General features: G+C 42.1%; 1 protein-coding gene across 3 annotated transcripts; it reads left to right on the forward strand.

Moving 5' to 3' along the window:
- Positions 1-226: 226 nt before the first annotated feature.
- TMEM182 (transmembrane protein 182) lies at positions 227-80,230 on the forward strand. Of its 3 annotated transcripts, XM_080684249.1 has the most exons (6): positions 227-557; positions 775-874; positions 9,753-9,851; positions 53,301-53,438; positions 58,132-58,314; positions 78,019-80,224. In XM_080684249.1, the coding sequence occupies exons 1-6, from the start codon at positions 426-428 to the stop codon at positions 78,237-78,239; spliced, it is 873 nt and encodes a 290-aa protein (XP_080540375.1). In that variant the 5' UTR covers positions 227-425; the 3' UTR covers positions 78,240-80,224. The 3 variants fall into 3 exon arrangements, with proteins under 3 accessions (XP_080540375.1, XP_080540376.1, XP_080540377.1); XM_080684250.1 differs by lacking the exon at positions 58,132-58,314 and having other exon boundaries at positions 78,019-80,230; XM_080684251.1 differs by lacking the exons at positions 9,753-9,851; positions 58,132-58,314 and having other exon boundaries at positions 243-557.
- Positions 80,231-144,179: the final 63,949 nt, after the last annotated feature.

Below are 144,179 nucleotides of genomic sequence, written 5' to 3' on the forward strand. Positions count from 1 at the left end.
CTAGAGGAGCTTGTCAGACACCTAAGACTGGGCCAATACTGTAAAGGCTGTAGCATTCCATCTTCCTTCCACTTCTATGGATTACCCAACAGCCATAATGATCATTCCAGCTCATGATACCCCCTCTTCAGTCAAAGGAAGGTCAGCTATTTTTTGATTCCCATGGGAGAGAGAAAGCTCCTCAATCAGTTTCCTAAAATAGCTGGCCATTCTCAGCTGCTGGGCTGGAGTCCCTCAGGGGTGAGCAAAGGGAATACAATCTACCGGCCGGTTGTGAGTGAGAAGCCACCAAAACATGAGCTAGGAGAGGCTTCTCAAGACAATTCTGCCTTCTCAGAAATCTTTATTCTTTTTTTGTTGAGAAGCTAGGTGTTTGCCATTTTAGAATTTCTTATTTTATTTAAAGGGAAACCAGTGAGTTGAAAATGAGACTAAATATCGCCATCTTCTTTGGGGCTCTCTTTGGTGCTTTAGGGGTTTTACTCTTTTTGGTGGCATTTGGATCAGACTATTGGCTTCTTGTGATGGAAGTGGGGAAGTGTTCAGGTGAACAGAAGGTGCGTTTCTTTTTCCAACTATTCGTGTATTTGGTGAGGATAGCCTTTTGCTTTCTCTTGAAATCGGAGAATAGTAGGGAGTGTCTATTTCTTCATAGAAGAGACGTGTAGAAAGCTACTGACCATCAGTATTGGAATGAAATTCATTGCTTACAAAGTCCTCTGGACATGAGAATTCAGATTGTGCTCCTTGTGCCCCCGTTTGTGTTCTGTGCAGATAGAGAATGTGACTTTCCACCATGAGGGATTCTTCTGGAGATGCTGGTTCAATGGGATTGCAGAAGAAAACCAGCCCGATCTCTGGAAGTTCTGGTATGGTAAGTGCGCTTTTGTTTTACCTTCTCCTTTGCTTTAAAATAAAAATGAGCAGCTTCTTATTTAGTACATGTCATTCACAAAATAGGATTGCATTCTTATCTGTAGAATTTCAATAGGTATCATCAAAAGGTTCAGTGAGTAGAAATGGCTGTAGCAATCATTATTTTATTCCAACATATAAGTAGGAGTTTGGATTTTTATCTGCCGTTTCCTTGTTCATATTTAAAATACACCAACCCTAACTAACAAAGAGGTATTACTTATAGTATTTTTGAGTGTCCTTTGTTATATTGCAAACAAAAGACTTTCTTTTTAAAAATATCCAGAAATAGAAATGTATTATTTTATTTTTTTTTTTTTTTTTTTTTTTTTTTTTTTTTTTTTTTTTTTTTTCTGATTTTTTTTTCAAGGTATTTTTATTTTTATTTTTTTTCAAATTTTTATTAAGGTATTATATGTGTACATATCTTACCATTGCCCCCCACCCCCACCCCACTCCCATACATGCCCTCACCCCCCAATGTTTTGTATCCGTTGCTTACTCTTATATACATGCATATAAGTCCTTCAGTTGATCTCTTATTTCCCCCACCTCTCCCTAACCTTACCACTGTAATTTGACAGTCTGTTTGATGCTTTACTGCCTCTGTAACTATTTTTTTGTTCATCAGTTTATAATGTTTTTCATTATCCCCAAATGAGTGGGATCATGTGGTATTTTTCTTTCATTGACTGGCTTATTTCACTTAGCATAATGTTCTCTAATTCCATCCAAGTGCCTACAAATGGTAGTAATTCCTTCTTTTTTACGGCAGCATAGTATTCCATTGTGTAGATGTACCATAGTTTTCTGATCCAGTCATCTGCTGATGGGCACCTAGGCTGTTTCCAAATCTTAGCTATTGTAAATTGTGCTGCTATGAACATAGGGGTGCATATATCCTTTCTGATTGGTGTTTCTGGTTTCTTAGGATATATTCCTAGGAGTGGGATTACTGGGTCAAATGGGAGTTCCATTTTCAGTTTTTTGAGGAAACTCCATACTGTTCTCCACAGTGGCTGCACCAGTCTGCATTCCCACCAGCAGTGCACGAGGGTTCCTTTTTCTCCGCATCCTCGCCAACACTTGTCGTTTGTTGATTTGTTGATGATAGCCATTCTGACAGGTGTGAGATGGTATCGCATTGTTGTTTTGATTTGCATCTCTCGGATAATTAGTGACTTTGAGCATGTTTTCATGTGTCTCTTGGCCTTCCTTCTGTCTTCTTTCGAAAAGATTCTATTTAGGTCCGTTGCCCATTTTTTTATTGGATCCTTTATCTTCCTTTTATTAAGTTGTATAAGCTGCCTGTAGATGTTGGAAATTAAACCTTTATCAGTGATACCATTTGCAAATATGTTCTCCCATACAGTGGTCTTTCTTGTTGTTTTGTTAATGGTTTCTTTTGCTGTGCAAAAGCTTTTTATTTTGATGTAGTCCCATTTGTTTATTTTCTGTTTGGCTTCCATTGCCCTAGGGGCAGTATCACTGAAAAAGTTCTTTTGGCATATGTCTGAGATTTTGCTGCCTGTGGATTCCTCTAGTATTTTTATGGTTTCCCGTCTTATATTTAAGTCCTGTACCCATTTTGAGTTTATTTTTGTGTATGGTGTAAGTTGGTGATCTAGTTTCATTTTTTTGCATGTATCTGTCCAATTTTCCCAACACCATTTATTAAAGAGACTGTCTTGACTCCATTGTATGCTCATGCCTCCTTTGTCAAATATTAAATGCGCATATTGGTTTGGGTCGATATCTGGATTCTCTATTCTGTTCCATTGATCTATATGTCTGTTCTTGTGCCAGTACCAGGCTGTTTTGAGGACAGTGGCTTTGTAATACAGCTTGAAATCTGGTATTGAGATCCCTCCTACTTTATTCTTCTTTCTCAGGATTGCTGTGGCTATTCGGGGTCTTTTTTTATTCCAGATGAATTTTTGGAGAGTTCTTTCTAGGTCTGTGAAATACGCCGTTGGTATTTTAATGGGGAGTGCATTGAATCTATAGATTGCTTTGGGTAGTATGGACATTTTAATGATGTTGATTCTACCAATCCATGAACATGGTATGTTCTTCCATCTGTTTACATCTTCCTCTATCTCTTTTTTCAGGGTCCTGTAGTTTTCCGCATATAGGTCTTTTACCTCCTTGGTTAGGTTTATTCCTAAGTATCTTAATTTTTTTGGTGCAATGGAAAATGGGATTGCTTTTTTAGTCTCTCTTTCTGTAAGTTCATTGTTGGTGTATAGAAATGCCATAGATTTCTTGGCATTAATTTTGTATCCTGCTACATTGCCGAATTCATTTATTAAGTCTGTTAGTTTTTTTATGGAGTCTTTCGGGTTTTTTATGTACAATATCATGTCATCTGCAAATAAGGACAGCTTTACTTCTTCTTTTCCAATTTGGATGCCTTTTATTTCTTCTTCTTGTCTAATTGCAGTGGCTAATACTTCCAGTACTATGTCAAACAGGAGTGGTGAGAGTGGGCATCCCTGTCTTGTTCCTGTTCTTAGGGGAAATGGTTTTAGTTTTTGCCCATTGAGTATGATGTTAGCTGTGGGTTTATCATATATAGCTTTTATTATGTTGAGGTATGATCCTTCTATTCCCACCTTGTTGAGAGTTTTTATCAAGAAAGGGTGTTGGATTTTGTCAAATGCTTTTTCTGCATCAATTGATATGACTATGTGATTTTTATCTCTCAATTTGTTTATGTGATGTATCACATTTATTGATTTGCGGATATTGAACCATCCTTGCATTCCTGGGATAAATCCTACTTGGTCATGGTGTATGATCTTTCTGATGTACTGCTGGATCCTATTTGCTAGAATTTTATTGAGGATTTTGGCATCTACATTCATGAGGGATATTGGCCTGTAATTCTCCTTCATTGTGTTGTCTTTATCTGGTTTTGGTATTAGGGTGATGCTGGCTTCATAGAAGGAGCTTGGAAGTGTTCCTTCCTCTTGAATTTTTTGGAATAGTCTGAGGAGGATAGGTTTTAGTTCTTCCTTGAATGTTTGGTAGAACTCTCCTGTGAAGCCGTCTGGCCCCGGGCTTTTGTTTGCCGGAAGCTCTTTGATGACTGCTTCAATTTCTTCCATAGTTACTGGCATGTTGAGCTGTTTAGATTCTTCCTGATTGAGTTTTGGAAGGTTATATTTTTCTAGGAATATGTCCATTTCCTCCAGGTTGTCCAGTTTGTTGGAATAGAGTTGTTCGTAGTATTTTTTAACAATCCTTTGTATTTCAGCGGGATCTGTTGTTATTTCACCTCTTTCATTTCTGATCTTGTTTATTTGGGTCCTCTCTCTTTGCTTCTTGGTGAGCCTGGCTAGAGGTTCATCAATCTTGTTTATCCTTTCAAAGAACCAGCTCTTGGTCTTGTTGATCTTTTGAATTGTTTCTTTGGTCTCTATGTCGTTTATCTGTGCTCTGATCTTTATTATTTCCTTCCTTCTGCTTACACTGGGCTTTTCTTGTTGCTCTTTTTCTAACTCTTTGAGTTGTTGGGTTAGGTAATTTATTACCCCTGTTTCTTGTTTTTTGCAGTAGGCTTGTAGAGCTATGAACTTCCCTCTCAAGACTGCTTTCGCTGTGTCCCATAGATTTTGGATTGTAGTGTTTTCATTGTCATTTGTTGTCATGATGTTTTTTATTTCTTCTTTGATCTCTCTGGTAACCCAGTCATGGTTTAATAGCATGCTGTTTAGTCTCCATGTGTTTGATTTCTTTGGGTTGTTTTTATTGTAGTTGATTTCCAGTTTTATGCCACTGTGGTCTGAGAAGATGCTTGATATGATTTCTATCTTCTTGAATTTGAAGAGACTTTGCCTGTGTCCCAACATATGGTCTATCTTTGAAAATGACCCATGTGCACTTGAGAAGAATGTATATTCTGTGGCTTTGGGGTGAAATGTTCTGAAGATGTCAATTAATTCCATCTGGTCTAGTGAGTCATTTAGGATTGATGTTTCTTTGCTGATGTTTTGTTTAGAGGATTTGTCCAATGGTGATAGTGGGGTATTAAAGTCTCCTACTATGATTGTATTGCTGTCAATCTCTCCCTTGATATCCTCCAGGAGTTTTTTTATGTATTTGGGTGCTCCTGTATTGGGTGCATATATGTTTACCAGAGTTATTTCTTCTTGTTGGATTGCTCCCTTTAGTATTATGAAATGGCCTTCCTTATCTCTTGTTATGTCCTTCAGTTTGAGATCTAATTTGTCAGAAATAAGTATTGCTACCCCAGCTTTTTTTTCAGTTCCATTTGCCTGGAAAACCTTTTTCCATCCCTTCACCCTCAGTCTGTGTGCGTCTTTTTTTTCTGAGGTGGGTTTCTTGTAGACAGCAGATATATGGGTCGTGTTTTCTTATCCAATCCGTTACCCTATGTCTTTTGATTGGGGCATTTAATCCATTTACATTTAAAGTTATTATTGATAGGTACTTATTTGTCGCCATTCCTATTCTTTACCCCTGTGTTACTTCTTCACTTCCTATTTCTTTTTTTTTACAGCAGACCCTTTAGCATTTCTTGCATTGCTGGTTTGGTGGTAATAAATTCCCTTAGTCCTTTTTTGTCTGTGAAGCTCCTGATTTCACCTTCAATTTTGATTGACAGCCTTGCTGGGTACAGTATTCTTGGATTCAGCCCCTTCCTTTGCATGACTTTGTATATTTCATTCCATTCCCTTCTGGCCTGATGAGTTTCTGTTGAGAAATCAGTTGCTAGTCTGATGGGGGTTCCTTTGTATGTAACTTTCTGTCTCTCTCTTGCTGCTTTTAAGATTCTTACTTTGTCGTTGGTGTTTGCCAATTTAATTATAATGTGCCTTGGCGTCGGTCTTTTGGGATTCGTTTTGCTTGGGACTCTGTGAGCTTCTTGGATTTGTGTGTGTTTTTTCTTCCCTATATCTGGGAAATTTTCTGTCATTATTTCTTCAAAGAGGTTTTCTATTCCTTGCTCAGCTTCCTTTCCTTCTGGAACCCCTATTATGCGGATGTTGTTTTGTTTCGTGTTGTCCCAAAGTTCCCTTAGACTCTCCTCTTGCCTTTTAATTTTTTTTTCTAGAAGTTGCTTTTCTTGGGTATTTTTTTCCATCTTGTCTTCTAGCTCACTGATGCGGTCCTCTGCTTCTTCTAGTCTACTCTTGATGCTTTCTATTGAGTTCTTTACAGCAGCGATGTCATTTTTCATTTCTTCTTGGTTCTTCTTCATTTCCTCTTGGTTCTTGCTCATATTGTCGAATTTGTCTTCCATTCTTTTCAGCCACCTTATGACCATTTCTCTGAATTCTTTTTCTGGAAGGTTGCTTGCCTCCATTTCGTTTACTTCCTTTTCTGGTGATGCCTGCTTTTCTTTCATATGCGGGCTGCCTCTTTGTCTCCCCATGGTCTCTCTTCTCTGGGTGTCTGGTTATGTAGTTCTCTCTCTCCTGGGTTGATTTAAAGGCACAAAATACAGCACTACCAGGTACAACTCACAAGGCACTGAACAGGAATGTATTCACGATATTAATAACCTCCAATAAAGGTGACCACCAGAAAAAGGCAAATTAGGTGATAGGAGAGAAAGAAGAAGAGGAAAAAAGAAAGAAAGAAAGAAAGAAAGAAAAAAGGAGTGTGAAAATGAAATTGGGAAAAGGGAAAGTAAAGAGAAGAAAAAAAAGAAAAAAAAAAGTAAGAGAGACAAGAAAGTGACTAAGAGAGATAGGGGAACAGACTATATATATTGGGGATAAAACTCCAATAGAACAATCACTAATCCCAGCAAATGCCAGCAACAAGTGCCTGGGGATTAGTACAAACTACAACACCAACTAATATGGAGTGAGGCAAGGGAAAGCTGAAGCACAAAACAAACAAAAAAATAAACAAAAGAAGAATAAGCAAAACAGTCTCACAAAAAAGCATAAAAATTGGATATAATCTACATTCAAGCAAACAACAACAAAAGGACAGAGAGGAGGACAAGTTTATGGATAGCTCAGACAGCGAAGGGAGAGGTGTATGTGGACTTGGAGCAGGGGATTGGAGATTAGATATGTAAGTAGGGTGAAATTTTAACAAGGGGTAAACAGAAAGAATAGGGAGGATCTAAAGCAGTAAAAGGGTAAGATAAACAGGACACTGAAAAGGGGGAGGTTAGGAGGAGAGTGATGGCCTAAAGGTAGAGGTGAGATAGAGTAAAACGATGCTAAAGGAAAGATAGAAATAGAATGTAGAACCCTAATCCCAAAATAAAATGAAGAGAAAATAAAATGACACTTAAAAAAAAAAAAAAAAAAGATAAAATAGCAGTAGTAATAATACGGATTGAAAATAAAAATGTAATAATTAAAAAGGTAAAATCAAGTGATGAAAAAAGAGAAAAAAAAGTTTCTTGATTAAAAGATGCAAAAAATGAAAATAAAAAAGAATAAAAAAATAAAAAAATAAAAGGTAAAAATAAAATGTGAAGTAGTGAAGGTCATTCACTTCCTCTGTTTTTCTGTTTGGCACGCCTGTTTCTCAGTCCAGACAGTATTGCAGTTCCCTGCGATCCACTGCTCTTCGGTGTTGTAAGCCAGTCCTGATTTTAAGCAGGCGGTGTGTCTTAATTTCTCGTATTCCTTTATTTTTGATTACACAAGAGTCAATTTGTGATTCAGCCCCTGGGTGGCAGTGTTTCTGGATTAACTTCCGGGTCTATCTATGGCCTCTCTAGGCAGTGTTAGAGCCTTCTTTCCCGCACTCGCCACTGGCCTGTGGGAGTGGTCTGCCTCAGAGCTGACTCTCTGATGGTCACGCCCAGCTCCGATCCCCAGGTTCCAGAAAAACAACCTTCCCCTGCAGTCTCCCAGGGTGTCCCCAACTGGGTGATCCTATGTATTGGGCTTAGTAATCAGAGGCAAGAATTTCAAGAGGAAAAAGCTCAGTTGTGCGAACTCCGGGACTCCGCGTAAGCCCAGGCACCCAGGGAACGCAGGGGCTGCGCGTAAGTCTGGACTGCCTGAAATTCTTAGGGTGTCCTTGCACTTCAGATCAAAATGGGTTGCTTTTTAGAGTGCCCTTCTCTTAGCAGCTCTGAGGACCCCTTTCCACAGTCACAGATCACGCCAGCCCCTACAGCCACGGATTTTTCTAGGCACAGACTTCCCTGGTCCTCCAGCTCCCGCAAAACGCGCGTTCCTCTCTCCCTCCGGGACCAGAGACCTCACCTTATCCCAGGCGAAATCTGACCTTTCCGTGGTGGAGTGTAGAGCTCCTCTGAACCCGTGTGCTTGCGCCAGTTGGGGAGCGTTGTTCTGGGGCTCGCAGCTGTTCCTGGGGTGCCGCAGTTGTGGATTCTCAGGCTTCAGATAAGCTCCACTTTCCGGATCAAGATGGCGCAGACTCCGCGTCCAACCCCGCAGCTCCGGGAGGGGACCCAGCCGCAGTTGGTGCTGCCAGGTCAGGGGAACCCCGTTCAGCAGTCCCCCACCTCCTTCTGGAATTCAGCTGTCTCCCAACCGGCCAAAAAACACTCCTTGTGCGACCCTCAGCTGTTCTTTCTTTCTGCTCCGGGACAAGGCTCGGAACACGTCTGTCTATTCCGCCGCCATTATTCCCTCCTCCCCGAAATGTATTATTTTAAAAGTTAAAAAACCTCTTTTTAAATAATGAAACTTAATTACCACCTCTGGCAGATGAAAGTTTGCTCAATTTGGGCTTCAATCAGGTTTGTGGGCAATAGCAAGAAATGCCTTGTTTTTGATGTTCAAATTCTCTCATAGAAACGTTAAGGTTTTTTTTTTTTTTTTTTTTTGAAGTTGAGCAGCTTCTTAAAAATGTGATGCATTCTTTCAACTTTATTCCTTATATTGTATTAATCTTCAAAAATAAATTTACTGAAAATAATTAGCCTTTATCTTATTGCATCCAACAAAGAAAAGAACTCTTTATTACCCTAAAGCTTATTGTTGGTTGAAATTATTAGTCTCCTTATGAAATATTACTGTGATAAACTCAAGTATGATATTTACACAACAGTCAAGATGATGGAATAGATAATAAAAATATGTGGAAGACTTAAGCAAACTGATGGCAAGTAGGCATATGTAAAAGGAACAGCATGTGTAAATGGCATTTTGAGAGAAAGATTTGATAGACTATCTTATAGTCATTTCAGGGAGGAAAATAAGCATGCGACGTGTCAAACATTACTTAAACTGTGGTAAAATGGAGTGAATACGACTATGCAAGATTTTGCCAAGGACATGGAGAAAGGAAGAATATTTCACCGCCCCTTAAAATGTACACAATGAAGTCTTCAAGTTTTCAAACATAAAAGTTCTTTCTTGTGGTTTCTTCAAATGCTAGAAATGTATTTGAATTATTAAGTCTTGTGATCTATTATTTCCATCTTTTCCCTAGAAACAAGTTATAGAATAAATTTTATATTGATTGGAACTGATCAAGGTTAAATCTAAGCTTATTAGACTTTCATAACAATTCTTTTTTAATAACTAACTATGTGCTAGGCATTATGTTAGGAACTGAAAATATGGGCCTGAAAATAAGTGAGCGGCAGTGCCTTTGATTTTAAGGTGATATAAGAAAGCCCTTGTCTGCATTGAATTATGTCATGAGTTAGATGTTTGGGATGCGTCCAGGTTCCAGGTTCCTTGTGCTTCTTTATATGAGATTTTTAGGAAGTCTCCCCCGTCACTCAGCAGTTCTCTGAATTTGTTGATCTCCCTGCCATTTTATTTAGCTGATATAACCCCAGACTCCCTGCTTCTCTTCTATTAGGAACGGTGCTCACTCAGGTGCTCAATAACATACCATTGTTCTGCTCTCCTTCCTAGGCAATCAGCCAGCATCCAAGACCTGCACGCATGCTTACCTGTCCCCATACCCTTTCATGAGAGGCGAGCACAACGCCACCGCCTATGACTCTGCGGTCAGTAAGTACCTCTGTCCGCAGTGTCTCGGTGAAGACATGCCCCCTGGAGAATGCCCCCACAGCATTTTTGTGGGCTGTTACAAATAATTTAACACCTTTATATACAGAAGAATAGGGTATCATTTTAACACTATTTATAAGCTACTATAATTTACTTGCCACTTATAAAGATAACTTTCTAAAAGTATGTTTTCTGATGTGGAAATAGTACTGTTTGTTAGGAAGAACTGTTTTGTAAGGGTTTGACCGAACGACTAACTCTACAACAGAAAAAAATGTAGTGTACACTCGGCTTTTAGAGCATTTTTTTTTTTTTTTTTGCAATTGCTACACACAAGAATATAATTTTGTTGCTGTATTCCTGCAAGGTGAATGCACTTGGTTACATGTGACAACCCACTGAGGAATAGCCAGATGTCATTAACTGGGAGTTATGATCATCTAGTTTTTTTTTTGTGTGTGTGTTTTCATACTATTTGTTCTATTGAAAGTAGATGAACATAGTTTCTATGAAAAGTACATAATATGTAGTACGTAAATCTAGTTTTATGGAAAGTATATAAGCTCAAATGTCAACTTTATTCTCAGCTGGTTTCATGAAGTTTTAAATAGAGAGTATTCATCCTAATTTAAAAAAAATGAAGGGTTGGTAGGTCATTTCAGAGAGAGCTTGTGGAACCAAAACCAGGAGCTCTTAACACTGTGACCAAAGATTGAAGTTCTCCATATGTTTTAACTGTCACTCAATAATGCTGTATTTTCCTGAGGAGATAAAAGATTTAATTGCTCATATCCATGATTCATGTTGTTGGAAAATAAATAAATGTCTCTCAAGTTAAAAAACAAACAAAAAAAACAAACAAAAAACAAAAAACTAAGAGTTGGTACAGAACTTGATAATGTCATAAACAGAGCCAAAAATATTTTTTTTCAAAGAGAATACATAATATATTTAATATTCTGAATAAACGTAAATTAGTCAAGATTCTCCAGAGAGTTCTAGCTGGTTTGGCTCAGTGGATAGAGCACCAGCCTGCAGACTGAAGGGTACCAAATTTGATTCTGGTCAAGGTCAGGTACCTTGGTTGCAGGATCCTCCCTGGCGTGGGCCCTGATCAAGGCTCATGCAGGAGGCAACCAATTGATGTGTTTCTCTCACATCAATATTTCTCTCTGTCTCTCCCTCTCTTTTCCACTCTCTCTAAAAATCAATGGAAAATATCCTCGGGTGAGGATTAAAAAAAAAAAAAAAAAAGGAAAGAAAAGATTCTCCAGAGAATCAATATAAGAAAGAGATATTGAGGAAGGGACTTTAAGGAATTAGCTTATGCAATTGTAGATGGTGGCAAATCTGAAATCTGTAGGGCAAGCTATAGAGAGTCAGATGAGTTGGTATTGCTGTCTTGAGTCTGAAGGCTAGAAACTGGTAAAATTTCTGCTTCAGTATTGAAGAGAATTACTTCTTTTTCAGAAAACCACAGTCCTTGTTCTTAAAGCCTTCAACTGATTGGATGAGGCCCACCCTCATTATGGAGGATAATCTGCTTTACTTGTAGTCTACTGATTATAAATGGTAATCACATCTAGCTAGCACCTTTACAACAACATCTAAATGAGTGTTTGACCGAACAACTGGGCATCATAGTCTAATCAAGTTGACACATAAAATTAACCATCACAGAACTTCCATTATTCATCTATTTTTCATCTTTCTATAAAATTATGTATTTCCATACATTATAATTTTTTTAAAGTTTGTCAAAGGTTGTAGCATTTGGTGTTACACAATATTAACAGGACATTTTATGGAGTAGAGTGGGGTCTACATAGGAAAAGAGGTGAACTGACCCACAGCAGTGCTTGTCCACCAAGGTTGCTGGCCACAATATAGTTGAAAGGATTGTGGCTGCTGGTCTAGCAAATGTGTGTGGCGTGGATACTCTTTCCCATCAAAAACTGCATGAAGTGCCTGGCCAGTGTGGCTCAGGCCTTGTCCCGTGCACCAAAAGATTGCCGTTTCAATTCCTGGTCAGGGCATATGCCCAGGTTATGGCCCTATCCCGGGTAGGGGTCGTGCAGGAGGCAGCTGAACGATATTTCACTCTCACGTTCACTTATTTTCTCTGTCTCCCTCTTCCTTCCTGTCTCTCTAAAAAACAAACAAACAAAAAGTGCATGAGGAATCTCATTCACATCTGTTGGAACCTCCTGCATCCTGTGTTATGCGGACCTTCTCGCTGCTAAGAGAAGAGATGGCGTAAAAGGAGTAGAGTAAACCATTTTAAGTTACAAAAGTTACAAAAAAGGCATTCTTCTCCCGACATTCTTACTTTTATTAAATAAACTAAGAAATAGTATAGGGTTGGCTTTCCGCAACATTATCTATTTGTACAAATATTAGTATTGTTATTGTTGATATTTATGTTGAGCTCCTGAGATGAGGTAGTATTGTAGGCATTATGTTTTAAAGTGAATCTACATAATTGAAAAGTATGCACCTCCAGAAGATAGTGGAGAACTTGAAAAACAGGTAACATAATCCATGCATAATAATTATGATGGAGATGAATAGTAAATGCATCTCAAAGTAATTACACTGCAATTGCAATTAGAACTATTATGTAGCATTGCATATAATTACTGTGTCATTTTTGGATCTAATAACAAAACCATATTCCAATTTTTTAAAAAAATTATCAAACTCCTCTTCGGCTTATTCACTTTAAGCAATTTTATCAAATACTTTAAGTAAAAAACAACTGAGATGGGAAGAGGTATGTCCTACAACTAAGACAGTATAATCACATATCATTTATCTTCATTATATCATACAATATCTGACATTATATTTGGATGATTTTTAAATTATTTTCTTTATCCAAGATTTCATGAGGTTTCTACCTGCCTCCAAGTATGTGTTTCCTAGTTACCGAGTCTTCACTGGACCTTCGTGTGCTTTATAACATCAGGCATTATACATGACCAGTTTATCATTTGTAAAGTCTGATGTATCCTGTCTGACAAATAATTGGTAAAATGGCCTTGTATTCTCCTGAGTTTTTACAGTTACAGTTACCCAAACTGAAATCAGTGAACATAATATAGCGCTGTATGATATTTCTGGAATAACTGCTTTAGAATCATTGGAGCTACTGATGAAGTTATTCTATTTCCTAATACGGAGACTAAGACTGATTCAGAGAAACCACATGAATGTCTTGACAGCTGCTCATTGCCAGAGCTGATCAAAGTTTCAAGTGTCTGGATTTTGTATACTGATAATCTTATAAGCTATAGTGAATAAAACGGCTAATTTTAAGGGTTAAAATTTTAAGTGTAAGTCTTTTAGTTTCATCTCAATGAAAGAATAAATTAAACTCATGTTGATTTTCCTTACCTTTCTCTCTGATCCTGACCAGTGTATAATCAAGTCTAATTCAGTATTTCCTTTATTTTTTAATATCACATATATTAACTAAAATTCAATTATGCTCAAATCTATTATTTGAATGGCTGCCCAAGCCTACAGGGAGTGATCTAATTCTAAGTGTTGTATCTGTGGTAGGATTGTGTACTTTGAAGTCCATTAGACAATTCTATTGCCTTTGATAGCTTCCAAATTTAGATTTTCTGATTTGTCTCATGCTTAAACTCAGTCACAGTTCATTTATTTAGTTTCATTTGATAATGATGTGATGAACATAGATGCATTTTTTAGATAACTCAACCCCTGAATGAACTAATCATTTCGTTTGGATGCCCCCCTCCCACCCCGCCCCACCTCAGCCTTTGACCACACACCTCCACAACAGTCCTCCTTACACTTAACTGTAATTTATTTTTTAAAAAATATATGTTTTTATTGATTTCAGAGAGGAAGGAAGAGGGAGAGAGAGAAAGTCATGGATCAGTTGCCTCCTGCAAGTCCCCCACTGGGGATCGAGCCCACAATTCGGGCATGTGCCCCTGACCGAAATGGAACCTGGGACCCTTCAGTTCACAGGCCGACACTCTGTCCACTGACCCAAACAGGCTAGGGCTTAACTGTAATTTCTTGTTAACCTCAGTTTCCTCCTTAACTTATTGCAATCCCTAAGGCACAGACTGTAATCTCACATTTATATTCCCAGAAATTAATATAGTGCCTGGTGCTTAGTGGATGCTTAAATATTTGGAAAAAAATGACAATGCAAAAATTACCGATAGTATTTTCAGCAGTTAACTATTTTGATTTTATTTTTTGAAGTGGAACATTTTAAAAACTAATTTCATACTTGGCTTTTCTCTTGAGCAGAATATATTGACCTAGTTTCATCTTTTCTTGCTGAGTTGGAACACTCACACAGGCTGGCCACAGTAACCTTGAGTTCCTCAGAGGCAGTATTCATCCTCCTGCCCCAAGGCCTTCGCGTGCCAGCCCTTCTCCCCAAGTGCTGTTGCTCTCATTGCACCCTCCGCCCTCCATTTCTCTAACAATGCAGGTTTGTCCTTAGTTTTCTAAGGAAGCCTTCCTTGCCAGCAGCCTCTACCCCACTAATACTTGTACTAGACCAGTTCTCCTTTATAAAACTTATCCCATTCATAGCACAAATTTAAATTATTTATTGTATAATTATTTTGTTCATTTATTTTCTTCCCAATTTAACTCTAAGCTCCTATAGCAAAGTCTTTTATGTTTGGCTCACCATTCTATCCAGTGAAGGTTGAATATTTTTGTAGGATGGCTATTTCTTGGGAGTCTTCATTACTATACTGTACTGTGGAAGTAGTAGTAATACCCTAAGTAACGATGGAGCTATGCAGGGATTTTTAAAAACTTTACTAAATGGACCTCAGTGATTCTTCAAAATTTTTATTCATATGGTTTTAATTTTAATGTCTCCCAAGTTGTTTTCATACATCAGCTTGCCCTTTGCTTCTATTGTCAGTGTTTATTTATTTACTATTCTCCCTGGTCTTCTTTTCCTTCACTCTTATGCAATAAATGTAGGGTGAAGTGAATGATGTGAGACTAGAATCAGGAAGGCAGCTAGGCAAGATATTTGTCAGCAACACAGTAAGCTGTAAGTGACAGAAAACAGACAAAAGCTACAATATAAGGACTATTTTCCTCCTACAACAAGTCAGAGCAGCTGCCATAAAGATACTGTCAGGGACCCAGCCCTTTCAGCCTTTCCTCCCACCATCTTCGGCAGGTGGGCAGTCATCGTCATGTTCTTCCACCTCCAGAAGAGCAGCAGCATCCCTAGAGCCCTCCAGTAGTAGATTTCTCCAATGCTTTCTTCTTCTTCTTTTTTTTCCAATCCCTTGTGTTCTTTTTTTCTTTTCTTTACTGATTAAGGTATTACATATGTGTCCTTATCCCCCCAATGCTTTCTTCATCAGAGCGCTGTCCCATGGTCTGTTAAGCAGGAAAGGGCGCAGGTCTGGGAGTGAGTGAGCGCATCCTCCTCAGGGACTCTATCAGGGCTCCAAGGAGGGCGAGACAGCAAAGGCGAACATAAAATAATGCACATAAATGATATGTAAAGAGTTAATCTACAAAACTTAATAGCTAAACAATAGAGAGCTGGAGGAATCTTGGATGGTAAAGAAATTTCCTTTTGAAGAAGGTGTAATTCAGTTTAAACAATATACAATAAAAAGTAATATGCTTACTTTCCAAGCAATTAATATTATTTTAGTGTATTTCTTTCCAGTCCTTTTTATATGCATATAGTTGTAATCATTGGGAATACCAACATATATCTCACTTTTCTATTTTTAAGATAGCACACATTTCTCCATGTTTGTACCTAACAGTTTCTTATATTTTAAATGTTAGATGCTACCTCCATATTAAAAATAATTACATGCATGTAATATTTTTCATAATTTGTATTAATTGTTTGGATGATATATTTCCAGAAGTGTGAATGGTGAACCAGGAGACGGGAGTGGGTTTGTTGTTGTTGTTACTGTGCCACACTAGCAGCTGGTTTGCCAAGGGGCACAGAACTGTGGGTGACTTCAACTAAGCGATTTGTAAGGAGGACAAAGCATGAGACAAGAGGCTGAGGATACTTTGAGTGGAAGATGAGGATATTTTTGGATTTAGGTATATTCAATTTGGGTTGATGGTGGAACACCAGCTTGAAATAATTTAGCAAGTAGCTTGATGTGCAAATTTCCTGAGAGACATTCATTAGCACAGCAGATACTAGTGAGGAATTTCAGGAGTGGTTTTTGACATCAGATATAATCCTCAAGAAAAATAATAGGAAAGAAGGCAGTGAAATATCAACAGTTCTTAGTGGGAGAAGGAAAGAAAGAAGGCGGCCCCCGAAGAGGAAGAGAATGAAGCTTGAGAAGCAGGCTGGTGCGCTGTCAGAGGGGCTGCTGAAGGGGACAGTCTTGGGAAGGAGATGCTGTCCTCAGTGCCAAATGCACGTGAATGGAGATCAGAACAGAATGATCAGGCAAAAGTTCGGTGACCCCTGATGGCTCCTCCCACCAAAGGCTCAGCCATGGAGGCCCACAAGGCAGCTCTTTCCAGGCATGTCTTTCCACTCATGGGCATGAAAACCCACATGCACTGCTGTGGCCTGAGATTTCCAGACCCTCTGCTCTGTGTTCCACTCCTGCTCCCTGCCAGTTCCTTGGATTGAACTGGAGGGCCCTGCTGTCTTTCTTGGTAACCCCCTTCCTCCCTGGGAAGCCATTCCATTTTCCTGCACACTCTGCTGCCTGAGGACACTCCCGAGAGCCAAGCCCTGCCCCAGGCGTCCTCTTCCTTCTCTTCTCCCAAGAGCAAAGGTCAGAAAGCAGTGATCTTAAAGGGGTGGAGCCACAGAATGCTGGGAATGTGAAACCTCACACTGGGGCGCTCAGGGACTGGGCAGTGAGAAATGTGAGACCTTTGCAATTAGTCAACATTTGGACTTGGAATAGCTACCAAAAGAGCACAGCAGTACAAAGTCCTTATAAAGTCATCACATATGTACACATACAACATCTTGCTCTACTATGCAAGGCATATTAAGATCAAATATAAAAATGAAATATAAAACTCCACAGTTTTAAACAGCACAGAAATGAATTAAAATTTGAGCCTAAAGTTAATATAAATCTATACTAATAAAAGGGTAATATGCTAATTAGACCGGGTTAACCAGACATCTTCTGGTTGTCCGGTCCTCCTTTCAGAAAAAGCCATGGTGGCAGGGGCCAAGGTAGAGGTGGTTAGGGGTGATCAGGCTGGCAGGGGAGCAGTTAGGGGCAATCAGGCCTGCAGGGGAGGGCAGTTAGGGGTGATCAGGCTGGCGGGGGAGGGTGTTTAGGGGTGATCAGGCTGGCAGACAGAGTTGGTTAGGGGTCATCGGGCAGGCAGGCAGGTGAGTGGTTAGGAGCCAATAGTCCCGGATTGCAAGGGGGATGTCCAACTGCTGGTTTAGGCCCAATCCCAGGGATCGGGCCTAAACCAGCAGTTGGACATCCCCCAAGGGGTCCCAGATTGGAGAGGATGCAGGCCGGGCTGAGGGACCCACTGTCCCATGCACAAATTTCATGCACCGGGCCTCTAGTATGTAAATAATTGAGGAGACATATCTAATTTTGTTGGGATGGCCTTTTGCTTCCAGATCATTACACTGGTGTAGCTGGGTGTTATCATTTTTTAATATTCAGGTATAGGGAATCTGGAAACTGTCTTAAATTTACTGAATAGTTTTAAGTACTTTATTTCACTCAGCTTTAGTTGTGTAGAAAAAGACATGCCTTGCAATCTATAATAGAAAATACATTTCAGTCTTTTTCTGGGGGGTCAGAAATGTCAAGTATCTAGATATTTAGAAATGCCATACCACCCACTTAATTTCCTCCTGCTCATTCAGACATTTGGATCACATGGCCACTCAGCAGTCCCTGAGTCTGGCTGGCTTTTCACTGGTCCCAGCGCAGGCTCCTTGCCTCTAAACTGGAGCACTCATAGGCGCTTGCCCTGCTTCCCAGGGCTGCAGTTTATGAGGACACAGCTAGCTTTTCAGTCTCAATATCAAAGCTGTAATTAAACATCAGTTATTCAGAGGAAGTTATTTTTTGTTTTCTGCAATTTATTCATGGACATCTAAGGATTCGTTGGCAGTTTATGTAATGTCCTTCCAATAAAGGAGGTGCTCGCTTTCTGTAAAAAGGGCTGCATGCTTACTTATGACGATGTGGACTGCCCTCATTCATGGAAGACAGGCCCAGCCTCTATTTATCTGTGAAGGTGATGGCCATGCTCAGCAGAAAACATCTCCTGTGGTGACAGGGCACCTCTTGGTGCTCCAGGCCAGGGTTTCTCAGCCTCAGCAGTGTTGATATTTGGGGCCATATCATTATGTGTGTGGGACTGTCCTGTGCCTTGTAGGATGGTTAGCAGCATCCCTGGCCTCTCTACTCACTAGATGCCAGTAGCACCCCTTAATCATGGCAGTCAAAATGTCTCCAAACATTGCCAAATGTCCTGGGGAAAGTGGGCACAAAATTACCTCTGATGAGAACCACTCGGGCATTCTAGACTTTTACTCCTAAGCACTTCTGACCCAGGGCCCAAGCTCTTACTCAGAATTATACTTATATTGCCTCCACTCTGTGCTCAGCTCTAGTTCTGGGCCCCAAAACACCTAAATAATGGGTTAGTTTCCTTTTGCCTTTTTTCATGCAGAATATCCAAACCATAAAGAAAAGGCCTAAGACTCTCTTTTCTTTAAACATTATTGCCTCTGCTCCAAGCTTTGGATATTTTTTTAGAAGAGAGTATTAAATGAAATGGAAAAAAATATTGAATACCTACTCTATGCTGTACACTGTTATTAGGTGCTTCAGAGTCAGCCCTAAAATCTTGCCCTCACTGAATTTTCATTATAGTGGGGAGACAGAAAATAAAATGTCAGTCAAATATTTTCAGAGAAATAGGAAAGAATGGAGTGTGTGTGGAGAGGGTGCCCGTTTTAAGTAGGGTGACTAAGGAGGCCTCGTGGAGAAAATGATGCCCATTTGTGGTTGCTAGCCCTGGGTTAAATGGGTGCTGCCATCCAGCTAAGCCAGCGATTTTCAACAAAGATTTTTAAAACATGCAAGTCCTGACTATGTAGTCGGGGCACTGACCTCTTTTCCTTTAGATTGTCAAATTTAGAAAAATGACAATAGCCAGTGTATCAATAGCTGTCCTGTGTGAATGAGTAAAAAAATTACACCTTTTTTTTGGTCAGATTGGCAAAAAAACACATTTTTTGGTGTGCTACAGAGTTTTAGTCATTAGTTTATGTGCCATGAGATGAAAAGGGTTGAAAATAGCTGGGCCGAGCCATCACAATCCCCTTATTTCTCCTTTGGGGACTAGATGGGTGTCGTGTGAGTGCTGAGCACAGGCTGGGGCCCTGGGAGGCTTCGCGGGGCTGTAAGCCTGTCCAGCCGGTTGTCTGTGCTGGTGACCTGGAGCCATGGCCTGGCCTGGCTTCCTGATCTCTGGAAGTTCACTGCACTCGGTTGTAAAAGGAAGATGAGTATAGTCTCAATCTCACCCAGTTGTTAAAATGAAAAGAGATAATAATGCAAAGGCTTAGCAGGCCGTGTAGTTGGTATCCCATAATTGTCAACTATTTTTATGACAGTGCACCAATTTAGAGCACTGAAAGTAAGCCATGCTCAGGGCATGAGGATTCATCATGGCTTCTCTCTAATGAACACTTTCTGCTCTGTGAAGTGTGTGTGTGTGTGTGTGTGTGTGTGTGTGTGTGTGTGACATCAAGTATTTGGCAAAAAGGAAGGACTTCAAAAATAATGTTCATTATCATGATCATGATCACCACCATCCTAGTACAAGATAGTTAACATTACCATTTGTACTGGCCAAGATTTACCATGGTTTATCTGGTGATATTGATTAAAATTTATTCAACAAATATTTATTGAACACATACTATGTGCCAGACACTTTTATAGGTTTTGGGGACCAGCAGGGAGCAAAAGGGAAGGACAACTTTGTACTGTGGAGCAGACATTTAGTGAGAGGAGAAAGACAGAGCAACATAAAATTAGTACGTTGGAAATGACTAGTGCTCTGGTGAAACAGGAAACATGGACAGAGGCTGGAGACTAAGGGCCTGGGGTGGCACGAGTGGGGGCAATAGAGCTCTTTAATGAGGTCAGAGGGACACATGCCTGTGAGAAAGGGACATTTGAGTGGAGATGTGGAGGCGAGACATTTGGTGTCCAGGAGAGGCGCTTTCCAGAGAGGGACACCAGAAGCCAAGGTCTGTAGGCCTGGACACCTGATGTGTGCAAAGAGCAGAGGAGAAGTGTGTGCAGCGGAAGAGTGAGCGAGGAAGGAGCAGAGGAGATGGTTAGAGAGACGGAGGTTCCAGGAGAGGTGGGCCAGTGTAGGGACCGCTTTTACCTGGAGAGGGATTGAGAGGGAGGCTGTGAGGGGAGACCTGCTATATATTGTACACTAATCTTCGCAGGCTACAGAGAGGCAAGGGTGGAACCAGGGAGCCCAGGAGGTTTGCTTTACCTTACGTAACTAAGGTAAGGATATTAGAATGGGGACATTTGTCTGATATGGAACTTTTTAAAATTATTTAACAACTAGTAAGGAAATTATCAAATGGACAACACCTGTAACACAAGACAACAAAACAAAACAAAAACTCTTATGTCCTGGCTATTATATACCTTACAATATCAGCCCTAGATTCCATTTATGTCCTACTTTGTTTGAAACTATTCTGTTATAGACATTTTCAACATTTATAGGAATGCAGAATAGAGTATAGTAAACTCATGTATTGTCATCACCCAGTTTCAATAATTATCCACATATTTTCTAAGTAAATTTCACTGCTGTGAGTTGGAGAGTTCTTTATATATTCTAGCTGAGTCATTACTACATATATGGTTTCCAAATATTTTCTCCCACTCTACAACTTCTATTTTCATCACCCTAAGGTCTTTCACATAATAAAAGTTGTGAATTTTGTTCAAGTCCAATTTATGGAATTTTATGAATATACCTTTGGTGTCTTATCTGCAGGACCAAGCCTCAGGGCCTGCAGAATTTCTCCTGTTTTCTTCCAAAAGTCTGATAGCTTGATATTTTAGATTTAAATCTATGAATCATTTTGAGTTGTTTTTGTATAAGGTATGACATATTATTTTTCGAATGTACATTCCATTGCTCTGGCCTAATTTGTTGAAGAAACAATCTTTTCTCCATTGAATTGCTGTGCATCTATGTCAAAATATTGTTGGTCATACTTGTGTGGGACTATTTCTGGATTATGTATTCTGTTCCTTTGACCCATGTGTCTGTCCCACTGCCAAGCCCACACCATCTGGATTACTTTAGCTATATGTCCTGAAATTGGGTTGAACGATTTCTCCCACAAGGTTCCTCTTTTTTAAAGTTATTCTAACTATTCTAGATTTTTTTCTTTTCCATATAAATTTTAGAGTAGTCTTGTTTATATCTTAAATTTTTTTCTTGGACTATAGAATTATTTGTATATCAATTTGGGGAGAATTAATATTTTTATTATGTTGAGTCTTCCAATCCATGAATGTAATATAGCTTTCAGTTTATTTAGATCTTAGTTATTTTCTTTCATCAGCATTTTGTAGTTTTTATCTTACAAGGCCTAATGTGCTTTGTTAGATTGACATCCAGGTATCTCATTTTTTGACCAATTATAACTGGTATTGTTGTTGTTTTTTGTTTGTTTGTTTTGTTATAAAGTCTTTATTTTTATCTCCTTTTATTTTTTTTTTTAGTTAATCCTCACCCGATAATATTTTACCATTGATTTTTAGAGAGAGTGGAAAGGAGAGGAAGAGACAGAGAAAAATATTGATGTGAGAGAGACACATCAATTGGTTGCCTCCTGCATGCACCCCAACCAGGCCTGGAGAACCTGCAACCAAGGTACTTGCCCTTGATTGGAATGGAACCTGGGACCCTCCAGTCCGAAGGTTGATGCTCTATCTATTGAGCCAAACTGTCTAGGGCTGGTATTGTATTTTTAATTGTGGTTTGCATGTGTTTATTGGAGCTAGAAATATAATTGATTTTTATCTTGTACTATGAGACCTTGATGAATTCACTTGGTAGTTCTAGGAAGTTTGTGTTTATTTTATTTTTTATTTTTGTAGATTACTTGGGATTTTCTGCATAGATAGTCATGCTATTGGCATATAGGGATAGTTTTATTTCTTCCTTGCTTTTTTTTTTTTTTACATGCCTTTTATTTTATTTTCTTGTCATACTGCACTAGGTGTAACTTCCAGTGCCATTTTGAGTAGCAGCTGTGAGAACAAACATCTTTGCCTTGTTTCTGGTCTTCACAAATCACTCAGTCCTTTTTCATTAAGTAGGTTGTTTGTTGTAGGATTTTTACAGGTTTTTAAATTAAATTGAAGAGGTTTCCCTCTAGTTTCCTTGAGGTTTTGTTATGAATGTATGTTGATTTTTGTTAAATATTTTTCTGCATCAATTGATTGTGATCACAAGATTATTTTTCTTTAGCATATTAATATTGTCTATGACTGTGGTCGGCAAACTGCAGCTCACGAGCCACATGCGGCTCTTTGTCCCCTTGATTGTGGCTCTTCCACAAAATACCATGGCCTGGGTGAGTCTATTTTGAAGAAGTGGCGTTAGAAGAAGTTTAAGTTTAAAAAATTTGGCTCTCAAAAGAAATTTCAGTCATTGTACTGTTGATATTTGGCTCTGTTGACTAATGAGTTTGCCGACCACTGGTCTATGACATTTATTGATTTTCAAATATTAAAGCTGAGACATTTATTGATTTTCAAATATTAAAGCTGCAATTTATCCCTGGAATAAGTCTCACATGGTCACAATGTATAATTCTTTTTATACATTGCTGAATTCTATTTGTTTATTTTTGTTAAGGATTTTTTGCATCTGTATTTATGAGGGATATTGGTTTGTATTTTTTCTTTTTTGTACTATCTTTGGGTCTGGTATCAGAGTGATACTAGTTTTATAAAGTGAATTGGGAAGTGTGGAAACCATGCCAGAGTTGCCAGATAGTCAAAGCAATGGAGTGTGAAAGGCTTTGTTGGTGGTACACCGGACGGCCAAGGCCACTCTGAACATGGAAATCTTAATCAGAATGTTCAAGGCTAAGATGCAATACACAGGTGCAAGGACACAACGATCTCACTGTGCACTGTGCCCTTCTATAACCCAAATGATTGATGTCACTGTTGGCAACTGGCCTCTTTTGTGTAAGTGGTATAACATGTTACTGACGAGCTACCATGTGAAGCTAGTATGTGGGGAAAATTCAGGGAGAGGCGAGAGAGGCTGGAGAAGCTACTGAGACTATAGCTCTAAGGGAGAGCTCAGGTGCTGCTGCTATGTGAGGTGGTAGATCCAGAGGCAGCGTGCAGCTGCTCAGATAATGGCTGTGGGTACAGAGACTGCTACTGCTTAATGGGAAAGATATATTCGTTTATTAGCCAGAGTGCAGCTACCTGTATGGGACTTTGCTGTGAAGGACTGTTTTGTCTGATGGCTATATGGCCACTGGCTCCTACAATAGGACTCATTCTTATACACCCACACTTCTCATGGCTTCTCCATCTACCACCTGGCATCCAAGAAAATCCCCAGAATAAATCTCACTTTTCTTAGAGTATAATCTTTATAATGTATTGGTGGAACAAATTTGCTAATATTTTGTTGAGGATTTTAGCATCTATGTTTATTAGGGATATTGGCCTGCAATTCTCTTTCTTTGTAGTGTCTTTATTGGGTTTTGGAAGTAGGTTAATGCTGGCCTCATTAAAAGAGCTTGGAAGTGTTCCTTCCTCTTGAATTTTTTGGAATAGTTTGAGGAGGATAGGTGTTCTTCTTTAAATGTTTTATGAAATCCCTCTGTGAAGCTGTACAGACCAGGGTTTTTGTTTGCTGGAAGTATAAATGCAAAATGGATAAAAGACTTAAATGTAAGTTGTGAAACAACAAAAATCTTAGAAGAAACCATAGGCAGCAAAATCTCAGACATCTCTCATAGCAATATGTTTATAGATACATCTCCTAGGGCAAAGGAAAATAAGGAAAAAATAAACAAATGGGACTACACATCAAAATAAAGGGCTTCTGCACAGCAAAAGAAACTATTGGCAAAATGACAAGAGAACCCACTGTATGGGAGAACATATTTGCCAATGATACATCTGAAGGGGTTAATCTCCAAAATATATAGAGAACTCATACAAACTTAACAAAAGGAAGATAAACAATCCAATTGAAAAATGGGCAAAGGACCTAATAGACACTTCTCCAAAATGGACATACAGAAGGCCAAGAGACATATGAAAAAATGCTCAAAGTCACTGATCATCTGAGAGATGCAAATCAAAATGAAAATGAGGTATCAAATCACACATATCAGAATGGCTATCAACAAATGACAAGTGCTGGTGAGGATGTGGAAAAAAAGGGAACCCTATTACACTGCTGGTGGGAATGCAGACTGGTGCAGCCACTGTGGAAAACAGTATTGAATTTCCTCAAAAAATTAAAAATGGAACTCCCATTTGACCCAGTAATCCCATTTCTAGGACTATATCCCAAGAAATCAGAAACACCAATCACTAAGAATATATGCACCCCTATGTTCATAGCAGCACAATTGCTAAGATTTAGAAACAGCCTAAGTGCCCATCAGCAGATGAGTGGATTAAAAAACTGTGGTACATCTACACAATGGAATACTATGCTGCTGTAAAAAAGAAAGAACTATTACCATTTGCAACAGCATGGATGGACCTGGAGAGCATTATGCTAAGTGAAATAAACCAGTTGGAGAATGATAAATATCACATGATCTCACTCATTTGTAGAATATAATGAACAACATAAACTGACGAATAAAAATAGATCAAGAAATATAGAAGCATCGAACAGACCATTAAATCTCAGAGAGAAAGGCAGGGAAAGGTGGTGGCGGGTAAGAGATCAAGCAAAAGACTTATATGTGCCCTGACCGGTTTGGCTCAGTGGATAGAGTGTCGGCCTGCAGACTGAAGGGTCCCAGGTTCGATTCCGGTCAAGGGCATGTACCTTGGATGCGGGCACATCCCCAGTAAGGGATGTGCAGGAGGCAGCTGATCGATGTTTCTCTCTTATCGATATTTCTAACTCTCTATCCCTCTCCCTTCCTCTCTGTAAAAAAATTCAATAAAATATATATATAAAAATAGACTTATATGCATGTATATAAGCATAACCAATGGACACAGACAATGGGGTCGGGGGCAGGGGCATATATTCCCTGCCCTCACACATGCAGGTCTCCCTATGATCAATCCCAAATCAGACTGGTACATCTGTTATAATTGATGAACCTACATTGATACATTATAATCACCCAAAGTTTATATTTTACCTTACGACTCCCTCTTGGCCTTGTGGGTTTAGACAAATATATAATGATATGAATCCATTATTACAGCATCCTAGTAGTTTTACCACCGTAACAATCCTTTGTGCTCTGCCTATTGACACCTCCCCTCCGCCTCAACCGCTGCACTTTTTACTGTTTCCACAGTTTTGCCTTTTCCAGGATGGCCTATTGACAGTATTTTGTCTTTTAAGATATGCATTTAAGTTATCTCCCTGTCTTCTCAGGGCTTGTTGGCTCATTTCTTTTTAGCACTGAATAGTGTTTCATTGACTGGTTGTACACAGCTTATTTATCCATTAATCTGATGAAGGAGAACTTGGTTGTTTCAAGTTTTGTCGATTATGGATAAAGCTGCATAAACATATGTGTGCAGGTTTTTGTGTGGACTCAAGTTCACAAGTCTGCAACTCCTTTGGGTGAATACCAAGGAAAGTGATTGTAGGATTATCCCTGATAGCATATGCTTATTTGCCATCTTTATATCTTCTCTGGTGAGGTGTCTGTTAAATAAAATCTTTGGCCCATTTTTTAATTGAGCTGTTTTTTATTATTTTTTTTTTATGTTTAAGGGTTCTTTGCATATTTTAGATCATAGCCTTTTATCAGATGTATCTCTTGCAAATATTTGTCCTAGCCTGTAGCTTATCTTCTTATTCTCTTTGACATTGTCTTTTGCAGAGAATAATTTTAAATTTTAACAAAGCCTAGCTTATCAATTATTTCTTTCATGGACTGTTCCTTTAGTGTTATATCTAAAAGTCATCACCATACCCATGGGCATCCAGGTATTCTCCTATATTATTTTCTAGGAATTTTTAGTTTTGTGTTTTAATTTTAGGTCTGGGATCTATTTTGAATTCATTTCTGTGAAGGGTATAAGGCTGTATCTAGTTTCAGTTTATTGCATGCAGATGTCTACTTGTTCCAGCATCATTTTCTTTGATCCATTCTATTGTCTTTGATCCTTTGTCAAAAGTCAGTTGACTATATTTATATGCATCTATTTCTTGGCTCTCTGTTATGTTTAATTGATCTATATATGTCTATTATTTTGCAAATACCATACTGTATTGGTTACTGCAGTTTTATAGTAAGTCTTGAAGTCAGATAGTATCAGTCTTCCAGTCTTGTACTTTTCCTTTCATATTGTGTTGGTTATTCTGGGTTTTCATATAAATTTTAGAATCAGTTTGTTGATATCCACAAAATAACTTGCTGGAATTTTGATTTAGATTGTATTGAATCTATAGATCAAGTTAGGAAGAAGTGACATCTTGGAAATATTAAATTTTCCTACTCACAAACTTGGAAAATTTCTCCATTTATTTATTTCCTCTTTATTTTTGTTCATAAGAGTTTTGTGGTTTTCTTCATGTAGATCTTTACATATTTTGTTAGATTTAGACCTAAATATTTCATTTTGGGTGGTGGTGGTAATATAAATGGTATTGTGTTTTCAAATTCCATTTGTTCATTCCTGGTGTATAGGAAAATCAATTGACTTTTGTATATTAATTATGCATCCTTCAACCTTGCTATTATTAGTTCCCTGAGTTTTTTGCATTGATTTTAAAAGATTTTCTACACAGAAAATCATGTCATCAAATGAATAAAGATAGTTTTATTTTCTCACAATCTATATTGCTTTTATTTCCTTTTCTTGTCTAATTTCATTATCAAGGACTTCCAGTGTGATGTTGAAATGGAATGATGATAGGGGACATCCTTGATTTGTTCCTGATCTTAGTGGAAAAGCTTCAAGTTTCTTACTATTTAGTATATCAGCTGTAGAGTGTTTGTATATATGCATTAGCAATTTGAGGAATTTCCCCTCTATTTCTAGTTTCCTGAGTTTTTTTTTATTATGAATGCGTGTTGGACCTTGTCAGAAGCTTTTTCTACATGTATTGATAGAATCTTGTGATTTTTCTTATTTAGCCTGTTGATGTCATGGTTACATTAATTTATTTTTGTATGTTGAAACAGCCTTTTATATGTTGTATGTCTAGGACAAATCTCTATTGATCCTGGTGTATAATTGTTTTCTCTTATTCTAGCCTCTGAAATATTATAGAGGATTGGTATAATTTCTTCCTTAAATGTTTAGTGTAATTCACCAGTGAACCCATCTAGATCCAGTATTTTTTCTTTGGGAGGTTATTAACAATAGACTCAGTTTATTTAATATATATAGACCTAAATTTACATTGTCCATTTCTTCTTGGTTGAGTTTTGGCAGATTTTGTCTCCCAAGGAATTAGTCCATTTTATCTACATTATCAAATATGTGGGCATAGAGTATTCCATAGTATTCCTTAATTACCCTTTTAATCACATGTAGTGATATCATCTCTTTCATTTCTAATATCAGTGATCTGTGTCCTTTCTATTTTTTTTTTTAGCCTGGTTAGAGACCAATAAATTTTTTGATCATTTAAAAAATTCTTTCCAATTTGTTGATTTTCTCTATCAATTTTCTGTTTTCAATTTCAATGTTTTTTGCTCTAATTAATATAATTTATTTGCTATGTTCATTTTGCATTTATTGTGCTCTACCTTTTCTAATTTCTTGAGGTAGAAAATGAAATTATTGGTGTTAGATGTCTTTTCTTTTCTAATGCATATATCCAGTGCTATAAATATCCTCTAACCACTGCTTTCCTTGTATTCCACACATTTTGATAAGTTGTGTTTTCATTTTCATTTAGTTGAAAATATTTTTAAAGGTATCTTGAGATTTCCTCTTTGACTTATGTGCTATGTAGAAGTGTGTTTTCTAACTCCACATATTTTTGGGGTTTCCAGTTATCTTTCTGTTATTGATTTCTAATTTAATTCTACTGTGGTCTAAGAGTTGACATTGTTTGGTCTCTAATTTTTTAAATTTGTTAAGGTGTGCTTTATGGCCCAGAATGTGTTCTACATTAGTGAATGTTCCATGCAAGCTTGAGAAAAATGTGTATTCGGCTTTTGTTGAGTCAAGTAGTGCATAAATGTCAGTTATATATAATTCATTGATGGTGTTACTGAGTCTCCACCTCCTAGCTATTTCCTTACTGATTTTATGCCTTCTGGATCTCTCCATTTCTGATAAAGAGGTGTTAAAATCTCCAGCTATGATAGTGAACTTGATACCATTAATTAGCTAGTTATTATAATATGTAAGGAGTAAGTGGGGAGACCAGACATATGTGTGTCATTTGGGCAGCTTCACCATGAAGCTACAATTTCACACTTCCCCCCTGCAGATCACTGGGGGAAGGGGTCCAAAAAAGGGGAGATAGATGCATGCCTAGTTACTTTGTGGTGACAAAGGGAAGGTACTTGCCTGTCAGTCAAACCTGGGGACAGAGTTGGCTGGCCAGAATGGGTGGGGCCACTGCAAGTCCATAAAAATTGGGGGATACATAATCCCCCAAACAAAGGAATTCTCTCTCTTGTTGCTCTTGGCTCTAGGCCAGCCTTGGGCAAACTACGGCCCGCGGGCCGGATCCGGCTGTTCTATCCGGTTCTCTTGCTCTCCCCTCCGCTCCTTTACTTTGAATTTATATTAGTTCACACAAACACTCCATCCATGCTTTTGTTCCGGCCCTCCGGTCCAGTTTAAGAACCCATTGTGGCCCTCGAGTCAAAAAGTTTGCCCACCCCTGCTCTAGGCTCATGGGGCACTCTTTTTCCTGCTTCCTTGCATTCTCCCATGTTTCCTCCATGGCCCTGTGTCCCTGCAGACACCACATGGAATGCGCTGGTTGGTCTGCAGCGGCGACTGCAAACTAAGGTGGCCTGATGCTTGATTGGACACTGCTCTAATGCAGAATGAAAACTCTGGACACTGACTCTGATTTTATCTCCACTGAAGCCCCAGCTATACTTCTTCTATGCAGGACTGAGGGAGAGGGGCCTTGGAAACACAGTGGTTTAGTTCCATGAAAATAAGGCTTTCTACAATATTTCATCCTACTGTGCGAGTCTCAGAAAATTCTCCTTCTTGGGATATCACAAGAATTCCACTCCCATGAACAACAGGTGGGGAGGAGGACTTCCCACTTCCATCAGTAGCAAATTCATTTTTTCTCCTTTGTTAATGGAGGAAAGAGTTCCTCCTCTCCTCCAGTTGCTAGTAGGTCTGGATTTTTTGTGATATCCCAAGAAAAAGAATTTTTTGAAACTTGCACAGAAGGATGCAATATTATAAAAGCTTTACTTCTGTCTAATCAAACACCTGAATTTTCAAATTCCCATTTCCCTTTGTCCAGTCATAGAAGAAGTGGCTTCAGTAGAGCTAAAATCAGAGCCAGTGACCAGTTTCCTTTCCATGTTGGAGCAGAGTACAATCCAACATCAGGCTAGCATAGTTTGTGTTCCCCTCTGTAGTACTTCAGTCCATTGCATATGGGGTCCACAGGGCCACATGGCTATGGAGGGAACACAGGCAAATGCGAGGAAGGCAAGAATGAGACAAGAGCATGAGAGTAACAAAAGCAACAAGAGCTACAAGAGAGCAACTTTGTTTAGGAGCTTATGCAGTCCCAAATTTTCATGCATTTACAATGGCCACGCCCATTCTGGCTAATGATCTTTGTTCCCAGGTGTGACTGATAGGCAAGTACCTTCCTATGTCACCCCAACTTGACTGGGCATGCATCTCTCTTCCCTTCATTGGATCCTTTCCCCATTGTTTTGCAAGGAATAGACCAGTGATTTCCTGGGGAATGCAAAGTTGCAGCTTCCTGGTGAAGCTGCCCAAATGACATGCCTGTAATGTCTGGCTTTTCCTTTTACTCCTTTTCTATTATTTATAACTAGAGGCCCGATGCATGAAATTAATGCAAGAGTAGGCATTCCTTCCTCCAGCTGCTGGCGCTGGCTTCCCTCTGAGTGCCTGCAGTTACCCAGGACCCAGGCTTCCCTCACAGCCCTGGCTTCATCCAGAAGGTCGTCTGGAAGGACGTCTGGTCTAATTAGCATATTATGCTTTTATTATTATAGACTAGAGTCCCAGTGCACAAAATTCGTGCATGGAGGGGGGGTTGTCCCTCAGCCTAGCCTGCACCTCTTCAATTGGGACCCCTTGGGGGATGTCCAACTGCCAGTTTAGGCTTGATCCTAAACTGGCAGTTGGACATCCCTCTTACAGTCTGGGACTGCTGGCTCCTAACTGCTCACCTGCCTGCCTGCCTGATCACTCGTAACTGCCTCTGCCTGCCTGCCTGATTGCCCTAATTGCCCTCCCGTGCTGGCCTAGTTGCCCCCAACTGCCTTCCCCTGCAGGCCTGATCTCGCCCCCAACTGCCCTCCCCTGCAGGCCTGATCTCACCTCCAACTGACCTCCTCTGCTGGCCAATTTGGTTCTGATTGGTCAGTTTCAATGCCAGTCAGCATCAAAAGCTCCACCTCCTAGGCAGCCATTGGCTCCCCACAGCACCCAGATTTGGTTCTGATTGGTCGGTTTCTATGCCAGTCAGCATCAGAAGCTCCACCTCCTAGGCCAGGCGTCCTCAAACTATGGCCCGTGGGCCACATGCGGCCCGCCGAGGACATTTATCTGGCCCACCGGGTGCCACTGCCTGTCCTGCTTAGCAGCCGACTCGTCCCGGGCCCGCAGTGCGCATAGGAATTTGTTCATAGTTTTTTTTTTTAAACTATAGTCTGGCCTCCAATAGTCTGAGGGACAGTGAACTGGCCCCCTGTTTAAAAAGTTTGAGGACCCCTGTCCTAGGCAGCCATTAGCTCCCCACAGCACCCACATTTGGTTCTGATTAGTCAGTTCCTATGCCAGTCAGCATATCTGGGCCTATCAACAGGGCCTGATCAGAAAGGCGGGGCTGATCAGAAGCCCTGGTAGAGGCCTGGAGAGAAATGAAGGCCAGGCTGCTGGCCAGACTGGGAGAGAAAGAGAGAAGCAAGTGCTGATCAAAAGCTGCCACAGAGGCAATGGATCAGTCCCTTCTTCTCTCTTCAGGCCTCTCTCTGGCCCTGATTTGCAGCCCCCTCAACAGTCAGTGCTGGGGCACCAGGCCTGCAGGGGAAGCAGTCAGCGCTGGGTTGCTACAGGACTGTAGGACTGACTCCTAGTTGGTTGAGCCTTGGCCGTTACTGGTCCTTATGACCCAGGGTTTTTATATATTAGGATTAGCTAATTATAATGCTATCACTTGCAGTTCTATCAGTTTTAGCCTTATGTAGTTTGATACTCTCTTGTTAGGTACATATACATTAAAGCAAAAAATTTTTTAAATTAGTGTATCATTACCATCTACATTTGATTTCATAGCTGATGTGTTAAGACTTAACCCTGCCATTTTAATTTTTGTTTTCTCTTTATTCTGCTTTTAATTTTCCATGTTCTTTCTCTTCTCTTATAATAAGTTACTTGTTTGTTTGTTATTTTGGACTTTCATTTAATTTTGATTTATCTTGTGTTTTTTAGTATATCTCCTTTCTTCACTCCATTCCACTATTCAGAACACCAACTGAGTTTTTATTTTTGGTTATTATATTTTTTCATTTCTAAAATTTCCTTTTGGGTGTTCTTTATATTTTCTATTTATGTACCAAGACTTTTTCTTCAGTTTAGTTAAAGTATGTTCATCTTTCTCTTTGAGACATTTTGTCATGAATTATTTACAATCTTTGTTAAATAATACTAACACTTCTCTATTTGTTGGCATTTGTTGCATAATCTTTTTCATCGAAGTTAATATTTTTCTCGTTCTTTGTATGAATAGTTTTTTTTATTTTTCAATTAAAACTTGGAACTTGGGGGCGTATTATGCTATAAGACTCTGGAACTTCTGTTTTGGTTGGCTTTTTTGATACTGATCCTAGGAAGAGTGGACATTAAAAATCAGGTGGGAGTGGAATTCCAGGTTCCCCACTTGGTCTGTGTTGACATGAGGAGAAACCTCTCTTCTTCTTCTTTTTTTAAAATCCTTACCTGAGGCTATTTTTCCATTTATTTTTAGAGAGAGTGGAAGGGAGGGAGGAGAGAGAGACACACACATTAACGTGAGAGAGACATATTGATGGGTTGCCTCCAGCACATGCCCTGGCCAAGGCCAGGAATTGAACCTGCAACTGAGGTATGTGCCTTTGACTGGGAATCAAATCCACAACCCTTCAGGCTGTGGTTTGATGTACTAACAGCTGATCCAAATGATGAGAATTTTGGCTTCCTACTATGGTTCCATTGATACCATCCTGACCAGTAGGCTGAGGCTTGGATCATTACAGCTTCTACCATGGCTTCCACTGACATGGTGGGTATCCAGGGGTGGCCCCATTACTATTGGGTGGTGGTGAACATTTTGACTCTATGAGGCTTGCTCGGAAACTCCCAATAGGGCAGGGATGCCTCATTTCCATTTTGTAGGTGTGGAGTTCAGCTCTCCACGTGGTTTTTACTGTTTCTGTGAATGGTGGCTTCATTACCCCTGCAGAGATGAAAGTCCTGATTCCTTATCCAGCCTTTTCTGCCACATCGTTGTGTGCATGTTTGGTGGTGGTGTAGGGGGCACCTTGTTATAGCCTATCAAGGGTTGATAGCCTCTCCTCTTGGTCTTTGCTGATCTGAGTGCAATTGAGGGCCACTGCTTTATTCTGTAATGTTCGACTGGTATAGAGTAGTTACTTTCTAAAAGTTTCCTGTCTTGTTAGGTGACCCTTTAATCTTTTGGTTAAATAGTTTTGTTGGGGCTTTTTTTTTCGGGGGAGGTCTGTGATTGTTGGCATTTCTTGGTTGCTGCTTTTCATATCCACTGATACCTGGTAGTGATGAAAGCCCCACCTCCCTTCCTTCTCTGACACCACCCCTGCAGGAGGTGCTGGCATATTCCTTATGGTCTGCTGAGGGTGGAACTAGACCCTCCACTCAGACTTTGTTGAAGTTTTCTTCTGTGGTGTTCGAATGCAGTGAGCAGTTATTATAGAAATGTTTTCTGTCTTGATATGCTGCCCTTTTCCTGGTAGTTGGTTTAAATAAACCAGATTTTTGTTGTCAGTGTCTGACTCCTCTAACTTCTGTATGAGTTACTAGTGAATGAGGCCAAAAGAAATACCAGGTAACTCACCACTGCGTCATTCTTTGGGTTCCAAGGTCCCTAATTGGTCTGTCCCTTCTCTTCATCATTCGAATCTTTTTCTGTTTATTTCATAGATAATCTCCAAGGATTTTAGGTGTGAATAAAAGAAAAAATAGGGAAAAGTATGTCTGCTTCATCTTCCTGGAAGCAGAAGTTCACAGTATCTGGTTCTATTCTGAAGAGCAGCTGGCCAGATTTGCTAATGGGTTGGGTGTAGGGTGTGAAGGAAAGAACAGTCAGTGATGACCCTTTTTTATCCTTACCAACTGGCAGGATGAAGTTGCTATAATTAGAGATGGGGTAGGCTGACTTTAAAGAGGTAGTTTTTGGACATGTTAAGTTGAAATCACCCTGTGAATATGGAATGTAAACTTTTGGAACAAAACCTATTAATCTATTGGCAACTGTATAAAAGGAGACCTTTTATTTTTTATCTTACAAAATCAGTAATGTCACAGCAAAGTGTCTTACTTCATTTTTATTACAAGTTAAGTGGATTGATGGGAGTATATGCCAGCTCCTATTGTGAGCAGTCACTGTGCAGCCCACCTGCTGTACACATATTGCCCCCTGGGATCTTGGTGACAGCACTGTGAGTTAGAGTTTATTGCCACCAGTTGAAAGCTGATGAATCTGAGATTGTCTAGGTTTCTCAACACAAAGATTGTGCTTTGCAGTGAGCTGTGTGCATTTCCATAATCACCTTCTTGATAACACTATAGGGGAAATTGTTTCATGTACCTAACAAGCAATATATACTTTAAAACAAAATCTACTTGTTAACTAGAGAAGAATTGGTAAGTCCTATTATTTTACTATTTAGTTTTGGTATGATGCGTCAATATCAGTTTTTCTTTTACTATTTATTACTCTTTACAAAATAGTTTGGGGGTATAGAACTAAAATTAAAGTGACTTTTTTTTCTATAAATCTTTATTGTTCAGATTATTACAATTGTTCCTCATTTTTACCCCCATAGCTCCCCTCCACCCGGTTCCCACCCCACTCTCTGCCCTTACCTCCCCCACACTGTCCTCATCCATAGGTGTACGCTTTTTGTCCAGTCTCTTCCCACACCCCCCACACACCTTTCCCCCCGAGAACTGTCAGTTCACTCCCTTTCTATGCCCCTGATTCTATTATATTCACCAGTTTATTCTGTTCATCAGATTTTTTTTATTTACTTGATTTTTAGGTTCACTTGTTGATAGACATGTATTTGTTGTTCATAATTTTTATCTTTACTTTTTCTTCTTCTTCCTCTTCTTAAAGAATATCTTTCAGCATTTCATATAATACTGGTTTGGCGGTGATGAACTCCTTTAGCTTTTTCTTATCTGTGAAGCTCTTTATCTGACCTTCAATTCTGAATGATAGCTTTGCTGGGTAGAGTAATCTTGGTTGTAGGTTCTTGCTGTTCATCACTTTGAATATTTCTTGCCACTCCCGTCTGGCCTGCATAGTTTCTGTTGAGAAATCAGCTGGCAATCATATGGGTGTTCCCTTGTAGGTAATTAACTGTTTTTCTCTTGCTGCTTTTAATATTCTCTCTTTGTCTTTTGCTCTTGGCATTTTAATTATGATGTGTCTTGGTGTGGTCCTCTTTGGATTCCTTTTGTTTGGGGTTCTGTGCACTTCCTGGACTTGTAAGTCTATTTCTTTCACCGGGTGGGGAATGTTTTCAGTAATTATTTCTTCAAATAGATTTTCAGTATCTTGCTCTCTCTCTTCTTCTGGCACCCCCATAATTCGGATGTTGGTACGCTTGAGGTTGTCCCAGAGGCTCCTTACACGATCTTCAGGTTTTTGGATTCTTTTTTCTTTTTGCTTTTCCGGTTGAGTGTTTTTTGCTTCTTTGTATTTCAAATCTTTGACTTGATTCTCGTGATCATCTAGTCTGCTGTTGGATCTCTGTATATTATTTTTTATTTCAGTCAGTGTATGCTTAATTTCTAGTTGGTCCTTTTTCATATCTTCGAGGGTCTCACTAAATTTATCGGCCTTTTCTAGAAAATTCTTGAAAAACCTTATAACCGTGGTTTTGAACTCTATATCCAGTCATTTGCTTTCCTCCATTTCTTTCATTTGTGACCTGTTTCTTTGTCTCCACATTTTCGCTGCTTTCCTGAGTTGGTAGAGTAGCTTTGTGTGGTAGGTGTCCTCTAGGGCCCAGTGGCTCAGCCTTCCCAAGTTACCTGAGGTGGACACTCTTGGTGCACCCCTTTGTGGACTGTGTGCACAGCTTTGTTGTAGTTAAGTCTTGATTGTTGTTAGTATCACTGGGAGGAATTGACCTCCAGGCCAATTGGCTGTGAGGATCAGCTGTGTCTATGCTGGGAGAACTTCTGTACTGGAGACACCCTTATGACACAAGACTTGCAAAATTACAAAAGCCTCTGTGCTCAGCTTGCATGGGGCGGAGTCTCAGGGTGGAGCAGACAGTCTTGGCTTCCCATCATTCCTTCCCTATTAGGCCCCTGGGTCTCAGTGTCCCTTGGTAATCGCTGCAAGCACCTCTGAGAGAAAGCCGTCCTCGAGTTCCGCTTGCTGCCAGACAGTCCAGTTTTTCCCCGAATGAGTCTGGGTTCCCAGAAACTTGCCCGGAACTGGAGTTCAGCGCAGTCGGGAGCTTCTGTCTCCCTCCCACTTTAGAAAGCCAGCCGCGCACTCAGCCACCTGTGCACTCAGCAGTCAGTCCTCTCTGCGCGTGCGCACCTCCGGACCTCTGCCTTCTGCAGCTCCCCTGAGTCTCAATGTGCTTTCTCTTTTCCTGACAGTCCAGATTCCCCCTGAATGCGTCTGGGTTCCCAGAGTGTTGCCCAGGACTGGAGGTCATCGCAGTCGGGAGCTTCCATCTCCCTCCCACTTGGGAAAGCCAGCCACACATTTGGCCGCCCGTGCACTCAGCCGCTCGTCCTCTCTGCATGCGCGCGTCTCCATACCTCAGCCTTTTGCAGCTCCTCTGAGTCTCAATGTGCTTTCCTCTTTCCTTCTAGTTGTAGAATTTCCACTCAGCCAGCTTTCCTGTGGTTCTGGATGGTATCCATTTTGTCATTTAGTTGTAGTTTTGATATTGTTGTACGAGGCAGCAGTTTAGGTGTTTACCTATGCTTCCATCTTGGTTTCCTCCTAAAGTGACTTTTAAATATAGTTATTTAAAAAATATGATAGATTTTAATAGTGTTTTTCCTAGTACTCAAATTCATTGCTTCCAGTCTTGGAGTAGCCAAGGCTATTATTCACATCAACAAAGCATTGGTTCAGTGTTGTTAAGGGGAGCGAAACATTTTATGGAAGTCAAAATGTTAACTTGTTTCCAGAGCAACAGCTATTATCATGCAATGGGACCTGTATTTGCTCTAACACCTTACATTGAGTAGCTAAAGAGGGAAGTCCTCAAAGGAGTGTCCTGTCACTGCGAATCCTATATAATAAAAGGGTAATATGCAATTGACCCTAAGGGCAGAACGACCACTTGACCAGTCACTATGAGGTGCACTGACCACCTCTTGGTCCCTTTCCCTGGCTGGCAGGCTCTGACCACCCAATGGTGAATGGGGAACTGGGGATGGGTGGCAGGGGACACAGGTGGCTCCAGGCCAAGGCCCCCATCCCACCAGTTGCCTCATACACAGGGCTTTAGGTATTGTACTTGGTGAATACTGACTTTGAACACCAAGGATCACGTTTCGTACAAAGTTGGAAATCATGACTCTCAATCTGTTGTGAATAAGCAAAGTGAGAACATTTGTTCTGGAATAAACGAGGCATGCTTGCCCTGCCAGAGATGCCAGCTGTGTCCTAGCGATCTTGTCTGTCCCCATGAGACACTCATCTTACATGGGCTGAGCTAGCACTGCTTGCACGTGGGGTTCACATCCACATTACACAGGAGCTGGCCTAGCATTCTTCAAGGTAGTCGCTGCCAGGGACAGGCCATTACTTGCTGGTACAGCCCTCTTGCCCCAGCAGCTGATGGTTACTCTCATTGTAATACCTTTATTTTCTTCCTAGAAATGTGTTTGGTTCCTTCCAATTCTTTGATAAGGTTTCTTTGCCCATTTCATTGTCCCCACAAGGCAGGGCAGTTACTGTGAAAAACTGTCAGATTTTTTTGGTGGCTTTATCTCATAGTATTTTACCCCTTTAAAAATATGTTAGGAAATATAAACTTCTATAAGAAAAAATGGAATATGTGTTTTTCTGCTTTCTGTTTGTATTTCTTTCTTACTGAAATACCACCCCCCCAAAAAAGTTAAAAAAAATAACCCGGACTGCAAACATGTTGTCAATGGTTTGAATATTGATAGAGTGAAGCTCCTTGTGGATAAAAAGTTAATATTAATTTCAGTTATTGTGATTCATGATTTATAGGAAAGTTTCATACAGCGTGGGTGAATTGTTCCAATGAAAACGACCTACGAGAACCACCATGATCTGCCCCCTCTGGCCACTTCCTCTAACACTAATGCTTCCCACTGCCCGCTGCCCGCACATGCCGCTGCCCTCCTGTGTTTTCTCCTCTCTGCCTCCATTTCCTGTACTTCTGTTCTCCCTTTTAAGAATCACCTCCTCCAAGAAGCCATTAGTAGTATGCCAAAATTGGGTCAAGTACCCTTTCTCTGTTCTTGTGTAATATACACAGTTTTCTCTTTGCACTTGGCATAGCTATAGTCATCTGATTGTGTATTTATTTTTCTCCTATTAGACTGTTGATGGTGCACATTGTACTTTTCTATGTCATATCAACAATATGTGCATACCTAACACAGTGCCTGACATAAGGTAGATTGTTTTTCAATCAATCACAAATTTGAATACAGGTGGATGAAAGAGTGGAATCCAATTTAGTTGTCAATCATTCTTTTGTTGGGTGTTTTATGATAAGCAGAAGGGGAAATCCCAAATAATTCTAGGCCATGGAATTTCTAAACTAACTCTTCTGATGCAGAAGTGGTAGAACCTACTTTTGGTCCTGTCCCCACGAGAAGGAATGCAACCTGGATGCAGGTTGCTATAAAACAGTATAAAATCCCTGAAAGAAATGTGATTTCTAGAGTATTAGAAATGTATAGAGACAAATCTTGGCATAAAAATGAAGACTCACACAGAATACTTACAACTTAGTGAGCAAGACTTTGCAATGTTTATATTCAATTTTGTTTAAAAAAGCTGTGGGTGAGCAGGTTCAAATCTAATGTCAAAAAAGCATTGGATAAAATGTCCTCCAAATGTCCTTTCCATTGGTTGATATAAAGGATAACAGGTCTTCTCAGGGACAGATAAGATTTTTTTTAGAGGGAATCGGTGAATGGGTAAATGTGTCTGTTTTCTGGCATTTTCAGAGCTGGGCAGGAACACTTAACAGAAATTCTTGATCTTCTTGGCTTGCTGCCATGGGCTGCTATTCAGGAGCATGGACAGGCTTCAGCACTCTGACTGGGTACCTTGGTCATAGCATCTCACCCCTGATTCCTCAGTTCTTCTAAGCACCTGGTTTTCCCTAGTAGGGATTTGAGTGATAAAGGCTCTCCAACTGTTAAATAGTTGCATAAGGTCAAGATCGTGATGTATTTCTGTTTTGAATGCGTTAGCTTTATTCTGTTCCATGGCTATTAACTATTCCACCAACTTTGGCTGTATACCTTGAGATTTCAGTGGGAACTGAGTGATTCATTACTGATTATTCGCTCATTCACATTTTATTGAGCATAAAGCTTCCTCTGGGGTTAGACAGATGAATAAGATTGAGTGTCTGCCTTAAGGAATTCGTAGTCAAGAATTGAGGTGGAGATGAAAGGAAGTAAAGACAGTATAGAGCGCTAGTCCAGTGGCTGGCATGTGTCAGGAACACTGACTGAGTCAGAGACCAGATATTCTGCTCAGTGCTGACCTGTGTAAACTCTTTTGAGCCTCTTAGCAGCACTATACAATAGGTATTATTATCACATTTTATGGAAGGTTAAAGTGAGGCAGGGACAATTTACACAAGGCCACACACCTGGTGAGAGGTGTTCTAGCTCTTGAGTCAATATTCCTACTGATTCCACACTCTCCTGCCTTTTGGTGGAGATGACAGGGTAGCTGCACTATGTCCCTTCAGGGAGGCGTGATTGGACATGGAAGGACAAGTGAGAGGCTGTTTATTGCAGCCGGGGAAAGACATCACACACGGCCAGAAGCACGGTGACAGCATTTCCCCGCAGCAATTGTCAGGGTCCGTTAGTGTTTCTGCAGGATGAGGTAGGAGCAGCCGGGGGAGGGTGTGAGCCTAGAACACTTAGATGGAGCAGTGACAATTTATTTGAAAGCACAGCAAACACAGACACTCCAGGTGTCTGAGGCTGAGCACAGAGGGGCCCGAGTCAAAGTTTTGCCTTGCCATTTCCTGGCTACTTAATGTTTGAATTTCATCTAACTTCTCTGAGCCTCATTTGTAACATACACACCAGGGATTGCTGTGATGACAGAGGGAGACACCCTGTAAAGGCTGGGCCATGGCATAGGTATAGCACTTCTCAATGAAACCAGGAGCTCCAGGGAGGCTGGGCTGCAGTGCATCTCAGCTGGCCGCACAGCCCGCTCTCCTGGAGGCTTCAACAACATGGTTGCTAGCGCCCACCCTCAGAGAGTCTCACTCAGTTGTCTGGTTTGGAACCCTGGTTTGGGAATGGTGTTAAAGCCCACCAAGTGGCTCTGACGCTGAGGCAGGGGTGGGAGCCCCCAGTCCAGGCAGCAGGCCTCGGGAGGACCTGGGAGCTGGAGGGTAAGCTCTGGGTACTCACCTTGCCTTGTGCCAGGATCTGAGTGGCTCTGTACACAACAGCTCTGTAAGGAAGGGAGGGCTTTTCCCTCTGCCCTCTCAGATTCAGTGACTGGGGCCCTGCAATTGTTACAAATACATAGGGAAGACACACGTAGGCCTGAGATTTTTTTTATACATTTTTAATAAAAAAATAATAACTGTGTATATGTGACAAGACAATGGGAAAGGAGTTTGGTCTGGGGCGGTAAACTTGAGAAGGGGACTAGGGAGTATGTGGGGAAGTGAATGCATGAGAAGGGCTCTTGTATAAGGAATATTGTATAAGCCTATTGTATAAGGGCTATCATATAAGGGTTATCATATAAGGACTATCATGTAAGGGCAATTGTATAAGGGCTATCATATAAGGGCAATTGTATAAGGGCTATCATATAAGGGCTATTGTATAAGAGCTATCATATAAGGGCTATCATATAAAGGCTATCATATAAGGGCTATCGTATAAGGCAGCCGTGGGCAAACTATGGCCCGCGGGCCGGATCTGGCCCGTTCGGCTGTTCTATCCAGCCCGCGGAGCCAAAAGAGCGGAGGGTTCTCTTGCTCTCCCCTCCGCTCCTTCACCAGCAGCAGTGTTAACATGGCAACGTCGGGAAACACGGCCGCAGCTCCTTCTTCTGAGTGGGTGGATTTATATCCGCCCATTCAGTAGAAGGAACAACCTCTCAATCTTCCAGAGGCTCCTTGTAATGCCCACGGACGCGTCCCCCGACATCACCCTGGGAATGCGTAGACACGTTATCGTGGTGATGTAGGGAGACACGCCCCTGGAGAGCACAGTATCAGAGCATTAGCTAAAAAGGAGACCAACAACACTGTTCCCACTGAAGTTGATGTTTTAAAGACCAAAAACCTTTCAACCCTGTCTACATTGCCATCTACATCTACGTCCGGGCATAATTTGGAAGTTGCACTAAAGAAAATGTTTAATTTACTGTTTACACATTTTGTTCTTTTCTATTTGTTTTAGTTTTAAATTATTTTATTATATTTAAGTTTAATTTGAAAGGCTTTTGTACCTTTCCTTTGTTAGGCAATTTTATTTTGCCTTTGCCATCTTCAATATAAGGTATGTTATTGTGCTATGATTCCTCCATTTTTTGAAGTTTCAAATTATAATAATTAGTGTTTACATTCTTCTTGTTAAAATGTTTGAAATGAATAAAACTATTGAAATAAAAAAAAGACCGTACCCTTTTACGTAATGATGTTTACTTTGAATTTATATTAGTTCACACAAACACTCCATCTATGCTTTTGTTCCGGCCCTCCGGTCCAGTTTAAGAACCCATTGTGGCCCTCGAGTCAAAAAGTTTGCCCACCCCTGGTATAAGGGCTACATGTAAGGGCTATTGTATAAGGGCTACATGTAAGGGCTATTGCATAAGGGCTATGTGCAGACCCTTCTGTCTGTCTTCCTCATGCCAAGCCCCCCAGGAAGAGGGAATGTATGGCAGTTCTCATTTCTCCGAAGTTCCTGCTTGTGGTTAGCGAAGGAAAACTCCTAGAAGGTTTTCTTCTGCACATGTTGATTATCAGTTGCTCCAATTATTTCTAGAGTAGATTAAAGGAATTCTTATGCCAGAGTGGCATGTGCTGGGGGGCATATTTTGACCCGCTGCACCTCACTCGGAGACCTCCTGCCTCAAGACTGCGACCTTGAGGATGCAGCGCTGCCGCTGTCCAGCGCATCCCCATCCCCCACTCCTGGGCAGCAGCCTGGGCTCTTCCACCCCTGCAACTGCCCAGGCGCCCTGGACACCTGGCGGACCTCCCTCCTCGAACTGCGTGGAGGATGGACTGGCGGGACAAGCGCCGTGCAGGGACATGTTTGGCTGCTATGACAGCAGCCCCTGGAGATTCAAATACTAGGTGTACCGGTTAATAATGGCAGATTTTGTAATCAAAGAAAACATGATAATTTCAAGAGAAACATCAGAAGTGCTTTATTCTAAGTAATGTCCATCGCTAGCTACACATTTCCCCCATCTTTCAGGTAATTTGTGGATACTGTCCCAATAGAACTTTTGTTTTGAGGCAAACCATTCAGAGACCCAATTTTCCACTTCTTTGTATGTTTTGAAGTGCTGCTCAGAAAGTGTGTGTGCCATCGATCAGAACAAGTGGTAATCTGAAGGAGCAAGGTCTGGTGAATATGGTGGGTGGGCTAATACTTCCCAGGCAAGATCTTTTAACGTGTCTTTAGCTGGTTTTGAAGTGTGTGATGGTGCGTCATCATGAAGCAAAACTACTTTGCGGTGTTTTCTGGTACATTCTAGTCATGTCACAATCAAAGAGTGGTTCAAATTGATTATTTGTTGTCAGTAGCGATCAGTATTAATGGTTTCACCTGGTTTTAGAAGCTCATAATACACCACACCTTCCTGATCCACCAAACACAGAGCATTGTCTTCTTTCCGAAGAGATTTGGCCTTGCAGTCGATGTTAATGGTTGACCTGGACCAACCCATGATTCTGTGCATCTGGGATTCTCAAAATAAATCCACTTTTCATTGCCAATCACAATCTGATGCAAAAAAGACTTTCTTTCGTGCCGTTGAAGCAACATTTCACTGATGACTTTTTGGTTTTCCATTTGTCTTTCGTTCCGTTGATGTGGCACCCATTTTTCTTCCTTTAAAATCTTTCCCATTGCTTGTAAATGATAGGAAATTGTTTGCTGAGCAACATTTAATCTTTCTGCAAGTTGTTTTTTGAGTTTGACACACATCTTCATCCAATAATGCTTGTAATTGTTTGTCTTCAAACTTTTTTGGTTGACCTGGACGTTCTTTGTCTTTCACATCGAAATCATCAATTTTAAACTTTTAAAGCAGCGTTTACAAGTATCTTGAGATGGGGCATGTTCACCATAAGCTTCCCAAAGTATATGATAACTTTTTCTTCAAAATAATGAGTTAAAACTACCCGCAAATGCTCTTTTTTTGGCATGAAATTTGACATTTTTAAGCCTAAAAATATCTATGATGTTAACACCTTCAGCAAATTTGACATATGAAGTTTTAAAACTTGTTTTTAATACAACAAAATAGCATACATATCAAATTGCATATATATCAACATATGTGTAACTCCATCTATTGAAAAAAATCCGCATTATTATCTGATACACCTAGTATATATCAAAGGAACTCATATCTGGGGTATATCTAAAGCCCAGCTCTTGTGGCTGAGTGGTTGAGCGTGGACCTATGAACCAGAAGATCATGGTTTGATTCCCTGTCAGGGCACATGCCCAGGTTGTGAGCTCCAACACCATCAGGCGGGCAAAGGAGATCTTACTCTGGCTTTCCTCCCACACCTGGGAAGCTCTCACCCTGTGAAGAAACCCCTCTCTCTGCTCCAGGGACCGCCCAAGGTCACAACCAGCAGGGAAGGGGAAGGCCTGAGCCTGCCCTGCACCTTCTCGCTCCGTTACTCCCTCGCTGCCAGTGTTCACCAATGGGAGGTGACTAGCCTCCGTCCTGTCCCTCCTTGCTCTTTCCTCCCGAGAAACCGGTGGACTGTGCAGGGCACGTGGCTTGGCAGGTCCCCAGTCACGCAGCTGGGACACGGGCATGCCCATGCCCACAGTCTTCCTTCTGCTTTGGGTGGGTATCGCCGTACTTTTAGACCTGGCAGCGCTGCCAAGGCCAGCTATAGGGTAGGGCAGGGCAAGCTGGTGTGGGCCCCCATGGCCGGGTCAGTGGGGGTAGGGGGTAGGGTATGTGTGTGTGGGGCGGGGGGGTTGGGGGGGGACGCTTCGCACCTTGGTGCCTGAGTAGTGAGCACACATTATTAGCTTCATCAACCAGCTGGTGAGCTGTCTGAGGCAGGACACGGGCTTTGCAAAATGAGTAACATCAGTGCATCTTTAAACTGCAAATAATTTACATTTTATACACACAGAATAATTTATCAAAAAACTCTGAATTTGGAATTGTAGTCATTTGGGTTGACATTTTTACTTGACTCTATATGGAAGGTTTGCTGTGTAAAGTATGATCTTATGAAATCAGAGGTTTGTTAATATCCTGACAGAACAAATGGTTCACGCTGCTGGGGTCTCAACGCCTGGAGCAGCAGCCCCTAGAGCTGTTCCTCTCCATGCGGTGCCGCTCTAGCTCCAGGGGCTGCTGTCATTGCTGCGGCGCTTGTCCCGCCAGTCCATCCTCCACGCAGTTCCAGGATGCTGTTCCGATGCAGACGAGGCTCTTACACTCATTTCTGAGGGCTGACCTTCCGCATACTTGGAGGCCTGAGTGATAAAGGTGTGGACAGAAAGCCTTGACTACCTGTCTAGGTTCCCCATTTTCTCTTCCCCTCACCTACCTGGGACAGCTGCAGGGAGCCACTTTCTCTTCTCCAGTCCCTGGAACGCTCCTGCGATGGGATGCCATCGCCTCTAGCCCAGCGCATTGCTAGAGGTCAGCTCAGCTCCGCCCTCCCAGACCCAGGCTGGCCTCTGCGCAGCAGCCATGGGCTAAGGCTCCTTTGCGTTCCTCCGCCAGGGCGCCTGCCATCCAGGGTTAAACAGCTGCTTTCCTTCTCTGGACTCACTTCTGAGGGCCAGGCTGTGTGTATCTTACGTGGCACTTTTTGTTCCTGGGTTCCTGGCACCTGGAGAGACTGGAGGTATATCTGCTAAGTTCGGTGGCTTCAGGAGGTTAGCAGTGAGCCCAGTGCTCAAGCAAGCTGGCGGCTTGCCCAAGTCCCGGAGAGACACTAGTTGGAGCTCTTGTCTGCATGCCAGTAGTTTGGAATGGAACTTATTCTCAAACAATCCTCAGTTAAAACCCCCGCTGCTTTTGCTATTGTCTCAATTAATGAGGTCTTAGTGTCTGCTTGTTTATTACATTCCTACTGGAAAAAGAAATATGGCAGGGCTTTATTTTTCTAACCCTTTACATGCAACTAAGAACAGATGCCAATTCTGGCATTAGCTTCCCATCTTGGTCTGCACACAGGCGCAAAAGCACAAACGCTCGTGCACACATATTTAATGTGCACAATTACTAGACCACTCTGTTCATGGCCTTCCCTGTCCTGAAGGTTTGGATGATTTTTAAATATCTATATTTTATTGATTTCAGAGAGGAAGGGAGAGGGAGAGAGAGAGATAGAAACATCACTGATGAGAGAGAATCATTGATCAACTGCCTCCCGCACAGGGGATTGAGCTCACAACCCAGGCATGTGCCCTGACAGGGAATCAAACCATGATCTTCTGGTTCGTAGGTCGACGCTCAATCACTGAGCCACCAGAGCTGGGCTTGGATGATTTTTATGTTTCCTGCCTGAAGGATTTTTAATGGATGTCTCCCTACACTTCTATTTATGCCTCTTTGGAATTTAACCTTTTAGATATACCCCAGATATGAGTTCCTTTGACATATATTTGAATCTGAAATTTGAATTTGCAATTAAATTAATACTCTATATGTAATGTATTTTTTATAAATAAAACTGTGACATCAGGCCCTGGCTGGGTGGCTCAGTTGACTGGAGCGTTGTCCTGCACACCAAAATGTTGCGGGTTACATTCCAATTGGGGCACATACCTAGGTTGTTGCGGGTTACATCCCTGGTCAGAGCATGTACAGGAGGCGACCAATTGATGTTTCTTTCTCCCATCCACATTTCACTCTCTCTCTCACTCTCCTTCTTTCTTTAAAAAAAAAAATCAATAAATATCTTCGGATGAGGATTAAAAAACAAACAAACAAACAAACAAAAAAAAACAGAGACATCAGGAACATAGCTTTGCATTCTATATACACATTTACTTAACGAACTAGACCATCTGAATGACCTGATGTCTTTTTCTACTAAAAAAAAGCAATAGGATCGTTCTCAATTGAAAACTAGAAAATACTTCATAGAAGTTAAAATATTGTAATACAGGCAGTCCTCGGGTTATGTCGGACTCAGCATACATCATTTTGTGGTTATGTCACCATCTCCCATTTATTTATTTTAAAAAAAAAGTTCCGTCATTTCGACGTATGTACATATGTGCTTTATGTTTTTTATTATTTATTTACCACAAGTAAAGGTCAGGAATTGTTACCTTTCTTTTAAATTTTTTTTACTGTTTCACTTCATTACTACTTTGTATGTGCTCCATGTGAATGATGTAGGTACTTATGTAGGTGGGTCCCAACTTACCGTGAAAATCATGTTACATCGGCCATAGGAATGGATCTTCAACGTAACCCAAGGACCTACTGTAATATGAAATGAAATATTTATATGGAATATATTGTTAGGAAATTTCAGCATACTCTGAGCTGATGATTCTAGAGCTACTAGAATGAAATTACTAAGCAAATTGGTAAAAGTAATACTGTAAGGTTAAAAATCTACTCAGGAAAACAAACTAAGGACACTGGGAGAACCATTTCTACATCATCTGTTGTTAGACTAATTACTAGTCATCCTCCTCATTACACTTATCAATCTATGGTCATTGATGCCAATTCAACACCAACAGGAAAACCTCCAATTTGGGGTGCTGTGAAGAAGGAAGCTTTATTCAGTGCAGAACAGCTCAATTTTGATACAGCACAGCTGTGAGGCAGTCCTGGGGCCAGGCCCTCTCCTTCTAGACAGCTCTGCTCTGCCGAGGCATCTTAGTGTTTCAGCTCAGCCAAGGAATCACACTCTTCAGTCGTAAGTGAAAAGGGAAAGTGTACTCCTAAAGCCAGAGGGGAGGTGGTTTATATGGACTGAAGTCCTTGCCCTTGGTCTCTGATTGGTCTGTCCTCATGCAAATGAGGACTCCAAATCCTCAAGTTTGATTGGTCCAAAAGGCACTGTGGGTCAGAATAGAACGACTCTGATTGGCCAGGGTTGTGCAACTATGATTGGATGGGGGAAGACTCAATCCTATTGGTTGAAATAGGATTCTAGGAAACCTTTATAAGGGCTGGCTCAGCTGACAGAAACACAGGGCAGGCAGGTAGTTCAGTGTTGGGGAGCACAGGAGACTTGGTTGGAAAGTTTGTAAGGAGGACATTCTGAGAAAAGGGATGTGCCAAAGGTGGGTCCCCTAATTATTTCTTGACCTTTCCAAACACTTGCAGACCCCTGGGTGTTTACTGGAATCCTTATGCTTAATCTTTGGGTGTCCTTGCTTAAAGGACACTGCAAACACATATGTCCTCCCAATATTACGTACCCTACTGATTGTATCTAAAAGATAAACTTTATCTCAAAGTGCTGTTACAATAAAAGCCTAACGAGTCAGGTGATAGAGGCTATCAGGTTCCTTTAGCCAGGTAGTCCCTTAGCTCTCTCTTTCACAGCAAATGTTGTATCAGAGTAATCCATTCATCCATCGCTCAGGGTCTGCTGGTCAGCCCAGGAAGTTCAACACAGGCTTTTCCATGAAGTGCATCTTGCCTGAGAGGCCTCTGTGCAGAAATGGCTGCTAGGCTCCGTTTTCTAAAATTTGAGCCCAGTTAGCTACCAGCAGCTCTTCCTGGTAGGTGCCTTTTTTTTCTCTGTGTTTACACACTTGACCAAGGAACACTTTGTTAAGTCAAGTCACCACCACTTTATCTAGAATCAACAGAATTTCATTTCTTTGGAAATAGCCATTAATTCTTGCCTTTCACAGATTCAAATGAGACTTTCTTTTGATTGATCCAAATTGTGATGATATAGAGTACATGTAAACCCACTTACATTATAAATCTTGCTTCATGTTCTAATAGGAACTAATAGAAATTCAGTATTGCTCAAGTTAAGCATTGACTTGTATTTAATAGCACAGATGGATTTTAGAGATATTTTCACTTGGCACAGTCCAAACTTTCAGGGAAAGCTTTTTTGTTTTAATGGCTCATATAACGAACAAGGAAACAGACTAAGGTTCTCTGAGACACATTTAAGACCTAGGAGATTTAAAAATATAAACCACAAAAACATCCTAACCAAACAAAAACATCCTTCCCACCAAAATTTTACAGTTCTATATATTAGTACTGAAAGCTTGTTCCCATTCCAGATGCATGAGATTAGTAGATAGATTTCTTTAAGTGCCAACTGCAGATATGTAATAATAACAGAAAACATATTTGAAGTCTTACTGCATGCTACTTTTTATATATTTCCTCAATCCTTACTATAAACTTAGGTGAAGAATATTGTTTTCTATATTAGAAAACTGATGTCCATCAAAGTAAAAATTAGTAAGGGGAGAGGCTCCAATCTATATATATATAAAAGGCTAAGTGACCGTCACATCTGAAACAACTGAACGGACGACCGAACAGGCTGTGTGGAGTGACCAGGCCTGTGTGGGACAACCAGGCTGGCAGAGGGGGGCAGTGAGGAGTGACCAGGCTGGTGGGGGGGAAGTTGGGGGCGACCACACTGGCAGGGGGGGGAAGTAAGGGGGACCAGGCCAGCGGGTGGGGACAGTTGGGGGCAACCAGGCTGGCAGGGGTGGCATTAAGGGGTGACCATGCCGGCAGGGGGGGCAGTTAGGGGTGGCCAGGCCAGTGGGGGGCAGTTGGGGGTGACTACACTGGCAGGGGGGGCAGTTGGAGGTGACCAGGCCAACAGGGGGGGCAGTTAGGGGCGATCAGGTGGGCAGGCAGGTGAGCAGTTAGGAGCCAGTGGTTCCAGATTGTGATAGGGATGTCCAACTGCTGGTTTAGGCCCAATCCTGGCAGTTGGACACCCCCCAAGGGGTCCCAGATTGGAGAGGGTGCAGGCTGGGCTGAGGGGACCCCCCATGCACGAATTTCGTGCACTGTGCCTCTAGTCTATAATAATAAAAGCTAATTAGACTGGAGGTCCTTTCAGATGTCCTTCCAGAAAAAGCCTGGGCTGTGAGGGAAGCCCGGGTCCCGGGTGCCGGAGGGAAGCTGGTGCCGGCATCTGGGGGAAGGAAGGCCTTTCTTGCACAAAGTTTATGAATTGGGCCTCTAGTATCATATAATTCTCTTCATGTTGAAGGCCTCAGTTTTACTTCACCCAGTGAAAGGACTCTACCCAATTCCACATGACGATTCTTCATTATAATTGAACATTGTAATTCTGGAATCAAAGTGTGCCACATATGCAAACTAGCTGATATCATTAGCTAAGAAACAGGACCTTCCAAGACATTTTGAAATAGTCTTGAAGTTGAGCAACTTTGAAAGCTGAAGCACAGGCAGGAAAGAAAAGCACACTGTCGGTGACCGCAGTAAGGAATCTCACTTGAAAGCTATTTCTGTGTCTCCAGACAGCCAGATCCCCTTTTCCCTTAAACACAAATCCGTTGCTCCTGCCTTTTCCAGGGAACTCAGAATGAAAAGCCAGGCTATTTTGTTAGAGCAAATGAAAGGACAGGAGCTAGCGTTGTCAGCAGTGACAGCAGCTCTGGGGAACATTTTTTTTTTAAAATATATTTTATTGATATTTCACAGAGAGGAAGGGAGAGGGATAGAGAGCTAGAAACATCGATGAGAGAGAAACATCGATCAGCCGCCTCCTGCACACCTCCCACTGAGGATGTGCCCGCAACCAAGGTACATGCCCTTGACCGGAATCGAACCCGGGACCTTTCAGTCCGCAAGCCGACGCTCTATCCACTGAGCCAAACCGGTTTCGGCACTGGGGAACATTTATCCCTCTTTCTGCCTGGCTCTGTCTCAGTCTCCTTCTCCAGGTGTTTCCTCTCTTTCTTAGTCTCTCTGTAGAGAGGTGTCCTGCTTTTTCTGTCTTTTCTGTAGCCTGATTCATAATTCCTCCCTCCTGCTTGCATGAGACCTTGGCTTCATGGTTCATTTGGACCTGGTTAGTTCAAGGTTACATACATGTATAAATGGCAAACACTATATTACTCTGATTCCAAACCTATATTTCTTTCCTGTGTTATGCTGACAGTGTATTTTTACATTTCAACAGTCAATATATTTTAAATAAATTAAGATGAGGAAAATAGTGTTCTATATTTATGCAGGTATTCATCTTTTCTGTTATCACTTACTTCATTCTGGAAGTTTCAAGTAAACTCTGGTGCCATTACCCTTCAGCCTAAAGAAATTCCTTTCACACATCTTTGGAGAGCAGGTCTGCTGAGATAAATCCCATTTTCCTACTTGAGAAATGACTTTCTTTCACTCTCATCACTCAAAGGTGTTTTTACTAGAAGCAGACTTTTAGGTTGATAGGTCTTTTCTTCTGGCATCTTAAAGATGTCTTCTGGCAGCCACCTTTTCTCATGGGAAACTTTCAGTCCTTGAGACTGTTGGTCTATACATTTAATATTGGCATCTCCACCTCACCCACAGTCTGGCTGCTTTCAAGACTTTTTCTTTGTCCATGGTTTTCAGTAATTTTCTGATGTGTCTGGGCTGAGTTTTTGAATTTATCCTCTTTGGAATTTGTTGCATTTCTTGAACCTGTAAATTTATTTTTCACTGAATTTGGAAAGTTTTAGGGATTCTTTTTTTTTTTTTTTAATATTCTTTTTGCACTGACATTTTTTGCCTCTGCTTTAGGGACTCCATGACACAGATATGAGATCATTTGATGTGGTCCCACAATTCTCTGAGACTCTATCTAATCATTTTTGTTTTCAATCTCTTTTATTTCTGTTGTTCAGATTGGATAATTTCTATTGCTCATTCTTCAAGTTCACCTGCTCTTTCCTCTCTCATCTCCATTCAGCCATTGAGCTTGCATAATGGATATTTAATTACAGATATTGTATTTTTCAATTCTAAAATTCAATTTAGTTCTTTTTCATAGACTCTATTTATCTGCTAAGAATTTCTACCTTTTTGTTCATTTCAAAAGTGTTCACTTTAGTTTATAGAAAGTGGTTCTAATAGCTATTTTAAAGTTTGTCCACTAATTCACACATCTGAAACTTTGGATTGGCATCTGCTGATTGCTTCTTCCTTTGAGGATTGGTCAGATTTTCATGGTTGTTAGCATATAAAGTAATTTTGGATTGTATCTTGGACTTTTTGAAGATTACATTGTCAGACTAGGCATACTGTTAAAATTCTCTGGCAAATATTGATTAGTTGTTTGAATAGGCAATTGACCTGCATGGTCTGCTCATTTCTTCTATGATTCTAGTTTCAATGTCAATTCAATTTTCAGTTATTTTTATGCTATATAGGTCAGGGGGACATGCACCCCTCCGGGCCAGCTCTGGTACTTGGGTGACTTTATCACCCAAGAACTATAATTCAGTTCTTAAAGTTTTATTATACTTCTTTGGGCATTTTTCTACATATGGGTAACTTGAGGTGTGACCTCATTACTTGAGTAGGTTCAAACACAGACATAGAGATTCTCGTCTCAGTTCTCGTATGTCTGTGGGATTTTCCCCACATCTTCTGGCTTCTAGGACTCTCTTGCCCAGTTTTTTTTTATGAGAAAGTCTGGGCTCTTTCAGAGTTTTGGCCTCCTTTGCTGTGGCACAGTTTCATGTAGTTACACCACAGTGCAAAGCAGGAGGAGAAAGAGAAAACACACACCACAATCCCCCCACTTTTTGCACAATAGATGTGAAATTCTTCCATCTGGAGGACTGAATCATCATTTGGGATCATAAATGTCCACAACTCTACTGGGGAAGCAGTGCAGATTTAATTTTGAGGCAGAACTGAGAGAACACAAGGAGATAAGTAGACATGGGCATTGTCCCTATACTTTGGCTTGTAGGGCCCCTTCCTTCTGCTTCTATAGGCAGAATGAAAACTTAACTAGGGTATTTTTTTTTCTGTTTGCACCTTTTACAAATTTCCCAACTTAGCTCACCTTCAGGCCAAGTTCAGAAGGAGAAAAAAAGGAAAAATTCGGGAGAGTCTTTACAGCTGAGTTCACCTCAGCTACAGATTCGAGTTCCTTCCTTAATCCACTTGACATTGTTTGCTTTCTGGAGTCCTCAGCTAGGTCTTTGCCATGATTGTCCAGTTTTAGTGTGACCAGGGGATGGGCAGAATGGGCTCCTCTCATTAATGTTTTTACCTTTCACACCTGCCACGGAACCTGCCATGTGATATGATGAGGCACATAAAGTGAATGAAAATCAACAGCATTGGTTTTTAGGTAAATTCCACTTGTTATTCCTGCCTTCAAGACTGAGTTATTCACACAAAACCCCAGCTTTCTTTTCCCATTTAGCTGTATGACTCTTCAAATTCCTATCTTCCCATGCATTTTTCTTTAAGATTCCAGTTGATTGACATATGTTTTTCTTTGCCAGGTGGGCTTGTTGAGAAAAAACATTCTTTGCTTCATTCAACATTTTTATGTTTGCATAAAAATTATAATTTTAATATGATTCACAGAGCCTTCCTGTGTTTACACCAAAAGGAATTTATTTTTGTGTTTTAGCCTTTGGGAAATGATACATTTGTTTAATAGATTGGTAATTATTCCATTCACAATTGATCATCATTAGTATTCCTCTTTATTTGATTACTATGAACATATCACCAAAACCACAATCTATTTTCTACCAGCTGTATCCATTAATTCAACCTTGCTGGTCCTTAAATAAAAGATCACTATAACTTCTCATTTTGAACCTTTTTAAGAACAAAGTTGATAGAAAGAATAAATCTTAGATATATCTAATTTAAAATCTCAATCTGTTTACAAAAGTTTTCTTTTTGACTTTGCTTATTGTTTTTGTTATAAAAATTATCTTAGCAAGAAGTAACTGGCAGTGTTTATACATGTGAATTCCTTTCATGACTTTTGTACATTTGGTCTGAAGCATCTTTAGGTGACCCAATGGGTACTCACTCAAGAGAACTCTTTTAGAGCTTTAGGTGTTCCACTTCTAAAGCGGAACATCCGGTCAGGAAACTGAGCTCCCAAAGTCTACTAAGCATGTGGGTGGTGCACACCCTGAGCATGAGTTGAGTGAAGGCTGACTTCCCTGAGTCAAAAGTCACCTGGTGAGGTTTCCACTTAAAGAGAAGCCAGGACCCACAGCTGGGTCCCACCTGGCAGTGCTGTGGCAGCAATTAGAAAAATGAAGAGGCAAGAAACTCACCGCGTCACAATCTGTTGTGTTCACAGTCTAAGTGTGTTTTTCTTTTCTCTTTTTCTCCTGGGATCTTCAGTTTACCGTGGTTTCTGGGCTGTCCTCATGCTCCTGGGGGTAGTCGCTGTCGTGACCGCGAGTTTCCTGATCATCTGTGCAGCCCCCTTCACCAGCCACATTCTCTATAAGGTCGGCGGGAGCTCATATATTGCTGCAGGTATGTAAGTGCTACGGGCATGCTTTATAGCCCTGGGTCTTCTCTGTATTATATATTTGCCATTTATAGTTTCAGGTATCAGGCCTCCAGCAGTAGGAATACAATTATATTCATGTGTAATCTTTCTAAGTGCTACCTGTGCCTCAGACACCTTTCTAGGGACTTGGCATTTTCCATGTGCTAACACACCCAATCAGCACGACAGTCTTGGCTCATTGTGTCTACATTATATGAAAGAGGACAGATGAGGGAAATCTGTGCTCTGAGAGCCTTTGAACATATTTACCCTATTAATTTCCTGTCTCTGTAACCTCAGGACACAGATGAAGTCCTCTGTGTGCTCTGACAAGGGCAGCCGCATGATGATGCTCTCATGCCCAGTCGCCCATAGGAGAAAAGCATCGCCTACAATGTCCGCACTCGGTTTTCTCAGTGTGATTTGTATGCGTTGTCTAAACAATCCTCCTCATTGTAAAACCTACAGGTATTTTAGTCAGCTTCCCAACTAGTCTTTCTAATTCCTACTGAAATGATCACAGTACAAACAAAAAATAACTGAATAGGCAAGTCTTGTGAATTTTAAGCCCTTTTCATTTAATTAGGAAGTAAAAGCCAGAACACTAACTTGAAAACATGAGCTCAAGGTTGTTTGTAAAGATGACAATTCTAGAAAATTAGACCAATGTCAGTGTGACTTAGACTGAGCTTTATGTGAGTACACTATACTGTCACATTAGACCAGAGGACAGAGTGTTTCTACAAGAGAAGGTAGTGGCAGCGAAGGGAAGGAGTGGGATGGAGAGCTTTGTCGTCTTTATTTATCATCATGGCAAAGACAGTGCAGGAACCTGGCCATGATTTAATCAATGGACAGTCATCAAATAGTTTCTTTAAGCACTCATTTTACATAATACTGTGCTTAATTCTGCAGAGGGGATACACGGAATGGTCAGATATGGTTCCTCTGCTCCAGGAGCTCAAAAATAAACTCTCTGAGATCAAGAGCCTGTTTAAATAATTTCATTTCAACTATGTTCTTCACTCGTCTTCAAGGGCCTGCATCAAGGGCCCAGGTTTACCCATTTACACTAAGATATAATTAAGATACAATTCACATATTATAAAATTTACCATTTTAAAGTGTTTCAATACAGTTACAGAGTAGTTCAAATATATCAGAATCTGATTCTGCGATATTTTTATTAGCACACAAAGAAACCTCATCCTCTCCTCTACTCCCCCCAACCCCCAAGGACCACTAATCAACTTTCTGTCTCTATAGGTTTGCCTTTTCTGGACATTTCATATAAGTGGAGTCACAATACGTGGTCTTTTGTATCTGGCATGTCGTTTCCCTGTTTTAATTCATAATTCCTTAAGACCAAGCTCCTTATGACTTGGGATCTTCTTTACCACATTTTTTTCTCTTCCAACCACATTCTACCCTCATTTCATTCAAAGGTTTAGTTAAGGTACATGTTCCTTGGTCTTCCCAGAAATAACAGCTCTCTGCTAAAATTTGTTTCTTCTCATTCCTTGATTTTCTTTTTGAATCTTTGTCAATAAAGGTAATGTGTAATAGAAGTAGTTAATACTAACACATGGGCAGCACAATTTATTTACTTATTTATTTTTTAAAAAAATATTTTTATTGATTTCAGAGAGGAAGGAAAGGGAGAGAGAGATGGAAACATCAATGATGAGAGAGAATCATTGATCAGCTGCCTCCTGTACGCCCCCTACTGGGGATTGAACCCATAACCCGGGCATGTGCCCTTGACTGGAAACAAACCCAGGACTCTTCAGTCTGCAGGCTGATGCTTTATCCACTAAGCCAAACCAACTAGGGCAGCACAATTGATTTAAACACAGTAATGTTCTGGTCTTGAGTCTGGTCTTAGGGAATTGTGTGTGTGTTTATGTTTAGTGCTTTTGAAAAAATTTAGCCATTTGATAATTGTTGTGAAAAAGTAGTATATCCAACTAGACTTTTCAGGGTGATCACTTCGTAAGGTATATAACTGTGGAATCACTATGTTGTACACCTGACACTAATATAATATTGTATACCAACTAGACTTTAATACAATTTTTTAAAAAAGAATTGCAGTTGTCCAAGAACCCTGCAGAGGCATTTGATGTGTATTTATGTGCCTGTGACAAGTGTATTTTTGTTTTCAGTGAATCTTTAGTTGCATGTGGGTATGGGGCTGAGATCCTCCCTGCTCAGGTCTTCATGGAAAGACCCTGGAGTCCAGAGGTGTTCTGGGAGCCCATTCTGCAAGCCACTGAACTACAATTATGAGGGCACTTCCTTTAAGAATTTAATTTCCTTCCTGGCCCAATTCCTTATTGTTTATGTAGGACTGCTGGTTTCCCAAGAACAGAGGGAGGCATTCTGTTGGATGAGGTACAATAGTACTGTTCATCTTAGCAGTTCAGACAGGAAAATGGTGTGCTCGGGAGTAACTAAAGTTTACTTTCTGGTTGCAATTTCCATCATGAAACACAAACTTTTAAAGCAGCTGCGGGCCAGTAAATCATCCTTAAACGTGCGTAATTACTGATGGAAGAATTTTTAAAATATTTCAATTCTCTGTTATTACCATTCCCAGATAATATGAAAGTCAACTTATTTTTTTTCAAAGTTGAAGATGGAAATTTACATGCTATGTTATACAAAGATGAAGAAAATATGAAATAATCACTAGGATTGTTGCTCAGTCAATTTTTTTCTGTACCACATTTAATACCTAATCATGCATATAGTCATTTACTGAGTTAAATTGAATTTATAATGTTTTCCTTGGTCAGATTTTATATATATATATATATTTTAAATTTTTTTAAAATATATTTTATTGATTTTTTACAGAGAGGAAGGGAGAGGGATAGAGAGTTAGAAACATCGATGAGAGAGAAACATCGATCAGCTGCCTCTTGCACACCCCCCACTGGGGATGTGCCCACAACCAAGGTACATGCCCTTGACCAGAATCGAACCCGGGACCCTTCAGTTCGCAGGCCGACGCTCCATCCACTGAGCCAAACCGGTTTTGGCGAGATTTTATATTTTATAAATGAAGAGGTTTCATTCCATGCAGCTAGTATTCCAAAATCTCTTTAGTTTTAGGCTTTGCTTTGTCATTCCCGGTCTAGGCGAGTCTCCCAGGCTGGTGTCACCCGCTGTCCTCGGACAGGCAGTGAGGAACAGGTGCAGCTTGGAACGGGTTTCTGTGGCTGCCTTGTCAATGCCACAAACAGGATTGGACATGCTCTTTATTTGGACAGATGGCCTCAGGACAGGGCAGAACCAGCTTGCAGATGGCACTGCTGGGCGTGCACACACAGGATGGCTCTTTGACATCAGCAAGAAGGTTGTGGGGGGCATCCCATGTGTGGCTGGACATGATGCTACAGCAGCTGGTGTGAGGGGTGGGTCCATGGTATTCCTCTTGCTCTGCAAACAGGCTCAGAGCAAGGATTCGAGGGCGTGGCTGCCACTCCCTGCACTGGGCAGATGCCCCCCTCGGGCAGGCAGGCCAGGCCTATGTTCCCAGGGAGTTCCGTCTGACTGTGTGCATGGAATTGTCAGGGCATTCTTGAAGCCAAGTCTCTATTTCTGTCAGTCTCACTCCCCTCTCCCCCCCCCCCCCCACAATGCTTAAACAATTACAATTGGTGATATTTTTTTTTTGCATTTTAAAGTTTTTTTAAAGTTTTTTAAAATTCCCTAATACATCATCTATATATTATATTGTGTGTTCACCACCCCAAGTCAAGTCTCCTTCCATCTGGATTCAGCCCCTTTTACCCTGACATTGGCTTCCATGTGGACTTCTGGAGAACTCTTACATACAAAGGGGCGATCTTGTCTTCTCCTGACCCTGTGATCCTGGAGGCAATAGGAAAGATGCAGAAAGCGGAGAATGAGTAGATCCCCAACCCCACCATGGGACAGGCCACACACTGCATTACAAAGATTAGTTTGAGGAGAACATGACTATAGAGCTGAATATTTCTAATGCCCATGCAAAGAGACATCTATGTAGGAACTGGTGTTCATCAGTAAGACTTCTAAGTGAACAAGAGGGGATGACGACATGGTCTGGATACTTGGGACGCTGGCATGGATGTAAGCCAGGACACTAGAAATGTTATTGACCAGCGTCATATCGGGGTACACCTGCAATCCACGCCTGAAATCACCTCTTCCCGAATACCCAATGGGATCAAGTTCTGCTGAAGGAGAAGCCGGTACTTCCTAAATCCCTGTTGGTGAGGCTGCACAGGCATCTTGTGAGTCAGGGGGTACAGCAGCCCCTATTCTAGGCCCAGGATGCGTTGTAGGGAGGAACGGCCTTCGCGGGTGACATCAGACCCTTGAAGGTGGTGGAGCAAAAGCGGGCCTGGCCGCTGCCCCGCCTGCTTTTCCTCCCAGACAGCTGCTCCTGGGTCGCTGGTCACAGAGGTGGGAGCGAGGAGGGTGACCGGGCGCAGTGCTCTGCCTGGGACAGAAACGCACCCTCCTGTGGCCACTCTGCCCCGTGGAGGACATGCTCTGTGAAGGCAGGGTGAACCCCGTGAAAAGTAGTGTGCGCTCTGAAGGGAATGCGGCATGCTCCTATCTGCAGGTGGGACTGCCTCAGAAGTAAATCCAATTTGCTGTTTGTTCTTCTTTTTCTTTCAAAAGACCCAGGAACTGGTAGCAGCTCCTCAGTAAAACACTTTCACTGCGTGAGGCAAGAGAGAGGTGATGTGTGCATACACGGCCCCCGCCTCAGAGAAAGGCTCTCAGAAGCCCAGGGCCCTGCATCCCAGGTTCCCTGTCCTTTGGCCCAGACAGCACGCCTCAGAGGCACCGGTCCTCCTCCAGGTAAGGCAGCACCTGGCTGCTGGTGCCTGGACGTGGGGACGCCTGAGAGCAGGAAGGGCGAGGAGAGACCTGCGGAGGCTGAGGCCTGGGCAGCGCTCCCACCTGAAAGCGCCTCCCAGCACCTGCCCCCTGCCGTCTCCCTCTCAGTGAGATGGCCATACACGGGCTCCCCGCACCTGCCATCTCTCTCTCAGTGAGATGGCCATACACAGGCTCCCCGCACCTGCTGTCTCCTCTCTCATTGAGATGGCCATACGCGGGCTCCCCACACCTGCCCCCTGCTGTCTCCTCTCCCAGTGAGATGGCCATACACGGGCTCCCCACACCTGCCCCCTGCTGTCTCCTCTCCCAGTGAGATGGCCATACACGGGCTCCCACACCTGGCCCCTGCTGTCTCCTCTCCCACCCAGTGAGATGGCCATACACGGGCTCCCCACACCTGGCCCCTGCTGTCTCCTCTCTCAGTGAGATGGCCATACACGGGCTCCCCACACCTGCCCCACTGCTGTCTCCTCTCCCACCCAGTGAGATGGCCATACACGGGCTTCCCACACCTGGCCCCTGCTGTCTCCTCTCCCAGTGAGATGGCCATACACGGGCTCCCCACACCTGCCCCCTGCTGTCTCCTCTCCCAGTGAGATGGCCATACACGGGCTCCCCACACCTGCCCCCTGCTGTCTCCTCTCCCAGTGAGATGGCCATACGCGGGCTCCCCACACCTGCCCCCTGCTGTCTCCTCTCCCAGTGAGATGGCCATACACGGGCTCCCCACACCTGGCCCCTGCCGTCTCCTCTCCCAGTGAGATGGCCATACACGGGCTCCCACACCTGCCCCCTGCTGTCTCCTCTCTCAGAGATGGCCATACACGGGCTCCCCACACCTGCCCCACTGCTGTCTCCTCTCCCAGTGAGATGGCCATACACGGGCTCCCACACCTGGCCCCTGCCGTCTCCCTCTCAGTGAGATGGCCATACACGGGCTCCCCGCACCTGCCGTCTCTCTCTCAGTGAGATGGCCATACACGGGCTCCCCGCACCTGCTGTCTCCTCTCTCATTGAGATGGCCATACACGGGCTCCCCACACCTGCCCCCTGCTGTCTCCTCTCCCAGTGAGATGGCCATACACGGGCTCCCCACACCTGCCCCCTGCTGTCTCCTCTCCCAGTGAGATGGCCATACACGGGCTCCCACACCTGCCCCCTGCTGTCTCCTCTCCCAGTGAGATGGCCATACACGGGCTCCCCACACCTGCCCCCTGCTGTCTCCTCTCTCAGTGAGATGGCCATACACGGGCTCCCCACACCTGCCCCCCTGCTGTCTCCTCTCCCAGTGAGATGGCCATACACGGGCTCCCACACCTGGCCCCTGCCGTCTCCCTCTCAGTGAGATGGCCATACACGGGCTCCCCGCACCTGCCGTCTCTCTCTCAGTGAGATGGCCATACACGGGCTCCCCGCACCTGCCGTCTCTCTCTCAGTGAGATGGCCATACACGGGCTCCCCGCACCTGCTGTCTCCTCTCTCATTGAGATGGCCATACGCGGGCTCCCCACACCTGCCCCCTGCTGTCTCCTCTCCCAGTGAGATGGCCATACACGGGCTCCCCACACCTGCCCCCTGCTGTCTCCTCTCCCAGTGAGATGGCCATACAGGGGCTCCCACACCTGCCCCCTGCTGTCTCCTCTCCCAGTGAGATGGCCATACACGGGCTCCCACACCTGCCCCCCTGCTGTCTCCTCTCCCAGTGAGATGGCCATGCACGGGCTCCCTGCCTCAGCCCAGGGGCAGGAGTGAGGACAACAGGCCTGAGGCCAGGGGTTCTGGCCAGGATGTGTGCGGGAAGTTTTCCTGAGAAATCCCGAGCATGGCTTCCCAACAGGAACAGAATATTCGCCAGCGCCTAGGGCTGGCCGTTGTATTCGCAGCTCTGGCTCCTTGGAGGAGCAGGTGGGAAGAAAAGGTGATGAATAAGCGCCATGGGTGCTTATATATCAGCAGATGCACTTCTCGCAGTAGAATCTCCCACGGCGTGGCCTGTCGAGGGGCGGGGCGGGGGTCGTGCTGCTGGGTCACAGGCGTGGCACCCGCCCCCCCGCCCCGGGCCGCCCACCCCCACACACGGCCCGCACCCATGCGCCCAGAGCTGGCCTCTCTTGGGATGGGAACTGGCCTGCTTTGCCAGCACTCCATGCCCCCATCTGCCACACTTAGGCATTTGTTCTGGAAAATTATTGTTTTGGACACTGTTCTATCATAACGTGGGCAGGCCTTCCTTCAGATTTTCATGGGGAATTTTAATGTCCTTCACCTGACATTTTACATAAATGTCAAGTGCAGAATAAGTCACCCTTGGTTCATATTAAAGAGGAAGAAGATGTGAAGGGTTGTTATTCACAGGAATATTTTATTTTAAAACATATTTTATTGATACAGAGAGGAAGGGAGAGGGATAGAGAGTTAGAAACATCGACTGGAATTGAACCTGGGACCTTTCAGTCCGTGGGCCAATGCTCTATCCATTGAACCAAACCGGTTAGGGCTTCACAGAAATATTTTAAAGCCTTATTACTTTTCTTAATCAAATGCATCCTTGCAAGTTTACTTTTCCTCACAAGGCTCTGTTGGAATGTGCGTAACAGATTGGTGGATGCAGACTCATCCTGACCGGGCTCCCATGGGGTGCCCATGGCGAGGTCCAGCACTAAGGGAGGCGGAGGTTGGGGCAAGGCTGCAGAAGGGACGGTCAAGCGCAGGTCTTGGAGTCTTAGCATCTTAGCCCCGATGAAGGCTTTGGCAGGGAAGGCGGCCACGAGGAAGAGGAGCAGGTTTCCCCTCGGCTCCCTGGGGCAGGTCAGTGGCCCTGGGAGGTGCCCTGGTTAGTGTCCAGCTCCTGCCCTGGGAGTCTGGCATCAGCTCAGGAAAGGCCTTGGGGAAACTTTTCTGGAAAAAGGTGAGCTTCCAACTTGAATAAGTGTTCCCTACCCCCTTTAAACATGTGTCTGCGCCATTCTCCAGAAAGCCGGAGTGGCAGGCCTGGCAAATGAATGCCTTTCCTTTCATGCCATGTTATTATGGGGCATAATGAATGTCACTCCGAAAGGCAGTCTCAGAGGTGTTGGGTGAGAGGGTCTGCCTGGTTATAAATAGGACCTCTGGTTTGGGATTAGGATTGTCACAGTGAAAAGGCAGAATGAGTGTCCACTTGCTCCTTTTTCCTTTTCCAAAGTATGTGTATCATTAACATCTATTTACTCAGTACTGTAAGGGATTTCATTTCTTTGTAAATATTCTTTTCCATTCCATACCCTTCCCCCAAATAGTCACTTTGCTCAAACAAACAAACAAACAAAAAAACTATTAGTGAGTGGCTAAAGCATGTTGGTTTCTTTACGAAATTTTGTTATGATTTTCTGAGGACGTTTTTTCTTTACACTTTCTCATGTAGAAAGAGAAATGCATAGGAACAGATCCATCTGCATGATCAGGTCGACATGTGCCGATCCTGGGAGGGATGGCGACGGCCCATACAGGGCTGTTGGGGAGGGCAGGAGGTTTGCTTCACTGGACACTTGAAACAGAATGTCCTTCATACAAATACACACAAGTCTGGATTCACCTGATGTTATTTCCCCACTGTTCCGTAATGGGCCTGTGAGGGGCCTGGTGCCCCCTGGTGGGCAATTCCAGAAAGACGTTGGCAGAAGCTGTTGAAGCAACTTTCCCCCCACTTCTCTCATGAAATCTCAGAACTGGAAGACCGAGTGGCAAGTTACCTCTTGGCCAGTCCTAAAATAGGCCAGTCAGAAATGAGAAATTCTGAAGCTTTGAGACATTTTAGAGGACATTATTTGCTAGCCATTCGCTTAATAACAGTGATGGATATAGCTCTGGCCAGTGCTGACCACGGGTTCCAGGTGCCTGTGAGGGCTTTACTCCCAATAATTCTTCATGGCTGCTTTCTATGGCAGGAACTTGTGTTATCTCTATTTTTCCAATAAAAAACCGAGAAATAAGTAAAAAACTTGTTTAAGGTTTTTCAACCAATTAAGTGTCAACTTTCCAGACAGTAAACCTAGATAGAACCAGGGCAGCCAGAACGCAGGCCTGTGATCTCCAACCACTACTACTTTCTGACACTCAGTTGTTGAGACTAAACACTTTCTTGGCATTAAATGAACTCCGCTTTTCAGATCAAATCCCTAAGTACTTGTAGAGATGGATAAACCCTTGTGATCATTCTCTATCAATAATTGTTTCTCAAGAGAGTACAGAGAATTGAATGTACAGGATATCTAATGCCTAAAATTATTATGCCAATCTAAGAAAATAATGAATATTGAGAAATCTGATAGACATTATAGAGGTTTGGTGATTAAATAAAATATGAGCCCAGAAAATGAAAGGGAAGAGGCATTTAACATATTTGGAAAGTAATATGATGAAGTATGGGCAGCAATGAATATTTGAGAATTAGACATAATGAAAATATAGTTATGGAATTATAACTATATAAACTATTCAGGCTATCTTAGAAAATTGAAGAAAAATTAATGGAAAAGTGATTCTGAGAAAATGAAGAATGGAGATAAGCCGAGAATGCTTATGGTTTGCCATTATGCATTAGTTTTATGATTTCTGAAATATGATATATAAAACTGAGCATAATTATAAGAAAAAGCAATAGCATATTAATTTGAAAAAAGAACTACTACAAAAACACAATTTTAATTATTTTTAAGAGGTTCTAGCTTATGTTCCTACAGCTTAATTTTTGTTTTTGTTTTTTTGTTAATCCTCACCTGAGGATATTTTTCCATGGATTTTTAGAGAGAGTGGGAGAGGGTGAAAGACAGGGAGAAACATCGATGTGAGAGAAACACAGCGATTGGTTGCCTCCTGCACGAGCCCTGACCAGGGCCTGGGCTTGGAGAGGAGCCTGCAACCCAGGTACGTGCCCTTGACTGGAATGGAGCCCAGGACCCTTTGGTCCACAGGCCGATGCTCTATCCACTGAGCCAAATCTGCTAGGGCCTTAGAGCTAAATTTTTAATGAAAGAAATTATATATACAAGAATACTTTAAAAATATATTACAATATAAGGATAAGTATTACTCTTTAGAAAATGTAGAATTGGCAAATTTTTCTTTCTCCATCATATAACATTTAGGGAAAAAGTATACACTTTGCCCCAGGAATGGACGGGAGAATTCAGCCTGCAGGAATGCGCATGCTGCCGTTTTCAAGATTCCTAGTACATGTAAGGTTAATACATGTCAAAACTGGTTTGCAAGTATTGTGGCATTTTTAAGTGTTTACATTTAACATATTATTGTTCTATATTTTTAAAATACTGCAGGAAGGTAATGGCTCTATAGATAACTCCATTTATAGGCATTATCCAAAGTCTTGTATGAATGTAAGGCTTAAATCAACTAATTGTAATGGACTCCAGTGTCATCCCTAACTTGGGGGGCACTGTGATTCCATCTCAAAGGGTCAAATCCTTTGCCACTTCTCAGAAAGCGTAGCACTTTCAGGCCTAGAAATTTTGTCCTTGAATTTAGAGCCTAGAGATGCTTCCTGAATGTCCGAGGGCCGACTCTCCAAAGGAATTCCAGAAAAAGCTGGTTCAAGAGTGGTGGTCTGGTTCCTCATTTGGCAGTTCATTTTATGAGAGTTCATAACATTCCTTTATATGTCATATTTTCTAGCTTCAAATATTACATAATGAAGCTTAAAAAGAGAATTAAGGAACTGAAAATAACCAGTACAAAAAAATCCCTGTGCTCCTGGCACTTGGCGAGTATAACTGCTCAGTGAGCACCACTGGATGGCTGTCCAAAGTTCTGTTGACAAATTGGTGTTTGAGGCAGATAATGCAAGGCAGTGGTTTTTTAATTTAACTGTATTCTTGGTGGGGCTGCTGGGTGTTGGCGGCTTAGCTTGAACAGGTGTTTCAGGTCGCTGCCAGAGCATCAGTAAGCCCAGCGCCATTTTATCAGTTTGATACAAGATCATGTTTTGTAAAAAAGATTTTGTTGCCATTTTTTTTCAAAACCATTTGTCTGAGGAAATGTATTTATAATTTCAAGACTATATTTGAGTTAGAAATAATCACAAATTAAACTATTCATTATAGCTTAATTCATAATAGCCCACACCTAGAAATAGTCCCAATGTTCACTAACGGATAAATAACAGGTTGTGGCATATTCATACAATGCCACAATGCTGAGCAGTGAAAAGAAGGGGGCTGCTAGCATGTGCCACATGGGGAGGATGGTTTCTCAGTCACATTGAGTGGAAGCAGCCGGGAGAAGAGACTGCATGCTGTTATGATTTCGCTTCCTTCTGTAGTGATGGAGACTTTGGTGGGGGCGGACCTCTCTGAGTGACAGGGATGAGTATATTCCGTTTTTCATTGGTTGTGGTTAAATTGATGTTTATATTTATCAAAACACATTAAAACATTCACTTAAATTTGTATTTTACTTTATGTAAATTATCTCTCATTTAAAGGAACGAGAAACAATGAACCTGAATGCCTTTGACCCATTAGAACAGTGGTTCTCAACCTTTCTAATGCCACGACCCTTTAATACAGTTCCTCATGTTGTGGTGACCCCCAACCATAAAATTATTTTCGTTGCTACTTCATAACTGTAATTTTGCTACTGTTATGAATCATAATGTAAATATCTGTGTTTTCCGATGGTCTTAGGCCACCCTGCTAGCAGTTCGTGACCCACAGGTTGAGAACCGCTAGCAGGGTTGCCTAAGACCATCGGAAAACACAGATATTTACATTATGATTCATAACAGTAGCAAAATTACAGTTATGAAGTAGCAACGAAAATAATTTTATGGTTGGGGGTCACCACAACATGAGAAACTGTATTAAAGGGTCGCGGCATTAGAAAGGTTGAGAACCACTGCATTAGAAGAATTTTCAAATCTTTGAAGCTTAATAGAATGCTGTGAAGTATTACTACCGCGTGGTCTAATATAAGACATGTTTATATGAAGACTATTTGTGAACCTTCTGTGGAAGGCCTTGGGGGGATGTTGTCTGGCTGCAGTCCAGTGTTCCTGTGCAGATCTGCAGAAGACATCCTTATATTTCATCAGGAATTGCCATTTCCTTTTAGGAAATGATAGTAAATACATAGTTTATCAAGTTTCTTTTCTGATCTTTCTTCTGGGCACATGGGACTCAGCTTACCTTCCTAGTGGTGCTGCTGTCCTAGGCATCCCTACCCAAGCGCCAGGCTGTTCCATCTCTCTAGTAAGCACTGCTCTCCCTGCCTTCCCAGAGCTTGGCCTCCCTTCCTGGGAATATGTCTGTCCCATTGTCCAATGTTTTAGAATGTCTTCAGCTTCAGGTGTTAAACCTACTGTCAGTCTGAGTTTGAGTTCTGTCTAACACCTTTGAGTTTGACAGACAATGAACTACAGTAGGCCTCATTTATACCCACTGAAAATAGAGTGAGTAAGCTGAGGTTACCATCCCTAACATTTAGTGAATCTCACTTTCTAGTTCTATGTAGATGCCCTTGCTGAATAGCGCCCTTTGTCTACAGTGTATCCTGCAGAGAATTTTTCTGATTCTAGTTAACTATTCTCTTTAACTTATTTCATAATGCATTTTCTGGACTATGCAATTCTTTGGCCTTCCCTTCACCATTGAAAGCTGAAATGAGATGACACTGAATTTATGTGGAAGTGTGACTAAAAGAGTCCAATGAATCCTCTTGATTCTTCTCCAATAACTGCCTGTGATGCAAGTTGTTAAAGCTCATTTTAAAGGCAATCCAGCTACTTTTAAGCAGTTAAATATCACATTTATTGCTTATTAGTATCCCCAAAGTTTCTGATTTTTAATACAGGTATATGTATTTCTAGGTGAAAATATAGGGGATTGACATTTGACTATTTTTTTGTAGAAGAAAGTTTTAATTTCTGTGGCTAACATTCTCTAGGAGTGCATTTTTAAATTAGTTCTTTTAAAACATAGTATGAAAGATCTTTATAGTATGCCTTCTTTCCCCATTCTTGTTTCTATGAAATATTGAGGACAGGCAGTTTTTTTTTCTCAGTCTGACTTGGCATTGGAGAAATTCCTTTGCTTTTGTTTTCTATTGTGATTGTTTCCATATTGTTTATCATTAGCAACTGCATTCCTAATGGCCATTCATGAATGAATTTTATGTGACCTTTGCTTCAGAAAAAATACTTCCCAAATGGAACTGATGCTATTCAGAGGGAAATGGTTTCAGCTCTGTCTGCAAGTCCACGTGAGGTCATCAGCTCTGAGGCTCTTGCTACACTGCCAATGAGAAAGTGCCACCACATTTTGGGTGTGACTTAGCAATGTCTGTGGTTCTTTAATGATCACAGATCATCGTGAGATTGGGGACCACATCTTGATTATGCCACCAGTAAGCTATTTTATGAATCTTTGTTGGGATAATAATTAATATTTTCCCACAGTATTAAAATTGCCTCAGCTGGAGAGCCAAGATGGCGGCCAATGGTACAGCAGGCTGCAAAATAGTGTGTGAGTGAGAGAACAAAGTAGAGTGTGTGGACATGCAGGGAGTGTCTGTATTTGTGAATGAGGGACAGCTATATTCTGCAGGACTGTTGGGGACTGGCAGACCAGGCTCCCCTGGCCAGGCAGCCTCTACTACTGCTGAAATCTTCACCAGAGCAGCCAACTCTGCCACACAGACCACACCATCTTGAAGGGGATAGAGGCTATGATTGAAAGCCAGGGAGACATCAGATACCTCCTGGGACCCTAAAACCACAATGCCCAGGGACCAGCTGCCTCAGCTATGAACCCATGAACACCGAGACTCCAGCCTCCCTGGCCGCAGGTGCCTAAAAAGTTTGTCTAGGGGAGATACAAAGTGGTGTTGAATATGCGGACGGGACCTGTGCCTTCTCACAGAGCAGATAGAAGGAACAGCTGAATCGAATAACACCCACCCAGAATTGGAGAATTAAACACAGCTGGTGAGGCAATCTGTGGACGGAAAGGTCAGAGATCTCCTGGAGAGAGCTCTGCCACCTCAGATTTAGCTGGGTGTTGGTTGTTTCATTTTTTTGATTAATTGTTGTTTGTTGTTTGCATTCATCTCAGGGTGTTTGTTGTTTGCATTTTTTGGATTAGCTGTTGGTTTTTTGGAGCTTTCTCCCCATACACATATATTTTCCCCCTTCTTTTTTCTTCTCTTTCTTTTCTCTCTTACATTTTTTCCTTTTCTCAATATCATTTTTGCACTCTTTTCTCTCCCCTAATTCTCTATTCTCTGGTGGTCACCTTTGTTTGGGGTTATTGGTACTGTGAATACTTTTGTGTTTGGTGACCTGTGCATTGTGTCTTGTTGTGTTGTATTTTGTGCCTTTAAATCAACAGAGGAGAGAGAGAGCTATATAACCAGACACCATGTGGAGACAAAGAAACACCCCCATATGAAAGAAAATGAGGAATCACCAGAAAAAGGAAGTAAATGAAATGGAGGCAAGCAATTTGTAAGAGAAAGAATTCAGAGCAATGGTCATAAGGACGCTGAAAAGGATGGAAAACAAATTCAACAATATGTGTAAGAACCAAGAGGAAATGAAGAAGAACCAAGAAGAAATGAAAAATGACATAGCTGCAATAAAGAACACAACAGAAAGCATTAAAAGTAGATGAGAAGAAGCAGAGGACCACATCAGTGAGCTAGAAGACAAGGTAGGAAAAAATACCCAAGCGGAGCAGCAACTAGAAAAAAAAACAAAAAAACTTAAAAAACAAGAGGAGAGCCTAAGGGAACTTTGGGACAACATGAAATGAAGCAACATCCACATAATAAGGGTCCCAGAAGAAGAGGAAACTGAGCAAGGACTACAAAACCTGTTTGAATAAATAATGACAGAAAACTTCCCTGATATTGGGAAGAAGAAAAAAGACAAGTCCAAGAAGCACACAGAGTCCCAAAGAAGATGAATCCAAAAAGACTGATACTAAGACACATTATAATTGAATTGGCAAACACCAATGACAAAGTAAGAATCTTAAAGGCTGCCAGAGAGAGAGAGAGAAAGTTACCTACAAGGGATCTCCCATCAGACTGTCGACTAATTTTTCAACAGGCCAGAAGGGAATGGAATGAAATATACAAAGTCATGCAAAGCAAGAATACTGTACCCAGCAAGGCTATCAATCAAAATTGAGGGTGAAATCAGGAGCTTCACAGACAAAAAAGGACTAAGGGAGTTTATTGCCACTGAACCAGCAATGTAAGAAATGCTAAAGGGACTGCTGTAAAAAGAAGAAATAGGAAAGGAAGAAGGAACTCAGGCATAAAGAATAAAAATGGCAATAAACAACTACCTATTAATAATTTTAAATGTAAATGGATTAAATGTCCCAATCAAAAGACATAGGGTAGCTGAGTGGATAAGAAAACATGACCCATATATCTACTGTCTACAGGAGACCCACCTCAGAACAAAGGACTCACACAGACTGATGGTGAAGGGATGGGAAACGGTATTTCAGGCGAATGGAAATGAAAAAAAAAAGCTGGGGTAGCAATACTTATATCTGACAAATTAGACCTCAAAGTGAAGGCATAACAAGAGATAAGGAAGGCCACTTCATAATACTAAAGGGAGCAATTCAACAAGAAGATATAACTCTGGTAAACATATATGCACCCAATACAGGAGCACTCAAATACACAAAAAAACTTCGGGAGGATATTAAGGGAGAGATTGACAGCAATACAGTCATAGTAGGTGACTTTAATACCCCACTAACACAACTGGATAAGTCCTCTAAACAAAGAATGAGCAAAGAAACATCAATCCTAAATGACTCACTAGATCAGATGGAATTAATTGGCATCTTCAGAACATTTCACCCCAAAGCCAAAGAATATACATTCTTCTCTAGTGCACATGGGTCATTTTCAAAGATAGACCACATATTGGGACACAGGCAAAGTCTCTTCAAATTCAAGAAGGTAGAAATCATATCAAGCATCTTCTCAGATCACAATGGCATAAAAGTAGAAATCAACTACAATAAAAACAATGAAAAAAAAATCAAATACCTGGAGGCTAAATAGCATGCTATTAAACACTGACTGGGTTACCAGAGAGATCAAAAAAGAAATAAAAAGCATCATGGCAACAAACGACAATGAAAACACAACAATCCAAAATCTATGGGATACAGTGAAAGCAGTCTTGAGTGGGAAGTTCATAACTCTATAAGCCTGTCTCAAAAAACAAGAAAAAATGGTAATAAATTACCTAACCCTACAACTCAAAGAGTTAGAAAGAGAGCAACAAGAAAAGCCCAGTGTAAGCAGAAGGACGGAAACAATAAAGATCAGAGCAGAAATAAACGGCATAGAGACCAAAAAAACAATAAAAAAGATAAACAAAACCAAGAGCTGGTTCTTTGAAAGGATAAACAAGACTGATGAACCTCTAGCCTGGCTCACCAAGAAGCAAAGAGAGAGGACCCAAATAAACAAAATCAGAAATGAAAGAGGTGAAGTAACAACCTATCCAACAGAAATACAAAGGATTATGAAAAAATACTATGAACAACCCTATTCCAACCAATTGGACAACCTAGACAAAATTGACATATTCTTAGAAAAATACAAGCTCCCAAAACTCAATCAAGAAGAATAAAAAAAAAACCTGAATAGGCTGATAACTACCAAAGAAATTGAAGCAGCGATCAAAAATCTTCCAGCAAACAAAAGCCTTGGTCCGGACAGCTTTACAGGGGAGTTCTACCAAGCATTCAAAGAAGAACTAAAACCTATCCTCCTCAGATTATTCCAAAAAATTCAAGAGGAAGGCACACTTCCAAGCTCTTTCTATGAAGTCAGCATTATCATAATCCCGAAAACAAATAAAGACACCACAAAAAAAAAAAAAAAAAAGACATCTACAGGCCAATATCTTTGATGAAAATAGATGCTAAAATCCTCAACAAAATTCTAGCAAATCAGATTCAGCTTTATATTGGGAAGATCATACACCATGGCAAGTGGGATTTATTCCAGGGATGCAAGGATGGTACAATATTTGCAAATCAATAAATGTGATACATCACATAAACAAACTGAGAGACAAAAATCACATAATCATATCAATCAATGCAGAAAACGCATTTGACAAAATCCAACACCCTTTCTTGATAAAAACTCTCAGCAAAGTGGGAATAGAGGAATCATACCTCAACATAATTAAAGCCTTATATGACAACCTACAGCCAACATCATACTAAATAGGCAAAAACTAAACTCATTTCTCCTAAGAACAGAAACAAGACTGGGATGCCCACTATCACCACTCCTGTTTGATATAGTACTGGAAGTGCTAGTCATAGGGATCAGACAAGAAGAAGAAAAAAAAGTCATCCAAATTGGAAAAGAAGAAGTAAAACTGTCCTTATTCACAGATAACATGATACTATACATAGAAAACACCAAAGACTTCATCAAAAAACCATTAGACCTAATAAATGAATTCAGCAATGTAGCAGGATAAAATTAACACCCAAAAATCTATGGCCTTTTTATACACCAATAATGAACTCACAGAACGAGAAATGAAAAGAACAATCCCATTTACCATTGCACCAAAAAAATTAAGATACCTAAGAATAAATTTAACTAAGGAGGTAAAAGACCTGTACTCAGAAAACTATAGGACATTGAAAAAAAAGATAGACGAAGACATAAACAAATGGAAGAACATACCATGTTCATGGATTGGTAGAATCAACATCATTAAAATATCCATACTACCCAAAGCAATCTATAGATTCAATGCAATCACCATTAAAATACCAATGGCATACTTCAAAGATCTAAAACAAACTCTCCAAAAATTGATCTGGAATAAAAAAAAAAAAAAAAAAAAAAAAGAGCCCGAATAGCCACAGCAATCCTGAGAAAGAAGAACAAAGTTGGAGGGATCACAATGCCAGATATCAAGCTATATTACAAGCCATGGTTCTCAAAACTGCCTGCTACTGGCACAAGAACAGACATATAGACCAATGGAACAGAACAGAGAACCCAGAAATTGACCCAAGCCATTATGCTCAATTAGTATTTGACAAAGGAGGCAAGAGCATACAATGGAGTCAAGACAGTCTCTTCAATAAATATTGCTAGGAAAATTGAACAGATACATGAAAAAAAAAAAAAAGAAAGAAACTAGATCACCAACTTACACCATACACCAAAACAAACTCAAAATGGCTAAAGAACTTAAATGTAAGACAGGAAACCATAAAAATCCTACAAGACTCGATAGGCAGCAAAATAGCAGATATATGTTGTAGCAATACCTTTACTGACACAGCTTCTAGGGCAATGGAAACTAAGGAGAAAATAAAAAAATGGGACTACATCAAATAAAAAGCTTCTGCACAGCAAAAGAAACCATCAACGAAACAACCAAAAAGCCCACTGCATGGGAGAACATATTTGCCAATAATATTTTAGATAAGCATTTAATCTACAAAATTTACAGAGAACTCATACAGCTTAACAAAAGGAAGATAAATAACCCAATCAAAAAATGGGCAAAGGACCTAAATAGATACTTTTCAAAAGAGGACATACAGAAGGACGAGAAACATATGAAAACATGCTCAAAGTCACTAATCATTCAGGAGATGCAAATCAAAACAACGAGATACCATCTCACACCTGTCAGAATGGCTATCATCAACAAATCAACAAATGACAAGTGCTGGTGAGGATGGGGAGAAAAAGGAACCCTCCTGCACTGCTGGTGGGAATGCAGACTGGTGCTGCTACTGTGGAAGACAGTATGGAGTTTCCTCAAAAAGTTAAAAATGGAGCTCCCATTTGACCAAGTAATCCCACTTCTAGGACTATACCCCAAGAAACCAGAAACACCAATCAGGAAGGATATATTCACCCCTATGTTCATAGCAGCACAATTTATAATAGCTAAGATTTGGAAACAACCTAAGTGCCCATCAGCAGATGAGTGGATTAAAAAAACTGTGGTACATCTACACAATGGAATACTATGCCGCTATAAAAAAGAGGAACTTTTACCATTTCCAACAACATGAATGGAACTGGAGAGCATTATGCTAAGTGAAATAACCCAGTTGGAGAACGATAAATATCACATGATCTCACTCATATGTGGGATAGAAAGATCAACATAATTTGATGAACAAATATAGATCCAGAGACAAATGACAGGGGAGGGGGTGTTAGAGAGCAACCAAAGGACTTGTATGCATGCATACTAGCATAACCAATGGACACAGACACTGGGGTGGTGGGGCCTTGCTTTGGGTGGGAATTGGCTTGGGGGGAGAGGGGGCATCAAGCAAGGAAAAAGGAGACATATGTAAAACTTTAGACAATAAATAAATTAAAAAAAAAGATTGCCTAGAAGAGACTCTCCATTTGACAGGTGGACCAAGTCAATAATATTATTGTGCCTTAGGAATCACAATATCCCACCAAACGAAGATGTACCTTTCTAGGTGTTTGAACACACATACTCTCTCCCAACATAGGCCACAGGCTGCCACCACACTCTTATTCTTGAGTTGTTCATTTTCTTATTTGGAAATGTTTTCTTATTTACATAGAAGTTACAAGTCTCTTTGCTAAGACCCATTTGTCTTAATAATGTCTTTTATAATCAAAGGATCCAGTCCTGGAACATGCTTTGCATTTAGGTGCTATGTCATTTGATTCTCCATCACACCAGAAGAAGTCCTTCTTTGACCTTCATGATCGTGACTCTTTTGAAGAGTATAGGCCCATGCTTTTCTAGAATGTTCTTGAATTGGTTTGTCTGCTATATATTCATGACTGGATTTAGGATCATTGTTTTGGCTGTAGTATCATAGCAGGCATGCTGTGTTCTTTCCATTGCATCTCATGAAGTGATGACATCAATTTGTCACATCACTGGTGATGTTAATTTTGATCACTTGATGAAGGTGGTATTTGCTAGGTTTATTTAGCATAAGGCTACTATTTTTCTCTTTACAATTATTAAGTGTTTTGTGTGAAGAAACTCAGAGCCTGTGTAAATATTTATTACTCATCTAAATTTCACCCACTGGTTTTAGCGTTGTTTCTTGCCTGAATTATTACTTAAATAACTGCCAAGTGGGGATTTCAAATTTAATTCTTCCTTCAATTTCATAAGGAAAAGCTTTCCCCTCTCCCCACTCATTTACTCACTCTTTTATTTATATCACTGTGGGTTCATGGATCTTATTTTATACAATGATATATAATGTGTCACTATCATTATTTGTTTGATAACAAATTGTCTCAGAATTGGCTATGGGAAGCCCCATCAATCTGGCTTCTGAAACATCCCCATCATTCTTTGAGCACATCTTTATTTTTGGTAAAGCAAGATATTCCAGTTTCACCTTGTACTTTATGTTCCAACTTGAATTCATATCTTGGTTCCTGGTATTTAGAAGCCAAGATCTGGACACTTAGTGTGCACTGTGCTACTGGGGTGTTGTTGATCCCAGACCCTCTCAGGGGACAGAGTCAGGAAATGTATCTAGGTATATACACACAGGTATGTTTGAATACACACACACTTTTACTTCTATATTCATCCCTCTACCTGTTTCCATAAGTTCACAGATATATTCAATCCCAAACAAACACCACAGAGTTCATTCTAGCTTTCCCCATTTTAAATTTGTAACTCCCTTTTCAGGCAGTGAAAAACCTGGCTCCAATTTATTTGATTGGTTTACCTATACTAACAGTCCCCTGACTGCTCTCTTGGCCACATTTCTCGTACAGAACCCTGTCATAAGTTCTTGCTGCTCTATCAGCTAAACCACTGGCCTTGGGGTAAATACTTTCCCATGTTTGTTAGTTTACTTCTCTCTGTTTCTGTGTGCATGCGCACATACACACCAGGTGTAATACTTTGACAATTCAAAGGGCGTAGAAACACTCTTTTTCCCCAGGCATAAACCATAATAAAAACTGATCTTAAATGAACTAAATGGATTATGCCTTCAGTTAGTGAACAAGTTAAATGTTATAGTGATAGAAACACCTATTATTCATTTCCTCCAGGGTGTAATTGCTCTTGCAATAACAGCAGTATTTAAATATCAGTAATTCTTCCTTATTAAGAACCATCTACATGACTTCCAGCAATACATTTTTTAAACACTCTAAATTAGGAAGCAGATTTTGCAACTTTTGAAACAGTGTATATCAGGCTACTAGTTTTTCACAGAGGCAATTTTATTTTTTATAAAAATATCTGCAAGCACAGGAGATTCACCTGATGCAATGAAGATGAAAACCATGTCAACAACTAATAACAAAGGTTTGCGAAGAGTATATAAATCACTGAGTCAACCTTTACATTAGCAGAGAACACTGTCTCCATATTTGCTGAAAAAATGCATTGAAATGCAGAGTTGCCAAACGACACATGGCATAGCCATATTGTTGCCATGATCTGAGGTGGCTTTGCCAGATCTTGCTCACAGGCTCCGACTCCTGTTTTCGTGATGATGTTGTTCAGTGGTTAGATTGCTCTATTCCGTGCTCCAGTGTTTGCATTTATATCACAGACCACAGTGTGAAGGGTGCTTCTTATCAGTGAAACATCCCATGTTGAGTCCTCACTGCTCTGTAGCTCCTATCACCATTGTGAGAAAGGTTAAGCTCTGATACTGACACAGCTTCTAGGGCAATGGACACACCTTGACATATTCATGGGCCCTTCTTTTCTGTTTACTTGTTAAGATCGGTTACGAGATTGATGGCCCAAGAGAGAGAGGACCTCCTGAATACTGTAGGAGCACAATTAACTCAAGAAGGGTGATTGATGGCTAGGCTCTTAAAAGTGATCCTGGTGCAGGCCAGGCTGAGGGACCACACTGGTGCACGAATCCATGCACTGGGCCTCTAGTTAGTTAATAAAATTATATAGGTTTCAGGTATACAATTCTACAATATATCATTGGGGTATTGTATTGTGTGTTCACCACCCCAAGTCAAGTCTCCTTCCATCACCCTTTATCCCCTTTTACCCTCTTCTAACTCCCCCTCTTCCTTCTGGCAATCACCATACTGTTGTCTGTGTCCATATGTTTTTCTTTTCTTTTTTTTTTCTTTGCTTAATCCCTTCACCCTTCTCACCCAGCCCCCAAACCTATCCTCCAATAGCTGTCAGTCTGTTCTCTGTATCCATGAGTCTGTCTGCACTTTGTTTATTACTTTATTTTGTTCATTAAATTCCACATATAAGTGAAATCATTTAGTGCTTGTCTTTCTCTGACTGCCTTATTTCACTTAGCATAATACTTTCAAGTCCATCCATGCTGTAGCAAAAGGTAAGATTTCTTTCTTTTTTACTGCTGAGTAGTATTCCACAGTGTAAATGTACCACAGCTTTTTTATCCACTCATGTACTGATGGGTACTTGGGCTGCCTCCAAATCTTGGTTATTGTAAATAGTGCTTCAATGACCATAGGGGTGCACATATTCGTTTGAATTAGTGTCTTGAGTTTCTTTAGACATATTCCCAGAAGTGGAATTGCTAGGGTCATAAGGTAGCTCCATTTTTAATTTTTTTCAGGTAACTGCATACTATTTTCTATAGTGGCTACACCAATATGCGTCCCCAATCCAACAAAAAATGGGCAAAAGACCAGAGTAGACACTTTTCCAAAGAAAACATACAGCTAGCCAATAGATGTGTTCAATATTACTAATCATCAGATAAATGAAAATAAAAACCACAAGAAGATAACACCTTACACCTGTCAGAATGGCTATCATCAATAAATCAACAAACAACAACTGTTGGTGAGGATGTGGAGAAAAGGAAACTATTGGTGGGGATGTGCTGTTGGTGGGAATGCAGACTGGTGCAGCCACTGTGGAAAGCAGTATGGATTTTCCTCAAAAAAATTAAAAATGGAACTGTCATATGACTCAGCAATTCCACTTCTAGTAGATTGATAAATGAATTCAGTAAAGTACCTGGATACAAAATAAATATCCAGAAATCAGTTGCATTTTTATACACCAATAATGTATTATAAAACGGGAATCTGAAAAAAAAACACAACAATTCCATTTACAATTGCTTAAAAAATACCTAGGAATAAATATAATGAAGGATGTAAAATACCTGTACTTGGAAAATTATAGGACACTTAAGAAAGAAATTGAAGAAGATAAAAATAAGTGGAAGCATCTACTGTGCTCATGGATAGGAAGAATTAACATCATCAAAATGTCCATACCACCCAAAGCAATCTATAGATTCAATGCAATTGCTATCAAGATACCAATGGCAATATTTCACAGAACTAGAGCAAATATTCAAATAATTTATACGGAAACACAAAAGTCCACAAATAGCCACAGCAATCTTGATAAAGAAGAACAAAATAGGAGAAATCATGCTACCTGATATCAAACTATACTACAAGGCCATAGTAATCAAAACAGCATGGTATTGGCATAGAAACAGACATATAAATCAATGGAACCAAACAGAAAGATCAGAAATAAACCCAGGACTTTATAGTCAATTAATATTTGTCTGAGGAGGCAAAAACATACAATGGGGTAAAGATAGTCTATTCAATAAATGGTATCGGGAAAATTGGACAAATATATTAAAAAAAAACTAGACTACCTTACACCATATAAAATAATAAACTTGGAATGGATTAAAGACTTTAATGTTAGACTTGAAACCATAAAAATCCTAGAAGAAAACATAAGTAGTAAAATCTTGGACATTTATCATAGCAATATTTTTTCTCATGTATCGCCTCAGGCAATGGAAACAAAAGAAAACATAAACAAATGGGACTACATCGAACTAAAAAGTTTTTGCACAGCAAAGGAAACCATCAACAAAATGAGAAGACAACCCACTGAATGGGAGAACATCTGATTAATTTCCAGAATTTACAAGGAACTTATAAATTAAAAGACAGTATATCTATCTTTATGCCATAACGAATCTTCAACATATACTGTATATTTTAATTTTAAAGAATCATGTATATTCTTTTACATTAATGTTTTTATCTATTTCTGTCTGGTACTTAATGTTGGCTTTTATTTTCATAGTCATATTTGATTGTAGCACTAGTTATCTGTGTTATAGTAATATAACAATATTAGTCAGAGAGACCTGAGCATAAAATTACTAACTATGTTTGCACATACTGAAAAATGGGTTAATAGTACCTATTTTATCAGTTTGTTGTACATAATGAAAGAAATAATGTATTACAGTGCTTATCCAAAATCAGGAATCAGTAAAGACGGGTAAATGTTAGAATCAATTCCACCAGGCAGGGATCTTTGACTCTTATGCTCACAAGCTCCTAATACAGTGCCTGGCACATGCAAGTTCTCAGCAACTCCATGTCAGCTGTTGCTTTGTGGTGGCTCTTACTCTACAGCCCTCATCTCAGTGCTTTGAAAATTAAACACAACAGAGCTGCATATAAGGTACATAACAAAGGGTCTGACACAAAGAAGGTGATTTGGCTAGAACTATATTTTTAGAGACATCCTTAGGCAAACACTTGGTGAGTGTTCTTGGGAAAACATCCTCGGAAAGGCTAATGGTCTTTTCTTCTGTCCTCCAGGCATCCTGTTTTCCCTGGTGGTGATACTGTACGTCATCTGGGTCCAGGCAGTGGCTGACATGGAAAGCTACACTAACACGAAAATGGAAGACTGCTTGGATTTCACGCCTTCTGTCCTGTACGGCTGGTCGTTTTTCCTGGCCCCAGCAGGGGTGTTCTTTTCTTTGCTCTCTGGGTTACTATTCCTAGTTGTTGGGCGGCATATTCAGCTACACCACTAACCACACTGTTGCCACCGGCATTTTCTTGAGAAGTTTGAAAACAGCATATTTTATTTTTATTTGCTCCCGTGATCCTAGCAGAGAATTAGTTGATGTAACTTCTTAGTTGCTATTTCAATTAGCCATTTCACTTGTGATTTCCTCTAATAAGAAGGTTCTGGAATCTCTCCAGACACCAACATGTTTTCATCTTTTAAGTACCACCCAGAACCTGGTTCTTCAGGAAGCAGGTAACAAGGCCTCCTTCATTGCACTTGCCAGAGTTCACATGGATTGCAGATATTAAAGACAGAATAGCAGCGTAATACCATGTGCTGGGGCAATTAAGATTTGATTCGAAGCCTCCTTCTTGGCATTCACTTCCGTTGCTACTTAAAAAACATCTTTGGAAAGTAATTAAGAATGGAAAACAAGTATCAGAGAATTTACTCCATTTCTTCTCCACACATGTACATATCCATGTCTACGTTCACTGACTCCTTTGAGCAAATTATTCATTATTTAAATTATTCATTATTTAGATAGCAGTTATTCTTCTAGTAGGAGCCGCACAAACGTATCAGTTAAAATTGGCCACGCAAAACCAAGAATGTCCACTTTCCCCACATTCTTATCAACAGTTGTTTGGTTACATGACATTAGAATTTAACTGTGTATGCTTACATAACCTTGAGCTATATTTAAAAGTTGTAGCAAATCTGTACACCAAAATACATATAATGCAGATTGAATTTTTAGAACTTAAAGTGGGTTAATTGTATATTTAACAGGGTTGAAAATACACAAAAACCAAGAACCTTAGCTTACTACATAATTCTTTTTGATATTTAAAAACTCCCATTTAAAATTATATTGCTAATATGTTCAGCTTATGAAAATTTATTGATGAAATGTGCTTTTAATATGCTCAAAATACTTCTATATGAGGATGATAATAGATTTACTTTATTAAAGACTATGAAGCTTTAACTTTTCCAAGACTGTATGGGTTGTAGTTCTTCTGATCATTTGATTCCTTAATTATTGTCCCTCAAATTTTTCATCTTTACAACAACTCTTTTAACACTTACAAATTTTCTATTTCCTTTAATCTTTTTGAAGAAAACTCTCACTTTTTTGCAAGGGTTGACACCTGGGGTAGGGGTGGAGTGGGAGGGGATGATTCTGTATTATTGATGAGCATAGACATTTTGTATATCAAAGATGTTTGTTCGGTACAGATTGTGAATGAAATCAAACCCATCTGAGAAGCCTAGATCTCGCATTTTGGAAACCTCCCATGGCCGGGTGTGCTAGTGAAGGCATGGCAGGGATCATGGCAGTGACCTTGTCCCAGGGGCAGCGTTTTACCCCACGCTGCTGTGGAGGCAAGGCAGGGCTCAGCAGCCTGCCTGACCGCACAGAGATATTGTGGGTTGGAGGTGCTGCACCTTCCATCAGCTGCCCATGATGAAGATACTGCCCAGTCTTCGCCACACATCTTGTGTTTTCCACTAACCTTGTCTCCGTGGGAGGGGTTTCCGGAGAAATAGCAAGGGTCTGAGATATCTATAGAAAATGAGTGGCATTGTAGTGTTTGGGGACAATTAGCACTTGCATGTAGTAAAAAAACACACCAAAGAAACAAGAATACAACAAAACTTCAGGATTTTAATTGGTTTCTCAAGCCATTTCAATTATATCATAAACAATTTTGTGTAGTTTCATTTGTCTTTTGTTTTACTTTGATATTGCTTCACTTAGTTCTTTGCTTTTGGCTTGATGATTAGAAAAATAATTATGGGTTCTATGCATATTGGTTGTGATATGAAATTATGGCATGCCAGTAAGTTCTCCAGATGATGCTAGATGTATTTATTAGTTCATATCATCTGTAAGTACAACTCCTTTCTGTAGAACTTTGGAATAGAGCCCTTTTCTGTTGTATTACATGTCATTTAGATTTCACACACAAGCTGCTTTCATTAAAGGTTTGAATATTTATAAATTTCAGATGGTTACCCTCACTATCTAATGTACTAATGCGGCTACCATATATTTATCATAAGGCAATGGGCTGAATATCTGATGTGCATGACATTTTTACACACACGGTGGGTTAGTTTGTTTGCTTGGTTAGTTTGGTTGGTAGGTTAGTTTGTTTGGTGGGTTAGTTTGGTTGGTAGGTTAGTTTGGTGGGTTAGTTTGTTTGGTGGGTTAGTTTGTTTGGTGGGTTAGTTTGGTCGTGGGTTAGTTTGGTGGGTTAGTTTGGTCGGGCAGCAGGAACTGGGGGAAAACCACACAGAGAACCACCTGAATGATGCTATTCATGGAGTTTGAGGGTAGGATGAGAATACCATAATGTAGGAAGCTACCCATGGCTCTCACACCATAAGTGCACTCTTACTGGTCATTTAGTCACTTTTATGACTAATCTGTGCAATATCTTTATTGAATTTGAATATTATAATTATTTATGAGGGTGTATGGTGGAGGAGGTGTCAATATTTGGTAATCATCTATCATTTATCTCTACCTGTCTGTCTATCATCTATCATCAACACATGTGTGTGTGAATGTGAATGTTGGTGTGTGTTACAATTATAAATCTGGGTAGAAAGAGATAAAGCAAATGATGGAAATGAATATATCTGAGATAAGCAAATTTAATTAACTTTTTTAGGTAAGCAAAGTTATTTTATTTTATTTTAGATAAGCAAATTTTAAAAAATCCATTTCCCTTGGGTGACAGTGAGACAGCTGTGTTCCCTGAGTGCCGCTTTTACTGTTTGACTCACCCAGGATGGTTTACTCAGTTCAACACGTACCTCAACTTTTATGTTCATGACAATGACTCACTATGCTTACAAAGAGACTCAGACTCAGAGGGTTGGGCGGATGTGGGTGATGATAAAAGGAAGCTGTACATACATGTGCAGGTGGGTAGCATGGTGGGGGAGGACCAGTACTATTGGGATTCTATGGAAAGAAATATATTAATGGGTAAGGAGATGGATCCCCAGTTTGACTTTGGTGGGACTCCATCAGCCATTTGGGGGCTCACACAAAAGAGATGATAATAGAAACTGAATTTTGGTTGATTGAAGGAATTAAATATATTGAGACATTTGCTCAGTAGTGATCAAGCGTAGGTAGAAAAATTCCAACGAAAACTTAGAAAGACAATATATTAGATATGTTAAAAACCAAGGAGGGTGGGGAAATGTTTAACATCACACATATTATAAGAAGCATAAACTAAGCAAAGGGATATTTAACTTGGATAACAGGGAAAGAGGAAAGAGAAAAATGTTCAGTTAGAGCTTAGAGTTTCTGAACGAACAAGCCAAGGCCAGTGGTAGCAACTGTCTTCAGGAGCGTTAAGACCAGCCTGGACTGGTCTGTCAGCTGGGAGCCATAGAGAGAACAAGTCTTAAATGACCATGGAGAAGGATTACCAAGTGTCCCACTCTGGCCTTTGAAGGGCCAGTTTCTCACCAATATATAGCTATGACTGTGAAAAATTGAAGGGGCAATTGAACAGGTGAACTTTGTTATATGTAAAAATCACATGATATATCTAATAATTCTATTTTGTATATATGTATGTATACATGTAATTTATCTAAAGATTTCCTATATAATAAAAGTCTAATATGCAAATAGACTGAACGGTGGAACAACTGAATAACTGAACAACCGGTCACTATGACATGTGCTGACCACCAGGGGGTGCGTGTGGAACATGCCTGGCGTTGGCAGCAGGTGGCAGAGCATGGAACACGGCAGGTGTCAGCTGTGGCGAGATGGTGGAGCAGGTGAGCAGGGCTGCCAAACCAAGGTGGGGTGCTGATTGCTGTTATTGGGGCGAGCCTCTGGTGGTTACTGAAAATTCTTTGCTCCCACATGCCACAGTCCCACTGTGGTCCTGCCTGGTGCTTGCACCTGCTGCTAGTGCCAGCCCTGATCACACCCACTGCTGGTGCTGGCTCTGCTTGCACCCGCTGCTGGCACCTGGTGCCGGTCCCAATCACTTGGCACTGTCAGTGGGTGTGAGTGGCGGCTGCTGGCCCTGATTGCCCCTGAGGGCTTCTCCACCCTCCCCCTGTTCCTGAGGGGTGATTGGGGCAGCAGCCGCCACTTGCACCTGCTGCTGGTGCTGGCCCCAATTGCTCTGCACTGTCAGTGGGTGCAAGTGGGGCTGGCGCTATCAGCGCATGGGAGTGGCAGTGGCTGGAGCGGGGCTACCAACAAACAGGGGACCGGGGGCTGTGGTGGTAAGGGCTGGGTAGGGGCATGGAGGATGGGCCAAGACCTGCCCCTGTGTGCACCACAGCTTTGTGGCCCACATTTCCTTTCAAGGTGCATGAATTTGTGCACTGGGCCCCTAGTCTATAAATAAATTAGAATGATTTTGAATTCTGTAAATAATGATGATTTTTCTGGTTCACACAAATGGCAGAGATAGTCTAAACTGGCTTATGAAATAAGCATGGCTGGAGTAATTGTGTCTGGCACTGCCCCTGAGTGTTATGTACATCACTCAGGGTGGGGAGGACTCGCTGGCATAAGTACACCCAGCAAGAAGTTAATATTGTCATTCTTCTGGAAATCCAGGAGTTATTGTGATATATTCACTGAAAATGTAGATGGCTCTCCCTTTATATGGCAATTCTTTTTCCTTTTTTCAGCATTTCTTTCTCCATTCATCCTAAAAAAACCTGCCACTGTTTAAAAATTCACCAATGCTTGCACATAGCATTGACATTCAAAACTATCTAAACAAATAGGTATTTAAACAACATAGCCTTTAAAAGAGTGATATGTAAAGAATAATGCTTACTGCCTCATATTTTGGTGTATTGTATACAAAGACACTATAAGAAATATTGATATACTAGAGGCCAGGTGCATGAAATTTGTGCACAGATAGGGTCTCTAGGCCTGGCCAACAATCAAGGCTGATCAGGGCCTTCAGGCTGCTGGCCAGGGCCTTCCTTCCCTGGCTGCTGGCTGCCAGCCAGGGCCTTCCTTCATTCCGTGCTACCTCCTGGTGGTCTGCACACATCATAGTGAGCGATTGAACGCCTGGTCTCCCAGTCGAACTGCTGAGGGGACACTTTTCATATTAGCCATACATATTCTATATAATAAAGAGATAATATGCAAATTGACCATCACTCCAACACACAACATGGCCGCCCCCATGAGGTCAAAGAAGGCCACCCCCATGTGGACACAAGATGGCCACCACAAGATGGCTGGCAGGGGAGGGCAGTTGTGGGCAATCAGGCCAGCAGGGGAGGGCAGTTGGGAGGGACCAGGCCTATAGGGGAGGGTAGTTGGGGGCAATTAGGCCTGCAGGAGAAGGCAGTTAGGGGTGACCAGGCCTGCAGGGGAGGACAGTTAGGGGCAACCAGGCCAGCAAGGGAGGGCAGTTAGGGGCAACCAGGCCTGCAGGGAAGGACAGTTGGGGGGACCAGGCCTTCAGGGGAGGGCAGTTGGGAGCAGCCAGGCCTTCAGGGGAGGGTAGTTGGGGGTGACTAGGCCTGCAGGGAAGGACAGTTGGGGGGGACCTAGGCCTGCATGGGAGGGCAGTTGGGGGGAACCAGGCCTATAGGGGAGGGCAGTTGGGGGGGGACCAGGCTTACAGGGGAGGGCAGTTAGGGGCAACCAGGCCAGCAGGGGAGGGCAGTTAGGGACAACCAGGCCTGCAGGGGAGGGCAGTTGGGAGCAGCCAAGCCTTCAGGGGAGGGCAGTTGGGGGTGACCAGGCCTGCAGGGGAGGGCAGTTGGGGGGAAACTGACTGGCAGGGGAGGGAAGTTAGGGGTGACTGGGCCAGCAGGGGAGGGCAGTTTGGGGCAACCAGGCCTGTAGGGGAGGACAGTTAGGGGCAACCAGGCCAGCAAGGGAGGGCAGTTAGGGGCAACCAGGCCTGCAGGGAAGGACAGTTGGGGGGACCAGGCCTTCAGGGGAGGGCAGTTGGGAGCAGCCAGGCCTTCAGGGGAGGGTAGTTGGGGGTGACTAGGCCTGCAGGGAAGGACAGTTGGGGGGGACCTAGGCCTGCATGGGAGGGCAGTTGGGGGGAACCAGGCCTATAGGGGAGGGCAGTTGGGGGGGGGGACCAGGCTTACAGGGGAGGGCAGTTAGGGGCGACCAGGCCAGCAGGGGAGGGCAGTTAGGGACAACCAGGCCTGCAGGGGAGGGCAGTTGGGAGCAGCCAAGCCTTCAGGGGAGGGCAGTTGGGGGTGACCAGGCCTGCAGGGGAGGGCAGTTGGGGGGAAACTGACTGGCAGGGGAGGGAAGTTAGGGGTGACTGGGCCAGCAGGGGAGGGCAGTTTGGGGCAACCAGGCCTGTAGGGGAGGACAGTTAGGGGTGACCAGGCCAGCATGGGAGGGCAGTTAGGGGTGACCAGGCTGGCAGGGGAGGGCAGTTAGGGCCAATTGGGCCAGCAGGGGAACAGTTAGGCATAGATCAGGCTGGCAGGGAAGTGGTTAGGAGGTGATGATGCTGGCAGGCAGAAGCGGTTAGGGGCAATCAGGTAGGCAGGCAAGCGAGTGGTTGGGAGCCAGCAGTCCTGGATTGTGAGAGGAGTCCCAGATTGGAGAGGGTGCAGGCTGAGCTGAGGGACACACACACACCCCGTGCATGAATTTATATATACTGAGTGGCCAGATTATTATGACCACCTGATGTTTGTAGGCAAATTAGCTGTACACAGCATCGTATGGGATATGGAAGCCAAAGGCCTGTTCGAACACCTTTGCTGTCTGCAGTTACCAAGATACAACGTTTCTAATTCGCACAGGAACACAAGGATTGGACAGTTGAGCATTGGAAAAAAGTCATGTGGTCCGATGAATCACATTTCCAGTTGCATCATGCAGATGGCAGAGTGAGAATTTGGCAGAAACAGCATGAAAGTATGTACCCCACATACATGAGTACAACCCTTCAAGCTGGTGGAGGCAGTGTTATGTTTTGGGGCATGTTTTCCTGGCACAATTCAGGCCCTTTAATTCATGTGGAACAACGATCAAGTACATCCTGTCATGTTGATGGCGTATCCCAATGGAGATGGCTTCTTCCAACAAGATAATGCGCCATGCCATGGTGCTCGTATTGTGCAGGAGTGGTTTCAAGAACATGAGGGAGACTTTACCTTGCTTAGGTAGCCCCCACAATCACCAGATCTAAATCCAATTGAGCATTTGTGGGACGAAGTTAAAAGAGCCATCAGGCAACTGCCTCCACAACCATCAAATCTCACAGAACTGGGCAGTGCTATTCATCAGGCATGGTGTCTGATTCCTCGCATCACCTTTCAACATCTCGTGGAGTCAATGCCAAGAAGAATTGCTGCAGTATTGAAGGCAAAAAGTGTCCCAACAAAGTACTGAGGGGGTGGTCATAATAATCTGTCCACTCAGTGTATAGTGGGTATATTTTACTAAAAAAGACTGATATGGTATTTTTATTCTTTAAGCTAAGGGTCAAGGAAGGAATATGGACAATAAAAAACTAAACAAAAGAGAACTGAATTTATAAATGGGGACAAATACGCTAAGGAAAATTAATGAGACATAATGACAGATAAAACTATGATTGATGGATAGTTAGGTAAGTCCTTGGTAAGGAGAAAATTCTGAGTTGCAGGAAAGAATTCTAAGTATTCTGACACATAACAGATATGCAGGGGCCCTCTGGGTGGAAATGGCAGTCAGAGCTCTTCAGGAGAGGCCGCGGGCGAGAAGGCCTGAGCGAAGAAAGGGAGGACATGTCCCAGGAGCAGCAAGGAGGCTGGTGTGGCTGCACATTGAAGGCGGGGGGTGGGGCGGTTTCTGATGAAGCTGGAGAAGTAAGAAAGGCCAATTATTTGGAGCCCTTGTGCCATTATAGTATCTTTTAAAGGAAAAAGTTGAAGGAACTTGCTGGTGGATTGGATATGGGATGAAGACAAAGACAAATCAAAACTTACTCCCAGACTTTCTGGCTTGAGCAAAAGGACAGACAGAGGAGACAGGACTGACAGGGGAGGGACAGGCTGTGGGGGAGGAGCCTGGTTCACGTGATGACAGGTCTGCAATGCCTATCAAATGTCCAAGTCCAACCACTGGAGACAATTGCTATGGCCAGGAGCAATCTGAGATAAGGCGCATTTTGGACTCCCCAAAAATATGGCCATGGGAAGATCAGGCTTTTGGGGAGTGGAGTGCTTTCATGGAGCCGCGAGAAAGCATTTGGGAAGCCTGGAGCGGGCTGAGGTTCCTGGTGAGGTTTACTGCAGACACTGGGCAAATGCCTTATCCCGGTGCCCACAGGGACAGAGGCCTCTTCTCCCCCTCCCCACACCGGTCTTCATCAGAGAGGCCAGCATCCAGCGACCTGTCATGGGCTCCGTCCCGCACAGCCCCTGTCCCCTGCCCAGCTCCTTCCGTGCCAGCAGCCCACTGAGGAGGGACTGCGAGGAGCCAGGGGAGGGCGCCAGGGCTCCCAGCCAGGCCTGGTTCCCCCACCCCAGGCTGGAAAAGGAAGGTCCGGCGTTTTCTCTAACCAACCAATCAACTTCCCAATCCTTCACAGGCTTCTGATGGGCATTCCCCCAACCAATCCATTTCCTAGGTTTTGTGTCCCTTATTCAATCTGGACCTTTCCCAGGCTTGGCTCCACCCCTCCTGGGCGCCATCTACTTCCTCCTGTGCAGGCTTCCGAAAGAAGCACTTCCCAAGGCCCTCTTGGCTTCTACTGGGCATGTGCCAGCAGAGGACTTACCCTTTTATTGTCCTACTAGAGGCCTGCTGCACGAAATTTGTGCACTGGGGGATGGAGGGTGTGGGGGGTGGAAGTTGGAAGAGTGGGGGGTGTGAGGGGTGTGAATTGCCAGAGGGCACAAGCCAGGCCGAGGGACCCCACTGGTGCATTATCAGGCCCGGGAGGGATGCGGAAAGTTGGCCGGAGGTGGGAGGTTGGCCAGCTGGGGAGGGACTGTGGGAGGGCTCCAGGGTGTGTCTGGCTAGTCTTGATCAGTCCTGATTGGCTGGACCCCAGCAGCAAGCTAACCTACCCATTGGAGTATCTGCCCTCTGGTGGTCAGTGCACATCATAGCGAGCGGTTGAGCGGCCTTAGCATATCATTAACATATTACACTTTGATTGGTTGAATGGCTGACTGGACGACCAGACTCTTAGCATATTAGGCTTTTATTACATAGGATCCCTCCCCCCAGTCACCTGCCAATGGACAGGTGGTGCCCTGGGGAGTGTGTGAAGCTGTAGCTTCCTAGTGAAGCAGGCCCAATGTTGGATTCAGCTTCAAGTTTATTAGGCTTCTTAATGTTTGAGTTCCTTTGCTCCCTTCCTTTATTAACATCTAGCTTCCTATGAAGGATGGCTAGAGAGAGTAATTTTCTCTGCACTGAAACACCCAGCATTGAGAGGTCTAGCCTGAAGAGAGACCAAAAACAGAGAAGGAGTGATGGGAAATGTGATATGAAGAGATGAGAATGTTTTGAGAATTGTGCCTCACCTGTTTGACCTGAGGTGTTATTTATGCCCAAATAACACCTCCTAGATGAGGAGCCATTGCGTCTGTCTCCTCCTTTGGAAATTAAGGATAATCATACAGTCTTTCTCTGCTCCCCGACCTGATGCAAGAGCCCACACTGCAGTGTTCCCCTAGCCTCCTGCAACTTGTGAGCTTCCTGCCTCTTTCCTCTGAGTTTTGATCTTTACCAACTCTGCTGAGATGATGACTAAGGCAGGGAAGGGAAGAAGAGCTTTGCTATGGAAGCTTGGAGGTCATTTGTGATAATGACAACAGAAGTCTTGGCATATTGGTGAGAACAGAAGTCAGCTTTGATTGACTGGAGGAGTTAATGAGAGGCAAGAAAGTGGAGAAAGCTTGTTGTGTAATTTCTAGAAGAAGACTGTCCTTGAAGGACAGAAAAGAGTCATGGATCTGGGTAGAAGAGATTGTGAGGTCCAGAGAAAACATTTGTAAAACTGGGAAAGATGAGAGCTAGTTGTGGGTTTCGAAAACGATTCTGTCCAGAGCAGTTAATGATGCGAGGAAGGACCATGACTAGAGCAGATTCATGGAGCATGCCAATGTGTGCATGGAGGGATAGTGGGACCTGCCTTGCTTTAAAGGTCATATATTGGAAAATACTCAGAATGTAGAAAGCTCTCATTACATTAAATTTGACAAAAACAAACAAAAATTCTATTGTACATTTTCCATGTCCTAGCTCCAACATTGGGTCTTGGGGTTACAGAAAGTTTGGCAAATCACCTTGCATAGGTCAAATATATAACTTATAAATAAGCATATGAAGACTCCAGGGAGTGAACACAGCTGAAAGATAGGTCTGAGGAAAATGTTAGTAGGATAGAAAGTGACAGCAGACTCAGGGTGTCAGGGTGAACTGCCTATGAAGGCTCCATCTTGCCATGAAGTGAAGTGCTCCCTGACTTGCTTACCGAGGTAAGTATCTCAGAAGGAGATGTCTTGCTTATATATGATGGCATTAGTTTTCTTTCTCCCTAGGAAAGTCCCAGTGATTGTCAGAAGGCCATTCACTGGGAGGATGGGAACACTCAGCTTCCTGTTTAAGGAAAATTAAAAGACATACCAGATACTACACTTGAAACCTCAATCTGGATTCTGCATTATTTGTTTTGTTACCCATTTCTGATCTTGGAAAATAACTAAGATGAAAGTAAAATTACAGTATAAAAATTTCGGCCTGGCTGGTTTGGCTCAGTGGATGGAGCATTGGCCCACTGACTGAAGGGTCTTGGGTTCGATTCTGGCCAAGGGTATGTGCCTTGGTTGCGAGCTTAATCCCTGGCCCTGGTCAGGATGTGTGTAGGAGGCAACCAATCGATGTGTTTCTCTCACATCGATGTTTCTCTCTCTCTCTGTCTCTCCCCCTCCCTTCCACTCATTCTGAGAATCAATGGGAAAATATCCTCAGGTGAGGATTAACAACAACAACAACAACAAAAATTCTAGTTTCAAGGCCCTCCAGTCTGACCTTTTTCTTTGCTTTCCTCTCCTCTTTTTGAATGAAGTACTTTGTGTGTCATTGATCTTAGAAGGTTGTTTCTTGAAAGAAACCATTTCCTCCGCCTAAGAAGCCCCAGACAAGGTTGGGAAGTGTGGTTGAGTGTTGAGTATCAGAATAGCAGATTTAAGCCTCACCTTCATTATCACACAATATTTATATTTCACAGAATATTAATGGAAAACAAGCAAGCAACTGCCAAAAATATCTGGCTAATTCACACACTGGATAACATGGCTTTTGGTTTTAGGATCATAGAAGTAAAATGTTTTGGAATGTGACTCTGTGCAGCTGTTAACCGGAGAAGATAAATCAAATTCCTACCTTACAAGTGACTGAGATGTTAAATGTGTCTCAGGTCTTGTGTAATGGAGTTCCCAATAGAGTCAACTACTAGCATTGCTAGTTGGTATAGGAAAGTGGTGGTGAGGACACAACTTTCCCTCATGGCTGACGTATGTCATACTCTTAGGAAAGATATTACTTAATTTTTTTATCTGTAATATTAAAAGAATCATTTAGAGAGCTGGGAAAACAAGGTAGCCAGTTCACTTCCCAGGTTTTCACATGTTATCTTTGAAAAAAAAAAAAAAAGCTAACAGGAAAACTGGTCTTGATTTTGACATCCCCACTGGTTCTGGTACAAGATGACCTGTCAGCCAAAGTTTCAGGAGTGATGGCCAAGGTAAGAGGAATGCTGCTGATAACCCCTCTTTGACTGAGTCTCCACAGTAGCGACTCAATAAACATTGGCTAAATGAATGACTGAATGATGTGAATGGGTCAAGCTGCTGTGAAGTTTTGGCCCAGAGCAAGATTACTTTAATTAAGGATGTAGAAGAAACTGAAGAAGCCTCTAAAATTTATATTAAACAAATATTCTGGTCATTTAGAAAAAGAAAAGTCATTCCTTTAAAGAGCTGGGACAGAGCAGACGTTAGCAAATATACTGGATTCTGTCTTTCTCTTTTAATGTACACCAATTGGCAAGTGAGTCCTTCAACTGTAGCAGAGAAGTTTAAGAGATTGCCAATGTTTCTCATCAGGCAGAGTTGTTAATTTACACTGAGAGGACTGGATTAAGAATTTATTTAGTACTTCAAACACTTTATCAAAAAGTACGTTATAAGAAATGTACTAATAACATCTCAGAGCTGGATCCTGCTGCACTTTCCAGGAAGCAGGTGCCTAGTTCATGCGCCGGGCACCTGGCCCACAGGCGGCCAATCCAGTCTATCCACCTACTCACGAAGCTGACCTCTAGAGCCCAGGGGAAAAATTGGGCCATCAGGTTCTTTTCCCTCCTTCCTTCCTGATTCTCTCTTCTCCCCCAATGGTTGCCCTCCCAATATTTACATTGTGGACATATCAAAGGTGCTAGGAAAAAGGAGAGACAGAAGCCAACAGTCAGAAGGCACATGCAGATTTCTGGCGGCGGGTCAGAAAGCCACCCGCATGGAGAGCGTAAGGGAGTCCCATCAATACCAGTGGTGTCATGAGACCCAGAGGCTTTGCTGTGGCCGTTGGAGGCTCCTGGCCTCCAGCTCCGGAACCAGTATCCTTGCCTTGTGTTGGAACACTCTCCTCCCCATGTAACCTGGACTGAGGCTGTCTACGCTCTTGGCAACCCCAAAGCCAAACCAAAACAGTTCCTTCCAGGCCAACAGATCAATGTCCGTATTCCCTGTAGAGTAATTGAAGAGTAACAAGAAGTATGTTCACATTGCTTGTACACTATTGGGGGAATCAAAAAAGCTGGAGCAATTGAGAATTTACTATTCACCCAGTTCTGACTAAGTGTTTAAGTCTTTCCCAGAATACTTGATTTCTAATCCCCTCCCATTTGTTACAATGACATAGATGTCTTGTTACTGTTGTTAATTTCATACATCTAAACCTTTACCTCTTATTTTAAACATTATAATCCTCAGACTTAATGAATAATCAAAATTTGACAACCATTTCATACAAACGATCATCCTCACCCTGCAGACTCAGGACTCCGAATCTGGATTGCTGGCCTTTAGCCTGGCGGGATGTGAACTGGTGGCTCTCAGCATCAGGTCTTAGCCTTCTGTGTATAGAGCTGGTCCAGGCAGATGCCAGCTCTCATGCTGGGCTGTTGTGAGCTATGCTGGGAAGTAAGCCATTGTTTACAACACTGGAGTTCTGGGGAAGTACATTTCAGTTTTAACCAACTGACAAAATTTTGGAACACAGGCCATTTATAAACAGAGTCCTGTCTGCATACATTTTCCACGCAGTCATGTTCAAAGAAGTGCGATGAAAAATTTCAAAGGCAGAACTTTTGTTCTAAGATATGCTCTTAAATGTGAGTTTCTGCCATGACTTATTGCTGACACAATGTGCTCAAGTAACAGAGTCCTTGTAAAGAAAGGCAGGGCACAATTTTACTACAATGCTCTTTTCCCCTATAGTACACAGACCTGCATTTTTAATGTATTGCATAGAGGTAAAATGTGTATGCCAAGGAGAAAAAAATCAAGAGAAATGGAGAATATGGACATTTTGTTTTTCCGTGCTGCCTCTCCATGCCCAGCATGGCAGAGTGACAGGTGAACAGCTGGCCTTGAAGGATGCAGCCGTCATGCATGTCATTGGACTTGGTCTGACTACATCCTGCACTAGCCACGTTTTCATTTTGTACACCACTAAAACATAGTCCAAGGATGTATTTCTGGGCTCTGAGATAACCCTTCCATTTCAATGATTCTCCTCACACTTCCTCCAAGTTCTTTGCAGTGAAAACACTTGTGGTTTTTGTTATTGTTATAGTTGTAGCTGCCATTTTTTACTGCATTTATATGTCCATTGGCACACCACCGACATTTCACAATTCTGATGGAAAGGGCCTCACCCAGCTTGACAAGGTGCCCTGGCTTGAGTATTGTTCTCTGAAGGCCTTACAGGGTTTGTTCTAGCCTCACTCTTAGGGAATGTAAACTTGGGGTTGGATGTCTGTGTCAAAGACAGAATCATATCCTACAACTGTGTTCAAGACCAACACTCAAATCTAAGCCCAAAGAAGTTGAAACTATTGCAAACCACATTTATAATATCATGTGAGGGACAGCTGGGGTCAGTGCTAAACTTTAAAAGATCAGATGCAGAGAGGCAACTCTTGCATAACAATAAGCTCGGCTGTCACACAGAATGGGAAATAACCTATTTGCACCTTGAAAAATATATTCTAAACAGGAGAGGACTTGTTTTTAGGAAGCTGCTCATGATTTACTTCCCGTCTCCCACCCTTAAGAATCTCCCAGTAATAAGGTAAACTTTTTACCATAAATTATACAATGCAATTTTTTGAATAGTTTAAGTGTTTATAGCCTGAGAGCAGATCTGCCCAATTGCGCTGGCAGGGAGACGGCTGGCATGACCTGCTGGGCCTTTCTCATCTCCCATGTCTGCGCGTCTTTGAGATCCATCCCAGAGCCTAATTATGACAGCGGTTTATTATTCTGAGCTCCTAATGGCATACTTCACGAGAACAAAGTAAGAGAGAGAGAGAGAGAGAGAGAGAGAGAGAGAGAGAGAGAGAGAGAGAGAGAGAGAGCCTTTGTAGCGGTTGACACAAAAATTGGAACAAGCAATGATTTCACGGAGGCGCCCGCCTTTCCCAAGTGGTGGAGGGAGGAGGAAGGATTAGGGATAAAAGAGTTGCTGGCAGGGGATCCTCAAACCAATTCTCAGTTATTGTTTAATTTCTGGTATAAACCAATATGGATATAGGTTTTGTAGGAGTAACAGCCATGTTAAATCTGACCCTTTGTCTCAATTTAAGGAGCATAGCTATTATTCCCTCCGCAAACCATATCGAATCTGGCTCCAGCATCACCCTGGGTTGCTGTGCACAGGGAATGGGAAATCAAGCAACATGCCTTTGTTTTTCATCGTTTTATTTAGAAAGAAATCTAAACTTACAGAACAGTTGCAAAGATAAAATAGGAAACTCCCGCACATCCCTTCACCTGCTTTCTCGTGAAACCACAGCATGACTTGTAAGAAATTAATGGTGGTGCAATGCCACTGAGTGAAAGCACAGACCTGCCTCTGAGTCATACAGTCTTTCTCTGCTGCCCGACCTGATGCAAGGGCCCACACGGCAATGTCCCCCTAGCCTCCTCCAACCCGTGAACTCCCCGCCTCTTTCCTGGCCCCTCATGATGCTGATACTAAGAGCACCGATCAAGTACCTGTCAAGTGGCCCTCATTTTGTTTTTGTCTGATGTTTGGACAGATTGGACCTATGGGTTTTGGGAAAGAATGATGCGCCCTTCTCAGTGCATCATAGCATGAGGCTCAGAACATGAGCTAGCCCACGAATGGTGATTGGCGACCTTAATCAATGTGGGCTCCACTGAGTCAGTGACATACAACTTACTCCGTTTGCGAATGGGCCTGAGTTACCAACTATCACAGCTAACCTCACGCTAACAATCAGTTTAGTAGAAATAAATGGAAACAGCAGGAATGTGCTTCCAGTAAGTGTTCAACCCCTGGAATCATTGACTGGGCTTGCCTTCTCAATTTTTGTGCTCTGTGATTGTGACCATCATATAGAGGTCTAATAAATCTCTGGTAATCCTGTAACTTTTGTAGCCTTCAGTGAATCTACCTCTGACCCCACTTGGCCTTGGCCCTTACTCGACGGCTGAAGGTTTTCCCATTGGTGAGTTTTGCATATGTGTAGCCCTGAAGAAAGCAGCACTGATCTAGTTGCAGCCATAGGAGTTGTCTTTTCATGTGCATATGCTACATTTATGTTTTTCTCTCCTTAGTCCTAGAGGTGGAAAAATCAGAAAGAGTGTTATTTCCACCCCACAAATTGAAAACAAAACAAAACAAATAAACAACAACTGATGAACTGATGTTTAGAAAGATTCAAGGACGTGTCAAGGTTATATGGCTGTGGCAATGCAGCGTCAACTGGAGGGTCCAGGTTCTCTGATCCTGAGCCCAAGGAACTGCCTGGACACTCAACTCCCCAGAGACGCAGGCCCTTGCTGGTTGAGAGCAGTCCAATCCATAAGCACGTGGCTCGAACTCTGAATTCATTACTGCGTTATTATGAAATCCAGGAACATTTGTGAATCGCTCTGGTTTTTCCACTTGGTGGTTGTTATTTCAGGAATAACATTCTCCTGTGTCTATTTCTAATTTAATGTCAAGATGCAAATTGTGCCTCACCTGTTTGACCTGAGGTGTTATTTATCCCCAAACAACACCTCCTAGATAAGGACCCATCGTGCTTGTCTCCTCCTTTGGAAATTAAGGTTAATAATAGTAATCAGCTGCACACAAAGCAATTGTGGGGGTTGGGGTGGAGAAGTCTCAATAAATGTAACAGTTTAGGGAAAAGCAAAGTCAGGGAAAATGCTATGGACCTGCTAAATGCAGTAGTAGGATTATGACTTCTCTGCACATTCGCTACGGGAGGCCAGGATAACACAACTGCTCCAGAAACATTAACTTCACTCAACAAATACATATTGGCTACATATAACACCAGAATCTAAAGCTAGAGGGATTTTTAGATAACAAATAACCACAGCTAACATTTTTAATAGACTTTATTTTTTTAGAGCAGACTTTATTTTTTAGGTTCTCAGCAATATTATTAAGGAAAATTCCTTTCCCATATACCTTGTCCCCACCCCTTGACACATAGCTTCCCCTATTATCAACATCTTACACCAGAGCAGTACATTTGCTAAAACTGATAAATGTACATTGTTGCATCATCATCACTCGGCATCCATAGTCTACATTAGGGTTCATTCTTTTTTTTTAAGAAAATGTTTTTATTAATTTTAGACAGAGAAGAAGGGAGAGAGAGAGAGAAAAACATTGATCAGGATGCCTTCTACTGGGGATTGAGCGGGCAACCCGGGCATGTGCCCTGAATGGGAACCGAATCAGTGACCTTTTGGTGCATGGGAAGACACCCAACCAAGTGAGCACATCATCCAGGGCCAGGGCTCACTCCCGCTGTTGTACAATCTGTGGGTCTGGATAAACGTATAATGACACGTATAATCCACCATTATTGAACTATACAAAGTAGTTTCACTGCCTAAAAATCTTCTGTGCTCCCCTGTTCATCCCTCCCTTCTGATTAACCCCTGGCAGCTAGGGACCTGTTTACTGTCTCCATAGTTTTAATTTTTGCAGAATGCCGTATACATACTTGTAGTCACACAGTACTTAGCTTTCCAGACTTCTTTGATTGAGTAATATGCATTTAAATTTCTCCCATATCTTTTCATGGATTGCTAGCTCATTTCTTTTTAGCATGGAATAATAATATTCCATTGTCTGTTTTTGCCTTTTTAAAATCTATTCACCTACTGAAGACATCTTGGTTGCTTCCAAGCTTTTTTTTTTTTTAATTCTTTATTGTTGAAAGTATTACATATGTACCACTCTGGTGTAAGATGTTGATAATAGGGGAGGCTATGTGTCAAGGGGTGGGGGACGAGGTATATGGGACATGCAGGTGTCCCCTCTCCCTGACCACTCCCACCCCCCAGCACATGCCCCCACCCCCCTATTGTCTGTGTCCACTGGTTATGCTCATATGCATGCATAAAAGTACCTCGGTTGATCTCTTACACCTTCCCTCTCCCCTGCCTTGCCTCTGAGGTTTGATGCATCTATGTCTCTGGATCTATTTTTGTTCATCAGTTTATGTTGTTCATAATATTCCAAAAAGAGTGAGATCATGTGGAGAATGACCTACTGAAACCGCTTTATGGAATTTGAGCCCATAAGGGTCTCATAGCTGTTCAGGCTGGGACCTTGAGACCTCAACCAAGCCATTGGCAGAGGGAGGGTGGTGAGAGGATGAATTTAAGATGCCTTGTGGGTGTGAAAAATGAGGGGGGGGGATAGAGAGAGAGAGAGAAGTCAAGGATGGTTAAGGACCCACTGTCTTCTCCAAGGTAACAAACAAATCCTGCATTTCGCCCCAGGGAACAGCAGACATGCGTTATTAGTGGCCCCACGTGGCGTCACGAAGCGGGAGGGGCCGTGCTGGTCAGGGCAGGTGCTCAGTGGGTTTCACCTGCCGTTTCACTGTCCTGCTGGGCCCAGGCACTTCCGTCACCAGCACTCTTCCTCTGGCCTTTGAAATGATGCTGTTTTAGGTGTAAACGGTGGGTGCTGACACATGCCTCTCCTCGCTGACCAGAGAGAACACGGAGCTGTTTCAAAGGCCGTGGGTTCTCTCCGTGGACGGGAGCACGTGCAGTGGCCGCCGGGGAGCCACTTGCCGCGCAGCCAGGCAGAGTTAGCACCCATTTCCGGGGCACTGCTTTTGGCGCTTCCCGGTGTGGCCACGGCAAAGGTCTAAACTTTACCTCTCACAGCATCCTCTCCCAGATAGTCAAACATTGCCTTTTAGTTTGTTTGGAGCACTGTAAACGCAGGAATGTCGGTCTTAGATATGATGGACATGGCAGACAATAGGACTTTTGGGTAAACATTGAAACACCAGGAAACTCAGATGCAGTCCCTATGTTCAGCTACATTTCTGGATATATCTAGACACGGTTCCTGGCCAACCCGAACCGAGTCCTCTGTGGGGAGGACCGTGTTTGCATTGCATTTCTGTTCAGAGAGAGGGGTCCCGTGATTACCCTCCGCGGGAGCCGCCCGAGCGAGGCGGGGGTCAGCGAGTCCGCAGCGAAGAGCCGGCGCCAGGATTCCAGGTGGTTTCTCTGGCAGCCAGTGGGTGAGAATGAAGTGCACACATTATAATGGGCAAGAGGAAGCGTCTCGGGATGCTGCAAGCTGAGAGAAGGAGCGTAGCATTGTTTTTGGGGAAAGGAAGTGACAAGAAATGGATTTCCATCAATTCATAGTGAGAATACTAGCGCTGTGCGCCTTGGGAAGAAAGAGAAAACCTAACCGGCATCCTCAAATCATGAAACTAGAGGCTGTAACTTCAAAGGTGGACACTAGAGGGCTCACTCCATCTATAAAGAAATTTTTCTTGAAAATCCAGGAACTTTCCAAAAGGCATTGTTTTTAGAGCACATCCAAAAGGGTGGTGGGAACGACGGGTTGGGGTATTAGGTGTAGAAGGGGGTGGCATGCGATAGAGTTGTATCAGTGGATAACTTTGGGGGAAGGTGTGTGCCTAAGTGTGAAGTCACCACAGGTCAAGACGCTGTATTTTTCTGCTTGTGGGGCCTCAATACACACAGCGCATATTCCAGAGAGAAATTAAAGTCTATTTATCTCAATATAGCTAGCTCTCCTGTGGCGGGGATCTGGATTTAACAAATGTGTTCCCCGTTGTGTTCCCAAGGGCCCGGCCACCTAAAATGGGGCAGAAACCAAAGTAAATACAGGGATATTTCTGGGTCAAGTAAACGATGTTTGGGCACAGAGACTAGGGGGCACTTCAACATCAGAGAGAGGCTGAAACAGAGCTGAGGGTTACCAACAAAAATGAAGAAAGGTGATTAAAAAGCAACACGCACTTAACAATGTGTAACTCCAGTTCTTTCCACAGAAAGCAAAACATTCCCAGGGAGCGGGGCGGCAGACTCCAGCGCTCCAAGGTCAGGCTGGGGGTCCTTCAGTTTGTGCAACAGTTTCCAGATCTGCCGCCTCACGAACTCTGTAACTGGCAAATCTTCAGCTCAGTTACATTCAAGTGGCCCCACCACTTCCCACAGTTAAACTTACATCCCATTACGTCCTGCCTCGTGGAGATGCAGCCGCTGCGATGCCTGCCGTGTGTTTGTAGGACACGTTGGCACCTTCCGCGGAAGCGGTCCTCTGGGTTCTGCCGGGGCAGGGGCGGGGGCCGGGGGCCGCGGGGCGGCTTTCAGGCCCGCCTTGGGACTGAGCATCGCAGCGCCCGCCGGGAAGCCCTCAGCGCGCAGCGTGCGGCGTGGGGGAGGGAGCCAGTGGCTACAAGCCAAGGCGGAAAGGGCGCTAGAACAAAGAGCGACAAGAACAGGCCGGTGTCCCCTTCACCAGGGAGGTCGTGCTGCATTGGGACCTGGCTGGAGGGGAACCGGAGTCTGCGTTCTGATCATGCTGCGAGAGCTCCACTCACCTTAGACACCTGCAGCCTCACGGAGGAGTCCACAGCCAGTGCTACCCCGCGCCTCGCGCTCTCCACCGCCAGGCGGCGCTTTCCTGCGGAACCTGGGCTGAGCAGTCCTTCCTTCCCAGCAGGGGTCACTGTGGAATTATTAAAATGGAAAGAAGAAAAAGCTGCGTTTTAGTGAGCTGAGCCCCAAATAAAATATTGAGCTGAAATTGCGCACAGGCTACGAGCAATGACTTGGAGGAATTTAAAAAAACACTCCGCTGACTCCAATGCTGTGACTGTTGTCTTTGAACTCTAGTTCACTTGAATTTTCAAGGTTTAAGAAGCAGAACTATTATCCACACAGGCATTAAGAAGCTAGATGTCTACATTTCACACTGTCAATAGCAATATCCATTTTTTTTGTCCTATTTTCTGACTGTTTGGATAGGCACTTTTGTTTGTTTTTTAATTCAGGAGGTAAGGATATCATGGAATCCACAAAGCTGGCTGGAGAGTCTCACATCTCCACCCCCACGTGTATGTTACTTTAGGTAATTTACATAATCTAGAGCTTTGCAGCTCAGTCCCATGACAAGGTAACTGTGAAGGCTAAATAAAGGCATCGTCATGAAAGCACCCCGAGTGGTTAGTGAAATCCGAATCTAGATGTGTCACTGAAATGCCAGTTAGACTTCATTATCATCTTAATACTTTAATTTCACCCTGAATAGAGTCTATTTATACATTATTGGCCATGTGTAAATTATAACCTCTGGAATGACAACCCGCTTACCTTATATGGCTCCAAAGCCCACTGACCATCTCTGCTCCTGCGAGGACTCAAAAGCAAAACCAGATCACTGTAGTTCAGTGTCACTTTTTGCTTTCTTTATTCCATTAGATGGTGCTGTCCCCTTTCCCCGAGCCTTGAATTGGGGTCATCTCAAATTCTCCTTTGTCATCATCTTCTAATCCAAATAGATCCCTGTCACCCTCCAATGTTGCACCAGTTCCTTTGTCAGCCTGCTGCTGTAACATTACTTGTTGGCAGGATTATGGGTCTGGTGTCCTGCCTCGGCTGCCGAGTATGCGAGGGGCTTTCCCTAAACACCAATTCCAGGGCCCACCTAGGTCCCATCATCAACATTGGGGGTGAATGTGCAGAATGACATGGCTTTAGCATACACTCAGGATTCTGTTAGGAATCATCACATAGATTTCTGACCTCAAGTCAGTTCTGCCTTTAAATGCAAAGTGCACTTCCCTGATAGACTGCTCCTCTTAAAGCCATATGTTAAGTTTGCCCTCCCTGCGGCAGTCTTCCCCATCTCCACTTCAGAGAGAATGGACTTAACCTCATAGCCAGGTGAGGTCACCACACAGCAAAGCGCCTGCCATCTGACACATACTTACTTACAATAGACACCTCTCGGTGGCTGCCTGGATCTCAAGCATGCCCCCTTCCTTAGGGATGGTGAACAGAAGGGCCACTGGCACTGTCCCTTGGCCATAATTGAGGGCAGGTGTCTGATCCAATGTACGCAGACAAATGCCATTTCCAAATAATCTGAAATCTGAAGTGGACATTAAGATTTGAAGTCATGGAAACAGAGTCCCATGAGTGATAACCCTCCCCTTAAGAACTCTTGTTGCTGAGAGTCCCAGACAGAGCCAGTTTTGCCCATCCCAACCCTTCGCTGCTCAGGTCTACCCCATCATAAGGTAGTCTTTTTTCTCTTCTTATTCGTCACCCAGTCAATCTCTTTTGTCAGCAAATGACAGATATCTGATAAAATATTAGAGATTTAGTCTGTTTAAGATACAGTTTAAATACCCAATTCATTCACTTCTCACAATTCCATGAGAAATTTCTTCTTTAAAACCAGGTGGTTCTCCTAACAAATGCCAACCTTTTCTATATGGGGTTTCCTCTCCTCTTTGTTACCCCAGCATCTCAAAGCCTGGATGCCTTGCCCCGTCTTGAGAGGGCTTCAGGGTCAATGCCATTCCTTCCTCCGAGCTGCTCCGAACCATTTGCCGAACAGTTGTCACACCCGGTTCCTATTGCCATTTATTTTCTCACTTGAACTTAGTACATCTTCCTAAAGTTACAACCCACTTGCAAGCAGAGAACACTTCTTGAATTTGTTTTGTAATGTTTTACTGTTAAATGCTTAATACTTAAATCTTACTCTACTACTCTTATTCCCAAACTCACCCCCACTATACCATGTCGTATAAATATTTATTGAATGAATGGAGGAAGTACATACTTGCTTATAGTTAATTAAAGGGAATTCAGGAGTATAGTATTTGTTTTTCCAAAAATGCTTCCAATTATCCATTCCCTCATCGGTTCACATGTAGAGGGAAATGCAAAGTTTCCTTTCTAGAATGTCTGCTTTGTAATTGCTGCTGTCAGGATGATTAATGAGTAGTGTTTTGTGACCAGGAACCTCTATGGTGACCTGGTGGTCAGCAGAGGCCACCTCGTCTCAGATATTTCTATCCTTGCATGAGGTGTTTTTTTTTTTTTTTTTTTTTCTTAAAAAAAACCCACACAAAATGATGGCTATGGAAAATGGCTAAGGTTGCGTTATGGAAACATTTGCATACAGATTCCCAGAGCCAGTCCAGGGCTAATTGCATCCAGGCGGGAGGCCTGATTTGCTTACCAGGCCGTCCTGACTGGGAGGTGGATGGTCCTTCCAGCTGGGGCCTGTCTGGCCTTGGAGCCAGGCTTCTGTGTGCTGCCTTCGGTGCAGCCGCCTTGCCTTCTGCGGACATCTCAGGCTGTCCTGTGGTCTTGCAGGGACATGGGGTGGGGGGCGCAGAGGATGCTGCACACAGGGCTCCCCATTCCTCTGGCGCTAACTCAGGTCCAGGCATTGAAAAGCTTGTCCACCCTTAGGCTGCTGCTATGAGGGTCCTTGCTTCTCTTCCTGAGACCCCAGTCACTGCACTGCAGGTGCCCAGCGCAGATGGAGAGCAGCAGCTCTTCCCTGGGGGAAAACTGCAGCCCCGGGCCAAGGTGGAGGCTTGACGCTCTGTGAGCAGAGGGGCGGCTTCAAACGTGGCATTCAAAGACTGTGCCCCCGAAAAGGCCAAGGGCTGCCTCCGGCTGCGGTGCCTGCCCTTCCTTCTAGCCGCCGGCCCGGCCCTCGGGGCCACAGTGCGCTGGTATGCTAGTAGTTACCAGTATTAGTGAACAGTGCACACATCAGTGCTGTTCATGTTCCAGGAATTTCTCACTTTCCCTCACAACAACCAGGCAGGCAGGTGCTCCTATCATCCCACCTGCAGTGGCAGGAGCGGAGGCTCAGGAGAGTTTAGTAACTTTTTCAAAGTTGCACGGGTTTTATGTTTACAGCAACTGTTCTTATAAGAACAATAACATCACTATAGCTAAGAGCACCTCTATAAGTGCTCACAATAATGAAATCTGTCCCTGGAATGGTATATTTTAGGAACCAGTTTTCCAGTAAATTAGATGACAGCTTTCTACTCCATTTACAATTATTTATTGACATGTAGTCCTGTTCTACAAGAGGAAAGAAAGTTTTTAAAAAAGGGAAAGGAAGAAAGAAAGAAAGAGAGAAAGGGAGAGAGAGAAAGGAAGAAAGAAAGAAAGGAAGGAAGGGAGAAAGGAAGGAAGGAAGGAAGAAAGGGAGAAAGAAAGAAAGAAAGAAAGAAAGAAAGAAAGAAAGAAAGAAAGAAAGAGTTGGAGAAAGAAAGAAAGGAAGGAAGGGAGAAAGGAGGGAAGGAAGGAAGAAAGGGATTAAGAAAGAAAGGGAGAAAGAAAGAAAGAAAGGAGAAAGAGATGGAGGAAGGAAGGAAGGAAGGAAGGAAGGAAGGAAGGAAGGAAGGAAGGAAGGAAGGAATGGAGGGAGAAAGAAAGGGAGAAAGAAAGCAAGCGCGTCCCTGGGAGAAAAGGACGTTTCCTCTGTCTTGCTCTCTGACTCTGGCTGAGGTTGCCCCCGCAGGGCAGATGCCCAGGGGAAGCAGGCGCTCTTACTGGTGCAGGGTGGGCAAGTATGGCCTGGTGCTAAAGAGAGGGCCCCAGTTGGCCCAAGTTTGTCTGTGAACATTCATCACATCTCCCTGTATCTTAATCACCTGTCTGTAAGGCGGCAATAACAGTTTTGCGTTTCTCGGGCTGCTGTGGGGATGAGAAGAACTGGAACCTTCCTAAGGGAGAGCTGGACAGCTGTACACGCCCGGTGAGCTGCAGCCGCTCTGGCCTCTCTTGCATCTCCATGTGCACCCACAGCGGGAGCGCATCTGGGAGATCCCACATCATCCCTCCCGGAACTCCTCCAGCTCTGCCTCCCTCCAGCACGGCTCCCACGGGATGGGCTGAGTGTTCCGCTGGTAGGTTCTGTGAAACCCTGTAAGTTCTCCACACACTGCACATTCCTGTCACACACGCTCATTCTGAACGGACTGTGTGCCAGCACACAGGCGGAGCAATGGATAGGACCGGCGATTTCCTTCCTGTTGGAATTTACAGTCTAAGAGGAGTGATGCTTAGTTATTAAACAACTGCTCTCACCCACCAATAAGTACTGAAATGCCCAGGGGGCTTCGCGTCAGGAGCAGAAAGTTAATTCGGGGTGAAGGGGGGCTTCCAAAAGGGCTCATGGTGAAGCAGAGACTTGAAGGAGAAGCAGGAGTTGCACCTAGCAGATCTGAGATGTTTCTAAAAAGAGCGAATAGAAGCTGGGAGGACTGGGCGGCAGGAGGCGTACTCGGCCCAGCAGAGCAGAGCGCCCCACGCGGGCGCGGACACTTAGGCAGAGGCGCGTGGCACGCTCTGGTTGGAGAGCTCCTGGGCGCTTGGCTCCGTTCTTTCTCCCTGAGCACTCTGACCCTGTAGAATCACCTGGATCTTCCCAACAGCGGAATGTTTTACACTCGAAGAAAACGGGAGATGAAATAAACCGCCTTGCTCACTAAGTTAGTGGGTGACCAGCTGGGCTTTGCGCCCAGGCTGTGCAGCAGAGCCCCTGTATTCTGGGTGATGGTGATCCATCAGCTTCACTTAAGCCAGGATCACAGAGCCCAGAGGCTCTGCACGGGTACGGTCAGAGACAGATTTTCCTGAGCTGTGAATTAGCGCCGTGGGTGAAGGGAAATGGCAACTTGAGGAAAATTGAAATATAGACAATGATTTTTTTTAGCACCTTTTAATCCTCTGAAGTGGTCTCCCTGATTCAGAAACAAAACGAATTAACAAGGAAGGCTACGATTGCACTGGCCATTTTTGGTATGTTTATTTATGTCCCTCACCCCACGCTCAAGCAAAAATAAAACAAGTAACAAAAACTAGGAAATGATTTTGGAGAGAAATATTTTTTGTAGCTACATTTTAGTGGACTTGTTTAATTCAGTGAGAAATAATTGTTTATCACCGTTAGCAGTTTGGAAATTTTTCCTCACGCTGTGATCTGAGTTCTTGTGAAATTCAAACCAGAAAACCAAAGCTGACTGCCGCCCAATTTCATGAGAACTCTGACTTTTTTAGTTCCTGGACATATACATGCGGTTTTACTATGAGGGTGCTACTCTTTTGGAATTTGAATACAAAGTGTTAATTTTATTTTCAGAGTTAAGAACTATGTTATATCATTAACAAAGTTGGCTGATTGCCCCTCCCAACCCCAAGTCCTGGAGAAATAATATATTAAGGTGTGTTCAAAAAATGAGATTTTTAAAGAAAAGAAATAGCCATTTAATGTGCTTGTTTTCTATCTTTTCATGCCATGGAAATGAAAGAAGAGGGAAATGGATATATTACAGGGTTAAAGCATTTCAGTGAGAACTGCCTTTAACTAGACAAGACGAATGGACTCCTAATATTGATAGATTTTTAAAGTGGAATTTCGGATGCTTTGTTTAATTAAGTTGTTTCAAAAGCCAACTTTCTTTTGTAGAACTTGATGTATAGTATGTACAACAACACAGGTAACATGGAATGTCAACTGATAAGGCAGGTGAGTGTCTATGTGAAGAGAAAGGTGATAAGCACAAGAAAATCTGCCACAGGATGGATAAAAAACAATATATATTTTATAGCATTATATTTAACATAATTATCAACAATTTCCCCTGTAAATTAGCATAATTTAAAAAAAATTACTGAATTATTTTCAAACACAGAAGTATAAAGAAAGTATAATAACCCGCATATGTCCATTCCCTGGATTCCACAGCATCACCATTCTTCCTATTTCCTTGCATCTATTCCCAGCCCCACTTTTTATCTGGAATATTATAAAACAAATTCCTGATACTATACTATTTCAACAATGTATACCATCTATCTATTAGACAAAGCACCCCTCTTTTAAAAAATAAACCTCAGTGTCATTATTAGCAAAATTAACAACAATCCCTTAACATCAGGATACCCAGGCAATACCCAATTGTCCCCCGTTCGCTAAAAAGTGTGTTTCTATAGTTGATTTGTTTGAATCGGGATCCAGATGAGATGTATACACTGAGCACATATCATTGGTATATATCTCTTAAGTATCTTTTAGAACAGTTTTCCTTCTCTTTCCTGCCTTCTTACTACCTCCCTTTCATTCTTTTTTTCTTTTCTTCCTGCCATTAATTTGTGGGAGAAAGTGGATTATTTGCCCCAAAGATTCATCACCTGGATATGGATGACTGAACCCTCCAGTGCTATTGGTATCTGGCTGCTGATGGATCTGTGACTTGATTAAATTCTGATCACCAGCAAGAACACCTCAGTGGTTTTTATTTTAATAAATCACTCTCAGGAAAGATCACTTGGTGACAGTATTAGGCTCAATAGTTTCTTCTTTAGTGAGTCTCCACATTGTAACGGAGTTCTCAGCATTTTCCTGTGCCCGCCAGCCACAGCCGCGCCTGCACAGGCAGAATGAGCTGCATCAGGCCAGCTGGTCACTCACCTTGCACGGTACCTCTTTCTGGAGTCCTCTCAATGTCTAGAGCAGTGGTTCTCAACCTTTCTAATGCCGTGACCCTTTAATACAGTTCCTCATGTTGTGGTGACCCCCAACCATAAAATTATTTTTGTTGCTACTTCATAACTGTAATTTTGCTATTGTTAATAAATCCTAATGTAAATATCTGTGTTTTCCGATGGTCTTAGGCAACCCTGCTAGCGGTTCTCAATCTGTGGGTCGCGACCCACAGGTTGAGAACCACTGCTGTAGAGCCTGATTAGTTAATTCAAAAGTATAGAAAAGGTTGTTGTTGTTGTCTTTGTTTTTTGGTTGGAGATGGAAGGGTTTCAATATGACATGAGTCATAAGACATTCAGAGCGTCTCAGCTAATTTGATAGAAAGTGATGGCAGCCCAACACCTTTATTTCAGCCATGACCCCCTTCACCCCTTCACAAGAGAACAACAGAATCTGTGTTTCCCTTCAATTACAAAGACAGTTTCAGGGAGCCAAGAAGTGCTCATTTTTTCATAGTATTAGGTAACTCCTAGATGGTTCAGCTGGAACTTTCCAAAATTGCTTCCTCCTTAGAGGCCCAAAGGGTGACAGGCACAGCCCAAGGGATGACAGTGGTGACTTGGAAGTTCATTCTGTGTTACGGCTCTGGCACCAAATTACTTGCCCTCAGTTTACTCACCTCTGGGATGTGAACAACTGTTCATAATTGATATTATGAAGATGCAGTGAGTTAATCTAATTGGTGTACCTGTCAAATAGTTGTGCTGTCAATTAATGTTAACACACAAGAGGCAACCTCAGTTACACTAGGTCTTCAGGGTTAGAGTTGGGTCAATTTCAGGACATTTTTAAATTGGAATGATCAGCCCAGCTGGTGTGGCGCAGTAGTTGAGCATCAACCCATGAACCAAGAGGTCACTGGTTTGATTCCTGGTCAGGGCACATGCCCGGGTTTCAGGCTCAATCCCCCGTAAGGGGATGCAGGTGGCATTTGATCAATGTTTCTCTATCCCTCCCCCTTCTTCTCTAAAATCAATAAAACATTTTAAGTTTGAAGGATCACATTGAGGGAGAGGCTTGACAGTAGAGTTGCAGAGCAGTTTGAACTGTTGTAAAATCAGTAAATGAGGAGAAAATGATTCACTATGTGTGCACTCAAGCTCTAAACTGGAAATCTGCTATTTATTTGTTAGATGCCATTGGGTAAGGACAATTTTACCTGGAGAATTTGTTTTCTTGTAATTTAAAACCAAACCTTCAGCCAAGGCAAGTAAGTATAATTCTGAGGAGTCTCTGACTCCTCCTGCGACTCTGGTTTCTGTCCGCATCTCGGCCATGCAGCCACTGTGCATCCGAGCCTCGTGCAGACGATGTCAGCTCACCAGAGCAATGCATTTCCCTAACAATTTTGAGTGGAGTAGCTAGAGCGTTTAAACTGCTTTTAGGGAAATTACTGACAAGCACATTTAAATCTGGACCACTGTAAAGAAGAGACGGCGGAGGAAGAAAAACACCCTATTCAACATCCAAAAACTGTAATCATGGTTATAAAGCTCTTGTCCTCTTCTAATAAATTATTGGATGTTAAGCCAATATGATTTGTATAAAATCACTTAGAACATTTCTTGGAGTAAAAAAATTAATCATACGGTTCTGTCACATATTGAGTTTGAACTTCTTTATTTGCTGATACCCCAGTGATGAGAAGAAAACAGGAACATGTGAGGAGCTAATGAGCTAGTGCCGCGAGAACTCTGCCAACAGCAGAGCCAGGGAGCCAAAGTATTAACAAGATAAGATGTTTATATACATTCAGAGTCTTAATGAGGCTTTTCGATATAAGTTAAATGCCAAATTCATCTGTACTTAAGCAGGCCTTAAAGAGAAGTTGAGGAATACATATAAGTGCATATTTAAAAGCTCATAGTTAGAGACTTTCAGTAAAAATGCATTCCTCAGCTAAGCAAGCAAAATCCTTAGCGATGATTCAGTTTGTGTCCAGTGAAAAACACAAGTTAAGAAATGTTATGGTTAGCTGAGAAAAGCTGTGGTATGATTTTCCATAGACACCCCCTCACCCCCTGTTTAGACTGCTGCTGGATGATTCTCATTTCTACACTGCAATTTCCAGGTTATCCTAAATATAGCTGCTGGATTTGAGCCACCCTAATTAAATGGTCAAGTTCTTTTATAGTGAGCGCTGATGCTTCTGAAATCAATTTCAAGACTTATACAAGCAGTATATATCACCTTCCAGGTTTTTCTTCACTTTGTGAATTCATCTAGAAATGATAAGATGCAAATAATATTTTATTATCAAATTTCTACTATTGTTTTTTTGCCAAGACTATTTTTCAAAAAGATATATATCATTATGTCTTCCTTCTGTGATGTAGAGATTTAATTTTTTCTTTCAAAAGTTCCCTACCCTAAAGTACCGCTCTTCTTTCTGCAGGAAGTTTCCAGCTTCACATTATAAATGACAAGAGTGAGATAAAATGATAGTGCCTAAGGCTACCTGGAAAAAAAGTATAGCATTATTCTGTTATTACACAGAATTTATGTCTTTTCTTGACACACAGCTGTTAGAGATAATGGGATTTTCACTAAGGGAACAGAAGGTGAGGATCAAACAAAAATTTCATACAAACCAACTCACACGGGAAAGCTGAAGGCTGGGGTGGTGGCTCAGGTGTCCATGTGTCTCCCAGCCTCCCTGGGAGCTGGCCTCCGCCCTGGAGATGCCCCAGCAGCTGTGTGGAGCCAGGGTTCCTCTGCAGGACCCTCCCAAATGCCATGGACCTTGGAGAGCACTGGCAGCAGTTCTTGGGCTAAGTTTACAGGAGACAAGTTTACTCTGACTACATAATGGAGCAGGGAATACAAGAGGCAACAGCAGTTCCTAAGAAGATTGCTAAACATTTAAAAAAAACCCCTAGAGTCCTGTATCTGTTGGAAGTGCAGTTTGAGAGTAAGGTTTAATGGACTCTGATCTGTCCTTTGACTTCAACATTCAGATGTCACTTTACTAGAACCCCAAGATTGTTGTGAGGTCTTGGTAGTGGTGACTGTCCTTTTAAATTACCTTTGAGAGGCAGAAACATGTGAAATAGTCAGTGTGTTTGCCTGGAGCTCTTGGGGTCAAGGAGCAAAAAGCAAGCATATTGTGAGCTAGAGTTGTCCTCAAAGTGTTCCTCAACCCTAGCTAAACATTAGAATAACCCCTCGGGCTTTTGAAATATACAATGCCTAGGTCCCAACCCTGGACCAAATAAATCAGTTTCTTTAGGTGGGGGCCCTGCATGAATATGCTTTTAAAGCTCCCCAGGTGATCCACCTGCACTTGGGGTACTGAGCAGAGGAGCAGTTGTAAACCTTGATGTTGTCAACAGCCCACGGGCTCTATGGGCCATCAGGAGTGCTGCAAAACTCTAAACATTAGTTCTAATGTGCTTTGTTTAGTTTAGACAGCTCTCTCAGAGGGTAGAGCAGGAAGGAGGGATGCAATGAGAGGTAAAATAAATGACTCAACAGGAGGATGATCTAAGTAAGCTGCAGCATTGGTTTGGAGGGCCGACTTATTTCTGCGTGGGTCTAAGTAATACAGAAAGAAAATAAAAGAAAGCAGGTGTTTAAAAAATAGAAGTCATCACAAATCTAATATACAGAATTATTGTTTTCAGTTGATCTGGTACTATGATACAAATGTTATATTTTAGCTACTAGATTATATACCATTATAATATTGTTAACATTATGAATATCGCCTAAGAAATAATCCATCCTTGAACTAAGCTTTCAGCATCCTGTTACACTTTAAAATAGAAAAGCTGTTTCCAGGTCTAATTTCTGGTTTACATCAGTGGTTCTCAAACTTGCATGCAGGAAACTCACATGTAAGGCATGTTAATCAGATTGCTGGGTTCCATCCTGAGATTCTAACTTATTAGTTCTTATTAGTGGGACCCAAATATTTGCATTTCTAACAATGTCACAAATGATGCTGCTCTGGGGCCCACACTTTGAGACCCACTGGTCTAAAGCATTTCGTGGGTTAATGTTGCATAATATTTGTCCTGACCCAGGTTCTCCAGAAACATAGGCTGAGGCCAATGCTTATATGTTAATAGATTACTGGGGTATGCAGTTCCAGGAAGCAGGTGTGACAGAAAAAAGAAACGGGAAGTAGGGAAGGAGGGCAAACAAGAGATGTGGGTGTGTACTATTGAGCTTCCGAGCTGGTCCTCATGTCATAACAAGCTCAGCTTACTGCCTGAGGAGAGAGAGGCAGAAGAATGCATCTATCAGTTCTCTCTCATCTCTCATGTACAATTTATTAGTGCTACCCCATGGGATGGTTTCCCAACTTCTGGGTTGTGTCACATTTCTGTCCAGGTAGCCACTGGACAAACCAGGCTCCGTGGATATTAACCTGCCAGAGGGCAGGTGTGGCAACTGCAGCATGCATAGGATCCTAGCTGTATAGGCTCACAGCAGGAGTGACCAGTACATGGTTCAGCCATTGCTAGGGTGACTCAATCAGAGAGTAAAGCTGGTATATGGGGTAGCACATAGACTGACACTAGTAAATGATTAGTTCTTCTCGGGTTATTTGCTGTGGAAGACACATTTTAAAAATTGCCAGTGGTTCATGGACTCTTGTCTTACACTATACTGTGCCAGGCTAGCATGCACTGTGTCACATGTGACTCTAAGCATGAACTCAGCAACTCCCAGATAAATCTAAACCCTATTCAAGCAGATGAGGCCACTGACTACCTCTTGGATGTCATGGAAATGTCAAATTGCTGTATGGGTTTTCTAATACTTGCTTTCAACTTCTTGTCCTTATGAACTAGAACAACTAGCAGACCAGGCTATCTTCAGACCACTCTTTGAATAGCATAAGTATAGATTATTTTGGACCAGATTCTACATTTATGACTTTGTCTCTCCTTTTATTATGAATGTCATATAAAGCAGAAATATGTCATAGGCTCAGCAAAACTACAATAATATATAAGGTAGAGCTATTAAATTATTTTTAAAGTTGAAAACTTTAGGACAAGTAGTAAATGTCCTACCAGAATGGAATATTATTTATTATAATCTTTGCATCTAAAGTGTTGAAATTATATTTTTTCTAACTATGTGGAGGCCAGGATAGAGAGCATATATAGGTTCTGTACCCATCATATAGATTGCCTAATGCAACCTTCCCTCTGGCCCCGAGTGATTCTTGACCCTCTAACCTAAAAAACAACAATAACAACAATACATCTACATCTTCTCAAGACCCACAAAAGTCCCCTTCCGTTAATACATTGGCTCAAAATTCAGAATGTCATTATTTGGATCAAGTCCAGATATGAATGAAGTATAACTTCTCAAGTAGAGCTCCTCTCTATCTATAAATCTGTGAAACTGAGAAAAGTTATCTGTTCTCCAACATACCCAACATACAATGGTGAGACAGACATAGGTTAATTGCTATAGACATTCTTGTTCAAAAATAGAGAAAATTGTGGTCATAAAAAAGTCACTGGTGGAGAAACCAAGATGGCAGCATAGGTAAACACCTAAATTGCTGCCTCGCACAACAATATCAAAACTACAACTAAAAGACAAAACGGACACCATCCAGAACCACAGGAAAGCTGGCTGAGTGGAAATTCTACAACTAGAAGAAAAGAGGAAAGCACATTGTGACTCAGAGGAGCTACAAAAGGCTGAGGTACGGAGACTCGCATGCAGAGAGGACGGGCAGCTCTGTGCACCAGTGGCTGAGTGCTCGGCTGGCTTTCTAAAGTGGGAGGGAGAAGGAAACACCCGACTGCACTGCACTCCAGTCCTGGGTGAGACGCTGGGAAACCAGACTCATTCAGGGGGAATCTGGACTGTCAGGAAAAAGAAAGCACACTGAGACTCAGGAGCTGCAGAAGGCAGAGGTCTGGAGGCGCACGTGAGAACGCAGAGAGGACTGACTGCTGAATGCAAGGGAGGCTGAGTGCGTGGCTGGCTTTCTAAAGCAGGAGGGAGACAGAAGCTCCTGACTGTGTTGAACTCCAGTTCTGGGCAAGTTTCTGGGAACCCCGACTCATTCGGGGAGAATCTGAACTGTCTGGCAGTGGGTGAAACTCGAGGGTGGCTTTCTCTCAGAGGGATTTGCAGTGATTACTGAGGGGCACTGAGACCCAGGGGCCTCATAGGGCAGGGCTGATGGGAAACCAAGGCTGTCTGCTCCGCCCTGAAACTCTGCCCCATCCAAGCTGAGCACAGAGGCTTTTGCAACTTTGCAAGTCTTGTCTCATAGGAGTGTCTCCAGCACAGAAGAGAGAGAACAAGATACTGAAAACCTATTTGAAGAAATAATGACCGAAAACTTCCCCCACCTGGTGAAAGAAATAGACTTACAAGTCCAGGAAACGCACAGAACCCCAAACAAAAGGAATCCAAAGAGGACCACACCAAGACACATCATAATTAAAATGCCAAGAGCAAAAGTCAAAGAGAGAATCTTAAAAGCAGCAAGAGAAAAAACAGTAATTACCTACAAGGGAGCGCCCATAAGATTGTCAGCTGATTTCTCAACAGAAACTATGCAGGCCAGATAGTAGTGGCAAGAAATATTCAAAGTGATGAATAGCAAGAACCTACAACCAAGATTACTCTACCTAGCAAAGCTATCATTCAGATTTGAAGGTCAGATAAAGAGCTTCACAGATAAGAAAAAGCTAAAGGAGTTCATCACCACCAAACCAGTATTATATGAAATGCTGAAAGGTATTCTTTAAGAAGAGGAAGAAGAAGAAAAAGGTAAAGATAAAAATTATGAACAGCTAATACATGTCTATCAACAAGTGAATCTAAAAATCAAGTGAATAAAAAATCTGATGAACAGAATAAACTGGTGAATATAATAGAATCAGGGGCATAGAATGGGAGTGGACTGATAATTATCAGGGGGAAAGGGGTGTGGGGGGTGCGGGAAGAGACTGGACAAAAAGCATACACCTATGGATGAGGACTGTGGAGGGGAGGTAAGGGCAGAAGGTAGGGTGGGAACCGGGTGGAGGGGAGCTATTGGGGGGAAAAAAGAGGAACAATTGTAATAATCTGAACAATAAAGATTTATTAAATTAAAAAAAAAAGAAGTCACATAGCAAATTTGAAATCTAGTTTGGAAAATATTAGAAGTTCTTCGATTAGGTCTCAAGATATGGGAAAAAATCATCCATGGATCTTTATCCCATCCTCAAAATTATCTTTCTTTTTTGAACTGTAGCACTTTGTTTACATCTGAGTGGTTTTCTTAGTCAGCTTCCTGCCAGTAGAGGGGGGAGGGGTCCAAATGCCTCTTTTCATTTTGTCCTGTCTCTGACTCTTTCAGCCAAATCCTAACATAATTCTCTCAAAAAACTTTGTGGACCACTTTAGAATTTCATTGTGGTTCACCATATTAAACAAAAGTCACACCTCCATATCCCTTTTAAATGAAACCTTAAGCTTTCTTAGAGGTCCTGTTCAGTTGAAAGGATCTGTGAGGTGCACGCTTACTCTTTTTAAAGGGCGTTTTGTGGAATAAACAGTACTGTGGGACACCAACCTGATCTTCCTAAGGTCTTAAGAGAGGTTTTATGATACCACCTACAGCTTCATCTCTAGACCATCATTTGTTGACAGTGCCCTGGGTTTGAACATTGCTTGGAAGCCATTTCTTAATTTTTGCATCATATGTCATCTTGAGGGTGTGAGGGTTTTCAAACCCAGAAATTCCTGGATTCATTGTGATTAACAGTCCTCACAATTTATCTCTCCTTTTGCATTTCACTATAAGCAACAACAAGAATTTGGTATCTTCAACAACTTGCTTGGAAATCTCCTCAGTTCATTTGACATACATGGTACTTTCACGTTACTGCAGGTGATAATGTTGCAAGCATTTCCATCACTATGTAACTAGGAAACCCCTTCCTCCAGTTCCCAAAAATATGCTTGCATTTCCTTGTAAGTCCTCACTCACAGTGTCCTCAAAATCTAGAGTGCTACTAACAGTCTGCTCAAGGAAATTTATGCTTTTTAACATGTTCCTAGAAATCCTTCCAGCTTTTGCCAACTGTCTGGTTCAAACACTACTCCCACACTTCAAGTATTTTTTATGGAAGCACCCCATTTCCAGGTACCAAAATATATGTTATTTACCTATTGCTACATAACCTATCACCCAAAGCTTAGTTTCTTAAACCAACAAACATTTATTATTTTATATTTTCTAAGGGTCAGGCATCTAGGAGTGGTTAAGCGTGATGTTTCTGGCTCAGGGAATCTAAGGAGGCTGCAATCAGATATCTTCTGGAGCTGCAATCATCTCGTCTCAACTAAAGCTGAAGAATCCACTTCCTAACTCACTTCGGTGCCTGGCTCAGATCGGCTTCCAAGCTCATATCTGCAGCTGCTCGCAGGCCTCAGTTCCTTGCCGTGTGGATCTCTGCGTAGACTGCCTGGGTGTTGTCATGATAACCACAACTGCTAATGATAGAAAGGGAGGCACACAGAGACAGAGAGAACCAGGGGTAGGAGAAGGGTCCACAAGGGGAGCCAAGGTCTTTTTGTAACCTAATCTCCGAAGTGGCATTCTATTACATTTGTTACATTTTATTTCTGTGGAAACAAGTTTTTAATTTCTCAAGGTAAGGCATTACAAAGGCATGGATTCCATTAGTTAAGGGTCATAGAGGGCTATCCTCGCCTCTGCTTACCACTCTAGATGATACTGTAGTCACAAATGACCCCAAATATCATTGAGAAGGCCTCTGACTCTTCTCCATGTCTTCCTATGACTCAGGCTGGCAGAGCTGCCTCTGCTTTGGGGCACTATCTTTTGACAGATGAAAGGGAGATCTCAGAAGTATCTCTTGTCACTTCTACTTACATCTGGTTGGACAAAGCAGGTTTATGGCTTACAACTGAATCAGTGTTACAACAGTGTCAACTCTACTGCAAAGAGGATTATAGGAGGGAGGTAATAGTTTTTCACAACAAGTCTCAGGGAATTTAATGCATTGTCTATAATGCAAATAACCTAGAAAGTAATAATGACAACAACAAAACACCCCAAAGTCCTCATAAGTTTGGAAATAAAAACAAAACAAAATGAAACAAAACAGTCTGAATAATCTATATATCAAAGCAAAGGAATCACAATTAATGTTAGGTAATGAATAACAAAATTACCATATATATCAAACTCGTAGAATACAAGGAAAGCCACGCATAAAAATTTATAGCAACAAACACCTATGTTAGAGAAGGAGATAAAATAAGTGACTAAATGTTCAAATCAAAAATTTAAAAGAGAGTAACAAATTAAGCTCAGATTGAAGAAAGAAAAATCTGAAAACATAAGTGAAAACAAAAAATAGGATAATGAATTGAAATAGTATTAATAATTAATTTAAAAGGGTTTGTAACTTTGAAACAGATTTAGAACAAAGTGGGGAGACAGTAATAATAACAGAAATGCACTGTTAAAATCTTATGGTTCTTAAAATATCATAGCAGAATGTAAAAAGCCAAATTTGAAAAATTTTATGAAATGATTAAATTTGTAAGAAAATGCAAGTTACCAAAATGACTAAAGCAGAAATATAAAAACTTAATAATCATTTTACTTTAAAAAAAAAGTGAAAAATAATTGCAGACCTTTCCACAAATAAAACTCTAGATCCAAATGGCCTAAGAATGGGTTTTACTAAACATCTAAAGAATAAATATTACCAATATTTTGTAAGTTGTTACAGATAATAGGGAGAAAAGAGAAGATTTCAGAACTAATTTTAAGATGCCAGTGTAACCTAGTTATCAAAACTTGGTAAGGACACTATGAGAAATGAAAATTCAGGTCCTTCTTACTCATGAACATAGATATAAAACTTCTAAATCAAATCTAACCCTGCAAATTATAAAAAAGATTATTCATTATGACAAGTTAGGTATGTTCCAGGACTGTGAAGTTGACTGAACATCTGAAAATTCATCAATGTAATGTATCAGATGAACAGGATAAAGGAGAAAAATCACATGACCATTTGCATAGATGCAGACATCTATAATAATAAAAGGGTAATATGCTAATTAGACTGGACGTCATTCTGGACGTCATTCTGGATGTCCTTCCAGACAAAACCAGGGCCAGAGGGAAGCCCGGGTACCAGGTGCCAGAGGGAAGCCAGTGCTGGCAGTGGGGGGAAGGAAGGCCTACTCTTGCATGAATTTTGTGCATCAGGCCTCTAGTTTAAAAATAAAATTTGATGTGCATTCATAATTTTAGAAAAATTCAGCATACTGGCAAAAGAATAAAACTTTCATAACTTAAAGAAGATCCTTAAAAAGCCTACAGCACCACCATATTTGAATAGACAGATTACAATGAATGAAACTGAAATTGAAGCAGTAATCAAAAAATTTTCAACAAACAAAAATCCTGGACCAGATGGCTTCACAGGATAATTTTACCAAACATTCAAAGAATGATCACCTATCCTTCTCAAACTATTCAAAAAAATTCAAGAGAAAGAAAGTCTCCTAAGCTCATTTTACAAAGCCAGCATTATCCAAATTCTAAAACCAGATAAAGACACTACAAAGAAAGAAAATTATTTGCCAATATCTCTGATGAATATAGATAAAAAATGCTTAAAAATATTAGTAAACTGGATTCAGCAATACATGCAAAAGATCATGCACCATGATCAAGTGGGATTTATTCCAGGGATGCAAGGTTGGTACAATATCCCATCCACAAATCAATAAATGTGGTAACACACATAGACAAAATGAAGGATAAAGACCACATGATCATCTCAATAGATGCAGAAAAGCATTTTATAAAATACAGCACCCATTTATGATAAAAATTGTCAGCAAAGTGGGGATAGAGGAAATATACCTCAATGTAATGAAGGCCATATATGACAAACCCATAGCCAACATTATACTCACTGGGCAAAACCACAAGTGTTTCCCTTAAGATTAGGAACAAGAAGGGATGTTTACTTTCACCATTCTCATTCATTAGAGGCCCGATGCAAGAAAATTCGTGCAAGAGTAGGCCTTCCTTCCCCCGGCTGCTGGCACCAGTTTCTCTCCAGCCCTGGCTTCATCAGGAAGGACATCTAGAATGACATCCGTTCTAATTAGCATATTACCCTTTTGTTATTATAGATAGTACTGGAAGTCCTAGCCATAGCAATTAGACAAGAAGAAGAAATAAAAGGCATACAAATTAAAAAAAAGAAGTAAAACTGTCATTATTTGCAGATGACATAATACTGTACATAGAGAACCCTAAAGAATCCACCAAAAATTATTCAGAAATCAGTTGCATTTAAAAAATATATTTTTATTGATTTCAGAGAGGAAGGGAGAGAGAGAGAGAGATAGAAACATCAATGATGAGAATCATTGATCAGCTGCTTCCTGTGCACCCCCCTACTGGGGATCAAGCATGCAAATTGGGCATGTGCCCTTGACTGGAATTGAATCTGGGACCCTTCAGTCTGCAGGCCAACATTCTATACACTGAGCCAAATTGGCTAGGGCTCAGTTGCATTTTTATACACCAACTAGTGGCCTAGTGCACAAAATTCGTGCACTTGGGAGGTAGGGTACCTCAGCCCGGCCTGCGCTCTCTCACAGTCCGGGAGCCCTTGGGGGATGTCCGACTGCCATGGAGGCAGGAGAGGCTCTAGTCACTGCCATTGCCTTTGCCAGCTGTGAGCCCGGCTTCTGGCTGAGCAGCATTCCCCCCCGTGGGAGTGCACTGACCACCAGGGGGCAGCTCCTGTGTTGAGTGTCTGCCCCCTGGTGGTCACTGCACATCATAGCAACTGGTCATTCCACTGTCTGGCAGAAACCGGCTCTCTGACATCCCCTCAGGGGTCCCGGATTGCAAGAGGGCACAGGCCAGGCTGAGGGACCCCACCGGTGCATGATCAGGGTTGGGGAGGGATGCGGGAAGTTGGATGGCCTGGGAGGGCTGCGGGAGGGCTCCAGGGCATGTCTGGCCCATCTCACTGAGTCCTTATCAGCTGGTCCCCAGCAGCAAGCTAACCTACTGGTTAGAGCATATGCCCTCTGGTGGTCAGTACACGTCATAGCAAGCAGTTGAGCAGCCTTAGCATATCATTAACATATTATGCTTTGATTGGTTGAATGGCTGACCAGACTATTGGACACTTAGCATATTAGGCTTTTATTATATAGGATAATTGACTACCAGAAAGGGAAACTAAAAAAACAATCCCATTTACAATTACATAAAAAAGGACTAAAATACTTATAAATAAATTTAACTAAGGATGTAAAAGACCTGTACTTAGAAAATTATTAGAAATTGAAGAAGATACAAATAAATGGAAGCATACACTGTGCTTATGGGTAGGAAGAATGAACATCAATAAAATGCCCATACTACCCAAAGTAATCTATAGATTCAATTCAATTTCTAGTAAGGCACCAATGGCTTTTTTTTGCAGAACTAGAACAAATTTTCAAAAAATTTATATGGAACCACAAAAGACCCCATGTAGCTATAGCAATCTTAAGAAAGAAAAACAAAGTTGGAGGAATCATGCTACATGATATCAAACTATACTACAAAGCCACTGCAATCAAAACAGCCTGGTACTGGCATAAAACAGACATATATGTCAATGGAACCACATAGAGAGCCCAGAAATAAACCCAGTCCTTTATGGCCAATTAATATTTGACAAAGGAGGCAAGAATATACAAAGGGATAAAGATGGTCTATTCAATAAATGGTGTTGGGGATATTGGACAGATACATGCAAAAAATGAAAGTAGATCACTTTCTTAACCATATACAAGAATAAACTCAAAATGGATTAAAGACTTAAATGCCAGACTTAAAACCATAAAAAATCTCAGAAGAAAACAAAGGCAGTAAAATCTCAGATATTTCTTGTAGCAATATTTTTTTCTGCTATATCTCCTCAGGCAAGGGAAAAATAAACAAATGAGCCTACATTAAACTAAAAAGTTTTTGCACAGCAAAGGAAATCATAAACAGAATGAGAAGACAATCCACCAAATGGGAGAACTTATTTGCCAATGATGTATCTGATAATGGGTTCATATTCAAAATTTATAAAGAGCTTGTAAAACTCAACACCAAAAAAACAAGCAACTTAATTAAAAACTAGGCAATAGACCTAAGACCTATAGATGGCCAATAGAAATATGAAAAGATGCTCAATATCACTAATCATCAGAGAAATGCAAATTAAAACCACAATGAGATATTCTCTCACACCTGTCAGAATGGCTATCATCAATAAATCAACAAACAACAAGTGTTGGTGAGAATGTGGAGAAAAGGGAACCCTGAGGCTCTCCCTGTTAATGTCTCCCTAATGAACTATGTCTGCTGAACCTGATGGAGTGGGAGGCTCTCAATGCATCCTGCGACTAGAGCAGAACATTTCTTGTTCTAGAATAAGTAGATATTTTATGAATCTGTATTGGACTAGACACAGAGCTGTTTTTTTTTTTTAAGTTTTGCACAAAAGTCATGCTGGTTATGTGGTACTGAAAATACTGGAATTAAGTGGATTTTATCAATTAAATCCCAAGTGGTTATTTGAAGTCTTAGAGACAACTTCCATCCTAAAACAAATGATCAACCAATCATTTGGCTTCATGATGACCCAGCATCAATCTGAGCATCATAGCTAATTTTGATTTCTCCAGAGTCACCTGCATGCTCAGCAAAGAGAAGCCTTTCAAGCCATTCCCAATATGCCTTGTGTGTTGATAGACCAGGTGCGGGGCCTGGTGATGGTGGGAGAATTGATAATGGCCAAAGATGAATTCAACATCCAAATCTTGGGTCAGATTTCTTAACTTTTGTGAACCTCCATTTGTTTGTCAGTAACAAACCCACAGGTGGTTGTGAGTGAGTGAGATTGAGGTGGATGTGACTTACAATCATAGCGACCAACAACAATAAGGATAGGTGACATTTCTTGAACTCAACCATGTAACAAGCACAGAACTATGCCAGTTGGGGGCTTTCACATGCTGAGAAGTAGCTGATAGCCAGAAGGGCAGGATGAAGGACCTTCAGGACTTGACCCAGGATGCTGAGACACAGACACCGGCTCTCCTGGACTCAACCTGAGGAGATGGTGAAACCTAGAAGAGCTGCAGTGAGAGGGGAGAACCCTGGAATTGCCAGCTGCATGTCTGGACATTGCCTCCCCGCTTTAGTTCCATTATTTTTAACTAGAGGCCCAGTGCACGAAATTTGTGCACTTGGAGGGGGGGCGATGTCCCTCAGCCCAGCCTGCACCGTTTCCAATCTGGGACCCCTCGGGGAATGTCTGACTGCCGGTGTGGGATCGGGCCTAAACCAGCAGTCGGACAGCCCTCTTACAATCCAGGACTGCTGGCTCATAACCACTCACCTGCCTGCCTGCCTGATTGCCCCTAACAGCTTCCCTGCCAGCCCAGTCACCCCCAACTGCCCTCCCCTGCAGGCCCGGTCACCCCCAAATGCCCTCCCCTGCCAGCCTGGTTGCCCCCAACTGCTCTCCCCTGCTGGCCATCTTGTGACGATGTGGGGGCAGCCATCTTGTGATGACATGGGTGGCCATCTTATGAGGACGTGAGCTTCAATTTGTATATTACCTCTTTATTATATAGGATTATAAAAAACCAGTTTGGGACAAATATCTTTTGCTTATAACAAACCCATATGCACATTTTACTTAATGCATATAAAAACCTGTGAGGCTGTTACTAATATAATTCCTATTTTAAAGAATGAACCAAGTAAAGAGCTGGGTTAATTATAAATTGGAACAGCCTTCTCTCTGAAAGTTTTCACTGGAATTTGGGAAGAAATGAAGCATGTGTCCAAGCCCCAGGCACACGTGGAGAGGAGATTAAGAAAGAAGAGGCCATCAAACCTTTAAACTGGCATCCCTAAGTAGTTGGCACACATTTTAGCTTGCTCATCCCTGTCATTCCTCCAGGAACAATGGTTTTCTAAGCCTACAATGACTCCTCTCTTCTCCTATCCCTTCCAACATTATAAGCCCATAAATGACTCACATTTATGAGCCAGAGCACCAAATTTCTCTGAATCTCTTGGGGCCAGGAAAATCCCCAAGCCTAAGTTTTATTCATCAGCTCAATGTCCTGAGTTCAGGCCTATGTCAGTATAGCTGCGAGACCAGCCATGTGTCTGGACCTCACTAATCTCACTCCCTTTACCTGTAAAAATACAGCAAATTAGGTCATTAGTAAGGCCACTTTTTGACCTAAAATTCTGTGGTTCTTCAGTCACACAAAAAATGGTAAGTTACAGTGAGTGAATGAAGATTTGACATCATTTCTGGAAGGTTGCTGACCTCTAGTGTCAGCACAGATTAGAAGAGAATCTTACCTCCATGCCCATTTCACATTCCCACCAGACTTGCCCACTCTCCCCTTTCCTTTTCTCCTTGTGGAGGAAAAGAAAATGCAACACACTTCACATTAAAGTTCTATTAAGTGAAGCTTCATTTACAGAATAAATATTTCTGCAGAATTTGACTGATAATTTCAATTTTAAACTTCAAATTTTAATAAGGTATTACTGAGCCCTAAATAAACAAGCTAATCAGGCCCAGTTTCCTATTTCCGCCTTTGTATTAAATGATAAGAGAATTTAAAGCTATGCTTTGTCTTATTAATATCTGCTAAATATGGATGAATTACTGAATATATATTTATTCTTAAACTCATTTGGAGACAAATATTTACAAGACTTTTCTGTCATAATCTGATTTTAATATCTCAACTGAAACTGATTTATAGCACATGACTTCAAATGTGCTTGTTAGTTAAAGAAGCCAATAATTAACCAGCTGATTCTATCAAAGGTTTTTTGAAACTTATTTTGAAAGGCAAAAAAACCTCTATTTTTTAAAGTCAAATTTTAATTATAGGATTTTTTGTGGCAAATATCAGAGTCCCACGTAAACAAAACTTTAATAATTTTCATTTGCATATTACTTGGTTTAAGCATATTGTTAACTGAGTTAGAAACTCAATAAACTATTCTGTGCCATCAAGCGAACATTTCCAGGATGCAGGTGGGTTTCTTTACTCTGTATTTCATTTCGAAGGAGTTACCGATTTGTTTCTGAAAATCTTTAAAAGTTGCTGGGTATGACACATGAAAAGAAAGGGAGGAGGTGGAGGTTGGTGAAAGCCAACCAGTAAGGAATGCTGTCCATCTAACATTTGTGCATACAGAGCTCACATCTTGTTAGGTGTGTCTGAGAGTACACAAATCTCTGGGTTATGGTTGTATCACAGAGACAACAGAATAGTTTCCTTGTAATGAGCAAGATATATGATTAATTGGCAAACTTAGTCACTGGAAGTGCTCAGTTTGTGCGGGCGCAGTGAACAAATCCTGGGCTTTCTTATTTTCTTTCTCCCAGAGTTTTGTTTATGCTGCTCAATTGTGAATTTAATGCATAAGAATCTATACTAATAATAGACAAATATGTAAATTGACCGTACCTTTGTGATACCCACAGCCAATCAGGAGTGAGTATGCAAATTAACCCAACAAAGATGGTGGGCCTGTGGGCAGCGTGCACGCATGCAAGGTGACAAGTGGCGAGGCGGGGCGGGACTCCCACAGCAAGCGAACAGACAGCAGGACCCTGCTTGCCCCTGGCCATGGTGGCGAGGGGCAAGCAGGCCCCCACAGAGTGCAGACACCAGGGCCTGCAGTGGTGTCAAGCAGGCAGGTCTGCAGAGAGCAGAGAACCACGGGGAGCAGGTCTAAGCTGTCAGTAGGACATCCCCTGAGGGCTCCCAGATTGGAGAGGGTGGAGGTCGGGCTGAGGGACCCACCCCCCCACGCACGAATTTTGTGCACAGGGCCCCTAGTCTGTTATATAACACAAAATTAAATTAGCATTAGTATGTACATTAGAAAATACATATCAGGATTGTTTGAGGATCAGCACACCTATTTTAGAAGAGAAGCAGATACTGGCCCATTTCCATAAACCCTCCCAGTTGTATTGGTCAGGGCTCTGGGGAAGCAGAGTCAGGTGACTGGACTGTGGGGCTGGCAAGTCTGGATGTGCAGGACAGATTTGCAGTTGCCAATGTTACAGCCAGGAGTTGAACACAGTCTGGAGACAGAATGCCTTCTTCCCCAGATTGCCAGGCTTCCTTTGTAAAAACCTTGCCCCCATCCTAATTGATAGCAAATTCTAGGGGTGATTTTAATTCATATACTACTTCATATTCTTCAAAGCTGAGTCATTCTTGGAGAGTGCGGGGCAGAGGAGAGTCTTCCAGTAACAAAGTCACAGGATTTTCCCAGTTCCAGGGGTGAAGACACCAAGGAGTCAGGACTACAGGAGGCTCCTGGGGACCTGTTCTAGTTCTTTTTCTTTTAAAAAATATTTTTAAAATATATATTTTTATTGATTTCATAGAGGAAGGGAGACGGAGGTAGAAACATCAATAATGAGAGAGAATCGTTGATCGGCTGCCTCCTGCACGCCCCCTACTGGGGATCAAGCCCACAACCCGGGCATGTGCCCTTGATAGGAATAGAAACTGGGACCCTTCGGGCTGCAGGCTGACACTCTATCCACTGAGACAAACTGGCTAGGGCTCTTTTCTTTTTTAACAGGACAGGAGAGCTCAGGTCATCTCAGTGAAATTGTAAGAACCATACTCCAGGTCACCTGAATTTGTCCAAGTTCCTTTCTATTATTTTCAAAACATCTTTACTTAGTCCTTCAAGAACAAAGAGCAAAATCTTAGACAATCAAAAGAAGATATGAGAGTGACATAGAACAGGAATGATGGTGCCATTCTTGGGATGTGTACTGGGGATAATAACACCAGAATGTGTCTTACATGAAATAAATAAATAAATAAATAAATAAATAAATAAATAAATAAATAAATAAATCTCTATATATAAAAGGCTAAGTGACCATCGCATCTGAAACAACCAAACAGACGACTGAACAGGCTGCGTGGGGTGACCAGGCTGGCAGGGGGGTTAGTGAGGGGTGACCAAATGACAGAGCAGCAGGCTGCGTGGGGTGACTGGGCTGGCATGGGGGGGCACTAAGGGGAGACCAGGTCAGCGGGGGGGGGGGGTGCAGTTGGGGATGACCAGGCCAGCAAAGGGGGGGGCAGTTAGGTGTGATCAGGCAGGAAGGCAGATGAGCAGTTAGGAGCCAGTGATCCCAGATTGTGAGAGGGATGTCCGACTGCTTGTTTAGGCCCGAACTGCAAGATTGGGCCTAAACCGATACTCAGACATCCCCTGAGGGGTCCTGGATTGGAGAGGGTGCAGGCTGGGCTGAGGGGACCCCTCCACCCCCCCCCCCCCCGCCATGCACAAATTTTGTGCACCGGGCCTCTCGTAAATAAATAAATAAATAAATAAATAAATAAATAAATAAATAAACAAACAAATAAATAAATGTGGGCCACATATGTAATTCTAAATTTTTTAACATTTAAATTCTTTACTGTTTAAAGTATTACATAAGTCTCCTTTTTCCTCCATTGACCTCTCCCTGGCTGTTCCAAGCTCTCACCCCTCTACTGTCTGTGTCCATTAGTTTTGCTCATATGCATGCATACAAGTCCTTTGGTTGATCTTTCACCCCTGTCGCTGCCCCCTCCCCAACCCACCCCTCCCAGCAGCCTTCCCTCTTAGGTTGGATGGTCTGTTCAATGCTTCTAAGACTCTGGCTTTATTTTTGTTCATCAGTTTATGTTGTTCATCATATTCCACAAATGCGTGAGATCATGTGATATTTATGTTTCTCCAACTGGCTTATTTCGCTTAGCATCATGCTTTCCAGGTCCATCCATGCTGTTGCAAATGGTAAGAATTCCTTCTTTTTTACAGCAGTGTAGCATTCCATTGTGTATTCCTTTCTGATTGGTGTTTCTGATTTCTTGGAATATATTCTTAGAATTGGGTTTATTGGGTCAAATGGGAGTTCCATTTTTAATTTTTTGAGGAAATTCCATACTGTTTTCTACAGTGGCAGCACCAGTCTGCATTCCCACCAGCAGTGCATGAGGGTTCCTTTATCTCCACATCCTCACCAGCACTTGTCGCTTGTTGATTTGTTGATGATAGCCATTCTAACAGGTATGAGATGGTACCTCATTATCATTTTGATTTGCATCTCTCAGATGATTAGTGACTTTGAGCATGTTTTCATATGTCTCTTTGCCTTCTGTAGGTCCTCTTTTGCAAAGTGTCTATTTAGCCCCTTGCCCATTTTTTATTGGATTGTTTATCTTCCTTTTGTTAAATTGTATGAGTTCCCTATAAATTTTGGAGATTAAACCCTTATCTGAATAGCACTGGGAAATATGTTCTCCCATGCAGTGGGCTTTCTTGTTGTTTTGTTGATGTTTTCTTTTTGCTGTGCAGAAGCTTTTTATTTTGATGTAGTCCCATTTGTTTATTTTCTCCTTAGTTTCCATTGTCCTAGGAGCTATATCAGTAAAGATATTGCTAGGACATATGTCTGATATTTTGCTGCCTATGGATTCCTCTAAGATTTTTATGGTTTCCCATCTTACATTTAAGTCCTTTATCCATTTTGAGTTTATTTTTGTGTATGCTGTAAGTTGGTAGTCTATTTTCATTTTTTTTGCATGTACCTGACCAAATTTCCTAACACCACTTATTGAGAGACTGTCTTGACTCCATTGTATGCTCTTGTCTCCTTTGTTAAATATTAATGGAGCATAATGGCTTGGGTCTATTTCTGGGTTCTCTGTTCTGTCCCATTGGTCTATATGTCTATTCTTGTGCCAGTACCAGGCAGTTTTGAGAACAGTGGCTTTGCAATATAGCTTGATATCTGGTATTGTGATCCCTCCAACTTTGTTCTTCTTTCTCAGGATTGCTGTGTCTCTTCAGGGTCTTATTTTATTTCCTATAAATTTTTGGAGATTTTGTTCTAGGTCTATGAAATATGACTTCGGTATTTTAATTGAGATTGCATGGAATCTCTAGATTGCTTTGGGTAGTATGGACATTTTAATGATGTTGATTCAAGCAATCCATGAACATGGTATATTCTTCCATTTGTTTGTCTTCCTCTATCTCTTTTTTCAGCATCCTGTAGTTTTCTGAGTACAGGTCTTTTACCTCCTTAGTTAAGTTTACTCCTAGGTATTTTAATTTTTTTTTTGTTACAATGGTAAATGATATTGTTTTTTTTTAGTTTCTCTTTCTGTGAGTTCATTGTTGATGCATAAAAAAGCCATAGATTTCTGGGTGTTAATTTTGTATCCTGCTACATTGTCAAATTAATTTATTAAGTCTAGTAGTTTTTTCATGAAACGTTTAGAGTTTTCCATATACAATATCATGTCATCTGCAAATAATGACAGTTTTACTTCTTCTTTTCTAATTTGGATGCCATTTATTTCTTCTTCTTGTCTGATCTCTATCGCTAGCACTTCTAGTACTATGTTGAACAGGAGTGGTGAATGGGGGCATCCCTGTCTTGTTCCTGTTATTAGGGGAAATGGTTTTAGTTTTTGCCCATTGTGTATGATGTTGGCTATAGGTTTGTCATATGAGGCTTTTATTATGTTAAGGTATGGTCCCTCTATTATTATTGATAGGTACTTGCTTGTTGCCATTTTTATTCTTTATGCCTGTGTTCCTTCTTCCCTTTCTATTTCTTCTTTTTACAGCAGTCCCTTTAGCATTTCTTGCATTGTTGACTTGATGGTAATAAACTCCCTTAGGCCTTCTTTTTGTCTGTGAAGCTTCTGATTTCACCTTCAATTTTGAATGATAGCCTTGCTGGTTATAATATTCTTGGATTCAGTCCCTTGCTTTGTATCACTCTGTATATTTCATTCCATTCCCTTCTCACCTGATGTGTTTCTGTTAAGAAATCAGTTGCTAGTCTGATGGGGGTTCCTTTGTAGGTAACTTTCTGTCTATCTCTGGAAGCCTTTAAGATTCTTAATTTGTCATTGATGTTTGCCAATTTAATTATGATCTGTATTGGTGTCAGTCTTTTTGGGTTCATCTTTTTTGGGACTCTGTGTGCTTCTTGGACTTGTTTGGCTTTTTTTCTCACCAACTTCAGGGAAGTTTTCTGTCATTATTTCTTCAAACAGGTTTCTATTCCTTGATCCCCTTCCTCTCCTTTTGTCTCCCCTATTATGTGGATGTTGTTTTGTTTCATATTGTCTCAAAGCTCCCTTAGACTCTCCTCCTGCTTTTAAAATTTTCTTTCCAGTTGCTGCTGTGCTTATGTGTTTTTTTCTATGTTTTCTTCTAACTCGCTGATGCAGTGCTGTGCTCAGCCTCTTCTATTCTATTGTTGAAACTTTCCATTGTATTCTTTATTGAAGCAATGTCATCCTTCATTTCTTCTTGATTCTTCTTCATTTCCTCTTGATTCTTATACATATTATTGAATTTGTCTTCCACCCTTTTCAGTGTCCTTATAACCGTTGCTCTGAATTCTTTCTCTTACAAATTGCTTCCCTCCATTTCATTTATTTCCTTTTCTTGTGATTCCTCCTTTTCTTTCAAGTGGGGGTTGTTTCTTTGTCTCTCCATTTTCTGTTCCTTTGTGATTATTTCTATGTATTAGATCAAAAGCTATGCCACCCAGATTTTTCTGAGTTTGTCTTATATAGTAGATTTTTTTTTTGGTACCTAATGGTGCAGTCTCTCTGGTCTTCTGGGCTGGGTAATCTAGGGATGCCCTCCTCTTGAGATATTTGGGTTCTCTTGGTGTAGTTGGATCTTGAGTGTTATTGTCCCATTTATGGATGGAATCTCCTCTCAGCGTGGTTATTTGGCTCGCTCTCTATCATGATGACTGAACAGCACAACATACAATTTGACACAAAGGGAACATGACACAAAGGCAACAAAACACGAATGTACTCATGACACTGATGACCCAAATATACGTGACCACCAGAGAAAAGGGAATTAGGAGAGAGAAAAGAGAGCAAAAATGATATCAAGAAAAGATAAAAAGCAAGATAGAAAAGAAAAAGAAGAAAAAGGAAGAAGAAAAAATATATATGGAGAAAAAACACCACAGAACAAACAGATAAATCAAAAAATGCAAACAACAAACACAGTGAAAACAGTCCTGAGAGGGAAGTTCATAGCTCTACAGGCCTACCTCAAAAAAGTGGGGGTGGGGGGGGCAGAATATGTGGAGGCAGAGCTTATATATAGAAAGTAAGGTTAAGGAATTGAATGAATAGGGGAAGGACCTTTGCTCAGTATGGAAGAGGTAGAAAGAGAATGACTGGATAAGAAGAAAAAAAATAATAAATTAAAAAATAAGGTAAAATAACATAACAGTAAAAAATAAAAATAGAATGAACAAAAATGCAAAAATATAAAAACTAAAAAAATAATAAAAAATAAAGAAAATATTTTTTTGAAAAAATAAAAGATAATCATAAAATTAAATTAAATTAAAAAGTGAAGTGTCATTCATTTCAGCAGAGTTTTAATGCTCCATGGGAGCTAGTGTAAGACCACACTCTTGTGTTCTGTCTTCCACTTCTCAGTTTCCTGTTAGGTAGTCAGTACCATGTTGAAGTTCCAAGCAATCCACCACTCCTCTGTTAGTGTCTCTCTCCACAACCTTGACTGCCAGTAAGCAGGACCAATCTGCCTAATTAGCTTGTCTGCCTGCTGTCAATCTTAATCTCTCAAGTGGCTGTTTCTGACAGGGCTATAGGTGGTGTGGGAGATGTATCACTTTCCAGGCCTGAAAGGCCTCTCTTCAACCCAGTCCCTGAGGGCTATTTGGGGCTACTTAGAGTTTTTGTGTCCTTTGCAAAGCTCAAGATGTAGGCTGGGTGTGGCTATATTGGCTGATTGAGGCTGCTGAGAGGGGCTGGCTCTTCAGGAGAAAAATGGCTGCTTAGATTTGGAGGGTCTGGAATGACTAAGTGCTGGATTCCTGGTCACCTCTCTCTGATCCACTCTCATCCACAGCCTCTCCCCTGACTCCACAAGTCTGCACCTCCACCTGTACCTCAGGCCCGGGTAAGTGTTTGTATTTGAAAGGGCCTATGAACTGGGTTTATAAAATAAAAGCAAAGACCAAACAGAGGCAAAACAATCACACAGATGCTACTTTCTCTCCTCCTGGCACTGCACAGCTTGGGCAGCTCTTCAGGCCGCCCCTCTGGGCTCAGCCTCTCATGGTTATGGACTTAGATCTAGAATCCCCTGCCACCAGCAGCCCTGTGGACTTCCTTTCTACAGTTAGATGTCACGCCTGTTTCCAAGGGACGTGGACTTGGTATCGTGCAGCTTCCTTCTGACCCTCTCGGCTTGGTGGTCTCATGACTCTCTCCAACCCAGATCCCTGATCCTACCATTCTGCAGGCATCCTCTGCCCTTCCCGGATGCAAATTGTCTCACTAGCTGTGTCTACTGTGCCAATTCTGGGTGGGTGTTATTTGATTTAGAGACTCCTTCCATCTGCTCTGGGATAAGGCTCAGGACACGTCTGTCTATTCGGCTGCCATTTTTTTCTCCCTAAAATTTTCAATTAACCACTTGAAAGTATTTAAAAGAAACAGAATGATTAATTTTAGTAATATATTTAATTTAACTAATATCCCAAATTTGATCATTTCAACTTTAATCAATATTTAAAAATAATATTTTGCATACCTCCCTCCCTTTTCAATAAACAAAATAGCCTCATTTGTCCGGTGGCTATCATGCTGAACAGCATTGCTCTGGAACAGTGATTTTCAACTGGTGTTCCCCAAGAATTTTTAAAACATGTAATACCTGACTATTAGTTAGGGGCACTGATCTGTTTTCCCTTAAATTGTCAAATAAACAACCAATACAACAGTAGCCACCCAGACTGGCCAAAAAATGTATTTTTTGGTGTGCTGCAGAATTTTAGTAATTAGTTTGTGTGTGCTACCAGATGAAAAAGGTTTAAAATCGCTGCTCTAAAACAACGTGGATGTCTGAAATTGTTTCCTACTAATTACTACTTGCAGCATTTTGAAAGTCTAATGAATGCACGTTATACATTTACCCAAAACAGGCTGCAAAGGCAATCCTGTCCTTAAGTGCGCTGGTTAGTACTCCGTTGAGGCCAGCTTCAGTGCAGCCTCAGTGGGCGCTGTGTTGAGAAGGGGTTCAATGCTCTGTGATCACCACTTGAATTTCTAAATATTTTATCTTTGAATCTGTATTTTGTAAGTGAAGTGGGGTGGTGCTATGAATATGTGTCTGCAGCTTGCCACCTGGCTTTGCAGGAGGTTCCAGGTTCCCTTTCTGCTACTCCGGGTTGCGTGTGGGCTTCATGCAAGAGCCCGCAGACTGTCGCCCTTATCTGGGCAGTGTCATTGTGCCAGAGGCATAGCAGCATTAAACACCAACAAAACCCACCAGGACAGCTCCACAGACATAGCGAGAGAGAAGATGCACCGTCTCCTGCTTTGGGGCCAGGGCTCCAAGCTTTCATTTTGTACTGGGCCTGGCAGATCAAGAGCTGGCTGCGGCTGCCTTATTTCTATTGCTATTAACTGTTCTGTAGCTATTGCAATTGCTGCCCTTTTAAAAAACAAAATTGGGGTGGGGGTGAAATTCTTAATCAAGTCACTCTTTTAGACGTGGAATGCCCAAGTAGTATATATTTCATCACAGGATAACATAACAAATTGGGTCTTTGCTGTAAAAAATGTTGGGGGGGGGCCTCTAATATTGACTCAGAATGTGTTCTCAAACACCTAAATCAGGCAACTCAATACAATGCCACGTCACTGTGTGGGTGTTAGGGAAGGAGGGTGATTATATTTTGGCTTGTTTTACATGATGCAAACAGTTAATTTACTAAATTTTCACTGTGTTGGATACTGCACTGGCATCCTATAAGCATAGTCTAAGTAAAGTTCTATTTGATGAAATCTGGCATCTTATAGAGGCAGGGACTTAGAGATCAGAACTATGGGGCAATCTTATAAGTTGTGATCAATGGGAATGAAATCAAACTGAAACGATAGAATGCTATTAAACATGATCTAGGGGCCCAAGAGTGCTGGCTGCATTGCCAGGGCTTTGATGACACGTGGCAAAACCCTGAGCAGAGGCCTCTAAAAGGATGCCAGCAGGTGGTGGTCGGGGGCCTGCGGATTGGGGAGGGGCCCGCGCCATAGCTGTGTCTTTGTGGGGCAAAGCCCAGGAAGGGGCTCCAGCTCTGCCTTGACCTGTGCCCTGCGAAGGGTTTTCTTTGCCTATTTGTAGCCCCCATAGCTCAGCCTGACAACCCGACCAGGCCCCCGAATTCTAGGAATGTGTGGTCCGCAAAAAGGACAGCAGAAATGGCCCGAGTGGGTCCCTCCCTGGGCAGAGGGCCTTCTCTGTGGCGCTAGCCACTCACTGGATGCCCAGGGAACACACACTTCCCCACGACCTGGGGCCACTGCCCCCCCAGGGCTTAGGAGCGAGGGTCCTGGGCGGTATCCTGTAGTCCGTGCTTGCCTTGCTCTCCCACCCCCCTTGGGCCTCCTTCCCTGTGATGACCCTCGATGCCCTCAGTGCCCGCACTGCTTAGGCTGCGGACTCAATCTGCTTCGGGCCTGATGCAGGCCCTTGGAAATCTGAGCTCCGTGGCGCCTGTGTTCGCCACGGCGATCTTTACCACGCACATTCTTTGGGAAGCTACATAGTTCCATTTAATGGGACCTGGAAGCGTTGCCTCCAGGACAATGCCAGGGACCTCCAGACATGGCTTGGAGGCCTTTTCCATCAACTTTGATAACCTGATCTTCCTGGCTGCCAGCAGGCTTCTCAAACATCTATCTTTCTGAAAGTTTCACAAAGCAAATTCAGACGTTAAAGATCAGCTCTTGTTCAGACCATCGGAAAGGACCAAGCGAGAGCCTGGCTGGTCTCAGGGACACGACTAGGCCCCTCTGGTTGGGGCCGGTGAGCCCTGGCCTGGGGTGTCCGTGAGCTCCAAACCCGAGCGGAGCGGTCGCCCAAGTCCTCCCGGCCCTGATAAGACATCATCCGCTTTTAATGCCTTGTGTCAGGCATCCCCGCTGCCCTCTAAACATTCTGAATAATAAGACAAAAGTGATATTTTAGGGTAACAGCTAATAAATAACGTGACTTATCCAATCACACCTTTCACTAAAATATTATTACCTTTTGGCAGATTCATTACTGTAGAGACATCGAGTTCCATGGAACAGTCTCTAGTTCTACCACCAGTACATGTTCCAGAGTTGCTTTCTTTTTATTTAATTCTCCCACTCTGAAAGCGTACTGTCCATTGCAATTATTGAATGAGCATTTAAACTCACATAACCAAGGCATTCTAATCCTTTCTTATGGAGAGACAATTAAAGGTCCTGATATGGATACATTTTATCCCAACCTAGTGAATCAAAGTTTGCTTTGTTTTCATAACAGTAAATTGGGACAAATCAGATCTCCAGGCACTTTGCTGCAATGGCTAAGCCACATTATCACAAGGTGTGATAAATGTTTCAAAACACGGACTTTTATTGAATAGGAAGGCTCCCAGAACTTTCTTGGGCAGAGGTGAACCTAGAGCTAGAGAATCACAAGAAAAGTTCTTATAGTTATGGTAGCTTGATTTACAGTCTATTATATTTGTCCCAAAGCATGTGTTAGCAGTTTTTAAATGCTGTGTTACTAAGAGATATTGGATCACTTTGGAACTGCAAGGGTTGATTTTGTTATACTATAGCATTTCTACATTGATAATGTTAAATTTTTAGTTATAATATTAGTCCTACACTAACGTAAGTAAAGGGAAGTTCATGATGTTTCAAACTTTAAAAAATCAATACCTTTTCCTGATTTTTACTTTCATTGCTCTATTTCTTTTGTGCACAGAATGTGTTAAAAGGCTTGTATATCCTGAATGTTTACAATGCACATGCACCTTAGCTTATTATCAACTCTAGTGAAAAGGCATAAATATAATTCTGCCATTTTGTCTAAGAAGGTAATACTTTCCCCATGCCTGATTTTCCTGGCCTCAAACACTGACATGGGTCTATATTAACTCAAATGTGGGTCACTGTTTTGTTAGGAAGATCTCACAGAGCAGTGTGCATTTTCATCATTCCTTGGACTTGGTTGAGCAATGTAACATCCTTTTTCTTAAACCTTTGTTTCCTGGCCACCTCCACTCATGATCTAACTCTCCTTTCAGGATTGTGGTGATATAAAGGGGTCACAGATGATCAAGGTTGCACATGGGAAATAGGCAACTTCAATTTGATTTTTATTATGCATTTATCCCTAAGGGAACATTTCGGATTTATGGAAAGTTGGTAAAACAACAATTCTGTCCAAACCGATAGTGATCTGGTAATTAATATGAAATATTTCTGTGAAACATATAGGGATTTATCTGTTTCTCTGTTTCAGATTCAGATGTCTCAAATAGCCATTTTAATGGTTATAGTTCAACTTTTTAAAAAAGGTACCCTTTAAAAGAGAACATGTTTTCTTTAATTTTTCTATATATGCTACTTTGTTACATTTTCTTATGAAGATTCTTTTTAAATTACATGAAATGTTTATTAAGTAAATGTCTGTATTGGAAGTAAATGGTATAAACTGGCATAAGAAACTATTCATGAATATTTCACTTTTTTGGGGCAATATGACTGAATCTGAAATTCACAGAAAGACTGTCTAAGAACTTCCAGCTGTACATGCATTGATAAGGATATATATGTACTTTGCATATTGTTTCTTTATTAAGCAGGAGCTGCTTGATTGTTTGGGCTGCGGTGTTGACAGCGAGGTGTATTGGCCTTGATAACATAGGGAAAGGAACATACATTAAGCTGTATAGAAAGCTGATAGCATTGCAGGCCAAGTGCATTATTTTCTCTCGAAGAATGGGATCTGGGTGTGCGCGCGTGTGCGCGTGCGTGTGTGTGTGTGTGTGTGTGTGTGTGTGTGTGTATGTGTGTGGTGGGACAGGGAGGAGATATTGCTACAATTTTTTGGAGAGATTCTGGGGAAGAGAAGAGATAAAAGCTCCATTTACAAGGATTTAAACAGCCGAACATTTCCAAGGGGGACTAAAAATGTGAAATTTATATATTCTATGGTATTTCTACTTCGATCATTTGAAATTTTGAATTTAAAATGCTAGCAGGATGCCTGTGCAAGCAGAAAGCCGTCATCCTATGAACTTGTCACCACAAAGCTAGTGGTTCAAAAGAGCTTGAAAATAGGGTGCGGGGGGCTCTCTCTCTCTTAATTACTCAGGAGTCCCTGCAGGAGGAATAGAATTGGGATCAAAATAATCACTTGAGGTTTTAGTTTTGTCTTTTGAAATGTAACTTCTTACTTCATGAGACTCTTGACAGAAATAAAGAAAATGACAAGGCAATAAATATCTAATGCAGTGTAGTTGTTTTTTAAATTATCTTTTGAACAAAATAGTAGGGAAAGAACTAAAATCTTCATTTTGTTTTCTGAGTTAATCCACCTTAAAAGTGCCATTTGGTTGCAATATTACACAGTAGTTAGGATGATATTTGAATTCAATCCCAGCTCGGGCTCAGTGGTCCCGTGACCCTGCGGAGGTTGTGAGATTTCAGTCTGCCCCTGTATAAAAGGAGGATGGTAATAAAATATGTTCTTCATGGGAGTATTGTGAACACTAAAGAAGACACATCTGCACCCTTCCCAGCAGAACACCTGGCATGTCAGAATAATCACAAACATACAGCTTAGGGTAAAAAAGGAATAAAATATTTAAGAAAAACAAACATTTTTGCCATTTCCTATTTCATCAAACTGGGCTGTTGGTTTTCCCCTAGAACAACATAGCTATTTCTCTCACCGCAAATTTATTTTTTTTTTAGAAATAAATGACCTGTTAAAAGTACAGAAAAATCATGCCCTGACCTTGAGGCAGAGTTCATAAATTCTGAAAGGGTGAAGAAAACCATAATAATTAACTACATACCTCCCCAACCAAACTGTTACTGTGCAGTCTTGGTTCCACTGTTCTTATCACAACCTTGCAAGTTTCAACAGGCTCTGGGGCTGCTGGGAACAGGGGGCATGTGTGAGATTAAGGTCAGCCTTGGTCAGCATTTCTCCTCACACTCAGGTTTTCCAAGTCATTTTGACCTAAGCTGTTGCTGCCTGCTGAATTAGGAGTCATCGGCTGAGGGTGAGAACACCTCCTACTATGCAGGGTCTTGGCTCGGGCATTGTTTGAAGCCTTTTATGATTAAAGTCATACCGATATCAAATCACTATAAAAACTGACCCAACACCATTTTTGTTTAACTGAATTGAAGACTTGCTATGTAGTATGTCAATATCCAAGATGTAGAAGTAATGGAGCTTGCTTTGCTCAACATCAGTTTTACTTGTGTAGACACTGTCAAATGATTTAGACTCTCCTCTTGTTATAGAAGACTGGAGAAAACCAAGCAACGCTTAGGGAAATGGAGTTACACTGCTTTATTATGCCAGTGGGCTCAGAGGAATATGTCTTTCAAATTCTGAGCAAAGCAACATGGAGGAAGTTTTCTTTTTATAAAAGAGCCCTATGTATGCATAGTAGATATCTCACAGGAAGCCTGTAGCCTTCAGTACAACACAGTTCTATTGAGTTAACTAAAAAAACACCTGGCATGAAAGCATGGGAGTATCAGTCCCTTACGTTAGATGACTAGCCTACAAGGTCAGACAGCTAAGCTTATCTTCCCTATTATTCAAGTAGAAGCTAAAAAGCAAAGTTAATTTACAGAACGACCGTCTAAAAATAGCAGAGTTGACTCATAGAATAAGGGACCATCTAAATAGAGAATTTCCAACAGCAGTTTTACAAAATAGAGGTTACTATGCTTCAAGTTAACAACACAGTTTGGCTCTGCTTCTCTGGGAAGGCTCCAAATGTTGGGAAAGTTCAACTTAAAGTGTTATAGGAAGAATTAGCCTTTAGCCTTCTCACTCTGACCACATGTCCACTGCTTGTTGACTTGATTGGACTGATTTAGAATGTTTTATTAATCTACATCAGGAAGCCAAGGTTGTGAAGGAGCCAGGGATCTTCTGTATGCAGATATAGGGCAATTTGGTTTACTACATCTGATTATGAAAGTAGTTTCTTCCCTATTGCTTCCAAAGGAAAAATCTGGGGAGATCTTTCTGTGATATGACTCAAGGTTTATTGGTGCTTTGAGACAGTCTTTAAGTTGTATTTTTCACATTTATAAATAAAAATCTTTATTGTTGAAAGTATTACAGTTCCCCACTTTAGCCCTCCATTGACCCCCTCCACCTCACTCCCACCCCCTCCCAGGCCTCACTGCACTATTGTCTGTGCCCATGGGCTATGCCTATCTATAATAATAAAAGCCTAAGCGACCATCACAACCGAACAGACAACCAAACAGGCTGTGTGGGGTGACCAGGCTGGCAGGGGGGTTAGTGAGGGGCGACCAAACAACCGAGCAGTAGGCTGCATGGGGTGACCAGGCAGCCAGGGGGGCAGTTGGGGGCAATCAGGCTGGCAGGCAGAGGTAGTTAGAGGTGGTTAGGCAGGCAGGGGGCAGTTAGGGGCAACCAGGTTGGCAGGGGGGCAGTGAGGGATCAGGCTGGCAGGCAGAGGTGGTTAGGGGTGATCAGGCTGGCAGGGGGGGCAGTTAGGGGTGATCAGGCAGGTGAGCGGTTAGGAGCCAGTGGTTCAGGATTGTGAGAGGGATGTCTGACTGCCGGTTTAGGCTTGATCCCTGGGATCAGGCCTAAACTGGCAGTTGGACATCCCCTGAGGGGTCCCGGATTGGAGAGGGTGCAGGCTGGGCTGAGGGGATGCTCCCACTCCCCCCACCTCCCCAACCCCCCAACAGGAATTTCATTCAGTGGGCCTCTAGTCTATATATATAAAAGCTTAAGCGACTGTCTGACTGTTTGACTGTCTGACCGGAAGCTATGATGTGCACTGACCACCAGGGGGCAGATGCTCAACGCAGGAGTTGCCGAGCTGCGATGACTTGGCAGCTGCAGTTCTTGGGTAACACACCCAGAACCAGAGAGGAGGGACCCCGATTCTGGGATGCATCACCCGAGAACTGCCCTCTTGCAATCCAGGACCCCTTGGGGGATGTCAGAGAGCTGGTTTTGGCCCAATCCCTCCAAGCCAGGCCGAGGGACCCCACCGGTGCACAAATCCATGCACCAGGTTTCTAGTGTGCATATAAGTTCTTTGGTTAATCTCTTCCTGCCCCACCCCCTCTGAAATACGTCAGTCTGTTGCATGTTTCAATGTCTCTGGATCTATTTTGTTCATCAGTTTATTTTGTTCATTAGATTCCACACAAGTGAGATCATGTGATACTTGTCTTTCTCTGATTGGCATATTTTGCTTAGCATAATACTCTCTAGGTCCCTCCATGCATCTCAAAGGGTAAGATAACCTTCCTTTTTTTTTTTACAGCTGCATAGTACTCCACTATGTAAAACTAGAGGCCTAATGCATGAAATTTGTAAAATCCAAGGGGTCCTGGATTGCGAGAGGGCACAGGCCAGGCTGAGGGACCCCACCGGTGCATGACCAGGGTTGGGGAGGGATACGGAAAGTTGGCCAGCCGGGGAGGGCTGGGGGGGGGGCACTCCAGGGTGTGTCTGGCCCATCTCACTCAGTCCCTATCAGCTGGACCCCAGCAGCAAGCTAACCTACTGGTCAGAACGTCTGCCCCCTGGTGGTCAGTGCATGTCATAGTGAGCAGTTGAGCAGCCTTAGCATATTATTAGCATATTACGTTTTGATTGGTTGAACGGCTGACCAGACGACCAGGCACTTAGCATATTAGGTTTTTATTATATAGGATACCAGTTTTCTATGTGTGTCTTTTCTATGTATCCAGTATTTTGCCTTTGATTTTAAATGCCTGGGATGAGAGCCTAAGAGTTTTAAATCAGAATAGGAATATATATATTTTGAAAATATATATTCAGAAGATCCTATATTTTCATTTGAAATTTTTTTCATATGGGGCAGAGGGAATAGAGAAGTGATTAGTTAATAGAGAGATGATTTTGAAAGAGATAGTACCTATCCTATATAATAAAGAGGGAATATGCAAATTGACCATCACTCTGCCACAAAGAAACAAGCGCCCACAGCAGAGGCATGGGTTTCCATAACACAGATGGCTGTGCCCACAGCGGAGGCGGGGTTTCCGTAACACAAGATGGCTGCACCCAGAGTAGAGGCTGAGTTCCTGTAACGAGCCTTAACAAGCAATCAGCAGGAACCTGAGGCTGCGCCTGCTCCTCCCCCCCCGCCAGCCCCCATCAGGCTTGACAGGGGACCTCAGACCACACCCCCAACCTTGGTGCCAGGCCAGGGGGCCTCAGACCATGCCCCCATGCAGCAGGGCTTGATGGGGGACCTCAGGCCATGCCCCCCCCCCCCCCCCGGCACTGGGCCTGGGGACCTGAGGCTGTGCCCCCTGGGCTTGACAAGGGTGGGACCAGCTGGGTCTGGATCTAGCCCAATTGGGGGGGCTGTCTGGGTCTGGGTCTCACGCAATTTTGAGGTGCATGTGGGTGGGCGGGGACTTGACTCTGGATCACATGGTGCGCCCCAGACTCTGACAGGAGGAAGATTTTCATATACATTTTACTAATTTTCTTTCATCTCTGACACTTCTATTATAGAGAAAGGGCAAATAGCAATATTAAAATATTTCCTCTAATTAATCCCCTTTTAATGTGCATGAATTTCGTGCACCGGGCCATTAGTAGAATATAAGAAGTCACTTTGACTTTAGAAGGAGATTCTCTCTCCCTTTTCCACTCTCTGTCTCTCCTCTTGCTGTCTCTCTCTCTCTCTCTCTCTCTCTCTCTCACACACACACACACACACAATAAGTAAATCTTCCAAATAAATTTATAGAATATTGGACAACTATACTTAATTTGTGGTATTAAAATAGTCTCCGTTATTTACATAGCTTCTTAATATAAGACACCTCATTTAAAAGATATTAAATGTTGAGGTAAATTAAAATTTTTTTTCCTGGAAATGAGGACAAAAATACAAATTTTATTTAGTGCCCTAAATTTGCAAAATTTGACAGAAACCCCTCAGTTTTGCAGATGTAGACCACTAGTGTTGTCTCTGTCAGGTGGTTCAGGTCTTGGGCCCAGGGCCAAGGCAGTGCCTGCACTGGCTATGTGGCTGTGGGGGCGGGATTGCGGGGCTCTGACTGATGGTGGCCTGTCCATGGCCGCCCCCGCAGGGTGCACATTCCTAGTCTCTGAGTGGTGACCTAGGGTTGGGGACCCTGAGGATTCATTTAATGCGTGGCAGAGGCCCTGCGGCCTCCAGCAGTGCTCGGGCGGAGATCCTGGCTGTGGGGGTGGCCGCCCTGCTGCGGGGTGGCTATGGTGGGACATGACAGTAGGAACCTCTCGGTGCAGGCTTATCTCCCCGTTTCCTTGCTTGGAAAGCCCGCACCCATGCGGTCAGTGACTGATCACAGTGCTCGCTACCTGAATACACAGCTCGTCATGTCGACCCAACTGACCAGGACAATGATTAAAAGGGGAAAATAGTATCATATTTTATTGTGGTAGGAAAAACTTGGAGAAATCTGTTAAAATACTTACTATACAGCCAAGATTGTACTGAGTCCAGAACAAGCCAGATATTATTTTATCACAAGTACAATGGTAACATTTCTTGTAAGAGTAAAGGCTTTTTTTTTTTTTAATGGTGATAAGTAATCTCAAAAACTTAAAAAACAAAAAGGCTTCTGTCACTTTCAGCTGAACCTTATGCTGGCAAAATGGGTTACTAGCTGAAAGCTACATGACCCAGGTTCACTTTGGTTTTAATTTCAAGGAGAAAATTTGCAAAAATTATTTTTAACTCGACCCACTCAAGATAGATTCTTCAATTTCCCCGCCTATCATTGTGACTCTCCTTTCACTTCTCTTTGGAACACTTATCCCAGCAGCTGAGCTCTGGCCTTGACGTTTCTGCTGTTTGCATTTTCAATGAACTGAGTTCCAGGGTAGAGATCGGTGCCGAGGGCCCAGGGGACCCCGCCGCTGGCACAGCTCGGGGCTGGGCCATCAGGGCGACTATTGAGAGCTCTGCTTCCTGCCGCCTCCCCACACCCACCCGCTTCCTTTCCCTCCACCGCTTGCCTCTGGAGTCAGTATTTCCTGGACAAGAACAGGGTCAGAGGCATGTTTTTAGCTCTGTTTCCTTCTGGAAAATGTAAAGAAAAATCTCGGAAGCCAATGAGGAAATGTGAATGTCCAGATACATCCCACCCAGACAGGCAGCTACTGGAAGGAGAGAGTCTGAGAGTGCAGGGCCACGCTGGGAGGCGGACTGACTGCGTGGGGCAGGTGGCTGTGCCTTGCGCTGGGAAGAGCCTGCCAAGCAGCTGGGAGGCTGGAAGTGTGGCCACTCCTGCGAGGATGCTGTGGGTCTGCTGCCAAGCAGCTGGGTGGGTGGGCTCAGCTTTAACTCAGGCAGGTGAGAGACGAGGCGGTGAGTTTCCTCTGTCACCCAGGGCATCTCCTCCAGGCTCATGACAGCTGGAAATGTAATGGGACTTTCCCGGAGCAAAGTTTTTCATTTTCCAGTTCCATTACTCAGGTGTTAAATGGATGCAGAGCAGAGCTAGCTGCAGTGACAACAAATAGATAGAGCTAAAGTCCAAACTCGCTCATTCAATAGATAAATATGTAAACACGAGGAAAATCAGAGGCCAGAACTACTAAAAAAATGTGAATGGCTTAAATGAAGGTGAGTAGAAATCCATGTTCATGTTTTAAACATCATCTTATAAATTCTCACGCACTGAATCCTGCCAATGATTCCGGCTAGCCGAGGTTCACTGCGCTGACAATTCCGGGCTGCAGGGAAGGAATGATGCTGAGCTGTGATGGTTCAGCACAGGAGCTCTGGAGTCAGACTTCCATCTAATACCCACCCAGCCACCGGGTGAGCTGTGAGCTCTGAGCAGGTGGTTAACTCTTCATGTCCCTATTCCCTAGCTTCCTCTGGGCTCAGTGGCCTCCTGATTTAACTGAGTTGTTGCTTAATTATTTAAGAGAGTCTATTATTTCTTTATTTGGGTAGAGTCTCAGTTTTCTTGTTGGTTTTGTCAGTAGGATCTGGGCCTTGGTGCTGTCATCTGTAAAATGGGAATAAAAATATCTTGCAGGACCCAGCAGCTCAGGTAGCTTATTCTATTCAATCCTCACTACCACCAAGCAGGCATGCTTAATATCCCTGTTTGACAGAGGTAAACACGGAGGCACCAGGATCCCAGTGTGTTGTTCTTATCATGTAGTAAGCATCCAGTGAGTGTTCACTTTAGGAATTTTGTTCAAGAACATGTCCTCCTATAAGGATTGCTAAAAAAGAATGGAACAGTTTGCTAGGACCACGACAAAGCACCATTTTTGGCTTAAAAATAGAAATGTATTTTCTCACTGTCCTAGTGTCTAGAAGACCAAGTCATGGTGTCACAGGGGTGGTTTCCTCTGCAGCCTCTCTCCTTGACTGGATGGCTGTCTTCTCCATGTGTCCTCACATGGCTGTCCCTCTGTGTGTCTGTTTTCTAATTTCTTCTTCTGAAAAGGATATCTGTCAGACTGGATTAGGGCCACCCTAAAAACCACATTTTAATTTAATTACATGTTTAAAAACACTCTTTCCAAATACAGTCATGGTGTTAGGACTTGAATATATGATTTTGGGGGAGACACAATTTAGGCCATCAAAAAGGGCAAGTGAAACATTATGAGAGTAAATTTGGTGTAATCAAGATGGTTTTAGCAGTAAAACCTAAAAGGAGGAGTTTAGAGCTGTCTCCAACCATGCCTTAGGCTCAGCGCTTTAGCACATAATTAAGAATGCCTATTACTCAGACCTCCCCAAATTATGTAAATAAACCACTGCTGAAAATTCCTTTCTGTCAACCAGAGGACTTTGATCCTTTGAAACTCTTTAAAAAAACAGCAACAACAACAAAAATCTTCCATTGCCACAGATTTCCATTTATAATTTAGTAACGAAGAGTGTGTGTTACTAGGGCATCTATATATATAAAACCCTAATATGCAAATAGACCTAAAGGCAGAACAACTGAACAAGTGGTTGCTATGACGTGTGCTGACCACCAGGGGGTGCGTGCAGAACATGGCGAGCATCAGAAGGCGGCAGAGTGCGGAACATTGGCTGCAGCGGGATGGTGGAGAAGGTGAGTTGGGATGCCAGACCAAGACGGGACGCCAGTCACTGTCATCAGAGGCTCATGGTGGTTACTAAAAATTCTTTGCTCCCATGCACCGTAGTCCCACCAGGTGCTCACACCTGCTGCCAGCACCAGCCCCAATCGCACCCACAGCTGGTGCCAGAGCCACCGCTCGCACCCGCTATCAGCGCCTGGTGCCAGTCCCGATTGCTTGGCACCGTCAGCAGGTGAGAGCAGCGGCTGCCAGCCCCAATTGCCCCTAAGGGCTTCTCCACCTCCCCCTGCTCCTGAGGGGTGATCAGGGCAGCAGCGCCACTTGCACCTGCTGCTGGCACCAGCCCCAATCACTCTGCGCTGTCAGCAGATGTGAGTGGGGCTGTAGCTGTCAGTGTGCATGGGAACAGTAGCAGTGGGAGCAGGGCTGCCGGCAGACAGTGGACTGGGAGCTGCAGCAGGAGGAGCTGGGCAGGGTGTGAAGGATGGGCTGAGACCCGCCCCTGTGCCCACTGCAGCCTCGCAGTCTACAGTTCCTTTCAAGGTGCATGAATTTGTGCACTGGGCTCCTAGTTCTAATAATAAGGGGTTAAGCCATACAGGGTTGTCTCTTTCCTCCAACATTAATGCACCACACATCAAATTCAGTCACCATTCTTCTGTTTATTAGATGAGGAAGAGATGGCTTAAAAGTATTCCACCACTTGGGTGTTTAGTGCAAAATAATGAGACCATCATCATGCTCAATGTTTTGTAGATGTTCCTGGTGTCCAGAAGATAGTTCGATAAGAGGGAGGGAAAGGAATGGATTGCAGCATAGCTGGATCAGCATCCTTGGAAACTGTGTCATTTTCCATCTGGTCAGAGTGGAGAAGGCAGGACCAATGCTTTGTTCTGGTGCTGATGACTCACTCTCTCACCCAAGATCTTGTCTAGGTTTTGCAGTTGCCAGTTAGAAATCCGGTATTTATTTTTATTCCTGTTCTTTGTACATTATTCTTTTTACTTTTGATGCCATTGCTCTTGTATGTAAATAAACCTGTCTTTTTTATCCCACCCCTTTGGGATGCAGCTCATGGATAATGAGACTAGAAGAGAATAATTAGCCCAAATTAGCTGTTCATGCAACAGGCAGTGTGGAGAGGCTTCAAGAGGACACTGAGTTTCCCTCTCTGAAAAGGAATAAACAGACTGAATGTCAGTGGCAGTTTTTAAATGATTTTAAAAATGGTTAGTTTCAGAATTCTGAAGACATATTTCTTAATTTTAATCTTTGAGTACCTGTAAACATTGGTGATATTATTTTTATGGCAATATTCCATTTGTCTATAAAATTATTTCCTAATTTTACATGACATTGTAGGACATATGCTATTTTATGTGATTTCTTTTGTTTGTCCCTCTTCTCAATTAACCATCATGGAAATGTTGACTACATGGCAAATCAGGCTTTCACAAAGTCTCAAATGAGACTGTACTACTTTGTGTTGTATTTCTTTAGTAAAATTTTGACTGGAAACCATTATGATGGAAAAGAAGCTGGGGTTTTGGAGGCATAGATTCAAATTCTTGATTCCTTATTCAAGATTTTTGTTGACTTAGGCAAGATTCCTCATCAGCCTCAGGCTTCGTGTCCCCATCTGTGAAATGAAAAATGAATAGGAGAACTCAGGAAAGTGCACAGCACACACCACAGACACTCCTTCTGTCGCCTGAGAATGAACTCACCTCGCTAGGGGTACAGTGTACCTCTTCTTCATGCTTTCCTTTATCTACTTTCTCTTTGAAACACTTTAGGGATAATTATTAGGAATAAATACTAATGAAAATAGCAACCAAATAAAACCACTGAAAGAATAATAGTGAAAGCTTATAGCATTGATTCACAATGTGCCTGTGGCCAGGCTAGACTTCACGTGACTTTCTTTCCTTGTCACTGCCATTTCACAAGGGAGCTACCACCAGTTCCGTGTTACTTATGAGACCCAAACAAGTTAAGAAACTTGACCAGATCACATTGTGTGCTACTAAGTGACTGTCAGGTTTCCTTTAACAAGATGTTTCAGATAGATAATGAAGCCTTTTGGATATATACTAGTAAACAAATAAATTGTGAGTAATTTCCATTTCAAATTGAAAAAGAACTGGTAGAAAATGTAAAGAAAGAAAATTCTTATTGTAAAATTTTAAAAGCAAAATAAATTTGTATAACTTTTGGTAATTTGTAAGTAAGATTTCAACTCAAATTGATCATAGATTTAGTGGTAGATTTAGTGGAAAATCTTCAGTCAGAGATTGTCTAGATAGCTGTCTTTACTCTCTTGTGGCCAGAATCTGTGAGTTCCATTTCCTTGGTGAACACATAGCAATGTTTCTGAAGATATAGACTGTCTGGCCCAACCTGAAGGATAAGTAATATAGAGCGGGAAAAAGACTAACAGAAATGTCTTAGGTCATTGTAACACTTCAAATTATATAGTATCTAAGGACTAGATACTGCTGAAGCAA

The sequence above is a fragment of the Plecotus auritus genome (assembly GCF_963455305.1).
Source record: "Plecotus auritus genome assembly, chromosome: 8".
NCBI lineage: Eukaryota > Metazoa > Chordata > Mammalia > Chiroptera > Vespertilionidae > Plecotus > Plecotus auritus.

What these genes read in the sequence shown, in the direction of transcription:
- TMEM182 (XM_080684249.1), top strand. Translation starts at nt 426, where the DNA reads ATGAGACTAAATATCGCCATCTTCTTTGGGGCTCTCTTTGGTGCTTTA. An exon ending in GAGCTCATATATTGCTGCAG is followed by an intron (nt 53,439 to 58,131) that starts GTATGTAAGTGC and finishes TTCTTTCAAAAG; the next exon opens with ACCCAGGAACTGGTAGCAGC. An exon ending in AGGCACCGGTCCTCCTCCAG is followed by an intron (nt 58,315 to 78,018) that starts GTAAGGCAGCAC and finishes TCTGTCCTCCAG; the next exon opens with GCATCCTGTTTTCCCTGGTG.